Source organism: Boleophthalmus pectinirostris, unplaced genomic scaffold, assembly GCF_026225935.1.
Source record: "Boleophthalmus pectinirostris isolate CB_2022bp ecotype Guang Dong unplaced genomic scaffold, ASM2622593v1 HiC_scaffold_12, whole genome shotgun sequence".
Classification (NCBI taxonomy): domain Eukaryota; kingdom Metazoa; phylum Chordata; class Actinopteri; order Gobiiformes; family Gobiidae; genus Boleophthalmus; species Boleophthalmus pectinirostris.
Genome location: NW_026571018.1, coordinates 10,882,457 through 11,026,635, shown reverse-complemented (window position 1 = coordinate 11,026,635; position 144,179 = coordinate 10,882,457). Strand labels below are relative to the sequence as shown.

Sequence of the window (144,179 nt, the reverse complement as noted above, 5' to 3'; positions counted from 1 at the left end):
CCTTTAAGATACAAACCAACATTAATTACCAGTAGTGTTAAGGCTAGTTTATAGTTCTGCGTAGGGCTCTGCTCAGCTGAGAGCTGACGTCCTGATGGAGATTCAAAGCATACAAGCTTCCCCGGAGCTCATGAGGGTCCAGGTGCATCTTGGGAATCTAAACAATGTAATTTTAATTCATAATTTTTTTTTTTTTTTTTAATTTACTGTGACAATAAACAATCATATTAGGCTCATAAGCAGACATTTCTGTGTCAAACATTAGCTGTCCCAAGCTGTCTTAATCAGTCGTCCATGTAGTCTTTGTGGAGTAGCCAGGCACAGCCCTTGAATTCGAGACTGCATGCTCACACAAGCTTTTTGATTGGCTTTCATACACATCAGGAAGCTGTATGGCACTTCTACATATATTAGACGTAGAACTATAAACCACCCTTTATACGATTCATTCATACTTGTCCTGGATTGGTCCTGGTTTGGGACCAGTTTCAGTCCTAATGCTGATTTGATTTGGTCCTATTTTTAGTCCTGGTTTTATTTTGGTCTAGTTCATGTTCTAGTTCCAGTTTAGTTCTAATTTTGATATGGTGATTTTGTGACACTCTTAAAAGTGAATTGTGTTACTTTTTTGGTATAGAGTCCATCAAATGCTTTTCTTCATATATATATATATATATATATATATATATATATATATATATATATATATATATATAATGTTATGGAATGTTTCACAGTATGGCATAAAACTTTTCTGTCTTCATGGAGACCAAACCAGACAAAGTTGTAGTTCAGATCTGTGGAGCTCGCTCATAGACTCCCTATTTTTCTAGGTATTTTTGAGATACAAAACAATATATGTTTGAATAAATCTAAGGTAGACCTGTTTAAGAGTAGTTACAAATCCATAGTAATAAGCAAATGATGGACCCTCAACTAAAAAGTTACATATTGCACCTTTAAAGAACAACATTAATGCTTGTATGATGCAGCTTCAGTCTGTTTTTGTTGCTCTCTGTCTGCATGTTGGTGGTTCAGAGTAGCTCATTACCTTTACAGCAGAGTGCCTGGTCTCCACTGTATATGTGCCAATAGTGTACATCTCCCTCTCACCTCTCTCCCCTTATCAGACCACAGCCCTGAATAATGCATGAACCCTCTGTGCAAGCAGGAAATTACAGTTCAAAAATGAAGCAAACAACAGGGTTTTGATTATCGCGGCTGGACTTAACGCCTCTGGATTCATCACATTGGATTTCTCTGGGTGTGGTGGACTCTGGACCCATTGTATATCTGTAAAGAGAACTCAGAACCACATCTTAATAAAGGAGAAACAGCAGGAAAAATATGAGCAGTTTTACATCCTGGACATAAAACTAAGCTGCTTTGTGAATCAGTGCTTTGTGTTTACAGTGTTGGCAGTAAAAAGACTCATTTGAAATTATTGTTTTCTTTGTATTATCCACATGTTTTTAAAGATGCACTATGAAACCTGTCTGGTATAGGGTCTGCTACCTGCTTGTCTAAAATACAATGAAAAATGTGTATTCTAACTGTGAGTGAGGTTGCTTCACCAGAGATGACAAGTAAAATTGACTCTTGTGAGCTTTAAGCCACATTTTAATGTTGTTGCCTCCTCAAAAAACATACCTGGAGGTGTGTGTTGCTTCACTCACACATGTTGCCTTATTAGGCCATTTACATCTCCCAAAGTCAAAATACTAATTATATTATATATGTTTTATTTATTATATTATATTTATTCATTAGATTTGGTGATGAGGCAGCAGATTTACTTAGCCGGTGGAGAATATGCGAAACATTTCCACAGACATTTTGCCATAGAAAATCATTAACCAGACGCTCAGCAACCCTACAGGACGGCACTTCTGGCTGTTGTGAAGAAGCTCTATTATAAGATAGCTATGTTGTATAATTGCTACATAAAGCCATAAAGAATAAATAAAAAATAATCAAGAGAGTTGCAGTGTTCCAAGGTGAATTTATTTATAACTGTGCACAGATATAAAACCTAACTGTCCCCACTTCTTCTCATGTCAATACTGTCTCTGGCCTGAGAGAATGCAGTGAGTACAATAGACACTAGTACCATCTACTGAGTACAAGGTTAGGACTCTCTTTCACACAGGATAATGGCTAAGACAAAGCAAACAGTTCAGAAACTTGGATCCGACCTTGAGAAATAAGAGACAGGAGTCCTCTTGACCTTATATAACATTAACCATCTTACATACCATTTATGACCAGTCTAAACTAAAGTAAAGAGCTATACTGTGTAACTCCCCATGCAATGCAATAACATTTCCATGGAGACAAGCCGGTGGCGTACCCTCTAAACAAGAATATCAATGGAAACTCTGTGTTGTCTTGAGTTTGTGAAGTTTAATATAAGGTTACTTTACTTAAACCACCATTTCTTCTCAAATTTTCTTTAGTTTTTTAGCATGTATTGTTTTCAGACTTAGATTTAGATATTTAAAAAAAATAATAAAATCTAAATCTGGCTAAGAAAGTAAAGTATGGTGTATGTAGATGCCACTTTAAGGTGTGATCCTTGTGTCCCTATAAGAGAAAAGGCATTTTGAGAAAACAGCTGTTGAAGTCACAATGCCCCATATCACTATAGGCAATTTGATTAAATTAAATATTAAAATCTCTTTCAGTGCTGAGTGGACTATTTTGTTGTTTCCAAATGTAAGCTTGCTTGTTTTTCTCTACGGAGATGTTATTTCTTTGTCTGGAATGTTCCACAGTACGGTATTAAATCTTTGTATCTTCATTGAGACCGAACTCACAATTTAAGAGGGTATGGAAATTTCAACTTGCCCAATGTTCTAACTATCCTTAAAAGTATTTGTGTGTCTATATGTGGTGTAAAACTCTGGAACAGTCTGGATACACACCTCAAGCAAAACCAAAATATCCATAAATTCAAGTTGTTATATAAATATATGGTCTGGTCACAGTGTATAAATATTAATATTAATATTAGAACAGTACTTCCTCCTGTAGTGATGGTTTATGCTTGTTGTTTCCTTACCATTGCTGGTACGTGCCGTCCATTAACATTACTTGTATCTGCTGTCTGTTACCATTGTTGGTGTCCTCATGTATTATTACAATATGATGAAGTTATGTTACCAAACTATAACAGTGACTCTTTGTCCACACTTGTAAATAGTTCTTTCAGTTTAATATAAACATGTCTGAAAAATGCTTGTTGTGTTCGATCAGAAGAGTGGGCTGGGAGTTTCCAAAGTTTTCTTCTTCCCACTCCTTTTCGGGCAATTTTTTGTTGTTATTTCCACTATGATTTCACTATTCATTGTAAAAAAAAAAATAAAAAAAAAAAAAAAAAAATGTAAATGTCTTACTTACCCAAAATAAACACATAAATTATAAAGCAGGGGTATCGAACTCAAATTCACAGAGGGTCACAATTAAAAACTGGGCCAAACTAAATATTTACTGAAAAATGTCAAGAACATTTGCATGTTTTCTCTTTTTTGAGATATGTAATGTTAAACCTTTTCTTATTAAAATAAATGTTTAATAATAGTTTTGCTTAAACATTCAATCCAGATCAAGCACAACATAAAATAATAACAACATTTTAAATAAATAATGTCTCTATAGTCTATCTGTAGTCAGCGGGTCAACTCTAATACATATTTGATATGATCTCTCGGGCCAAATATAATTATATCGCTGGCCAAATTTGGCCCCCGTGCAAAGTTACAAGTCAGATCAGTGGAGAGACAACCCTGCTCACAGTCAGAAGGCCTTTTTTTCTTTGTTTTGTTGAGCTAGAAAACCACCTTTAGTTTCATAAATGTATAGTAGACCTGTTTAATGTCATACTGTGGAACATTTAAAACAGATCAATGACATATCCAGAGAAACAAGCAGGCAACGGACCGCCAACCAAACATTCACACTGTGAAATTGAATAAACTAAGATAATGGCATGCAATACAATATTCAAAGCAAAACAATAACATCTCCATGGAGACAAGCAGGTGCAGACCCCCCACTAAGTTCCATTGCTTCATGCACATATGTCATTGTTAAACGCTTCTCCGTACATACCGTCCCACCGTAATAGAAACCATCAAACCATTTCCGGTACAATTTGGACCACATTTTACCTTTTAACAGTGCACCAGTCTGTCCATTTGTGCACACTCCCCATGTTTATCCAGAGAACAGCTTGCAGAAGAGGAGATGGATTTACATACTGCCTTAAAAAATAAATAGCTTTTTTTTTTCACTAAATCCTCAATTTCAGCCTTGGCGTCGGGAGCCTATTTTTACGTCCACGCGGATTCTCTTGGCGCTCTGGGGAGATTGGAAACATGCAATAGGGTTCACGAGGGCACAGAAACATTATGTCGCAAGGAATAAATTAGTGTCTTTTATCGTTTGGTGTTAGGCTCAAGAATCTGGGAATGCATCCATATACGAAAGGAAAAAAAGAGACTCAGAGTTAAGAGTTAAGTGAAAATATAGCTAGCACAGACTGGCTCCTGTGGGGGAGAGCTATACTCCAGTAAACAAACAGCCCATTAATTATGTACCACTTTACAATGGGAGTTTATCATTTTAAATGCACCCAAAATGAATGTCCAAAATGCCCAAAATGGAGAGTATGAAAAGCTATTCAAGAACTTAAAGGTACGATGTGGAACTTTTTTGGTGCAGGGGTTGGCCACCTGCTTGCCTGCATATTATTAATTTGCCTGGAATGTACCACAGTATGGCATTAAACCTATCAAGCGATTATTTGATTATGGGTCTTTTTAAATCAGAATAGTTTGACAACATGTGAGTTACCTTTTGCTGTATGTTCAGTAGAGATTGGCAATTCCAAAGCTGAAATCATCCGAATGTTTATAGTGAAGGTGTGTTTAAAAACACAGTGGAGCACTTCTTGTATTACCACATGACATCACAAGTTGGAACAGAGTGTTTTTGGGTTTATTTAGTTTGAGAGAAGAGTTCACATGCTGTTAAACATATGTGAATAAAAAAAACACAACCCCAGGTATAGTTTTGATGAGGAAACAACATTATAACATAGATCAGAAAATAGTATAATACAGGCCTTTTAATTCCATATTGTATAACATTTCAGCCAAAGCAAACAGTTTTCATAAAAACATGATGTACCCTCCACCACAAAAGTTACACTGTATGTTTTAAATATTAGCCATTAGTTGGATATTGAACTAAATTTTAGGTCATTTAGTGGAGAAAGTTGTGAAAGTACCAAAATAGACTAGCGACAACTTGGACAAATTCTTTTACTTTTGAAAATGTTTTAGATAAATTAATCCAACTGGATCCAGGTCTGTCTTGGGTTTTTCTAACATTGATTAATGGCCCCTCCACTTAGTGCTAAATAAAACTAGTGTCTTTTTCTTACACTGTTTAAACTTTTACTTGACCCAATTTAATACAGTGGAGTTATTGGCAAGTAGATAAATTTGCTGATGTTATAGTTTCCTTAAGTTAATATACTCAACACTATGTATTAAAGGTTAGCAGCTGTTGTTGCTTGTCAAAGCCTGATCCTGTCAGATCTCAGCAGTAAAGCAAGACCAGGCCTGGTTAGAATAGGATGGGAGACTGCTGAGAAAATCAGGTGCCACAGGGAGACGGCAGTCGCAAAAACTGTCATTGTGTCCTTAGGCAAGGCACTTGTATAAAAGTGGTGTGTGCATCAATGTTGGTGGTGGTTGGAGAGGCTGATGGTGCAGATTGGCAGCTAGGCTTGTGCCAGTTGCCCAAGGGCAGCTGAGGCTACCATTGTAGGTTCACCACTGGGTATGACATGAATGAATAATGATCTGTAAAGCGTCTATGTGACATATGTCTGTGAGAAGTGCTATATAAATAAAAACTCACTTAACTTACTAATACTTTGCAGTGACATCATGCTATGTATCTCTAATGGTGGAATGGTGGAATTTTTAGTTATTTAGTTACCATGGTGACACAAAGCACACATTAGCAAACATTGTCAAAAAAGTGTTAAGATGATCTGAAAACTCAAAAGAATTATAAAAAAGGATGTGAACAACACATTTTCAGGAGCCTGTGATCAATATGAGTGTTCTGTGTCTGAATGACAAATATAAAAAAATGACATGTGTAATCAAAGGCGGGAACACAAGAGGGAGGAGTAAATCTGCAACAGTAATAACATGAACAAACAGGACATGACACTTTTTCTAACAGCACAAATCAGCTCACCTGTTGTACTTTTAGTCAGACAGTTTTTTATGGTCAGACTGTGTTAATAATGAAGCACAGATTACAGTTTAATAAACCCTCAGACCGAGCAGAGCCTACAGTTAGCGTCACATCCACAGGGAATGTTGATGACAGCACTTGCAATGTTTACATTTATAGCTACTCTACTCACACTCTGATCTTAAATTTCATAAACTGTCTTGGTTGTTATGATCGTCATATGAATTGAAGTCGTGACCGCAACACTATAATGTCTATTTTCTATAACAAATTGCATAAATAACACTTTCTGTAGAACATTGCCTATTTCCTGGAATCTTCTTTTAAATTACATCTTATCCAGCTCTTTATGCGCTGCTTGGAGGAAAATGCCTTTGTGCCCATTGTATTTCTATAATGACACTTGGTTCATATGAGACATTGTGATAGAGGAGACTTAATCCAGAGCAGATTAAAAACCAATGGACTGGACACATTCCTCCATTTTGGAAACCGAGCCAACTTCATCAGCCTGAACTATGACAGCAGAACGTGACCAGAGCTGGGAGGCCAAAAATAGTTTAGTAGATTTAAAGAGCCCATATTACTCCATTTTCTGATCTATGCTATAATGTTGTTTCCTCATTAAAAGTATAACTGGAGTTGTGTTTTGTCTAATTGTATGTTTAGGCTGAGTTCTTCTCTCACACTGATAACCCTTGGTGGCACTGTAGCTGAGTGTCTAGTACTCGTGCCTCAGAGCAAGAAGGTTCCAGGTTTGATCCCCGGGTCGCCTAGGCCTTCCTGTGTGGTGTTTGTATGTTTTTGTCTGGATGGGTTTCCTCCGGGTGCTCTGGTTTCCTAGCCTGATTCATCAGCAGGTTTCAGTTAACAGAAACTATCTGACCTCGCAGAGTTAGAATTCGTTCACTCGGCGGTAGGTGGGTACTTTTTTCATTTAATCAATTGCTGCTATTTTGTCGTGACGTACGTAATGTGCCACTAATGGGGCTAACTGGTATATTAAGCTTTTCCCAAATCCTGTAGGAAGAAGGGCAATAACATCTTTCCCTTTGATAAAATTCACCAAACATTCTCTTTATTCTGGCTTTAAATCCTCGATCTCGGAAATCATTGCCAACACAGAATATATAGCTCTTCACTGATTGGCAGGTGCCTGAACTCGCACTTCCAGGGGTTTTGCGAACCATCTAGTGTATTCTGATTCCTAACCTAGTCGCTGGAGAGAAATAAAATTGAGCAGAGGCACTAGGTGGCGCCAGCCTGGCTATTGGTTTCCCCCATCATCCCAAAACATGCTACATAGGTTGCCAGGAAGAATAGCTGGTTGTTAAGATCAATTAAATACAATCAATCAATTAACCTGCCCAGGGACTACAGGTGGAAAATACCACTGGTGCTACAAGCTGGTATAATGCATCTCTTCTGTTAAGGTTAATGTATATTGTGCATATTGTGTATATTGTGGTTTTAGACTCCATACATCTTCACTAAAATCATCTGGATGATTTTAGACCTAAATTGACAATCTCTACTGAACAAAAGGTAAAAGTAGTGTTGAGGAAAATAACCCTTTCCTTGCATGTTCGTTAGTTTCTGCTTAGACAAAAAAAAAATACACTTGAAACAGAAATAAAGTCCAGATAGTTTACTTATTCCAAAGTCATACTTGTACAAGGAGACTGAATATTTATACCTGTACAATGATTTTTATATGCAAACTATAGTGGGAGGGGACCATGGTTTAGAGTAGACTTAGTGCCTCTTCGTTGGTGCACAGGTCAGCCAGGCCTCTTGGCACGTTGCACAATCTTATCTGATTCTGACAAGGATCCCCCATATTCATCTCACTCCTCTTACGGGAGTCTCACTGGTCTGATCAGGGTGATGAGTTGTGAGTCAGCATATCCCTATCAATAAGTCCTTGCTCTATTTAGTTAATTGATTAGACATATAGATAGAAATAGAATATCTTGTACATGAACTGAACCTATCTCTGCATCCCTCATCTGTAATCTAGTCCCTGTTTTCTGGGTCATTGTATAGTGAATTACAATAGTACAATAATAAAATATAGCAGTACATCAATAACTGTATATCAGCACATCAGTTACATCATTGCAGCAGTTCTACACCACCTAAGCCTAGCTATTTATCCTAACAGTAGCTGTTAATTTAAACACTACCAGTACATTATATCACAAGGTGGAACAGAGCATTCCGAGCTTTGGAGATATAGACAAACTAATAATAAATTATTATTATTGTGTAAATGAAAAAAACACAACTCCAGCTTTTTGAGGAGGTAACAACATTCTAACATGACTTAAAGCTCACAAGAATCAATTATATAATACAAGACCTTTAAATAAGGGTCCAATTTCTTCAAAACCCCTTTACAAGTTGAGAATCTATGAACGATGAAGCATAATTTCCTATCTGTCTTACCAGTTCCTCAATGTTAAATTATGCACTGAAAGTATATGGAGAGAGGAGCATCTGAATTAGACAGACCTTGAGATGTATGTGCATATGTGTGAGGTTTCTTCAGCCTGAGGCACAGACAGGGCTGAACGAGCTGGGTAAATGTTTCTAGCAGAGATGATCTTTGAAAAGTCTCTCCCCAAAGAATTGAACCAGCTGCGTTTGATGCACAGATCCTCCTTACAGGTAACATGAGGCTGCTCAGTGTTTCTTAAGGACATACAGTAGGCCAGGATCACGTGTATCCCCATATGCATTTATAAATTTCTTATTCGTTAAAGTTTCACAAAATTGATCTTGTGAGCTTTAAAGGTGCACTGTGTAAATTTTCAGATTGAGATCCACCACCATGGAGATGTCCTTACTTTGCCTGTAATGTTCCACAATATGGTATTAAACTTATATAAGGTGCATTTATTCAATTGAGGGTGTTTTTATAGCTCAAAATACCTTTAAAAACCTGCTTTCTGACCGTGAGTGAGGTTGCGTCTTCACAGATCTGACCTGTAAATTTCTCTGGTGGTGTCTCCTGCTTGTTTCTATGGAGACTGATAAGTTTAATGCCATACTTTGGAACACTGCAGGTAAAGCAATCACATCTCGATGGAAACATGCAGCTGGTGGGCCCTGTACCAGAAAAGTTACATAGTGCACCTTTAAACCATGTTATAATGTTGTTTAATCATCAAAAACATACCTGGAGCTGTGTTTTGTTTCATTCACACATGTTAAAGTAAAGATTTATTATTAGTTTGTCTACATCTCCAAAGCTTGAAATGCACCGTTCCACCCTGTGATGTCATTTAGTGATAGTTTTCAAGTTACCAGCTCCTTTTACCTTTAGTTCAGGAGAGACTGACAATTCCAGTGCTGAAATTATCAAACTTATTCTAGGTATATGGTGTTTAAAGAACACAGTGGAGCACTTCCTATATAATCTCATGAGTGTTTTCTGTTTGAGGAAAGAACTCAGCCTAAATTTGCAGGATTTGTGTGTTAAATGTGTGAATGAAACAAAACACAACTCTAGGTTCATGATGAGGAAATTAAATGATAACATAGATCAGCAAATAGAGTAATATGGGCCCTTTAAAGACAATAAGTATTTGCTGTAATTTACTTAGCTGACATGTTTTGTTTCCTAGCTTCAAGCCAATTTGCCAAACCAAGTTGAAAACAAAATTAACATTATTGAGGGAATAATCATTCCTTATCACCAAATAAAACCAACCCATTCTCATTAAGTTAGTTACAACTTAATTTCTTCAGTAAGTCAGCGTGGTCCATCTGTTTTAACTGTGTCTCGACTTTGACATTGATCAGAAGCTAAGGCCATTGTGCAAGGCTGGATTATGTGTTTTTAAAGTGAATAGTTTGAGATGCACCATCTGCGGACCATTCTCAGCCTTACTGCGAGTACAAGAATGTTTTCATAAATGTAATTAGTTTTAGCCGCGTCTAATAAACCAGTTATCAAATTAAGCTTTCTTATTTTCTGAGGAAAAGATTTAATTGCAATAACAAAAACACACATTCCATCAGCAGATCTTTTTTTTTTTTTTTTTCTTGTGGTAAAAACTAGAATTGAAGTGTGCCAAAAACATCATGAAACTAATTAAATCATAGAACTGTCAGAAAATATTTATCTTAAAATGTAAAAATTTCTAAACAAGTCCAAATTTAAAACATGCTATCTCATTATTATATCATTATATCATCACTATTATTATTAAGGTATATTATTTTCAAATATGATTGCTTTGCTTGAAATATTCCGCATTAAATTTTTTTTTATCTCTATGCAGGAAAGCCATGATGCAGGTCAGATCTGTGGAGAAGCAAGCCCGCTCAGCCTAAGATTAAATGTTTATCACCTGTAATCAAACAAATGCAAGAAATTTGTTTAATCAGATTAATGCCATACTGTGGAGCATTCCAGGGATAGCAATAACATCTCTAGCCTGATTCATCAGTTTCACTTTGTAAAAACCGCCTCGCAGCATTAGGACTTGTTCATTTGACGGTAGGCAGGTACTTTGTTTATTTAACCAATCGCTGCTATTTGGTCGTGACATGTAATGCACCAAATCCTGTAGGAAGAAGGGCAATAACATCTTTCCTATGGATAAAATTCACCAGTTCCGGCTTTAAATCCTCAATCTCCGGAATCGTTGCCAACACAGAATGTATGGCTTTGTCTACATCCATCTCGACCACTTTACTGTTGTGCTGAACCACAAAAGGGACCCAGAGAGACGCTTGAGTTTGTCGTCATGGCTTCACAGCTCTTCGCTGATTGGCCGGTGTGCGGTCTACAACTTCCGGGGTTCTTGTAAACCGTCTAGTGTATTCCGATTCCTGACCTAGTCACTGGAGAGAAATTACATTGAGTGGAGGCATTAGGTGGCACCAGCCTAGCTATAATATCTCCATGGAGACAAGTAAATGTTTGATCCCAAAAAAAGTTACACAGTGTAACATTAGCTTTTTATGTGAAATATTTAACACTAGTTCTGAGACTCGTTTGGGGAGACAAATCTTTTGGATCCATTAGAGCCATTCAAAAGATTGTCTCTTTTACTATTTGTTTATATCACAGAAGCCAACATGAAAACTAATTTAACTACAAACTAATTAAAGAGATAAAGGCTCAGATTTGTTTAAAATGTTTCAAAGAGAGTGGGAGTGTGTTTACCCTTTGAAATTATGATTTTCTACATAAAAGATTGCACCACAATCATAATTTAACTAAACTAACTGTTGTTGTATGCCTTTTTCGTGCATCTCTCATGTAGGTTGCTTACTCTACTTCTGTGCTAATTCTTGAGTTGAAGTTAATTGGACAGACAAAAAAAAAGATTAGGTTCTTTTAAAAAATGAGCTCCGTATCCAACCAGTCACATTAAGAAACCGTCCAAAAGAGCCGATTCTTCACTACTAAACACCTATAACCCTGTAAATTCCGGAATAAACCAAAATATATTTTAAAAATGTGTTACATGGCTCAAAAACTCATTATTTCATTTTCATTTCATTTTATTTCATCTTTCTCCCTCTCCACACAGACCTAAGAGAACCAGGTGGAAGCTGTATTCTCAGATTGATTATTTCTGTGATGCTTGGCGCTTTACTGTCCGCCTCAGATGGAAACTATGCAGGTGATCAGGGCTGCAGCCGCACTCATATCTGACCAGAATATCGTTCTCCATCCTCCTCGCCCCTACGCCCCAAAGGTCAGAGGTCACAGATGAAAATAGAAGAAGGTGGGATTGTTAGGCTTCTCACTGCTGCACAGGTTTGTATGAGAGCTGTTTTAGACAGTGAGTCATATTTCAGCCTACAGATCACAAACCCACATCTGCAACAACAGCAAGTATACAACCAACAATTATCAAATCTGATGCACTTTATTTAGTATTTAGTATTTGCTATTAAGTAGGCTGATTTACACTAAAATACTAAAGTTAGAAAGATATATTTCAATGGGCAAAATATTGAAATACAAACATAATGCTAAAATGATTGTTGACAAATTTGTTACTGCGTATTTACATTTGCACAAATAATCATCAAAATTGGGACTGAACCCCAAGACTAAACCAGGACTAAACCAGGGCTAAACAAGGACTAAACTAGGACTAAACCAGGTCTACAGTGGAACAGGACTAAACCAGGACTAGAACAGTTACAGGACCAAACCAAGTCAGGACTAACTGGGCTCAAATGTGGCCTCAAGCAAATACAAATATGAACAAACCCTTAGTCATCTACCTTTTCCTATAAATGCACTGTACCCTCAATGTTGGTACCCTCATTTAGTCAATCCTATTTAGATTAGACCCATTTTATTTATCCACAAGGAAAATTGTTTGGACACAGTAACTCACACATCACACTATATTATAATATTATAATAATATAATATTCTATTTCAACAAGACACATTCTTCACCATAGCAGCAAAACCATGAACCTCCTCAGCCTCTCTGCCTTCTCTCCATCATAACCAATGCCTTTCATTTCTTTTAATCATTTGAATGACAATCCACAGCAATTGAAGAAGCACATATGGCTAGTGAAAGACTGGATTTTGGGATGGAGGCAAAGGATTTTAGCGAATAGAATACAATTTTCAACACAAAATAATATAACCTTTTTAATGTGTGAGTGTGGTGGTACAACAGTTTTGATATTACTCAAGATTGTTACTAAAACAATTCAGGAAAGATCCGATTTTGTTCTTTTTAAACAGTAAATGGTTATTTTTTATATAGCTCTTTTCCACCTTCAAGAGATTCAAAAAGCTTTACATCAAGGAACCACTCATCCATTCACACACCAGTGCATGAATGTGGGTGATTTGTGTTAAGTGTCTTGCTCAAGGACACAACAGCATTTATCTGTGGAAGCTGGAATCACACCACCAACCTGTGAGTAAGTGGATCTGATGGCTCAACCAATATTGTTCATGTCGAGAGCAGGATTTGAACTGGCAACCTTTGGATCAGAGAACAAACACTCTACCAACCGAGCTACTGTTTCCATTTATGTGATTTACTCGAGTATTCATACTTTATCCTGTTGCAATACTAGCTTTAGCATCAATCAGTAGTCTTGTTATCTTATATATATTTTTACAACCGTGGTACACATATTTTCCCCACCGCTATTTCAAAACTTCCCCAAACTCTTTCTAAACTCATTTCAGAGATATTGGAGCTGACAGTTTTTATCTGAGTTAGCTCCACAGCTGCCACACACACAGCTCCTCACCTGCAAAAATTCCGGCCCATATTTCTATTTGGATTAGAAACTGTCCATAGCTCTAAATCCCACATGTGACCCACTTTCTCTGCTTTTATTAAGGAATTGGGGCTCTCCATATTCAACTGTAAATATGATTTTAATGGGAAATACTACTGTTTTTGCATAGTCTGTAAACAGTTTGTAATTCCCTGGTGTTTTGGGGGCCATGGGTTGGAAATAAAATATAGCTGGACTGGTCTGGTTCATTTGAGGACACCGGAGAAGCTGAAATGCCTACACCATTTACTGCTTTATAGCGTTTTTACAGCACTCATGTTGTTTGTCACTATTAGCGGCCCGGTGCCAAAGTCATCCTGCTGCTCGGCCACTGTTGTCAAAATAAAATGTTGTTTCGAACTTTCACTTTTACATTGATGGCAATTCACCTGCACCAGTTACACCAAAGCACACTGCATAAGAATAAGAGGAAGTAGGTAAATCCATCTTAACTCGTCCCTCTCTCACAAACTCTTTGCCACGTCATTAATATCCACAAGTATGAATTCAGGGTACGTGCTCAGCATAAGAAGACAGAGACCATTTATCCTAAAGCATATTCAAACAGACTCTTTTACAATTGTTAAAAATTGAAGCAGTGGCTGTACAGTGGCTTGTTACCATAGTTCAGATCATTTCTCCTCCAATAAAACATTTAATACATTAAAAAACTCAACAGCTGTCTTCAGAAACCACCTGCATTGTGGGATATAATAATTTAGCGCTGGTTAGGAAGCCCCAATGTTCCTATGCTAAATGAGTTAGGAAATAACACACACAGGCTTCTTTTCCTAACTCGAAATTCTGAATATTAGGATATTTGTTATCATGACAGATCCAGTTTTGGCTTAAGGAGATGTGACCTTTGTGGCCAATTTGAGGTGCAGTGGTCTCTCATTTATCGTGGGCATATTATGTTCTAAAAATAACCTGCAATAGGCGAAATCTGCAAGGTAGTCAGCCTTAGTTTTTTTTTTTTTTTTTTTTTTTTACAATTATTATGTATGTTTAAGGCTGTAAAACCCCTCATCACACACTTTAAACACTTTTCTCAGACAGTACAGTTACAACCCTTTTTTTGCATCCTTGTTAAAACTTATTGCTTCTGTCAACCTTATGTTATTTTCCTTCTCCTTTATGTAATGAATCGAAGATTAATTTATTCCATAGTGGCACCCTACAGCCATGTAACTTCAACGTTCCTTCAGCATGTCCAGAAGTCCAACTTTTTGTCCGATGCTTTGCATCTTCCTCTACCTTTTAGGTGCGACCGCAGGAGCCTTTGTCGGTGCAGAATGTTTCGTCAACATTGTGAATTTTGTCAGGGAGAAAATATACATACATACAGCATGTAAAAATCACACTGCTAGACATTGAACATTTATTTAAATTGGCAAACTGAACGCATTCTGTACTGTAAAGGAAACACAGCATGAAGGAGATTGATTGACAATGGTCTACAGTCATCTTAGCCAATCAGGATGCAGGGGGAGGAACACAATGCATGTTGATACACTGTCAAAAAAAAGCATGCAAAACTGCACTAAACCGCATTGTAGTGAGGGATGACTGAATTTGGAACAAGGCAGTAGTTTAATGAGTAAATGAATAATGACTCCATTGTAGACAGAAATGCACCAATCCAACCTTTTCTCTTCTGATACTGATTTCGATACTATGGCTTTAAGTCTCATTTCAACAGATACCAGTGCAGACACAGAAAATAGCATTTATGTCCTAAGTTCCTAAAGTTCAAACATTATGGGAATTTCTGGACAATCTACAACATTTTTTTAAAATTACATCAGTTTATATGTCCAACCAGAATATCTTCTGAATAAATATTTGGTATTCAATATTTGATCCATAGGGATGTAATGATATCCAAATCTCTCGATACAATATTATCACGATATGCATCTTACGGTGCAATATTTACTGTGATATTTTGAAGTGGAAAATATAATTCTAGAAAGGACACTTTTTTGCTTTTAAAATACCTTGACAAGATTTTAGTGTGAATTATTACTGTCAGAATCCCAAAGATTCAAGTAAAAAACTTATCTCTTCGTGTTGTCTGTGCTGAAATGAATCATGGGACATGTAGTTCCCTATGTTTATTAGCTGTTCCTACTAAAGAACAATGTATTTAAGAAAAGGAACTTATAATTCGATATATTGTGACAGCTCTTGATATTATTGTGAGATTTCTAACGGTACGATATCATGATATTTCGGTTATTGTTACATCCCTACTGATCCAGCAAGTTTTTCTATAGTGCTTTACAAGTCTAAAGCATAATCACGTTACTGAAGCAGTTTTTGAGATGTCCAGGTTTAGTAAGTCCAGTTATTTTTAAATTTCATGATAATACACCGTTACTAAATGCCCATGTAACCAGTACATTTTTTAAATCATTAACCTGCAGAAAACAATAGACCTTTGGGTAATCACGTACATTTACCACAATGTTCATGAATGCATAGTCCCACTGTAAAATGCATGCTATTTCAGCAGTGTTTTACTTTAAATACATTGTACAAATAGTGGAGTTATTGGAGGACAATTGACTCCAGGTAGTAGCACTGTTTTCTTTGTATCTGCAGGAGTCATTATTGTACTCCAGACTGGCGTGTCTCCCCTGAACCTTTTGTTGTCTGTAGAATCTGCACTCTTCCTCAAAGAAAGAAAATCCAATATCTCCGGTGGTCCCTGTGTCCCAGTGGCTCTGCGGAGAGTTGTTTCACGGTTCAGTTCAGACAGCATTAATTACTGCAACCGGACACCTGAAGAACAAGAGGGTGGACTTTACCTCAAATCAACTCTGGAAGTGATAAAAGTTTTGTGAAGTTATTTAAAATTATTTTCTGTTGCTTTTTTTTTTTTTTTTTTTGCTTTTTGCTTTTGTTTTTGTTGATGATGACTCACGAAAAACACCAAAATGTCTCATAAATGACTCATAAAGAGATTCATGCGTGTAGGCAGGCTGTGATGTGGACTGATTTTTTTCTGACAAAACTATAGCAACTACTACAAAGGCCAAGCTGATATTTTTAACACTGTACAGCTCAGTAGTTGTGTCCTTTAGCAAGACACATAACTGTATACTTCTGTTAATGTTTGATGGTGGTAGAAGAAGGTGAGGTTGACCAAATGGAAGCAGCCTACAGAAAGATAACAATTTTAAAGAATTAATCAACTAAACAATTATTTAAACTGCATATACTATAGAAGCCTGTCTTGGTTAAAAATAAACAAAGTGGGTTTACCAGAGAAAGTACAAAATGTAAAGAAGTAATTATTTGGCTGACAGTAGCTCAAGTTGTGTGTTTGTCCACTCATCCCAGGGGTGGCAGTGCTATTCCAGCTCCCTCAGATGAATGCTGTTTTTATGTCCTTGGGTAAAACACTTAACCCATGTGAATGGGTGAGTGGTTCCTTGATGTAAAGTGATTTAAGTGCCTTGAAGGTGGAAAAGTGTTATATAAAAATGTGACCATTTACAATATTTGTTATGATGATAATGTATGTAAAAAAGTACCATACATGGCCATTTATTCTATCTTAAGAAAACTCAATTTAAGGGTGTGTCCACTATTGTACTATAACCACATCAATTAGGACTAAACTGGGACTAAACCAGGACTGGACCAAGACTAAGCCAGGACTAGAACAGGACCAAACCAAATCTACATTAGGACTCAAACTGTGTAAATGTACTACTGCACCCTAAATTTAAATCTCACTGGTCATGAGTCTACTTCAAAACAATAAAAAAAAACATATTGCGGAACATTCCATGAAAAGCAGCAACATGCAGGCAGTGAACCCCACCAGTTCAGTTACATAGTGTATCTTTAACTGAACTGGAAATGTGACTTGATTGTTTGAATCAGGCCATGGGTCATTTGGTACCCGTAGTAGACTGTGTCTTCTTGCGTACGTTTCATGGACCATGCCACCTCTTGTACGCCGTACCTCTAAACCAGAACTAAAACCAGGACTCAACCAAGACTAAACCAGGACTAAACCAGGTTTAAAACTAGGATTAAACCAGGATTAAACCATAATGAACCAACTAGGACTCAAACCATAAAGTGCATAAATGGACATAGCTAACCCACTGGCCACTGCATTCCAAATAGGAAGTGAGCTTTGGGCTCCATCGACTCTGTTTCTCATTGACTTTACATTAGAAAACTGTCACCCCTCCCTCTGTAACTGCTGCAGTGACCCTTTGTAAAAACTAGCTCTACGTGATCCTGGTGTTTTTATTTTGCTATTTTATCTGTTAATAAATTCCTAGTTCTAATTTGGACCTGTCTCCAAATTCCCTCCCATAACTGCTAGCCTGGTGAGCTTCATTTGACTGGAACCGAATACGATGGGTCACACTCCCTTAAGTCCACTTTTTTATACAGTCTATGTCTCAAACTCAAACTTTATTTGAATGACTCGACTCCAACTAGCCTGAACTGTCTTGTGCTCGTAAATCGTGACATGTAACTGTAAAGCAAAGTCAAATTTAATCAAAAATACCTCATCCATGTCATGCTTGTATCTAGCTAGTCTGAATTTTGCATTTGGCTGGATAAAATCGAGCATTGGGTCTGCTCTGGTGCTCCAGCTCTCAGTCCCCCCCCCCTCTCTGGGCCCCTTCCACCTGTTTAATATTCACCCAACACTGCACCAACATTCAACGAGCCGTGGTGCGTTCACTGTCACCCGTAATGCTGCGTTTATGAAGAGATGTGGCAGGAAACGCGCCATAAAACCTGACAGCAGTGAACACAACACAAGCCCAAAACAATAGAAACGACCAAGGCTCATCGCTTTTACAAATGAATGTGACTTAATTAGGGTGGATGAGATAGTCTGGGTAAACTGTCCTTGGTCTGAATGGGTTGAAATACAAATGGCCAAACTCAATATAAACAGGCTTAATTGGATTGCTTCCTGTTCACCAACACTTGAGGAAAATACTTCTCAAAAATGCCCCTAAATTCAGTAGTGTAGTGTGCATTACAGAAAAAAATAGGTCTTAAAATTATTATTATTTGCAATGTGTTGAATGGTATATGGTTTAAAATCTCCATGAATCTCCACACTGTACAGGCCCCTGGTAGCTTAATTATTTTTTAAAGGTACACTATGTAACTTTTCTGGTTGAGACTTTGCTATTCCATTTCAAGGAGATGTTACAGATCAGATATGAGGAGAGGCAGACCTGCTCACTGTATGGATGCGTATATATATATTTTTTTTACAAAAACAAAACAAAGATAACTGACTAAGGTTATGTTTACACTGAAATAAATTAGTGTGTCACCGTGTCACCATATCACTGTATCTGAAACGATTTGCACCCAGACACGTCGTTTCTGTGTCCGCAATCAAAGCCTTCCCTTTTCACACAGTAACATGAAACCGCCAGAAATGTTAGTCACATGACTAGGCTGGAGTCAGGTCATCACGACATCACAACTTCACGAGGGAGATAAAAACAAGTAAGTGGAGCACCATGTCTGAAGTTGCAGCAGCCGATTTCGAGCTGAGGTAGATGGCAACCATAAAAACATTTTTTTCGTGGACCAACAACGAGGTTCAGTTGTTACTGAACGTAACACTGGACCGTCACATGACCAATGTCACGAACACAGCGAATCAGGAAGGAGCAAGTTACAGTGATGTGGTCCAATAAGGACAGCAACTTGTGCTCCTATGTCAGTGTATCAATGTTTTCAGGTGTCCACACAGTGCCGGATCAGATCCATACTCTATCTATACAATAATAGATATTTAATGCTATACTGTGGGTTATTTCAGACAAAACAACTGATACTTTGCAGTGACATCACACTGGTGACCATGATGACACAATGCATACATTAAAACACAGAAGGTTTTAAAATGGTTTGAAAACTCAAGAAAAAATACAAAATGGATTTAAACAACACATTTTAAGGAGCTTGTGATCATTATGAGTGCTCATGGTCTTGTTTAAGAGTTTGATTATTGACAAAAGAGTGAGACTATTTGAAAAACTGTTGGCTATTCTAACTAGCTTCTGGCTGCAATTCTTGACATTCTTTCTGGTCAGATTGTGTTAAACAAAACTTAGATTTAATTCTAACAGAGCCTCTAACACAGCAGTGGATACAGTTAGCATCACACCATCAGGGAACGGTGATGACATCAGCTGCAAACTACCAATAACATTGTTTTTTTTTCTCATTATGGAGACCAAACCAGGCCAAGTTACAGGTCCTAGCTGTGGAGTGGCAACCCAGCTCACAGTCAGAATGCCTGCTTTTGAGTAATAAAACCATCTGAATGAATGTAAGGTAGAACTGTTTAATGTCAAGCTGTGGAACATTCTAAGCAGAGCAATAACATTTCTATAGAAACAAGAAGGTGACAGACCCCCTACCGAAAAGATACACAATGCACCTTTAACAACAGAGCATAATTAATTGCTGCGATTTTATCAGATCCCATTTGAGGAGTTACAGCAGATCTCTATCTCCTCCATTCTTCAGTCCCTTCAAATGCAGCTAATTACCGTCACATCGAAGGAGCTGCTCATGGATTGAATTATGCTCCACACAGTTAGAAGCACGCATGTCTTTGTGTAAACGTGGGAGAATTTCTTTTTTCCTGCACAATGCTGAGAAAATGGTTAGAGTGGAATCTTAAATAAATCTTATTCCTTAAGTGTGCAGAGGGAGAATGGGAGAGGAGGTGAGCGCAGCTTTGATATGCCCCATGGAAACATAATAGAACCTGCCTGATCCTATAGAACATATACACACAATATGCAAAGATGAATTATGAAGCAGAGGATGCACATGCTGTGAATACACTTCGCAATACTAAACAGGAGCCTGATGCAAACAATTGTACTGTCACATATGGTATATATAAAGCTGCACTATAGGTTACTTTTCTGGTTGGGGGTCAGCTTCCTACTTTTGTCCATGATGTTGCTGCCACCAGGCCAAGAACAGGTCAGATCTGTGGAGAGCTTTTCAAGGTGTTTTTAGCAATTTAAACCTGCAATTGAAATGTAAGCTGGATGGAACGTTCCAGGAAAAGCAATAGTGCTGCATCCATGTGGTCTTCATAGATGAGATGTCAGGGTTTGGACTTTTTTACATCTGCTTTTATCTCAGAAAGTCTGGATTTTGATGTTACCAATAATAAAATCAATGAATCTGCTTATTAACAGTGTTTTAATAGAGCTAACCAGTAAGAGTTGTTGCTGTTATTTCAAAACTAAGTGTAAGGTTGTTTGTTTAGTTTAAGTTACTTTAGTTACTGTTGCATCATTGTAGTGTAGGATTTTTCTTGCATAGATGTTTTTGTTCTTATGATAATGGGCAGCTTACTAAAGCTCAAATGTGTCAGATAAATAGACAAATCAGCTAATTTGAGCTCCTCAGAGCAGGTGTTGTCTGGGGCAGAAATCAGGCAGAAGGTTTTGGCCTGAGTTTACAAGTTGGTTTTCCTACTTCCATGTACATTTTTCAACTTGGGGAGAGTTCTCGAAAACCACACAAATTCAGCATAAGAGCTCCATGAAGACAAGCAGATTCCCAATTAGAAAAGTTACATGGTGAACCTTTGAAATAGAAATCAGTTATAATTTACTTTCATTTCTCTATAACGCTTTAGTTTTCATTATATCTCTGTAAAGTGCTATGCAAAAATGTACTAGTTTACACTATAAACCGCTGAAAATTCAGTGGCCTAGAAATACACCTGCTTCCAATTATCCAGTATCCAAATATGAGTGGATACTGTGAATTACCTTTATTGTGTAATATTGGAGTCTCTTATCATTTGTGATACAGGCCTATAAGATGTATGACCCAAATGATTCTCTAAATGCACAATCCTTAAAGGTTTCTGTTCATTTTATACAGACTAGCATTTTCAGTACAGTCAGTAACACAAGAACTAGTTTACATGGGAAAGAGTCAGTTATGATTTGTAGAGCGATGCATCATGGGTAGAATCTGACCGTTTGTGCACATATCTCCAGACTGTCCTGACTGTGGTTGTTTACGACGATGGATGATATTAATCCAAACAGAAGCTCATTAGATGCTGCCTGCTCCTGCACCTGTCCCAGGCCTGGTTTGGGACCAGACCAGAATACACAGCTCACCAGCTATCAGTGGAGGAACATGTACTCAATTTTGTACAGATACCCAAGACAAAAAATACTCAAGTAATTAGTCATTAGGAAGTGAGCATGGGCATGCTACTGGCTCCATTGACTCTGGCTGCAATTCAGTTTATATTGAAACAAACAAACAAACAAACAAAAAACAAACAAAAAAACATTGTCCCCCCCCCATAACGGCTCCTGTCATGCTTGTCATTTTGGTCTCAAAATTTTCATCTTAAAGTGCTGTACATGATCCTTATTTTGTGCCTTCTTTGACAGAGGTTGCCCACCTAGTGTTTGCAACAGGTTTGATTGACGGATTTGCTAAGCTCCAGCTCCCTGCAAAATCAGCGGTGAGGGCAGGAAGGGGCATTAACTTCTACAGCCTCTTCCCAAATTAGCTCTTTGGTTGCCAGGATGCTATGATAGTCTGTGAGACAAAGTTAGCTATGGCCAAATTTGATGAAATCCTATAACTTAATTGTTATGATAAGATATATAGCAATAACTAATTTTGTTTTTGAAATGTCAGAACAGTGTAGTCTTGTGAAAAATAATCATAAGCTAACTTGTGATTGCTGTTATATTATTTGAGAGGAATTTGTTTAACAGAACAAATCAGCTCACCTGTTGTAGTTACAACTAAGTCAGAATGAGTCTAATTTGACTAACAGAGCTTCAGATAGAGTAGTACCTCCAGTGAGCGTCATTAGCTTTAAATATTAAGTGTGTTCCCTTTGGAACTGGAGCTACTGCTTATGTTTTTGTGTGTTCCTTTTAACCATTTTCCCCACAAATTGTCACTTGATAAATATTTACCATAGTTAAAATATCACCGAACCAAGTCATACATGCACTAACATGATTTCAACTGCCCAAGTTGCCCTCTCCCTGAGTGCCCCTCACCCTCCCCTCTTTCTCTCCCCTCTCTAACCTCTCTCCTCTTGTACATATACAGCTATAAGGAAGTCAGTCATTTTACCCTTAAATCAGCTCATTTCAATGCAAAGCCGGGGTTTCTGTCCAATTACACGCCAGCGCTGGAGCGGAGTGCAGCCGGACGCAAATTGCTCTTATTAGATTAGGACGGTAAAGTTGGGCTCAAAGGCTTAGAGGTCCCGCTTCATGAGAGAAAAGGCAGAGCTCCCAACAGCTCTCTGAAGCACTACAGCTACATAATCCACACAGCGCGCGTTATATAAGGAACTAATGTCTATGTATTTAAAAATAACTGCTGTAGCGTGCAGTCTTTAGGTTCACCCATAGAAGAAGTAGGTCGAGGAAAGAAGATTGTACCAAAAAACAAAAATGTTGAGTCCAATATTTATTTGACCTTTCATTTTTTTTCAGATACCAATCCATAAAGAAGGCCTGTTTTGTGTGTGTGTCTGTTCTATAGCTATAACCTGTCACATTTGTGGATCATTATGTTATAATTTGCATATTTTAGGAATATTCATCTAAAACTACTTAATAAAATAAGGAAACCTGCTGACTTCCGTGTGGCCAGTGGGAGCTGATGTCGCTGTAAATGTTATCACGACAAAGAATCAGCAACTCTGATGGATAGCTGCAGATCACAAAATCAACCAGTGGATTTTTAAATTTAATTTAATTTTTTTATTATTTGTACCAACATTGCTGTGATGCTGCTGAATCCTTGAGGAATGAAGGCCAAACTACTTAAATAGTCCAAAACAAATAAGAACAAACATTTTAAGAGCAGCTATATGAGGAGATGTTGAATCCAAAGAGATTGGGTTTAGGTGTGTCTTTGGATAAAGATGTTAACAAAGACAATTACCACTAAATGAACTTTTTTTCTTTTTTTTATCATTATAAATTGTTGAATGTAAATATGGAGACCAGCAAATAGATATTAGTCTGTGATCAAACCCTAAATAATAATTATTTGTTATTGAGTTTGGAAAGCTCATTGTAGTGGACCAAACAGAAAGGTAAAGACAAGGTATAAAAATAAGTTTAAATTTAATAAACTCAAAAAAGATATAATTAAACAAAGGCTCAAATTAGGCAAATTATTAACAAAAAAAGCTGGGCCCAACTGGGGTAACTCAAAATCAAACTGAACAGAACAAAACTAACCCAACCAGACAAAGGAACAGGAGTGTTTAAATACCTAAGGACCAACTAAAGCTAAACACAAGAGGGAGGAATTACACTAATTAACTAACTAAACCAATAACTTAATCAAAGTAACAAAAAAGCAAATAATTATAACACAGAAAATAATAAGTGATAATAATGTGACCTTAACACAAACTAAACAAACTAACTTATGTTCCCCCCCTCTTTGCTGAGTTCTGATGGTCTCTCCCAGGGTCCTCCGTCCGGTGCTCAAAAAACCCCCCAAAAAGAACAAGAGTAAGTAAATTAGACTTATATTAACTAAAATGTGTGCACTCAAATTAGAACATAAGTCTAAATAAAGGAATTAAATTATGTGTAATGTAATTAACTTAATATAAATAATAATGAAAATTAAATAATACTGACACTATGGAGTGGTGGCAGAGGTATCCACCACACTCATTTTAAATGCTCTATGATTTAAAAAGGCTTTCTCCCCTACCCTCTAATAATTAAATGTGCACTGTGTAACTTTTCATCAGTTAAGAAAATAAAATTGGAGAATAAAGTAAATACAGACCAATGGGCATATGCGGGTGGCAATGAAAACAATATGGCGTCTTGAAAGTAAGATTGCTCACTGCTCAGACATGCATGAATCACTCCAAATACAACTTCTGGTGAGTAAATGGTGAATCGAAAAAACTATAACATGGATTAAAGCTCTGAAAAGTCAATTTGGCATAATAGATCTGATTTAGCCTCGTATTTAAACCTCATCATGGTGCCGGTTTCTGAAAGCTAAAATTTCTTTACCTATTCCTGTATTAGTCATCTTCTAAAATGACACAGTGAAACTGCTATGTTCAGAAATAGCATTTGTGTTTCTTCAGGGAAAAGCGTTGGTTTTTATTGTTAATTTAAGGCTGCACTGGCTTGTAATGTTCTGCAGTGCTCTCCAAGGACCCACTTGGCGTCTAAATCTGTGATTAAAAGAAAAATTGTTCTTCCAAAAAAATTATTAAATGCAGCTGTCTGATTTTGGACAATAACATGTAATATTGGTTTGCTTCGCATGTTCCAGAGTATTGGCATTAAACATATTTATCTCCATAGAAACAAGCAGAATGGCACCACCAAGTTAAAGGTCAGCTTGGTGAAGATGAGACACCACTCACAGTAAGAATGCATATTTTTCAAGGTAACATTTCCATAGAAACCAGCGGGTGGCGTATGTCCAAACAGAAATGTTACACAGTGCTCCTTTTATATGTGAGTGCTTGAACTAAGTATTACAATAAACTGGAGAAATACTCCCTTTTCTTTGCACAAATGGCCATTTATTCACTTCACTTTTTTTTTTCTTTCTTTTTCTTTTTTTTTTTTTTTTATTCTAATGCCGGTGGGAAACCTCTGTAACAAAAGGTCAAACAAACAGCGGACCTTTCCACTTGTTCCTTTCACATCCACAATATAAAGTGTAAAAGGGGCTCACTGTTTTTCTCCATAAAGTTATTGTGAAAATGTCCACTTAAATGAATGTATTTGACCTGTTACAAGCCCAGTGGCCTTTGAGGAAAAACTGGGTTGTTTTGATTCAACTCCGCTCTGGTTTGGGCAAAACTAAAATTCATTTTTGACATTATTGTTTGATGGTTTTGTCATGACTTCCAAAGATGAAAATTCCCCAGCTGAGCTAAAAAATACAAATTCAAAGTTACATTCTTGAAATGATTGCTGAACTTAGTGAAACTTGCTTGTTAAAGGTGTACCACTTTTAGGGGAGGGCCTGCCACTTGCTTGTCTCCATGGATATGTTATTGCTTTGGAATATTCCACATTGCATTTAACAGATCTTGCATTTATCCAGTTACACGTTTTTATTGTTCAAAAATACCAAGAAAAAGCAAATAAACAAAAGAGCAAACTTACTATGAGCAGACTTGACTCTCCACAGATCTGACCTGTAACTTTGCCACCTCCTTGTTTTCTTGGGTGATAGATAAGTTTAATGCCACTCTAGGGCTGGGTATCATTAAGAAGCTGACGATACAATACATACCTTGATACACAGGCCACAATAAGATACATATCTTGATACAGTGCACTTTTGATCCGATACGATATATATCAAATTGATTCAATACGGTTCAATAAAAAATAAAAATAAAATTGCTAAGTCATGGCTGTGATGCTAAAAGTTTTTGTTAAACCACTTCTTGTGCAAAGTTAATATGAAACATGCACACTAGGTGAAAGTGACTAACTGAAAAACTGTTGCCTTGTAACTGGTTGGTTTGTGTTAAAATGAAGCTTAAAGCCAAGCAAGCCTCAAACAGAGCAGAGCCTGCAGTTATGACAGGAACACTGATTACATCAGACGCGTCAAAGTATCAATACATAAATGTACAAATGTAATTCCCATGTAAATTCTGGGTTGGAGAAATTAGTATTGTTAATATTTTCTCTGAATTGATTCAAATTTCACTACTCCTTAAATATTTCAAATCTCTTCTGATAGATGCTAGATCACATTGAATTATTTTGTAATCCTAAAGCGGAGTGTCAAGGTTTTAAATTTTTATACTGTTTTTACCGTACAAATTAAATCAAAAGTACATTTAAGCGGTAAAGACTTTTGAATCTTGTTTTTACCTGTTTTGGTGCATGCTGCAAACTTAAAAAAATAAATAAATATTGAACCTTATTGGACTAAACATGCTGATTTCCTGTAAAGCAGCTGTCCAATTACACAGCGTGGACTTTGAAACAGTTTTGATCAAACCTCCTCACATGTCTCCCCATGTTGTGAGCCTATTAACAATTCTCTCTCATCCCACTCAAATTAAGTCAGTACCAGAGAAAATATACACACTTTAAACGCATTAAAGCCATAAGTGGAGATCAGGAAGCAACAGGATGAAAAAAATAATGTGGAAATTAGTGTAAATAATTCATGAGGAGTTTCTGAAGATTTGGAGTCGAGATGAAATAGCTGCTAAAGTTCACAAAGTCCACAAACAGTTAAAGTTGGAAACGAGTGGAATTCATATTTGAGTGCTTCAAAGATACAGTATTTTATGATCTGCATTATAATGTTGTTTCCTTATCACAGACTTACCCAGAGTTGTATATTTTGTTTCATTCACACACGTTTAACACACAAACCCTGCATATTTAGGCTCTGTTCCACCTTGTAATGTCACATGGTAATACAGAAAGCACTTCATACACCTTCGCCAAAATCATTTGCATGATTTCAGCCCTGGAATTTCTAAACTCTACTAAAAAAAACAGTTAAAAGGTATTAACTACAACTTCATGACATCACAAGGTGGAACAGTGCAGTTTTGAACTTTGGAGATGTAGACAGAATGAAATGAAACACAACCCCAGGTACAATACCGGTCAAAAGCTTTAGAACACCCTTTTTTTTCCAGTGCAAGTCCATAGCTTGAACAGCTTGAAATGGTACAAAGGTAGGAACTGAACAGCCAGAGGTAAAAAAAATATAATAAATATATATATATATATATATATATATATATATATATATATATATATATATATATATATATATATACACACACACACAAGCCCAAGCTCTTCCAAAACTACCTCAGGAAAAAAGAACAAGATGGTGAGCTTGAAAACATGGAGTGTGCAGCACAGTATCCAGACCTATCGAGCTGGTTTGGGATGAACTGGGCAGAAGAGTGAAAGCCAAGCAACCTACAAGTGTCACACATTTATGGAAACTTCTGCAACAGACTTGGGAAAAACTTTCTTAAGAATATTTGATGTCTGTTGTAAAAAGAACGAACCACAGGTGTGTTCAACTGGTATATATGCCAAAGGTGGACACTTTCATGAATTAAAAGTTTAGAATATGTTTTGGTCAACAGTAAACGGTAAAAAAAAATTTGAAAAAGTGTGGTGTTCTACAACTTTTGACCTGTAGTGTATGTTTTTGATGAGGTAACAACATTATAACACGGTTAAAAGAGTAAATTTTGAGTAATGTAGGACTTTTAAAATTATGTCAATAGGAAAGTCTGTCCATAGATTTGACTGACACATCCTAGTTTCCATGGTGATTGATCTCATACTGTCAGAAAAGTTGCACACCTTGCTTGCCTTTCAAGACACCCAAAGCACTTCACATTGCATTGGCAAAGGAGAAATTCAATCTGCCGACTGGATAAAAGTTTATTTGGTTGAATACATGTTGCAGCTCATCCAAGTTGCTTCTTCAGTTCTGGTCAGAATGCTGGTGGACACTTCCTTATATCTGTCTGCAGGGAGGAGCTAAATAACTACTCTGAAGCTAACACACCTACTTATTTACAGTTTCTGTTAGTTAGCTAGGCCTATTGAACTGCACTGAGTGTGGAATCTTATTAGCATAACCATTTAGGGCCATAATGGGTGCTTTCATACCTCTGGACCTGACCTGGCTATCCCTATGTTTACAAATTGACATTTTGAATTTCTCCTTTGCCATGGATTCTACCAAGCCTGATTCATCAGCCGGTTTAACTTTGTGGAGTCTGTCTGACCTAGCAGCATTAGAATTCATTCGCTCGATGGTAGGCATGTACTTTTTTTATTTAACCAACCACTGCCATTTGGTCATGATGTATGTAATGTGCCGCTGACAGGGCTAACTGGTATATTAAGCTTTTCCCAAATCCTGTAGGAAGAAGAGCAATAATGCCTTTCCCCTTGATAAAATTCACCGAACATTAAATCCTCGATATTGGGAATCGTTGCCAACACAGAATATATGGCTCTTCGCTGATTGGCTGGTACCCAAACTCGCACTTCCAGGGTTTTTGTGAACCGTCTAGTGTATTCAAATTCTTGACCTAGTCACTGGGGATAAATGAAATTAAGCGGAGGCACTATGTGGAGCCAGCCTGGTTAGATTCTACCTTGACGACTGAGGGATTTTTCACACATTGCATTATTCACTCACTCTGATTATAAGTAACTATTGTAGCCAGAGCTGCCCTGGGGCTGCCAAACTGTGCCATCAGTCACTCTGATTCATACATAGACAAAGTGGGTGAAGTCTTGATTTGGCGCTCTACATAATTTTTTAAAATAATTTTAAAGATGCATTGTGTAACTTTACTGGTAGAGGGTCCACCACCTGTTTGTGTCTATGGACATGTTGTTGCTTTGGGCTCGAATGTTCAGATGTTCAGATCTGTGAAGGGGCGACCCCAGTAGCAGTAACATATTTTTTTTTTATTAAAAGATGTAATGAAATACATGCTTGACAGATGCTATACTGTGAAACATTCCAGGTAACGCAATAACATCTCCATGGAGATGAGCAGAAATGTTACGCAATGCACTTTTAAATGGAGGTTTTCTAATAGTAAAATATTGATCTGTGGTGATTCATATCCTGCTGGTGTTTTCACTTCTTACATTTGTTTGAAGCCCATATGATTACCTATTCTGCGAATCCTGTTCCAGTGCAAACACACCCAGAGCTTTTTAATTATGCCCCATGCGAGAGCGGAGATGAGGAGGAGGAGGAAGAGCGGATGATATTATGGATTCGTCTTGACCTCAGCTTTACAATGAGACACCTATAAATATTTCACACATAAACTCAACTTTCATCTTTTATTCATCAAAGTCAGAGAATGAGGCTCGTGATGCCTTCAGGGCCCAGTCATCTCCTGTTTGTCCTCCCCCACAAAGACAGGTGAGGATGATCACGCTGAGCTGATACAACATATTTAAACTTTTATTATCTTTAAACTATTGTTCTTTGCTCTCTTGAATTTGGGGTTTCATGGCTTAACTTTAAAGGGATTGTATTACATTGATACTCTGCACTGACATTACACATGGGGTGTTTACATGTATTTTTAATGGAAGAATGGCTATCAGTTACCATGGTAGCACAATAGACACTAGCAAACACCGTCAAAAAGGTGAGAGTGACCAACTGACCAACTTGTGACTGTAATATTAGTTGAGATGGACTTGTTTAACAGCACATATCATCTCACCTGTTGTAGTTCCAACCAAGTCAAACTGAAGTAAAATCAGAGAACCCTTGCAGGTAAAAATGACAAAATATTTTATCTGAAGTGCCTTTTGTTTAAACGGTGATGATGTTTTTGGGACTTAAAAACAAAAAAATCTGAAACCGCCCTCCAGAGTGGAAAAGTTGAACATGCTTTGCCGTAGCGGTTCCATCTACACTGCCCAAGACGCAAAATTCTGGTCAAATCTGCTCACGTCACGTATGTGTTTATGTCACATACATACAGTACACAGAAACAAACATGTCGGATCATTTCCATGCTTCGGACCTTCAAGCAGCTCTGAGGCTTCCCAACAATTGTACACAATATGCAGAGATACTATTAGTGAACAGAGAATGATCTGCAATTACCTCTGTAAAATTCTGGATGCACCAGTTCGTTATAGGTGAACCAGTGGTTATGGATGAGTCAATGGTGGGACAACTTTGTGGAAGGCGAAGCTGATGAAATTGTGTGGAGTTAACACTTCTGTATGTCCAAAGATGCCCTTGCTGCTTTAAGTATATGCATACCCAATCGAATTTCACACACATTTGCTTCAACATATGCAAGCAGATTTCCTCTCGAAAACTCATCTAAACACTGAATAAAAAGTGAAGACGCGACACCACTTTTGCATCTTCTGTTCAGACCATCATCATATAAACATAGTCTAAAGCTGAAATTGAAGTCTGAATTGAGTAACAGAATGTCAGACAAAGCCTCCAGTTAGCCTTAGGTAATGTTGATGGCATCAGCTGCAAAGTATCTATATTCAATACTATTTGTGTTTGTGTTTTCACCTATCCCCTATCTCCACCCACTGCTCTGTATCCATTCATCTGCATATATCCATACTGCAGTAATGATAATGTGAAATGGAGATGCAATATGTGCTGTCACCGGGAGAAATGATTGAGTACACACCAATCTAAAAACAATCGCTGTAAGCATCAAAGTTATTTTCTGTTTCTTATGCCCGATCTGAACTAGAGCAGAGAAATCCTTTGCGTACTCAGCTCCTTTTTCTTAAAACATTTTGCACTGGAAATGGTTGAATTTATCTCCCTAAATGCATTTAAATCTCAATATCAAATCTTATTGTCCAATCTCTCAATACATACTCCTACTGCCACAACCATCACAAATTTGATCATAGCAATATTACAAATGCCTTGTTGGAGTTTGGAGCTCAACAGTGACCTGCCCACTCCCCGCTTCCAGAAGTACATTTCTTATTCATTTTTCTCATAGGCTTTATGAAAAAATAATAATAATAAATAACGTTTGCATGCTTGCTCAGGGCTAATCATCTACATGGTCACTAATGACTGCAAGAAAAGAAGAAGAAAAACTAATTGAATATGAAACTTTATAAGTTTCAAGTTATTAAAATATTTCTCTAAATCTTGCAGGTGCACTGTGTAACTTTTCTGGTGGAGGGTCTGTCAAATGCTTTTCTCTGTGGAGATGTTAATGCTTTGCCTGGAATATTTCACAGTATAACATTAAACCTTCACAGAGACCAAACCTGACCGAATTACAAGTTCGATCTGTGGAGAGTCAGTTTTTCCAGGTATTTTTAAGCTAATATAATATAATATATGTAAGATACAGCTGTTTAATGCCATACTGTGGAACATCCCAGGCAGAGCAATGATATAGAAACAAGCAGGTGACAGGCCCCCAACCAAAAACTTAAAGTGCATGATTAAATGTGCTTTCTGGACTTGAAATATCTGTGTTGTGGATATTAATCATCAGCACATAGCTCATTAGCCTCCACACTGACTTTGACCTCTTAATATTTGAATTGATCAAAACATCTATGGGAAAAATGAATGGAGAATGTACTTCCAGAACCAAGGTTTAGGTAAAGTGAAATGGATAAAAAAAAAAAAAAAAAAGCAGTATGGGCCTATCTCAATTATATATATAAAAATGGCATGCTTAAGAGAAAAAATAGACCGATAAGAATAATGAGTTTGAAATGTCAAGGATGTTCCAGATACATTATCTATACAAAAAAAACAGCTCACAACTGAATGATGGGTCAAGGTTTTTGAAAAAATAAAGTTAGAATAAAACATTACCTTTGTGGATTAATAAATACATTTATAAATGTACTCTGCAAGGACAAACACTCAAAAAACAAAGTTAAAGGTTCACTATGTAACTTTATTTTTTTTCAAACCTGCTTGTCAAAGGTTATTGCTTTGCCTGAAATGTTCCTCAATTTGGCAAGTTACAGGTCAGAGCTATGTAGAGGAAATCCAATAAGAATACAAATATCCCAGGTAAAGAAATAAGTTTGTAAGTTTAAATTTATTAAATAATCACACACAAAGCTGGTGTTTTCAAAGGACAGACATAAAACGAGAAAAACTAAAAACATATCTGAAAAGGTGGTGTAAGAAACACAAATGTTCAAATCATTTCATAGTGCCAACATAAAGCTTTTGTGACTTGAAGACTTACAGTGGGGAGAGGAACCAAAAGTTTTTCTCAAATACAAATACTTTCACTTCAAAATAAATATTAATTATGTAGGAGTAAAGGTACACTGCTATAAAAGTACTCTGAAAAGTGCTCTGGTGGAATGTAAGAGCCACCACTTAAGTATAAATTTTAGGCATCTATACTTTAATTAATTAGATTTTAAAGTGGACAATTTACTATACTTTGACTTCACTACACTTGAGAGCACATATCTTTACACATATCTTATTTTTACTACTTTACATAGTATCTACACCATTACATTTTTTAACAGGACTGAAAAATGAAAGTATTTTTTATGGTTTGAGACCAGCTGAAAAGGCTGAGGGGTTATTTTTAACACATTCATAGTCTGAGCAAACAAAAATATACAAGAACAGCTTGGGGAAAAACAAACAAACAAACTAACAAAAACAGATTAAATTGTTTGTGTAAAATCAGATCTCAAAATCTCAAAATCATGAAATACATTTACTTAAGTAGATTCCTCATGTGATACTTTTATTCTTACTTGCGTAATCTTTTGTTCTGGTCTCTGTACTTTTGCTTGAGTATGTCTTCCACCACTGCTGAAATTTAATCTCGTAAATGCAACTGAGTATTACCCACATACCTCAAAGCAGTCTTTTAATAGTTCTATCAAACCACTTTTTTCTTACCTGACCTTTATATTGTCTGCAGTAGCTGTTTGTGGATGCATCACACATTAGTATAAAAGCCAGTACGCCGCAGTTTAAATAAGTCTTCAGTGTAAGTGTGTGTAAGTACATGTATTCAGGCCTTTGCAGTGGCCCCATTTTCCTCTATGACGCTGGAGTAATCGATGCTTGTTTACCCTGCCTCTGGCCTGCTGCTGTTGACCTGCGTCGCGTAAAGATCGTAATAAGCTTTTTCTATTTCTCGCTGTAGCGTCTGCGCCGATCGATATCCAATTGTGGTGCTTTCATCGGCTCCTTCTATAATATTTAATACAGGGCCTTTCAGAGCCGAGGCACTTGGTAATCTGCTCTAATGTAACTGCAGTGACACACATGGTTTCAAGATGGTTTTAAGATCTAGTTTTGCGTGCGACCTTCTAGTAAGTATGAGTTGTTAGTGAAGAATATTGCAGGTGAAGGGAGAATTTTACACAAGGAAGTACTCAGTTGTATTTCCTTTTTAAAGGTGCACTCTGTAACTTGAAACAGCTCTACCTTACATTTATTCAATTACGAGTGGATCTATAGCCTCAAAATACTTAGAAAAACAGGTAGTTTGACTGTGAGTGGGAACTCTCCACAGATCTGACCTGTAACTTGGTCTGGTTTGGTCTCCATGAAGATACAAAGATTTAATGCCATACTACGTGACAAAGCAATAACATCTACATGGAGAAAAGCATTTGACGGATCCTCCAGCAGATAAGTTACACAATGCATCTTTAAATAATGCATTTAAGAGTGTAACAATACTCCTACTTAGAGGTCATGTACCTAATTTGTTCCTGTGTATTTGAGCAAAATGTGTTTTGTCCCTGCACGCATATATTGTATAAAAAGCTCTTGAGGTCCAAGTGTGCGTCAGCAAGTTAGTGAATAATTAGGATGCTCTGAATGCATAAGGTAGGAGAGGAACTTTGGACCACTGACTAAACATTTAAAATGAGCTATTTCTGTTTTTCATGGTTTTAAGACCATACAATCAGGAATAGCACATTTAGTTAAACCTATGGATGCTCATTTTGCGTAAGTCTACTACTGATAAAGGCTTTATTTTGACAATATGAAGTTATTTGGACATTTGTGTTTCTTGCAGTGCTCCTTCAGGGGTGAGATTTAGATTGAGATTTGGTCTGTCGTTTGTGCATCATTTAATGTTTTGTCATTAGTTATCAGAATCAAATTACAAGTCACACAGAAACTTTTACTGATTAGTTAACCTAAATACCTTTTAATTGATTATCCTTTTTAAATATTTTATACTTCGACTTCCACCAAGTAATAGTACTCTTTCATTCCGTAATTGTATTCATATTAAAAGGCATTAAGATTGGACTCTCTTGACAATAAGATGATATATATATATATATATATATATATATATATATATATATATATATATATATATATATATATATATATATATATATATATTCATCAATAAAATAAATAAAAATAAATGTGTTCCTCACCTTCCATGATGGTTGGTCTCTCTCACCCTCATCCAGCTCGGGTCACCTGCGCAGTATCTTTTATCTTTGCTGTTCCTAGTATCGCGCTTTTCTGAACCGAGACGTCTGTTGTATCTGCTGAAGCCACTCCTCCAGTTTGGCTACAGCATAAAGGGTGAAGGATTTTTTTTTTTTTTTTTTTCACAAACAAGATCTAAAAAACCAAAACATACTCCAAGACACATGGGGCAAGACCAGTATACAGTTACTTTTTTTTTTAATTTTTTATTTATAAATCCTTCTGTTAGCGTATTAGTAACGGTACTCTTACTTGAGTACAATAATTGGATAATCTCCCCCACCTCCCCCTCTGTCTGCTTTACTTCCAATAAACGACATCACATCACAACATCACATCACATATGATTAAGAACAAATTGGTTATAATAGAAAAACCCTGGACAAGGTGATGTGTCCAGTTGAACGCTGTGTTGAATACAGAGGACACATTTTCCTACAAGGACAATAAAGTACACCTTACTCTAACCTTAATTGCGAATGACATTAAGTCTAAAATGGAATAAATTGTTTTCTTGGGAGAGTTAATTGGACTTCCATTAGTAATCCAAAGAGTCACTTTCAGTTTGTGGACCGGTGCAAATATATCCTTGAGTTTCAAAATGTTTAGAAATTAGGACTGTTGCCATAGCGATAAACTATTTTGTGTATAACAGGAAACTGAAATTCATGAATACAGGTGTTTGTGCATCCCTGATTTTGATGCTCAACTCACCAAATCAATCAATCATACAATTAGGTATAAATTTATAAATAAGCTTGACGTCACCTAATCTGGAAACATGGACCATATTTAGAAATGCAAGAAAACCAAAGAGCCAATCAAGAGTGAGGTTGCTGAAGGTTCACGCCCCCTCTCGCTCACACAGCTGGCTTGGCAGAGGGTGGGAGTTTAGCAATGTGGCTGTCAGTCAGCCTTTTTCTAACAATACCAGGAGCAGCCTTTGGTGTCCATTGGTCTATTATTACATGTTCATATCTTAAGTTAGAGACAAAATAGCAAAATAAAAACACCAGGATCACGTAGAGTGGGTTAAAATGAACAGAATGTTGAGCCTGACAGCAGAAGTTACAAAGAGAGGGGTGACGATTTTTCAGTATAAGACAACGCTCCTTTTTTTTTTTTTCGGGTTGAAAAAAATTTTGCATTCACGTGTCTCGGATCAGTAAATATTCACATCGACATGACAACGGAGCACTGAGTGAAAACGATGTAATACATATGCCGCACTTATATCTGGATACAGCCAGAGCCACTGGGCACACAATACTACAAAGAGCACATGCGTATAAAGTCTTTCCTGCATGGGGTTCTCTTCTGGTCAAGTGGCTATTCCAAAAGCTGTGGTTTGCTTGTCCACACAACAATGCAACCCCGGCGTTCTCAGATTTCTCCACTCTGGAACCCATTTTCAAAAAACACAGTTTGAAACACCAGGTTTGTGTAGACCAAAGGCCAAAACGAATAAAAACTTCACCGTTTCGACCAAAAAACGTTGTCGTGTGAACACCACCAAGTCAAATGCAGAGGAACCACCAAATATCCATGCTCACTTCCTTTTTTGGAACACAGCTAAATCCATTTATAGATACAGTCTATGGTTTATATATGAAAAACAGTATTTCAGTGTTCATCTTGTAAAAAACTTACTGAAAAAATATGCTTAAAAATGCATCAGGATTTGAAACTGGAAAAAGAACAACACAAAGAAAAAAAAAACATTACATATGCTCATTATGCAGTTTTTACGTTAGAAATTCAGTGAAAACTTTTTAGCTTTTCAGTACCTGCTCACCTCTCTCTCACTATTCCATCATTTCAACTGTCTGCGTTCCTCTTTTTTGCTCACTCTCTCTCCTATCGCCACACATTCTCATGTTTTCTCTCTTCCTTCTCATTTTTCTCCCTATCAATCTCTCCACCTTCCTTGTCTTTGTCTCTCTCTTTCTCCTTTTCTCCCTCCCCAACCCCCGTAGTGCTTTGTCTATCTTTTTCTTTCCCTTATTTTCTTCTCACCTCACTCTTTCTCTTGTTTTCTATCACCTCTCCCTCTTTCTCTCCATTTCGCTGTCTCTTTCTCGCTCACTTCTCCTTTCTCTCTCTTCCCTCTCTCCCTCTTTCCTCCCCAGTGTGCAGTTGCGTTTGAGTTTGGAGTTTGAATATTCCTGGGAGTGTAGCTCATTGAACCCACACCTCCTCCGCTCGCTGACAGAGAAGAGGCTAAAAGCTCCACGCTCATCCTCCCACATCAGGACTACATCACAGTTCCAGGTCTGAGCTACAGGAGAGTCCAACTGAGCCAAAACTATAAACTTTCAACACAAACACATGTAAGAAAACCAGAAAGTACATCGCAGTAGGTTGCATTCATATGACATTTGAGTCCCAATAGTTTAAAATTCAAGCCAGAGGAAAGGTCAGAATTTTATGATGCAATTTGCTTGTGTAACTGTTTGCAGATTTGTTGACTTGGTTTAAGGTTAATGGTATCTAACCTTAACTAAAAACATGCTTGGAGTTGTATTTTGTTTGATTCACATTCACACAAGTTTTCCAATTAACATCAACAGTTTACCTTCAGGAGAGTTTGGCAATTCCAGAATTGAAATTATCCAAATGATTCTGTTGAAGGTGTATGGAGTTTAAAGTCACAGCAGACATGATGATAATGGTCTTTTCCCATTTCTGTGATTTAAACAGAACCAGGAGTGAACCTGGACTGAACCAGGACTGCTCCCAGGACTAAAATCGGACTAAATCAGGACTGAACCAGTATTCAGTGATGGGCCCAGATGTGCGCCCGCGTAGACTGTCAGGTGATCAGGACAGAGATCGGACCAGACCAGGACTGAGACCAGGACCAGACCGGGACTGAGACCGGGACCAGACCGTGACCAGACCAGGACTCGGATCGAGACCAGACCGGCACTGAGACCAGCTCTGAAACCAGGACCAGACTGGAACTGAGACCAAGACCAGACCTGGACTGAGACCTGGACTGAGACCAGAACCGGGACTGAGACCGGTTTAATCCTGTTTTAGACCTGTTTTAGTCTTGGTTCAGCCCTTTTTTAGTCCTGGTTCTGTCCTGTTTTCGTCCTGGATCAGTCCGTATGTGGCGCAAAAGTCTGGCATCACAGAAACAGGAAACAGCCCTTAACCTTTTTTTTTCATTATTGATTTAAACACATAATCAAAAACTGTACAAAAATTAATCATTATCCATTTTTTCATTTTGGTTTTAGAGACTTTTTTTTTTATTTTTTTTTTATTTTGTAAAACAAGTGAACGAATGATACACAGATTGTAAATATGCAGTGTTTGCGTGTTAAACATGTGAGAATGAAACAAAACACAACTCCAGGACTTTTTGTGATGAGGAAACAACTTACATATCTGAAAATAGAGTAAAATGGGCCCTTTAACTTTTCTCTGTGTGATAAACGAGTTGTGTATTTGTGTTGTCCTAAAACCCCACTCTCTTCCTTCTCTTCATCTGAACTCCAAAAACCCTCTCCTCACTGTGGTCTCGTCCCTGTTTAAATTCTGCACAGGACTCCAGAATTTCCTCCAAAAAGTGCTGCACATTCTAAAGCGATTGGCCCCTGGCTCCCCCCGCGGTGCCCGTCCTGGAGCAGCCAATGGAGGTACTTTACTTGAAACTGTTTCCCCCCCAGCTATGGCCCAGAATCACATCCCGTTTGGCACGCGCATTCGTCAGCCTCGTCCTGCTACAGTGATCTGGTAATTCGGTGCTCCATCAAAATTTAACACCACGATGACGCCGGATCATAAAACATAGCCGCTAAAGCTAACGTTGGCGCTCATGCACAAAGAGCTGTTTTCTGGGTTTTACAGACCGGGGGATTGTGGGTAGATTTTAGCGACAAGACAACAAGAGATGACAGATTTTGTAGATGAGATTGCACTATATGGGGAAAACACTTTAGCTTGATGTTGCTTGTTATTGCTTTGCTGGAATTTTTCAGCATTATGAGATTAAACTTATCTATCTTGTTAAATTTTATATGTAAGCACTTTCTTTACTTTCCTAAAATGCCAATTCTTTCTTTATTTATATCATTTTGATGACCTAAGCACGTTTCATAGTTTTCTAAGGGCAAAGCAGAGCGTCACAGCACTGTAAATGTGGTAAATGGTCACATTTATACACTGCGTTACCACCTTCAAGGTGCTCAAAGCCCTTTATATCAAGGAGCCACTCAAGCCATTCACACACACATTGATAACCCAATTGATATAAAGTGGGTAAAGTGTCTTGCCCAAGGACACTACAACAGTATTCATCAGTGGCAGCTGGAATCAAGCCAAATTGACAAAGCAAAACTGAATCAAATTATATACTTCTTAAAAATCTCCATCTCCCTCTGCTCCCTCTTGCATTTGGAACCCCGTGGAGTGCCAAGTTTAACCCATAGTCCCTCTTTGGTAAAAAACTAAACTGGGGATGCACCGATACCGATACTGGTATCAGATATTGGCACCGAACCAGGAAATCTGGCTGGATCAGGTATTGGCCCCATGATATCAGTTCAGCTGATATCCTGATTTAGTGTTTGATTTGATGGTATAAGGTTACTTTTACACTGAAATGAATCACCATATCATTGTATCGGAAACAATTTGCGTCCAGACACATAGTTTCTGTGTCCACAATCAAAGCCTTCCCTATCCACACAGTAAGGAGAAACCACCTGAAAAGCTAAACTAGGCAGTCATCACGTAGTCACGATATCAACATGGGCGGTAAAAACAAGGAAGTGAAGCACCATTTCTGAAGTTGGAGCAGCCGATTTCGAGCTGAGGAAGATGGCAAGGTTCAGTTGTTACTGAACATAACACTGGAGTTTACGATGAGCATGGCGGCTCAGAGTGTGCATCCAAGGTTGTTCCTCGTTTTCCGTGGCCTACTAGTAAGTAGTTCTAGCTACTCTGTTTCCCGTTTGTCTATGGTTTGTTTAAACTGTTTGCCACAATTGCGTCACATAACCAATGTCATAAACCCAGTGAATCAAGAAGGTGCAAGACACAGTGACATGGTCCAATAAAGACGTAACTAGAGCTCCTCTGACAGTGTATCAATGTTTTCAGGCGTCCACACAGTGCTGGATCTGATCCATACTCAGATGAATTCGTGGGAGCTGCCGGCACCAGATTGTTCTGCCTCTGGAGCTGTTTTCCATTGGATTAGTGTGGAATACTGCATCCACAGCGAAACCGACTTGATTACATACTAGTGTGGATGGGACCTAAGACGTCTCATACTGTTTGTGCTGTTATTCATATAAAGCTGTTCAGTTTGCTGGATACATAACAACTACATGCCAAAATTGTATACATTTTGTAACATGGTCACTGAGGGGGAAATGCCATTGTTAGTTCCTATACTAGTATTGGTTAATATTGTGTATTTGCAAATATTTAAAACCAAAATATTGATATCGGTATCAAAGCTGAAAAAACCACATCAGTGTATCTCTAGTCTAAACCTCATAAATGCCCTCTCTTGTCCCGCTGTACCTGCCTGTGTCATGGTTAAGTCCTGGGGTTAGCAGCGTCTGGAGCAGAATCGATAAACTCTCACTTAGACGCTCTCTGTCTCCATCAGTCGCAGAGGCTTCCCAATAAGCTCACAGGGCTTACAGCGTAACCGTGGAGACCAGAGCACAGGGCAGAGTGGACCACCAAGACTGTACAGGGATCTATAGGATGAAATAGGGAGGTCAGAAATGGGGGTGACTGTTGTGTTTTAGGCCAGGTTAGGTCGCAATTTTTTTGTGCAGATTATTTGTCACACAATTGTATGTATTTGTCTCCAAAATGAAAAAAATAAAATAAAATAAATTAAAAATTAAAAATTAAATTAAATAAACAGGACTAAACTAGGTCTAAACCAGGAATAAACCAAGACTAAACCGGTCTCAGTCCCGGTCTGAGTCCTGATCATGCGACTGTTTCAGTCCCGGTTTAGTTGTGATTTTGGACTAAGACCGGGACTAGACCGGGACCAGGACCAGGACTGAGTCCGGGACTGAGACCAGGACTGAGACCGGGACCAGACTGGGACAAGATCAAGACTCAGACCAGGGCTACACCAGGACCAGACTGTGACTGAGACCAGGACTCAGACTGGGACCAGATCGGGATTGAGACTGGGACTGAGACTGGAACCAGACCGGGACCAGAACGGGACTGAGACCAGGACTGAGACATGTTTAGTCCTGTTTAGAACTGGTTTAGACCTGGTTTAAACCTACCTGGTTTAGTCCTGGTTCTGTTTGGTATGGCAGTTTAAGTCACGGAAATGGAAAGTGCTTGTTTGTTTAGTTTTTTTGTTCCCCATTATTCATTTAAACACAAAATTGAAAACTGAAAAAAAAAAACAAAAAAAAAACAAATCATTATCCATTTTTCCCTTTTGGTTTTGGAGACAAATAATGAAGAAAATATTTGTTTTTTCATTTTCTTATTTTTGGCTTTATTTTGAAGAACAAATGAATAAATGATATACGGATTCACCATCAATATAATTGGTAGGTCCCATATTACACTATTTTCTGATCCCTATTATAATGTTGTTTCCTCGTCACAAACAGACCTGGAGTTGTGTTTTGTTTCATTCACACATGTTTAACACACAAACCCTGAATATGTACACTCAGTTCTTCTCTCAACCAAAAAACATCTTGTTTCACCTTGAGATGTCCTGTAATACAGGAAGTGCTATACTGTGTTTTCAAACTTCATGCACCTTTATTGGAATAATTTGGATGATTAAATTTTTTGGAATTGCAATCTCTACTGAACTAAAGGTAAAAGGTAACTGTTAAATTTTGCACTTGGGGGTGCAGACAGACTAATAAAAGACTGCTCAACTACGTGTGAATGAAACAAAACACAACTCCAGGTATGTTTTTGATGAGGTAACAACATCATAAAATGGCTAAAAGCTCACAAGAGTCTGTTTTACATAATACAGGACCTTTAACTAACAACAAATATAGCTGAAAAATTTATGGCAGATTTGATTTGAACAGATTTCTTTATCAAAGCTCTCAATCTCAATTTTCAGATCTGATCATTGCATCTTCCACCTCCCATTTTTACACTTCCCTGAGTCCATTCTATGTGTGCAGGACTTCCTAAAATACTAGTTTCCAAATCCTCCTGTTCTCCACTCTGACATGTGAGCAGTTACAGTGAAGCGGGCCTGTGCACGGAGCCTTGTTATGGACTCGTTTGCGCAGAGAGGAGCAGATGGACTGACAGTTTTGGGAGAGTGTTATTCGATTCCGACCAAGTGAGCAGCATTTGTGTCTCTGTGTTTCTCTTCAAGACCAAAGCTGTCGTCCATCTGTCCATCTGACGAGGAGAGTGAGCGAGTCTAAGAATGAGGTGAAGAGGAGCGGACTCAAACCTGCACTAATAATGAAGAGGTAGACAAGAGTTTTCAGAATAAATCATTGTCAATATGTTTTTAAAGTTGCACATACTGGGTGAAATGTTGATACTGGCACTGTTCAGTTCTAGTCTAGTCCATATCCTCTCTATTTTAAATGTCTATATGCAATTTAACTTTAATTTTTGACCCCAAAATATTCTATGTTCATATTCTACTAGTCAAAGGTTTGGACACACCATCTCATTCAGTTTTGTTTTGTTTTTTTTGTTTTTTTCTTCTTCTACTTTCTCCAATTTAAAAACACACAGATAAGAAATACATGGAGTAAGACATCCTAAGAAGTAAATAAATAAGAAGTAAGAAATCCTCAAATCCTCAAAGTAGCCACCCTTTGCTTTGTCAAAAAAAAAAAAAAAAAAAAAAAAGTTGAGTTATTTAATTTGTTGTCTTTCTTACATAATTCCATATATCTTGCTTCATTCATTTATCATTTATTATTGTCTTCTGTATTTTTGTCTTCTGTATATGACATGTAGAAAGTAGTAAAAAGTAAAGAAAATGAAAACATTGAATAAAAGCGAGTGTCCAAACTTTTAGTTTAAATATATGTTTTCACTTATTTCAGTTGAATGATTTTATATTGACCTAAAGCTGGTGATACTGATGTTAAAAGTGCACATGTAACTTTTATGTCTAAAATATTTCATGATATGGCATTAAACTTATCTGTCTTGCATACATTCAATTCCATTGGCCTCTTCACAGACTTGACCAGTAACTCAGTTTAATGGCCCTGTGGAGGTTTACTATCTCCATGGAAACAACCAGGCCTCTTCCACTCCTCCAGGAAAGTTACTTAATGCACATTTTAACTTGATCTACTGTATTTAAAATATTTAAAGCAAATTTAAAGTAGACCTATTATGCAAAATCAAATTGTTTTCTATTCTCATTTACCCTCTGGAAGTTGTATTTGGAGTGATTCGTACAGTTTGATCCACATTTACTCACTTATTTTCAAGATGCCATTTTGCCGATCAACTCCTGTTTTGCACCACCAGCATACGCCCACTGCTCTGTACCTATAGTGTTCTATTTTTTGTTTTATATATTCTTTAATCAGTGATGCACTTAGGATTCAGCAGTGTTGCATAGTAATTTTGTCATTTTAGATGAATATTGAGATTTAAAATGCGCAACTTCTGATATAACACCTGCGTCATAGACTATAACTGTACAGCAGACTCAAGCACAATATGTGTTCTTGAAAGGAAAAAAGGCATAATATATTTATTTACAATCATCTCATGGGTATCAAGGCTATATGCAGAAAAGCTGTTGAACAACTGGCTTTGCAGAAACCATGACTCACCGCTTCCACATGAATACTTAATATTATGCAGTTTCCATGAATGTCCAAAGTAATAGTATATATTTATCATATCCGGTGAACTAAACTCATCCAAAACAAATCATGGGCTTTTGCTTGGATGATCTTAATGAAATCCAGAAGCAGAAGTTTGGTCCGTGTTAATGTAATTGTAATGTATTCATCCCCCTGTTGCTGCAGTAATCCATCATTAGAACAATAGCAGTGGAGGAGAGGTCTTTTTGCTAGCGCTGTGGCTAAAGCTAAACGCCTTGGTGATTGTCTCGTCAGAACCCAGACACGGCCGTCGGAGAGAAGAAAGAAGGCATTAATCAAGAAGCACGGGCTAAAAGAAATAGCCCCTCCTACTCCCGCTCAGTTACTGTATACTGCTATTAAGACATCAGAACATTATGGAAGGACACTTTGGTCACTGAACAGTAGTAATTATAGTGATTGTGTAACACAAGAAAATTGGAAATGTTTAAGTGACACAGCGCTATAATGGAAGTATGAGCCCAAATTTCATCGCAGCCTTCTTGAATCCCTACTGACTCTTTGCAGCTGATGTCCTTAATATTCTCTGGTGTCATGCTAAGTGTAGGCACTGCTCTGTCTGAGGCTTTGTTAGACTTTAATCTGATTTTATCTGAACTTAAACTGACCAGAAAGAGCTGACTGAGGTCCTCTTTAGACAAGAATGCCTGTGGGTAAAAACAACAAACTATTTTATCATAAATGCCTTTCGTTTCGACAGTGACAGTGTTTTTGGAGCTTAAACATGCAAAAATCTGAAACCACCCTCCAGAGTGGAAAAGTTGAATACGCTCTCCTGTAGCATTTCCATCTACACTGCCCAAGATGCAAAACTCTGGTCAGATCTGCTCACGTCCCATACACGTTTACATCCCATACATACAGTACACAGAAACTAACACGTCGGATAATTTCCAAGCTGTTCTGGTAGCTCTTATAAACTTACAGGAGGCATTCTGTTAAGACCCAGCTCGTTTGAGGTGAGGGAAGTAACAAAAAAAAAAAAAACAAGATGTAAAATGGAATAAATTAAATAATGTTTAATTAACAGGAATGTAAAGGTAAATTAACAAAAGACTAAAAAATACAGAAAATAACCTAACTAAGAAACAAAACTACAGACAACGGGTTTTGTGCCACAAAAGGGATCACGCAGACTTACAAAAAATTAGTGGCAAAAATTAAGGGACACACACTAAACTAAACACATGTTCCCCAAATTAAACCACATAAGCCCACAAACAGAATCAAGTGATCAAATCAAAAAAGGTACAAAACAGAACTAAACTAAACTACACACACAAACACAAAACCAAAATGGCATACTGGCCACCAAGGCCAGCAACCCGGAACAGGTGCTGGTAATCTCCTTAAATAGGGGGAGGTGGCTGCAGGTGAGGTGGGCATCGAAATGCCCCACCAATCACGGACCAGGGCTCCTGCAGCAGGAATCAAGAGAACTCTGCAAAAATCACACAAACAAATTAGAACTAAGGCCTGGGGCCGTAACACATCCCAACAAATGTACACAATATTCAGAGATACTATTAATGAACAGAGAAGGATCTGCAGTTACCTCTGTCAAATCCTGGATGCCAGTTTGTCGCAGGTGAGCCAGACGGCATGCATTCGCAATCGAATTCCACACACTTTTGCATCGCTGTATGCATGCAGATTTCCTCCCAAACGCTCATCTAAAAGCAGAATAAAAAGTGAAGATGCGACGCCACTTTTGGGTCTTCTGTTCAGACCATCATAAATGTAGCTTTAGTTGAAACTACAACAGGTGATTTGCGCTGTTAAAAAAGTCCTCGAACAGCACCGCAAATGACATTTTTGTATATTTTTTTAATTTTCTTATTTGGCAGTGTTTACTAATTTAAGCATTGTGTCTCCATGGTAACTGTTGAACATTCCGCCAGTGCACAAACAAATGTAGAACACCCCCAGAGCGATGTCACTGCAAAGTAGTTTAAAACTGAGGTCGAGGGCAGGTCAAAATTCTGTCAAAATGCAGATGATTTATTGTTGCCTCTATCTTCGTAGTTACTGGACCTACTCACATGAAACAAAAACAGGCATACATCTACCTTTCACATACTCGATTATGGTCAAAAATAGCCTCGCAACAGATCTGACCTGTAACTGGCTTGTTTTCATGGAAACAGATAAGACTGATGCCATAGTGTAGAACTTTCTATCTAGACAAATCAATTATAGCACCATAGTGAACATTTAAGCTAGCCAACAACACAAGCATGAAGTGTGGACTGGTAAGCCTTATCAAAAAACAGTGAAGGAGTCTATCTGAAAACACGAAATTTTAAATAAATAAATAAAAACACTTAAATGTGTGATGCTGCATTGATTTTGTCAGAGTCAAGCTTTTCCTCACCAATCTTCCATCCATTTGTACCAATTTATTAGGAATACTAAAGTTCCCCAGAGACAGATAAACGGTAAAAAGAAAATCGATGTAGCCTCAAACTCAAAGTGCAGCTGACAGTTTGATAAATAGTTTTTATTTATTTATTTATTTTTCTAAACAAATTGCTTTGAAAACAGAAAAGGCTCATACTGAAGGCAGTGTCCTGTTGTGTACCAGCTCTGACGCAGACCGTCCATTCCAATTTTATTCTTTCATGCTTTCAATCTGTTTCTCCATTATCTTTTATTAATTAGTAAACGTTTCATACAGATAGGTCCCTCGTCACCTGGTAACATGCTGTGAATCAGAAAAAAGTAATTTATTTAATATTAATGCAGGCCATGATTGAGGTGGTGGTACATTCACTTCATATTCAATTTATGCATTTAATAAGACATTATTCTATTCTGCAGAAGATCCATATAGACCTCAGTTCAACATAGATTGTATTTTTTAAAGTGGACCAGAGATTACCCAGATATTAATTAATAGTAAAGCTATCATAATACTCTCATCAATATGTGTAGATAAAAATCATATAAATAGAAAAACAATGGAGTTAGACTATTTTTAGAATGATGTTGATCAGAATTATGGGCTATTAAATGTCCTATATTACACAGAATGGCTTCTTGTGAGCTTTAAGCCAAGTTATAATGCTGTTATCTCCACAAAAACATACCTGGAATTGTGTTTTGTTTTATTCACAGATGTTTGAGTAACCCACTATCTTCATCTCCAAATCTCAGAATGCTTTGTTCTACCTCGTAATGTCATGAAGCAGTAGTTTAGTTAAGTAGTAAGTTAACAGCTACCTTTTTTACTTTTTGTTCTGTAGAGATTGGCAAATCCAAGGCTGAGGCTACGTTTATATGATGATCGTCTGAACAGAAGACGCAAAAGTGGCGGCGTGTCTTCATTTTTTACTCCGCATTTAGATGAGTGTTTTCGAGAGGAAATCTGCGAGCATACAGTGATACAAAATTGTGTGGAATTCGATTGGGTATACTTCTACTTAAAGCAACAAGGGCAACTTTGGACATATGGAAGTTTACAAGCAACACATTTTCATCAGTTACTCCTTTACAAAGCTGTCCCACCATCAACTGGTTCTCCCAGGTCTCATCCATATCTGTCTGGCTCACTTGTGATGAACTGGGGCATCCAGAATTTGACAGAGGTAATTGCAGATCCTTCTCTGTTCACTAATAGTATCTGAAATGATCCGACATTTTTGTTTCTGTGTACTGTATGTATGTGATGTAAATGTGTACGTGACATGAGCAGATGTGACCAGAGTTCTGCGTCTTGGGCAATTTAGACGGAAACGCTACAGCAGAGCGTATTCAACTTTTCCACTCTGGAGGTGGTTTCAAATTTTTGCGTTTTTAAGCCCCAAAAATGCTGTCACTGTCTAAACGAAAGGCACTTCCGATAAAATATTGTGTCGTTTTTACCCGCAAGCGTTCTCATGACCAAATGACTCCAATTAAAGTGTATGGAGAAAAAAACAAACAAACTGTGGATCCCTTCCTGTATTACCACATGACATCACAAGGTAGAACAGAGTCTAAATATTTTGTTTGTGTTAAACATGTGAATGAAACAAAACACAACTCGAGGTATGTTTTTAATGAGGAAACAATATTATAAAATAGATCAAAAAATGGTGTAATATGGGTCTTTTAAAACAGATGTCTACATGTTTACTTTTTATACAATCAGTACACAAAAAGCTTGATCTAAAAAGTGTCCTAAACTCAACTTCTAACAAATGTGTTGAATCTGGAACAACAATTTGGCGAAACCTTTGCCGTTCTCCAGTGACTAAAGTGGCCCCTGTTTTCGGTGAGTGAAGAGGGTTGACTTTACTCCAACAGTCTGATTGCACGCTCTCGTCTCCAACAAACTTCACTTTAGAGAAAAACAAACTTTGATTAAAATGACAATCAACTGTAGTGTTTGGAATTGTTCAAGCAAAACACAGCCTTTTCCAACTGAAGCCTTTTCCAACTGAAGCCTGTGCTGAAAATTCAAACATGGCTCAAAAATTTAATACATTTTAAAATTTAAAATTTGTTGAAGTTATAATCTGCTCTGTTATGAAGTTTGGTCAACACATCAAGGAGTCTTATTTGGTTGGAGACATTTTGAAACTTTTGGACTTTAAACTTTGATTTAATCCGACTGATCAAATGTGACATAGTGGAGGTAATTCTATAATTGTTCCCTTGAAGGTTTGAATCCATGTATCATTTGTTCATTTGTTTTTTCAAAATAAAACCAAAAATAAGAAAACAAAACAAAACAATTTTCTTCATTTCTTTCTTTCTTTCTTCATTATTTGTCTCCAAAACCAAAATGAAAAAACAGATAATGATTTGTTTTTTTCAGTTTTCGATTTTGTGTTTAAATGAATAATGGAAAAAAAATAAAAATAAATTCCTGTTTCAGTGATTTGTCACAGATTTAAATCACGGAAACTGCTGTTATCCGTTGTTTCCATTATTCATTTAAACACAAAATCGAAAACTGAAAAAAAACAAATCGTTATCCTTTTCTTTTTTTTTCATTTTGGTTTTGCAGACAAATAATGAAGAAAATTTTAGTTTTTTCATTTCCTTATTTTTGGTTTTATATTGAAAAACAAATGAACGAATGATACACGGATTGGTTTGCTTGGTTTACACAATATTTATTTTGCTCATGTCTAAACCATAGACTGTATAAAGAAGTGAACTAAGGGAGTCTGACGCTACCCGTAGCATTCGCCTCCAGTCTAATGAAGTTCATCAAGGTTGCCAGTGAATTTGGAGTCAAGTTCCATATTTGGAAATCTGACCACAAGTATCATAGCAACCAAAGAGCCAATCAGGAGCGAGGCTGTTGAGGTCATGCACTTTTTTTTAAGACAACTGAAGGATTTTGAGCTGAGAGAAAGTTTATGACCTAAAATAGGTAAAAAATCACCACAAAATCCAGCATTTTTGAAAATTGTAGGTGCCCTGTCAGCTGAACACGAGCAGTTTGTGATTACGCTCTATGAGAAAAATCCTGTCTCAGCCCAAGGGATTTTTTTTTCGCTGCACCAGTGAGAGGCCACTACGTCAACTACAACCTAGCAATACCCTACCCAGTTATTTTAATAGATCCATGTGCCCGCACTACTGGTTTAGCAAGGAGCAGCTGCTTAGCAATTCTGTCAATCCAAACTGTCGCACTAGCAGGAGCGACCTTGAGGAAACGAAGGCACCGATTGGTCTGTTATCAATGTTCATATATTAATATTTTCGAACATTTGATGAGCCTGACAGTAGCAGATACAGACAGAGGGGCAACAATTTTTCTTTTTTCTTTCTTTCTTTTTTTTGTGATTTGTAGTCAGTGGAGCCGCAAGTCGTGGTTCTACATTTCTTTTCTATGTACAGTTCCTTTAAAAAGTTTGAGTGGATATTTGGAGTAACTCTTACCCAGGATTCAGAATTACAATGTTTCCCCAAGGACAGTTACAGACATGTTTTCATGACAGACATGCCTTTTCAATATTTAAATTTATTCTGTGTTGATTAAGTTCACGTTGCAGTGCCTTTTTGGACATTCTGACTCAACTATGTGCAGTTTTCTAGCAGTGATTTTTGGACCACATTTTAAATCACAACACTGATATAAAATGACCCAATATAAGAGGGATTTTGCCGACTTCCACTTAGAAACTGTGGCTAAACCCAAACTTTAAACAACACTTTACTTAAGTACTTTTTTAACCTTGTGTTCTCATTTTGTTTTTCTTCTCTGAATCAATACATATGTAGCCCATTTGGTGATCTAAGTGCACTTCCTCGTTGTATTGCATTATCCATTTTCTCATTTGTGGTTAATGATTTGCATCTTGACATTGCACCAAATTCCAAAATGACCTTCACTTTTGACATAATATCCATATTTATTTCACTCTAAGGTTTTAACCATATCCACAGGCATTGTCTTAAGAGCTAAATTTAAATAGCAGAAAGTCCATCTTCAACCTTAGCTCTAAACCACACAACAAAAAGAGACTGAAAAATATTGATTTTAAGAGCCATTTTACAGGACAAAAATTGTAGAGTAACAACCAAATGTGTGATTTGACTTTCCCAAATCCTTGTTTCTCAATCATGGTGCAACTCACTCTGGGCCTGTTTACACGAGAACGTTTGCAGGTAAAAACAATAAAATATTGTATCGGAAATGGCTTTTGTTCAGACAGTGTTGCGTTTTTGGGGGTTAAAAACGCAAAAATCTTAAACCACCCTTCAGAGTGGAAAAGTTGAATACGCTCCGCCGTAGTGTTTCCATCTACACTGCCCAAGACGCAAAACTCTGGTCAGATCTGCTCATTTCATGTACACATTTACGTCACATACATACAGTACAGAAACATGTCGCCTTGCATGCATATTCAGTCGAATTCCACACACTTTTGTGTCACTGTATGCACGCAGATTTCCTCCCAAAAACACTCGTCTAAACATGGAATAAAAATTGAAGACACAACGCCACTTGTGCGTCTTCTGTTCAGACCGTTATCATATAAACATAGCCTCATGTTTCAAAATCAGGTACAGGTATTTTAAGGTGCACTGCAGTTATTGGTCTCCCTTTAAAATCTGGTTTTATGCTACAGTGAAAACGAACCAGTTAAGTAATTAATTCATTTGCCTGATTGCTAATTAGCAGATTTTGTACCCCAGCATTTATCACAATCCCTTCTATTCCAATCCAGTGCATCAGCAGAACCATACTTACTGTTATTGATTCTTTGCAGTGGCATCACGTTAGGGGTGCTCTACATGTATCTCTAATGGTGAAATGTTTAGGAGTTTTCATAGTGACATACACTATCGGTCAAAAGTTTTAGAACACCACACTTTTTTTCAGTTTTTTATTGTTTACTGTTGACCAAAATGTATTCTAAACTTTTAATTCATGAAAGTGTCCACCTTTGGCAGATATAACAGCTGAACACACTTTTGGCTTGTTCTTTCTACAATAGAACTCAAATATTCTTCAGAAACATCTTCCCAAGTCTGTTTCAGAAATTCACATAAATGTGTGGCACTTTAGGTTGCCTCACTTTTCTGTCCAGTTCATTCAAAACCAGCTCAACAGGGTTTAAGTTTGGAGACTGTGCTGGCCACTGTGTGTTTTCAAATTCACCATCTTGTTCTTTTTTCCTGAGGTAGTTTTGGCAGAGCTTGGACTTTTGTTTTGTTATCTTTTATATAAATATTTTTTAAACCTCTGGCTGTTCAGTTCTTACCTTTATACCTTTTCAAGCTGTTCATTGGACTTACACTGACAACTTGAACTGCAGTAAATAACTAGAAAAATTAGGGTGTTCTTAAACTTTTGACCAGTAGTATACATTAGCAAACACTGTTAAAATGTTTTAAGATTATCTGAAAACATAAGACAAAACACAAAATGTATTAAACAACACATTCTCAGGAGTTTCTGATCAATATGAGAGCTCATGATCCTGTTTAGGTATTTGATTTTCAACAAAAAGGTGAGAGTGAATAACTGAAGAAACTACTAGCCAATGTTACCTAACTTGTGATAGTAATTTTATATCTGAGAGACTCATTTAACTGCACAAATCAGCTCACCTGTTGTAGCTCTAACTTAGTCAGCTCTTTCTGGTCAGATCCTGCACTGGGTCGGGTACCCATGAATAGTTGCTGAAATGGGCGGGTATTAACGGTAGTTCAGGTGAATTAAATGAACGACAATCAGGAGAAAAATACTTGATGCACATCCAGGACGTCCATTGCCCTGTAAACAAGTGCCATGTTCCAGTCTTTTCCTGTTCCTGGTTTAGACCTGGTTTAGTCCTGGTCCAGTCCTGGTGTAGTCCTGACTATCAGTTCGGCAGGACTACACCAGGACTGTATATAGTTATGCCAATGACAGTGGTTTTATCCTGCTTTAGGTTCAGATTTTGGTTCAGTCCTGGTTTAATCCTGTTTAGACCTGGTTAAGTCCTGGTTTAGACCTGTTTAAGTTCTGGTTCAGTCCTGGTCCAGTCCTGGTGTAGTCCTGGCGATCCTCTCTGCAGTTGCAGAGTGTATATATTTATAATCTCCTAATGACAAGGTGTAGGTTCAGTCCTGGTTTAGTGCTGGTTTAATCCTGGACTATTGGGTTGTGACTAACTAATGGAATGACCCTGATTTATCACGGTCCGGGTGGGTGTGGATTTAACCCAGGTCAATGGGCGGGTGTGGTGCTGTACTGTGCAGGTACAGGCCTCCAAAAATGGACCCGTGCAGGACACTGAGTCAGATTGTGTTAAAAGAAAGTCATAAAGTCTACCAAAGCCCCAGATAGAGCAGAGCATACAGATAGCATCGCATCTGACAGTGAATGTTGATGGCATTAGCTGCAATGTACTAATATGGATTATTTTCAGGATTCATTATTTTCCCATTCACAGTAACATATTTTCTTATTATCACTATAGCAATACTCCTATTAGATATTTATCATCCTGACACCACTGGAAATCATTACTGACATGTCTTCTTCTACCTGTTCTTAACACACCTTATCCATACGACCTTCACTTATTCCAAGAGTAAAAATAATCATATTCATTTTGCCCCTCTTAGGAAAAACATATCCTCTATATCCACTTGAATTTTTAAGCAGCAAACACACACCATGCATACCAATCTCCCCCTAAGCCTCCCAGACCATAAGTGACTTTTCCTGGACGTAGCCTGTGTTTTCCCCGTCCTCTAGCTCACGGTGGTGGGGAATTCATTATGCTAACAACTGCTATGTGTTTGTACAATCGATAGCAGCCGTGAACCCCTCGCGTTGCCATATGTGTACAGTAAGCAGGCAGGAGATGACCTATCTGTGGCCTTGCTCTGGGGTCTAGCATACAGAAACATACTTAGGAGTTATATATGGTCACATTACGATGCAACACGGACCACCACTGCAAACCATTAGAGATTTATGAGAGTCAGGAGGAAGGGTATTAAACTTTGTAATACAGTGTGGTGCTTTCTGTAAATACACAAGGTCTTGTATTAAAGGTTATGTTTAAACAAAATTGACTCCTGTGAGCTTCGAGACATGTTGTAATGTTGTTCACCTCTCAAAAACCCAGCTGGAGTTTGAGATGGTTTGAGTAATCCTTTATTATTAGTCTGGCTACAACTCCAAAGCTCAACATACGTTTTTGTTTAGTAGAGATTAGCAATTCTTGGGCTGAAATTATCCAAATGATGCAAGTGAACATGTATGGAGTTTAAAAACACAGTGGAGCACTTCCTGTACTACCACATGGCATAAAAGCCTAAATATGCAGGATTAAATGTGTTAAATGTGTGAATGAAACAAAACACAACTCCAGGTATGTTTTTGATGAGGAAACAAAATTAGAACAGACGTCAAAAAATTTTATAATATGGAACCTTTACCATCACAGTTGACAATTATACAAGAATTATCTATGTATCTGGTATCTGACTTTGTCTTGCACCAAGTTACATTTCAGAACTTTTAAGCCCTCCCGCTAGCCTGCTTCATCAGCCATTTTCACTTTGTGGAAACCGCCTGACCTTGCAGCATTAGGATTTGTTCGCTTGCCGGTAGGAAGAAGGGCAATAACGTCTTTCCCCTTGATAAAATTCACCAAACATTCTCTTTGTTCCAGCTTTAAATCCTTGATTTCAGGAATCGTTGCCAACGCAGAATGTCTTCATACATCCATCTTGATCGCTTTGTTTACTGTTGTGCTGTACCACAAAAGGGACCCAGAGAGGTGCCCGAGTTTGACGTCATGGCTTCACAGCTCTTCGCTGTTTGGCTGGTGCGCAGTCTACAACTTCCGGGGTTCTTGCAAACCGTCTAGTGTATTCTGATTCCTGACCTAGTCGCTGGAGAGAAGTGAAATTGAGTGGAGGCATTAGGTGGTACCAGCCTGGCTACCCTCCCGCAGCCTTAGATCCTCAGGCAGGTCCCTATGGCTGTTCCAAAGTTCAGGCTCTGGATAAAGGGCGACTGAGCCTTTTTAGTCCGGGCACCTCGGCTTTGGAATGACCTGCCTGAGGACATAAGGCTCGCACCATCAGTATCATCTTTGAAATCACTTCTTAAGACTCATTTTTATCTGTTGGCCTTCCTTTAACTGGTTTTAGCTTGATTTTATTCCTTACTTATTTTATTCTATTTCTTTCTATATTTTTTTTTATAAATTATTGGATTGTTTGCATTGTTGTCTGTTTTTATATGCCTTCTGTACAGCACTTTGTAAATGTTGTTTTCAAAAGTGCTTTATAAATAAAGATTTATTTTTATGTATTATTTGAAACCATAAAAATCATTATGTTTTCTTGTCTTGCCTTGTTTTTACCACATATCTGAGTCCTCCTATAGAAAAATAAACAGTAAAACAATCTCTAATATGCGTCTGCTGATATGACAGGTTAACCCCTGATGTCCACTCACTCTGTAGTTTACGTAACTCTTCTGACCATTACCTCTCATCAATAATGCACTCACAAACAGCCTGTGTGTGTGCGCGCTGCAGGCGGATCTACTTTCTCAATAATATATGAGATTTATAAAGGCCTGACTTTCCCTGGAGAGCCCACTGCTAAAGGTCCATAGGCAGACTGCAGGAAGTAGAAGAGGTGCATCATGGGAGTCGCTGTCCGGGGGAGGAAGGGGCTCTGGAGGTGAACTCTGAACTAGCATTTTGATCTGATCACAGTTTGAACAAATGCCAGGAGAATACTGACAGCCCTGGCATTTAGAAGACAGCTGTCAGAGAGAGGTTTGAAAGAGAAGCCATTCAGAAAATAAAGGCTTTTTAGGTCATTTTCAAAGCTGTTGAGAGAGAAGCTGGTTTTTTTCTTCATTGATTACATTGTATTTCTCTTACAAATATCTAAAAGGAAACCCTAGACCCCAATGTTCCACAGTGGCATTAAACTTATCTATCTTGCTTTAAAGGGCCCATATTACGTTAAATTCTGATGTTCTTTTCTCATCACAAACATACCTGTAGTAATGTTATGTTTTATTCACACAAACCCTGCACATTTAGGCTGACTTCAGTACATGACATCACAAAGTTGAACAGAGCTTTAAAGATTTAGACAGACTAATATACTAATATTATGGATTACTCAAATATGTGTGACTGAAAGAAAACACAACAACTCAAGGTATGTTTTAAACTTAGACAGACTTTATTGATCTACAAGGGAAATTACTTGGAAACAGTAGCGCACACATCACATTATATTACAATAACACGGAGTAAACAAATATTATAACAAAAAAACTAACAAAACAAACAAAAAAAAGATAATAAACTTCTAAAAATGTAGCAAAAAAAAAAAAAAAAAAGCAAGAAATTGGTATCAAGACAATGGAGTAGTTGACACCCATCCTGGGCAGCTTCTCACTCATCAGAAAGGCCTGGATTGTCTTAAAGGCACTGGAGAAACTGAAAAACAATACCCTCACAAAGCCAGAACACTATCCAGGTGTGGTTGTGTGCCCAGTGAAGAGATAGATTACAACATCTTCCACGCCTAAATGGCACTGATAGGCAAATTGCAGAGGATCCAGGGATGATGCCACCAGGGGTCCGAACTGAGCCAGAACAAGTCTCTCAAACACTTTCATGAGATGAGATGTCAAAGCAACTGGTTTGAAGTCATTGAGTCCAGATGGAATAGGCTTCTTAGGCACTGTCACAATGCAGAAGGTCTTCCGTAGCACTGGTATCCTGTCAAGTTTCAGAGGCCATCAGCACGACAACTGAGTTTTTTGATGAACGGGTTCCAGAGTGGAGAAATCTGAGAACGCCCGCGTTGTAATGTCATGTGGATGAGCAAACCGCAGCATTTACAAAACGATGACGTCATAATCTCGTCATCGCCAGGGTCCCCCATGCAGCGAAGGCTGCAGCCCTGATGGCCTTCACAGACCGCAAGAGCGTTGCCAAAATGGAACAGGTGTAGCCTATGGAGCCACTCGAATTACCCAGCAACCAAGACACGCGTTAATGCCAACAACACGCACCACAGATTACGCACACAGATCAATAACAAAGACTACATTTGTACTGAAACGAGTCCACGTATCACAGTGTCATAAAAGATCTGCTTCCAGACACGTCGTTTCTGTGTCCGCAAGCCTCCCTTATCCACACAGCTTTGAGCATATTTGTTTACGTTTTACAGACACAAAACTTAAAACAGCATGGCTAATTAGCATAAACTAAGCGCTCAAAAAACAACTCACTGTTGTGCGCTGATGTGGTTCAGCTTCTGTTGGATTAAAGGACATGACTCTTTTTGTGACTTATGTTTAACTTTTTCAAAACAAAACAGCTATATTTCTGGGATACATCTAAAATAGGCTAAATTACCTTAAAGTTTAATGGTGATGAGATATGCATTATTATCATTAACGGCACCACATCTGCCACACCTACAGGTGTGTATGTTGCTCCGTTGTCTTGTGGATGTGGATATTTACTGATCTGGCACGTGTGTGGATGCAAATTTTTTCAGCCCGCAAAGAAAACAATCCAGGAGCATTGTCGTGTGGACATAGGCTCAGACTCGGGGTGAAGAGAAAGTGCAGGATCCCAGTAAGCTGTGCTGCACATGTCCATGTGACGAAGACACTGGGCTGGGTTCTTCCTTGGGAGTGGGAGTAGGTGTGGGAGCAGAGGTGATGGGCTGATGAATGGCTGTCTGAGTGCTCATTGGTGAGGTGTGAATTGAGCGTCTGGGAGATGAAGAAATGGGGGTGCAAGGGGATGAAATACAATTAAAATGCAAATTGAATAGATTTGACCTGTTTGGGCTATTGTCCTGCTGCTTTGTTCTGGTGCTGAATCCCATGATGGCCCTCATGCCCTTCCACACATCTCTGGTGTTGTTTTGCTTTGTTACTCTGCCTGAGCTGGACCTTTAGCTGCACCCTCTTCACCTTGTCCTTGTTACAAGAGTTGAAGGTCCACTTCTTCTTATAGAGTAGATCCTTCAGCTTGTTGTTGATCCAGGGTTTGTTGGTGACGTAACAGCAGACAGTGCACATGGGGACAACAGTATCCTTACAGAAGTTGATGTAATCTGTTATACAGTCTGCCATGCTGCTGATGTTGTCCCAATGCAGCTGGCAGAGCACATGCCAGACTGTGGTCTCAAAACAGTCTTGAAGTGCATGGCTGGATTCTTGACTCCACTTCCTTACAGTACTAGAGGTGACAGGCAGCCTCATTACTGCAGGGACATACTGAGGTGTTAACAGGACAAGATTGTGGTCTAATCTTCCCAGCAGGGGCAGGACACTACTATATGCCTCCTTAGAAATGGCATTCAGCAAGTCCAGGGGTCTATTGTCCTGAGATTTACATTCCACATCCTGGTGAACTGTGTCCAAGGAGGCAAGGTTGAAGTCACCAAAAATCAGAAGTGGAGCCGCCGGATGTTTGGACTGCAGCCCAGTGACCTCAGTGTGTATCCAGTGTGCAGCATTTTCATCTGCTGAGGGACGAATGTAAACTCCAATGAACAATACAGGAGTAAATTCCACTGGTAAATAATATGGATGCATTCCCAAAGCCAAAAGTTCAATGTCCGGGGAACAGATACACCCCTTCTCAGTAATATGGCCAGGATTACACCACCTCTCATTCACCAAAACAGCAATCTCACTGCCCTTCTTCTTACTGCTAAGGAGAGTGTCTCTGTCCACCCACACAGTCTTAAAGCCTGGTACAGATGCACTGTTATCCAGGAAGTTTGTATGAAGCCAGGTCTCCATGAAGCACATGATACTTGTGACAGCATACACCCTTTGAATCCTAACAAGCGCATACAGTTCGTCCATTTTTAAAAATTATTTCTGAGCAGGTAACAACATTATAAGATGATTTAAAGCTCACAAGTCAATTTCATGTAATATAGGATCAAATTCAAACAGAGTGTAATCAATATTTATTTGAACATTTGCATTTGAAGATTGTCATATGCACATTCCTGTACTGATTTTTGCCTGACACTTGTGTAAAAGTAGTGCAAGGTCAAAATCAAGGATACCAGCTTTTAGCAGAACTCCAGTCACAACCTTTCAGTTTTAATAAGTAAACAAGTTTAGACAACATCATCGCATGTTACCATTAGCATCTTTATCACGTTCTCCTCTCATCTCTGTATCCACTCCCGTAAAACTCGCTAATCCTTCAGCTCTGATCCTGATTTTTACAGCTGTCATTAAACGCAACACTAACGATCTCACCTTAATACACACACGCACCAGTGATACAGCTGAAGTCACACATTTGCAAACCTGTCACATAGCATCCTAGCGTGCAAATTCAAGAAGCCATATTTGAGAGCTCTAAATTAGCCCCACCTAATAAAATTATAATTTGGTTATTACAAGCCTGGAGAGGTGCCCCGGAGTAGTGTCTGGTTGAGCAGAGCAGACACATTGAAGGCATCTAAGTGAATTTTAATTGGTAAGAAATGCTCAGGCTTCGTTAAAAGGATGTTATGGAGAGGAGAGGTGGAAGGAGGAAGTAAGATGAGTTGTTAAACATTGTGTTTTACAGTTGTCATGGCTTTGGACATAATTAACTACATGGAAATACATATTAGTGTCTTTGAAATGTATGTTTGTTTATATGCCATTTGAATACCACTTGGGTTGTGTAATTTTTTCACATAAATTAAAACCTGGGACAAACTAAATGTGACCTTTTCAATAAATAGATAAAATGACCAAGGCCACAGGTAAGTATGTAAATAAAAAGGACAGAGACATGACTTCAAATATGTAATTAAAATGTATTAAAAGACTAAAAAGGGGAAAGTGAAAATTTTAAATAATTTCTTCTACAAAAGAGCCAGGCGGTGGGTAAAACAATAAAATGGCCAAAATTAACACAATTTACTAAAATAAGAATAAAACCTTGCAGCCCCTGGGTGGAAGAACCAAGTCTTGAAAACAGAAATACATGTTAAAAATTAACCAAACAAGGATGACTTGAGAGGGGGTTGCCCCACCCAGAACAAAACAGGAAGTTCTACCACACAGTCACAACAATAATAAAACCTTAAGTGCAAACACAAAGGTACACGATAAACCCCTCCCAAGTATGACCCGGGAACTTAAACCAGCTAGAATTAAAAGCTAAAAGCCAAGGATTGCAACGATAAAAACATGTTTATTTAAAGGTGTAGTAGAGCTAAAATATGATAGAACATTTAACAAATAATATAGAAACAAAACAAAACCGTAGCAGACCTAATCCTATAAAGCTCTAATACTCTGGGGGAAAAGGGCTGCCTCCGGTATTCTTTAGCTCTAAAATAGTTAAGAACCCATTAAAACCAGTTTAAAAGAGTTAAAATAACTAAAGGGAAGCAGATCGTTAAAATCTTACTTGACACCAGCCAGCAGAAGTCGGGACTGAGGCTTTGCCCGCCAGCCTATTTAAGCCCGACCTCACAGGCACAGGAAGTGGTTATCAGGTAAATCAAAAAAGAAAGTTCGCTACATATAGGATGAAAGAGGATCAAGCCAACTCTAGATCATAATTAAAGATCATATATTACGCAACATTGACTCTTGTGTGCTTTAAGTCATGTTGGAATGTTCAAAAACATAGCTGGAGTTGTGTTTTGTTTCATTCACACAGGTTTCACACACAAACCCTGCAGATTTATTTGAGTTTTGTCAAACTTAAAACTCTCTGTCCCACCTTGTGATGTTATACAGTAATATATAATGTTAAGTAAGTGTTTTTAAGCTCCATACACCTTAACTAGAATCAATCAATTTTAGAGCATCACAAAGTGGAGGAGAGCATTTTGAGCTTTGGAGATGTAAACAGACTTACAGAGTTACTCAAACATGTGGGAATGAAACAAAACACAACTCCTGTTTTTGATTCGATAACAACATTATAACATGGCTGAAAGCTCACAAGATTCAGTTTTTTTGTAATATAGGAGCTTTAAGTTTAACATAAAGTAAAACATCACAACCTAATATACTTATTAGGCTTTGTTTCTAAGTCCAGAGGTTCAAACAATCATTCAAAACACATCATTGTCACCAGTTACCTTATTTCCCTTTTTTTCCCCCTGTTCCTTTTCCATTCACTTCTTTTTACTTAACCACCTACTTCTGAGCAATTTAAAACAGTTGTTATTTGAAGTGTGCATTTTCTGCTTGTCGAATACAGAGCTCCTCCAGACACTACTTCACTGGATTTCCCCAGACATGATCCTGTCTCCTCGCTCACTGGACCAGACCGAGTGCTCCTGTGTTTGTGATGGAAAATAAATGTGTTTTTACAGATGACGGACTCTTAATAATATTGTGTGTATCTGTGTTCACTGAGGCCGGCGATGTTTCATTCAAATATTAATATCACTGCACTGAATTACACAACTCACTGGCTTCAGAACAGTGGAGATTGTGTTCACTATAGAGCTGAGGGGGACTTTGCTGTTTGAATATGATGCAAAAAGGTTTTTAAGGATTTGTTATAGCAAATGGGTTGACATTAAAAGATATAAAATAAAATCAAATAATGCAAGACAGAAACCGTTTTCATCCCAAAAGCAAGATAATATTAATTTTATAATATGCATTCACAATGACATAGACAACTAGTATGAATAAAATTGACTCTTGTGAGCATTAAGCCATTCCTTTATTATTAGTCTGTCTATATTCATTTGACCAAGGAGTAGACAGTTAAAAACATGCTCTCTTCTGAAGTTTTTTTTTTTTTTTTAATGCAGTGTTTTGTTTTCCTCAATCACCAAACAGTGTAGTGCCTCTGCTTAATTTCACTTACCTCCAGTGACTAGTTCAGGAATTGGTATACCCAAGAACCCAGGAAGTTGTAAACCTTGCACCGCCTGTCTGGGTCCCTTTTGTGGTACAACACAACAGTAAAAAAAAAAGTGGTCGAGATGGATGCAGATGAAGCCATACATTCTGAGTTGGCAACAATTCTCAAGATCAAGGATTTAAAGCCGAAACAAAGAGAATGTTTGGTGAATTTTATCAAGGGGAAAGACATTATTCCCTTCTTCCATAGAGGATTTGGCACACATATGTCATAACTAAACAGCAGCAATTGGATAATAAAGTGAAACCGGGTGATGAATCAGGCTTCAGTCAACATGTAAACATATTATTCAATTACCTTATACACTTATACTGACCTTATACTGAAGATAGAAAGAAGGTTGCCTTGATCCCTCTGACACTACATCCTGTTTCTGCTGCATTTCTGCTGCATTTGATTCTAATAAACCAGTAAAAGTGTCCAGGGCGGCTGCAGAAGTCAAGGCTGAAGAGTGCAGTTACTCCAGCTGACAAACAGAATGCTCCAAACAAACTCACACACAGAGCACCAGAGCAGCCAAAGGTCGACTTGTACTTATCACCATCGATTTTGGGGCACTGATACAAATACAGGCCATTCCCCAAAATTCACACACCCAAGGCATCCTGGGATATGTAAGCTTTTGTGAAATGGGTACCACGCTAACCTGGCTCATGCCCGTTTTATGTTTTAATTTTATGAATCTGGGATGGCTCTCGTTGTAAGCAACTGGAAAACATGGAACATCATGACTATTAATTATCACTATGATTGGTCGAAATGTCACAGCAGCAGAACAAGCAGAAAACATTTTATCCAGTTAGGAGAGAAGTACAGATATTCTTGCCCACAAATGAACAAAACAAATAAAATGATCTGTACTTTGGATAAAATAGACTGAAGTACGTTTATCGGTGTCACCATGTTTGTTTTGGTTCGTTTCAGTGCTTCAATGCTGCTCTGTGATTGGTCCATCCACCCAATTATCTGTACAGAGGTTGCACTCCAAGATGGATTCTCATGAGTTTGTGTCCATGGAGACTGATAAATGTAACACCATACTGTGAAATTACATTCAAAGTAATGTCATTTCCATGGAAACAAGTGAGTTGAAAAGATTACGTACATCACCTTTAATAATGCCCTCTTTATTTGCCACTGTTGTATATTCCCTATTACGAAAACCTTATAACGACATTGAGTTATATTTATCCTTTCATATAACTCTAAAAATAACCCTCTCCCTTCACTTTAGTTCAGTCTGAGTTCACCAAAGACGGTACAGCTGCAGCTCCCCCTCCTCCTCCCCCTCCTCCTCTCTTTCTTCTTCTTCTTTATTCTTCTTGTGCGTCGCTGAACAGGAAACAGGAAGTGCTTTGATTTGTCAGTTTGAGGCAGATGTTTCGGTGGAGAAGACACATGGAGGAGGCGCAGGTGGCTGACTCCAGATCAGCCCCGATCAATGCCAGAGATAATTATAACACCAGGGACTGAGCTGAACAAAGGGTATTTCTCTATCGTACACTCAACAACTACTGCTGCGAATAGAGCCAAGTTTAAAGTGTGCATGAACCAATATATAAAAAATACAGATATGTTATTATAATATCATGAATGTCTTACAAGCAATGGAATATGGTAACTTTTCTGCTCTTGTGTGGACATTTTTATAGTTCTCTAAATGCTGTCTGATACTTAACGGTGCACTGCTTAACTTTTCTAGTGAAGCTTGTTTTCAAGGAGATGTTAGTGCATTGTCTAGAGTGTTTCACAGTAGAGATTAAATTTATCACAGTAAAGATTAAACTAAATCTAAGATAAATCATTGTTTCCCAAAGACTGGGTTGCAACCCTCAGGTGGGTCACAAGAGATTTTCTTTGGGGTCACTTTGTCACGTTCTGCATGTAGGTCTGCAATATACATATACATACATCTCTGCGTATTCCCGCTTCTCACTTTTTTGGCAGCACCGCCTTGCCAAACCAATTTTCTGTGGGAAACACTGATTAAAATTTTTTCTCGTTTAAAACTTGAGTACTGTAATTTTCGGACTATAAGGCGCACTTAAAATCGCTTAATTTTCAGAAAAAATCAACAGTGTGTCTTATAATCCGGTGTGCCTTATGTATTAATTCTGGCTGTGCTTACTGACCTCGAACCGATTTTCACATATATTCCACTGAATTGTGTTCTTTAGTCAGACAGAAGCTGACTGCATCAGCGCACAAGGAGTGAGAAGTTTTTTTTTTATTTTATCGCTTATAGTTTATGCAAATTAGCCATGTGGTTTTAATTTTGTTTCTGTAAAACATAAAACAAACATGAGCAAAGCTGTATTAAACACATTATTATTCAATCTACATCTGAGTCATAGGAAATAAAAAACTCTCAAGTCTCAAAAATTCCGGTAATACTAATTGTTCAGAGAGACACAATCACTCAATCAACAAAATATCCTCATTAGTGTTCAATAATGGTCATAAATGTATTTTGTGATTTACGAATAATGTTTATTGACTTGGGTCGTGAAGATTTGTGACTTTTAAAATATGGGTTCCCAGAAAAAAAGTCTGAGAAAAACTGGACTACATCACAGGTGACTTTTACACTATAATGCCAATGCAACTTGATGTAAACGTAATCAGAATACTCTGATCGGACCATGTATCGGAATACAAAATACATTTTAAAACAGGTATTCAGTATTCCCATTACTGTCTATCCATGAATGACAAAAATACCTCTGCCATGACAGTAACTCTAACAATTTAAAACAAATGATTATATCTTTTGAATGCAAAATGTTGCTTGAAGTGGAAACCGAAAAATGTGGTTATTTTCTCAAATAGCTGTTTTTGTATGACACTGGCGTAAAGGGCATTTACCTGAAGTAGAAGAAATAGCATTCAGGGTACAGCTGCTTTTAATGACAAAAGTTAATGGCACCTATATTTAACCTCTTTGCTATTTGCACAGCTAATTGCTACACCAAATGGCCAAATTTTGACAGGCTACTTGTTTTTCTAAACTCGATCAGATGGTGTCGTTTTTTTCTTCATTTAAAGGGCCCACATTACAGTATTTTTTGATCTACGTTATAATGTTGTTTCCTCATCAAAAACAGACCTGGAGTTGTTTTGTTTCATTCACACATGTTCAACACTCCAACCCACTGAGATCTTCTCTCAAACGGGAAACACTCTGTTCCCCCTTGTGATGTCATATAGTAACACAGGAAATGCTCTACTCTGTTTTAAAACTCCATACAAACTAGAGTTATTTGGATCATTTCAGCCCCTGAATAAGCAATCTCTACTGAAATAAAGGTAAATGTTAACTTGAAAACTACCACTACATGGCATTGAAAGGTGGAACAAAGAATTTGGAGCATTTGGAGATACAGACAATATAATAAACCAAGATACTTCAACAGATGTGACACAACACAACTGCTCACAAGAATCAATTTTGTGTTATTTTTAAATCACAGAACATTAAGAGGACAATAGTTTGGTTAATAAATTAACTATAAGTGATCCAATTCAATAAAGGTACATTGTAAAGGGATTGAAAATGTAAACACACAAACCCTTGAGGTGACATTGCTCATGAGTGGGCTTCACGTGTGCAGCGGTTGTGTTCTGGTTTTGTCCCGGTGGTCCCCAGTGAGAAGCAGCTCGTGTGACACTGGTCCCATTAGCGTCAGTGACAGAGGCCGTTTATATCAGAGACCCCGGGGAGGGACAGGTTAGCGGTGATTACTCAAACATGTCTCTTAGAGGGGAAGGGAGCCAGGTTTGACCAATCAGATGTGAGTATTAGACGCCACTTTTTCTCATGACCTTTTTATATTTTAATGAAAACATGTAAAAACACTGAGCTGGTCTCAGGCTCATTCTGTGACAGGAGGTGGTAGAGCAGGGGTCTGATACCTTTAACAGTTAACACTCTGCACACTGGTAAGTTTCAAATCCAGTGAAAGTCAGAAAGAGCCACAAATGGTGATTTTAAAAGAAGTAGGTCTACTGTTTATTTCTATGAATACATTGCAAAGTTAAGAATATAACAATTTGTACTGATCAGCTTTGCAGTTTTTTGGTAATGTAATTTACATTGCTTTTTAAAACCTTTTTTGGAAGAATCAGTTTACCGACATATTCCAATACTTTGAGTCATAAGCCTGGCATAAATACTCAAATACCTATATTGATACCCCTATGTCAGTATCACGATATTGTGATGACATCACACTCAATAATATTAATGACCCTCCATTGTTCCATGGATTTCAATCAGTTTAAAATTTTATCATACACTTTACTAGCCTGATTTATCAGCCAGTTTCACTTCATGGAAACTGTCTGACCTCGCAGCATTAGGATTCATTCAGTCAGCAGTAGGTGGGTACTTTTATTTACCCAATCTCTGCTATTTGGTCATGACATATGTAATGTAAAGTAAATCCCATAAGAAGAAGGGCAATAACGTCTTTCCCCTTGATAAAATTCACCAAACATTCTCTTCCGACTTTAAATCCTTGATTTTGGAAATTGTTGCCAACACAGAATGTCTGTCTTCATCTACATCCATCTCGACCGCTATGTTTACTGTTTTGTTGTACCACAAAAGGGACCCAGACAGGTGCTTGAGTTTGACATCATGGCTTCACACCTCTTTGCTGATTGGCCGGTGTGCCGTCTACAACTTCCGGGGTTCTTGCAAACCGTCTAGTGTATTCTGATTCCCGACCTAGTCGCTGAAGAGAAATGAAATTGAGCGGAGGCACTAGGTGGTGCCAGCCTGGCTAGCACTTTACTGTCCTCTGCATTTGACCCATTCCTCAGTGCTGCTGGGGCAACTCATAAGAAGACCCATGTTACATGTTTTGGGTTGATGGAAGAATATGCAAATCCCACACAGAAATTCCCAGGTGATGCAGGATTTTAACCCAGAAGCTTTCCTGCTGTGAAGTGTGAGTGCCACTCAGCCACCATGCTGCCCAATTTCCTGTTAAGAGTGGACCAAAATTAGCCAGTTCTTCCAGGATTATCTCTACAGTAAGGACCCATCCTGTAAAAAAAGTGACATTATTTACTTTTCTGGAAACAGGACTTGATGTGTTACCAAAGTATCAATCTGAAAGTTCTTCCGAGAGTCCATAGTGGCTTATATGTCTGCTTTCATCAAACAGACTAAGTAAAATAATTAGATGCATCGTGTAACTTCAGAGGGAGGCTCCATCGCCTCCTTGTCTCTGTGATGAGGTTATTGCTTTGTTATATTTCACAGTATGATGTTAAACATATCCATCTTGCATTCATTAAATTAAAGTTGTTTTTATTGCTCAAAAATACCTTGAAAAACAGATATTTTCTCTGAGTGTGGTCACCGCTCCATGGATCTGGCATGTAACTTAAGCAGGTGGTGTTACATGCATACAACAGACACGTCTAATAATATTTCACTAGCAAGGACCACGCCACAACAGTGGAATATGATAAAGATATTTATTGATGGTGGATAGATATGATGGCTTGGGGGAGACTCAGGGTAGAGGTGATGTCCAAAGATGATGTCTTCAGGCTGAAGGATGGACAAGAAACACGGGGTGGGAGGAAGGTGGTCGAGAGAGTTGACACAGACGGATTGATTGAGATGAGCTGTGGTTGGCTGGAGAGAAGGTTGAGGCGTGGTCCAGCTCCTGAGTCTCAGTTAATCACATTAACTCCACATTGTGGCTCATTCCAGGCAGGGCAATAACATCTCCATGGAGACAAGAAATGAGCGAAGCCTCCACCAGAAAAGTTACACAGTGCACCTTTAATTTTGTGAAAAACCAAAGTCATACAAAGCCAAATCACAATAAACTCTCCTTGTTCTTAGTATGGAGAAATATCAGGAGCCATCATATCTCATTACCAGATTAGAGGAATCGCACAGCCTTCAGGCTGCGACACACTACAGGATTTTTCTTAATCAATTTTTAAACGTGCGATCTTAAGAGAATTTAAATATCTAATAGCAAAGACTGCTGTGTGGTATGGCTGTGGTCCACAAGCTAAAAGTTGTGGGTGCACCTCTCATCTGCTGCTTCCTGTCTACAGTAAAACCACTCGCTTTGAGACTCTTAAGTGTTCAAAAGATCACAGCACTGCACTTCTAGTTCAGATAAAAGTCAAAACTGTGTTATTATTTGTGAAATGTAGTGCAATCATGATCTATTAAAATAACTGGATACAGTATTGCTAGCTTGTAGCTGCCTCAGTTGACTGTCACTCACTGAACTTCAGCAGAAAAAGTGTGGGCCGAGACAAGATTTTTACATAGAGCGCAATATAAATCACAAATTGCTCGTATTCGTTTGACAGGTCACCTCGCTTTCAAAATTATCGGATTTTTGGCGATTTTACCTATTTTTAGATCATAAACTTTTTCTCGCTCAAAATCCTGAGTGTTCTTAAAAAAAGCTTTATAATCGTTAGCTTCGGCTACGCACTGCTCCGCTCTAGTTCCTCTCGCTCTGATTGGTCAAAGCGATCACGTGATACACGATCCCGCGCTCCGTGCGTGTGGTCGCAGCAAGTGCCCGTGGGAGAAAAGAAACTGCGCATGCTCGTCGGCCCACGGCCACGGAAGTACCTAGCCATGCTAGGCTAAGCTGGGATCATGCGCCATTGAGCTCAGCCCATTGACTTGAATGACGGCCATTTTGGAACCTGGGGGCTTAGTGCAATACACAGTACACAGGAAGTAGAGTCACTACTATCACTAATCTGCAGCTTCACCTCAATCCGCGCACTGTGTGGATGCAAACAGACACACATAAGGAACTACTCTCTCCTTTTTACTTTTAAAGAATGCCTCAAACTCGATTCACAGCGCTGTTTTGTGGATTGTTTGTCATTACATGTGGGGAACAAATTCTATGGAATTAAATGCTGCAGTTTAACATTCCAACTTTATGAGAGGTGAGTAATAAAATGTCATTATTTTCACTGTTTTCTGAGTTTTTATCTTGTCTCTGTGTCTGTCACTCCATCTGCCCCTGACACTGTTTTACTGGCTCTTACTGTAGTGTTGCTGATGTTTGGTGGTAACGATCTGACAGAGGAGCTCAGAGTCACACTGACACACACACATATGAGGAGCACAGCGGCTTCAAAATTGCACATGAAGACACAAAGCCAGGTCAGGCCTCCCTGAACCAGAGTCCCGCTCTGGTCCCGGTCTGGTCTCGGACCTGGATCCGTCCTGATTCAGTCCGTATGCGGTGCAAAAGTCCGGCATCGCAGTCACGGAAGTCACGTAAACGGGAAACGGCCGTTATCGTTTTTTCCATTCTTCATTTAAACACAAAATCGAAAACTGAAAAAACGAATCGTTATCCGTTTTTTCATTTTGGTTTTGGAGACAAATAGCGAAGAAAACTGTTGTTTTTCCGTTTTCTTATTTTTGGTTTTATATTGAAAAACGAATGAACGAATGATACACGGATTTCCCTGAACTTGGGAAGAAGCAAATCGCAGCCAAAATCTGGCAAATTCTCTAGTAGTGTGTGGTGGCCTTTACTCTTCACTAGCAACAACATATTCCAAACATGTTTCTTTGTAAAAAACATTTCCCCAGGTGTGTATGCTGTGAACTCATTTCCAGTACAGTTGGACCTGACCCATCTGTGATAATACTGGTGCAGTTGGTCATTCAGTCTCGGTGCTGTTGAAGTGAATAGAGAAAGCCCAGGCCTGTGCACTGTGTATGTTTATCTGACCTTGCAGACTCAGACCTCCAATACTTTCAGTGGTGTATTGAATCTGGACTTACAGTGTCAATAAAGTGAGAGGGACGGACTTCTGCGGCAGGCTCACTCTTCTTCCCTCTTCTCCAAAAGCGTGATGAGTTTGTTTGACCCTGGATTTATCAGATTTCCAATAAGACTCTGAGACACTGAGAGGAGGAAGAGAAGAGGGGTGCTGCTTTCAAAGACACAAGGAAAAAGTAGGTCAGTGGAATTGTTAAGAAGAAGTACTTTGACGGGCTTTAATGTTGATATTTTGCAGCTGATGTCGTCAACATTCCCTGGGGGTGTGATGTGAACTGTAAGCACGGCTCTGTCTCAGGCTTGACACAATCAATTTTGACACAATCTGACCAGAAAGAACTGATTTAGTTGGAACTACAACAAGTGAGCTGGTTTGTCCTGCTAAACAAGTCCCTCTTAAATAAAATTACAACCACAAGCTAATGTTTTTGCTGAAAACTCCAAAAGGGCGTCGTCTTCAATCGCCTTGCTCCAGATTGGCTCTTTGATTGCCAGTGTTGGGAATAACGCATTTAAGTATAACAGCACTACTAACAGCACTACATTTTTAGTAACGGAGTAATCTAATTAATTACACTCCCCATCTTTACAACTCTGTTATCGTTACTTGGAAAGCAAAGTGGCACGTTACAGTCAGGTTGAATGAGGTGGCACAGTGTCAGGCTTCATGGAGCGGACAGACACACATCATCAGCAGGAGCGGGGAGAGCTCAGGAGAGAGCAGGGCCAACATGATTGGGTAAGAAGTTGGGTGGGCGGAGTCTCTGCTCAAGCAGCCTTGTTGTTTCATTCCCGCACACTTCAGACTAGACAAGACAAACTCAGTGTGAATGGGACGATGGTAACGACAAACCAGGGACATTCAAAGGGAGAGTCTTCAAACTGGGAATACCGACACTATTTCTCCCTCATTGAAATAAAGGGCAAGAATGTGTATGTTAAGTGTATACTGTGCTGTATACCGTCTGTCTCAAGTAACTCGTATCTAAAGAAGTGCCTCACATCATCACATGCTAACACACTTCTCGCTGCTGTTAGGGTGAGCTCTAGCCAAGATGGAAACGGAGCCACTGCATTAAAGCCAAACTCGATTTTCCAGGCAATAGTACATAACATGAAAAATAAAAGGATAATTACTTTTCTGAGTAATTAATTACTTTTACAGCATGGGTCACTAACTCAATTACTTTATGGGGAAAGTAATTTGTAGCGGTAACAAATAACTTTTTTTAATGTAAAATTGTCTCCACTGTTGGCTGCTATTATACTCATGGACAGAGTTCCAAAAATGGCTCCATATTCATTCGTATAACTGCCTGCCTCAGTGAGCTTCATTTGACTGGAGCTAAACGCTATGGGAGATGTCACACTACCTTAGTCCACTTCTTTATACAGTCCATGATGTAAACAAATTATATCACTCCCAATTAATTTGCCATTCAGAGAGTGTTACATAAAAATAGCTTCCAGCGAATAATAAATGTTCAATTAAGTTTATATGAACAAAGCAACTGAAGTATAAAAGTAAGACACTCCAAACTGCAACATTCAGGCTTTATTAAAATGTAATAAAATACACTATAAAACATCAAAAATAAAACATCTTTCTGATAAATGCTGATATGATTTTGCATTTTCTCTCCACTTGTCCATGATAACGTCTGTAAATGCAGAAGAACAGCAGCAGGTCCCAGAACAGGAGGTTGAAGGCAAAGGTAGATTGTGTCCACACCAGAAGAATCCACAGGCTCTCAGTGCACTCAAGAGTATATGCATAAATGTATAATCCATTGTGCCATGCTACACCAGTCCATCCTGCAGAACATACAATAAAATGAAAAATTAGACCTGTCACAATAATTACTATATTAACTTATCGTTCAATATAAACGGGCTGAACAATATTTATTCATGATCAATACTTATTATACTTGTAACTTTTGTTATGGAGCTAGGGTAAGTTCAGCCTGGAAAACCTAACTTCACTCCCACCTCACCACCTCTCCAGAGATTACCAGCTCCTCAGTCTTCATCCCTCACTCCAAATACTCCTACCTGCTGCGTGCCACACCTCCTCCTCGACTAATCAGCGCCCAGTTTGTCCAATTTACACCCACATTGCAGATACATGGTCGCCTTGATTTGTGCTGTGCCCCACCTCGGCTTCTTGTCCCCCCCCCCCCCCCACCACCACCTCCAGTGTCGAGTCCCCGGGGAAAAGTCGTCCTCTAAATGCCATCTTATCGGCCAGGCCCTTCATTGCAAAGTTTTCTTCCGGGGTCTGAGCACCAAAGAGAACTCATTCAATAAACTTGACTTTGCTTGAAATTTGTTATAGAGCCCTGCACTCACGCAAAATAGTCCGGCTCAGGACACATTTTGAAAGCTCATTGCAGGCACGGGTGGGAGCAGGATTGCACAATGTGGGAGCGGGCGAGTGGGAGGTTAAACTGCAGTCCAGTGAACTAAATATGAGTGTAAAGTAAAATATACAAATGATTAATGTTTGCCTATTATAGATCATTTGTGCTGGATATTTTATTTGGCTTTAATAAAAACATTTTACACAGCCTAAACTTGTGGATGTGGTCTAATCTCACACACATTTTAGACAATTCCTTTCCGCTTCTTCGTGTTTGATAGAGCTTCAGAAAGCAAACGTCCCCATTTTGTGGGATTGGGACAAAATACTGCAGATGTGGGCAGGAGCAAAAATGAAAATTACAATTCGTTGTTACTGTAAGCTAATTAAAATATCCATATTCAAGAAAGTTGTTGTGAATCATTACCATATAGTATTAACAAAAAGAATGCATGTTTTTTTCAAGATATTTCTTTTCGAAATAAAAACAACCGAAAGAAAAGTTTAATGGCTTATTGTGGAAAATTTCACATATGTATCTCTACAAAGACAAGCCCTTTGGATACAGACAACTAATACCTTGTGCTTTATGACGACTGTCCATCTGTTCTGACTCTTGTTTCATTATTTGGTTTGTGGATCATCTCAGGAATAAGATTTTCTTCATTCATCTGTAAAATATCAAGACAAATTGACATATTTAAAATGTATGTGCTCTGCAATATGACAAAAATACTATCATTCCCTCTCCTCTTTAACTATTGTATTCACTCTCTCACCTCTTCACTATCTCTTGTGTTATCTAAATAATTCCAAGCTGCTCCTCTGCTGTAGTCACTCTTATCTTCCTCACTTTTGAATACGGCCAAACTATTTAAAATCATTTCAAGGAAAGTAAAATTCAAAGCATATTATTTGTAGCAATTTCACCCAGTCTTACCCAGTAGTTTGAGCTAGCTGTTAGCTGCCTGTGTTTGGTGGAAGACATCTTGGCTTGTGTCCGGTGCTCAGTGAGGGTCCCCTCTGTTGAAGTGGTCCAGGACGGTGGAATTGGTCCGTTCAAAGATCCACTGCTGGCTCTGAGAGGAGGGGTCACATGTGTTCATGAAGACTCGCCTCTCTGTGGGACTGCTGTCAATGCAGCTGTTACTGACCGGGTGGTACAGGCTATGGTCCTGCACGAGAACAGAGGACAGTGATTACAATTATCACCCAAGCAATCAATCAGTATTCATTTCTATTTTTCAGGCCCTTCATTTGGCAAGAATATGAGTAGATAATATAGAAAAAAAAAAAAAAAAAAAAAAATAATAATAATAATAATGAGAGGACTGGACTTTAAATGGCTATGGATACTTTTTTTTTTTTTTTTTTTGACATTTTGACAGGACTGATCTTTAATGATTGTTTTCCCAGTGGTTTTTGTGTAGTTTTGTGTTTGTGCATGTGTTGAGTATGGAGTTTTTGAGAATAAATAAATAAAAAAAAAAAAAAAAAAAAAAAAAACTTACATACTGTGGCTTTAACAACACTGCAGTGAAAGCTGATTTTATAAAATGTCTGGATCTAAAAGTTTTAACAGTCTCAGATTCTCTAAAGGTGACAGGAAGCCAATAACACTGCACTGCATTGAGATTCAAAGGACCACAATTAAGCCTTTGTTGGGAACTAGGCATTCAGTTATATTCTGAGAAAATGTTCCTCCTTTACTTTTTGAAAGATCTTGCTAAGTGACCATGTTGAATGGCGAATGAGTATCAATTATAGTGTATTATTTTCGTAATAGTGAGAGAACACTGGAGTAGTCTCGTGTTATCAAAGCAAGTTGAATGGGCTTCATTACACACCATAACTGAAAGCACATCTCGAGCAAAGAAAACATGAAACTACTTTAAGTGACATCAACATAAAGAACAATCTCTATTGAAAACTGGTCTTTTCTCTGTGCAAAAAAGCTCTCTCGCACTTTTCCTTGCGGCGTTTATTTAATTATCTTTTTAACAGATGGCCTCCTCAAACTCAAGTGATTCATTAATTGGCTTAAATGGAGCTTAGCTGACCACAGCACATTGGTTTGGCGGAGAGGATGCCACAGCTGCAAAATATTACACTAAATAAAAGGAAGATGGATGCTCCTCTCGTGCCTTTGACTCACACTGCTCCTTAAGCCATTAGCTGCAGGTGAGGCTAATTGTGCATTACGTCTAATACAATACAATCAATCATAAACTTATTTTTTCTATCAAAGTTTACTCCAAAGAACTTTAAAGGTCCTGTATGACGCAATGTGAACTTTTACTCATGTTGCAGTGCTGCTTCTTCACCAAAAACAGACCTGGAGTTGTGTTGTGTTTCATTCACATGTTTGAGTAACACTTTATTATTAGTCTGTCTGCATCTCCAAAGCCCAAAATGCTCTGTTCCACCAGATTGTAAATTCCAGAGCAGAAATTATCCAATATAACAAAGTAAGTATGCAGGATTTTTTCGTTAAACATGTGTGAATGAAAAAAAACACAACTCCAGGTCTGTTCATGATTAAGAAACAACATTATAACCAATCAGAAAAGACCGTAATACGGACTTTTTAAGTATTAAGCAAATTATTTTAGTCATAATTTAAAATATGTCTGCTATGAATTCTATGTGGGATCTTTTTATCCTTGGACAACTTGAAACATTTTGGTAACTGAAAATGAGTAATGGGTTTGTTCAGCTTTTGGCCTTCAGGCAGGGGCATGCTTGTGTTTTTCAAATAGTTTTGCTTTTTAAATTTCATAACCTCAAAGAATCTCAAATTAAATAAAAAGTTAAAGATGTCTGTCTCCATGGAGATGATGTTCCATAATAAGGCTGTAGCAATGAGTTTTACACATCCACAAGCAGGTTTCACTACAAGCCTATCAACAGGTTTCAGAATGATGAAAAATTGCCATTACACTTGAGGGGTCTGTATAATTGTTTCCCAAAGATTGGTGCTGGTTGTTGAATGAATGTTGAAAAGAAAAAGAAATGGGCTACATGTAATGTCCAAATAGGTGACTTATGGATCTTTTTATTGCTGGTTTAATTACTATTTTCCATTGTTTAAAACTTGAGTAATACTATGATGACATGATCACTCAGTCAACAATAAAATATCCTCATTAATGTTCAATAATGGTCAAATCCACCTTTATTTTGTGATTTACGAATAATGTCTATTGACTTGGGTCACAAAGGTTTGTGACTTTTAAAATATGGGTCCCCACAAAAAAAAAGTTTGGGAAACACTGGTCTACATCACAGTATTTTCTGATTTATGTTATAATGTTGTTTCCTCATTACAGATATACCAGATATACCGGAAGTTGTGTTTTGTTTCATTCACACAATCTTACAGGAAGTGCTCCACTGTGTTTTTAAACTCTATACAGCTTCACTGAATTGCTTAAAGCTCACAAGAGTAAATTTTGTGTCATATAGGATCTTTAACAATTAAAAAATAAACTGTAATAACTTTTAAATAGTGAAAAATTATCAAAATGTCACACATAAAAGGACTGAAGTTCTGTACCTTTCTGTATCTCCAGAGCTGGTTGCCCTTCATACCGTGGCAGTCGTACAGAGTGACGGGGCTGTTGTGGGACACGGCGTCAAAACAGACTTTACGGGTGTGTAGAGGGTCTCCAACACGGATGTCCTCCCTCCAGCCCAGAGTCAGCACCTAAATACATCAAAAAGGGAACAAAATTGTGATTATGTGGCCACTGCCAGCCAGCAGTTCAGAATAAATTTAAAGTTGACTTAAGGTTTACTTTATTGATACCTCATGAAGGAAATTCATTCATTGTATTGAATGTACTTTTCTGGTGGAGGGTGTTTTTTTTTGTTTTTTCCATGAAGATGTTATTGCTTTGCACAGTATCTATCTTGCATTTATTCAATTACAGGTATTTTTATTGCTTAATAAATCATGAGCAGGGTCACCTCTCCACACATCTGACGTTTCATTTACACTTGTTTAGCACACAAACCCTGCATATTTAGGCTTTAGTTCTTCTCTCAAACAGAAAACACTCTTTTCCTCCTTGTGATGTCATGTGGCAATATAGGAATACTGGAACTGCTAGTCTCTATAGTACTGAATGTAAAAGGAAAACTACCACTTTTGGATTTTGAGCTCTGGAGATGTAGACAGACAAATAAAAAATAATAACTCAAACATGTGTGAATGAAACAAAACACAATTCCAGGTCTGTTTTAGAGGAGGTAACAACATTAAAACACAACATAAAGCTCATGAGAATTCATTTAGACTAATGTACCACCTTTAAAAATGATAACTGAACCGATTCTAATGTTAATATTTAGTTTGCTGATACCTGTCCGTGGCTCCAGCTGACCTCCCCTCTGCTCTTCACACACGTGTCCAGACGAATGGGGCTCCCAGAGACAAAGTGCTTGATCTGCATACACATCCCACTGCCCACATTACGGATCTGCACAAACATACAAGACATGTTCACCAATCAATCAGCAATCAGTTATTATCTATGTGATCTGTGCCCCAAAAGCTATTTATTTGCATTCTCATAAGCAACAGCTAAAATCTCCATCCATGAATTAAAATATAGCAAACGATTACTCTGTTCTACAATGAAATATATTGGGTACTAAAAGAAGATCATTTGGGCTTCAGCTAAATTGCCTGCAAAAGGTTGAGGTTGAGGTATTGAACAAAATGTGGTAACATTTTTAATTGGCCCTTTTTGCAGCCTTTTTGAAATACTTTTATATTCTAGACTATATACTTAGTGTTGAAATTCATTTCCATATTAAAACTGCAATTGATACTTTGCAGCTGATGTCTTTAACATTTCCTGAAGGAGTGACGTGAACTGTAGACACGGCTCTTAACCCTTTTAAAAATGGTATATATTACATTAATTCTGAACATTAATATACTTGTTAGTTAAAGTTATTGTCAGTTATAAGATCTGAAAAGTGTCTCTCTTTAAAACAGGGGAGTTAAATTGTACTCTGCACTTTGAAGTCTAAAACAACAGAATAAAAAAAAGATTAAACCCTCCAGTGTTAGGCGAATTTGCTTGTATGTTTTACTTTGGCTTTGATATTAATTTTCTGTTTTTCTTTTGCTTTGATATTAATTCTCTGCAGAGTTTCTTTATCATAAAACATCGGATTAGATTGGAAGCGTAGGATTTCTGAAATTACTTAGTTTCATCTCCCACGCAGCTGTCAATCAAGAATTCAAAAGTTGAGTCTGTAAAATAATGCGCTGACTGCTGAACTGCAGTTTAAACTGTGACATAAATTACATCAGATTTATAAAATGACAAGGTAAAAATTAAAGTCATAAAGGTGATGAAAGTAGATAGCTTACTGACAAATTTATGACAGACTCACAAAATAGAAAAGTTTAACAAGAGAAAACACATGACATATTGCCAGGCAAATCCAGAATGATATTTCTGTATTTCTTATACACAGGGACTCCCTCGTCACGCCCCGAGCCAGAGCTGAACATGACAGTCCAACCAGATTTTTTTTTTTCAGTAACACATCTGAAACAAAGGAACTCATTGGTCATCTATCGTTTACAAACAAAATGGCATTTCCCTCACCTCAGATTAACAGTTTAGTGCTTTGCTCATTGAAGTAGAAATCTGTAATGTTTTTCAGGCTCGGGGCTGTAACAGTGGTCCCTATGGAAAACTCTGGGGACAGACTGAGGCTCACTGCACCCTGTAAAGCCTGTTAGACCAAATAGACCCCAGGCTCTATAAAACTGCTCATAAATGTTATTGGATCATCACATAGTAATAAGTATTTTTATAAGAAATCATTTAAGAAAATGTTAAACATACAGTCATGCAGGAAATAGATTTTTTAATTGCATTATCAGAGTAATACTATTCTGAAACTGTCAAATTGTTGTTCTTATGAGTGCTCCTGACTGTTCGTAGGATTTGTTCTTCCATTTTCAGTTCAGAAAAAGTTTTGTGAAGGCCAAAAATGTTCATAGGAAACTTAAGTACAAATTTGTTCGTAAGAGGTTTTCATGAATGAGGCCCATTGTCTTTATGTGTTGGTGGTCTCGTACCTCTCCCCAGGCGGCAGCAGGGGGCTCCACTGGGGGGTAGTGCTTGGGCAGGTCCCAGGCCACTTCCTTCATGAACCATTTGAAACTTTTACAGTTGAGTTTGGCTCTGAGCTCCTTCTGTGCCGTCATGTCTCCGGCCGACAGGTGTCTGTACTCAGGGCGACGCTGGTAAACAAATTCAGCGTACTCGTCCATCCACACCTCAGCTACACGCTTCAGGTTCTGAAACAAAGGACAGGGGTTTAAATACAGTCTACACTGATGGAGGGTTTGCTTCTTGTTTTCATGGAGACGTTGTTGCTCTGCCTATATTGTATCATAGTAAGACATTAACTTTGGAACTCCATGGAGAAATGCGACAACCCCAGGTCACGTTTCAGGTCAGATCTGTGGAGGGGTGACCCTGCTCACAGTAAGAATGCATGTTATTTTTAAGATAATTTGAAGAAAAAAAAAAAACAAAAACAAAAAAACATCTGTGATAAAATAAATCCAAGATACATATTTAATGGCATACTATGGAGCATTCTAGGCAAAACATGTAAAAAGATGGTGCATTGCTTTTGAACAGTAATGCTGTGAATCATACCATTTGTGAAACTGCAAATACTATGACTACTACTACTACTACTACTGTATGTGCAACTGTTATGAAAAAAAAAAAAAAATGCATTTCTGTGTTGTACCGAGGGGACTCACTGCCGGCTCAGTTATTTTGGCCTATGGCATCAGAAGTATAATACTTCCTCCCCATGGACTAGACTTTGACCAGACAGGACTAGATTAGAGTGGAATGGTCAACCCTGAATCATACCTCTTCAACTCTCGGGCTACTACATTTTATTCTACAATAGCATCTATTACTACTACCACCTACTACGACTACCTCTTACTACTACTAATACTACTACCTCTTACTATTCCTACTCCTCCTACTCCTCTTACTCCTCCTACTACTACTACTACTCCTACTACTCCTACTACTCCATAGTTGTAGTAGTTGCAGTACTACATACCACCACTACTAAGAAGTTGTAATCAGTTCAGTTCAGCACCTTGGATAGCTCCAAATATGGTCATTCTTTTCTATTAGTGAACAAACTGTATTTGAAAGTATTAATTTGCAGTGTGTCCTTGATAGAGAAATTACAGACAGAAGCTGCATATTTCAAATGTCAGAACAGATTTTATAGAAATGTCTTGTGTTACATCCGTTAACCTTATAAAGCCATTTCATTTACAGATATAAAATCATTTGGAATTCAAAATGTCAGCACTGATCTTTAAAAAAAAAAAAAAAAAGAAAGAAAAAATCATCATTACTTCAAACGGGTTCATTGTCAGTTTCTTATGTAAATGTAACTTTTCATCTACAGGGTCAGATCTATGCATGGCCATTTGAGTTCTTCAAAACAGCGCTTTAAACTCGCACTGATGCAAAACACAAATGCATTCAGAGCTGTACAGAAAAACATGCATTGAAAGCATGAATTTGTGCTTTTGAAAGCGACATTGCTCATACAGATGCTGCCATAAACAACATTTTTAGGTCTTACATGAGCATGAGAAAGGCCCAATTGCTAAATGTAGTTCAGATTCAAAATATGATAATGATTTGAAGTGAATTCCTTTTGTTTCTACAGTCCACAGGTAAAGAAGGAAGAAAGAAGTAGACATTTAATTGTTTTCTAATTACTTCTGTGTAGTGGGATAGTACCTGGTATAAATGTATATACGGTAATATAGTTTTGCATCAGTCTGTACTTTGTAAAGAAAGATTTGAGAGAAAAACAATTAAAAAATCCAAGAACAATTTGAGTGCAAGGAACAAAATTTTTGGAAAGTGTAAAAAGTTAACAAGATAGAGGTGTTACAGATATTTTTTATTACATCTCAAAACTATTGTGTAAATTAGACAAGCAACTTTGGCCTGGATTGATGAAATATACCAAAATTTGCTACATAACTAACTGACTTTTCATCCATCTTAATGTGGATGATAAAACTTTGTTCCACGTTGTGATGTCATATGGTAATACAGGAAGTGCTCCACTTGTCATCACAAGGAGAAAACAAAGCATTTTAAGATTTAGAGATATAGACAGAGTAATAATAAAAGGTTACTCAAACATGTGTGGACAGATCAAAACAACTCCAGGTCTGTTTTTGAAGAAGTAACAACATTATAATATCGCTTAAACTCACAAGAGTAAATTTTGTGTAAAGAAAAAAAACATTACAAGTCTGAAAGTCTGAGTGGTTTAGTCCTGTCTTGAGCAACCCGCTGTTTACCTTCAGTTTACACTTGCACAATTTGTCCTATGGAGTAAAAGTCTAGGAACAAGAAAACAAAAATTATATCGTAGAGTATGTGCTAGTGTTCTATTACCTTGGCGAGGCTGATTCCTCCTGGGACCTTATATGGGACGTACTTCCTGTAGATGTGCCCCACTCTAGAACAGGGGATGTCCTCCATTCGGCCTCCGCACATCCAAACCTGAAAAACATGAAAACTATCATGTAAAAATCCACATTGTTTTACAGTAACTACATTTATCACAATCTAGCTGGAATATGTTTCTGTGAACTTAACTGAAGTAAACATCTTCAAAACTCATCGGTTTTGGTATAAAGAAGACATATGGTGCTAGTGTTTGCTCTATAGTTATAATATATGACACACATGGATCATAATGTTATAATTTGGACATTTTAAAGTACAATATTGATCTAAATCATTTGGATGATTTCAGCCCTTGAAGGTAGCTGAAAACTACCACAACATAACATGTCATTTTGAGCTAATGTTTGTGAAAGAAACAAACACAACTATGAGTGTGTTTGGATGTTTTTGTGGAGGTAACAAAATTATAACACGGCATAAAGCTTACAAGAGTCTGCGTAATAAAGGACCTTAATTAAAGTCCACTCTGTAACTATCACTAACAAACACTCTGTCATGGAGGTGTTTTTTTTTTTTTTTTGTGTACTCTACCATACTATGTCCAGATAGGAGCATGGTCTGGGGGTGTTCTCTTTTTTTCCCCCCTCACTCCCCCATCCTCATGTTACGCTGCAGTGTTTACTCCTATCTGCTACCTGTCTTCCAGTCCGGTCCACATGGTCTTCCCAATGTCATATTGTATTGTATTGTATTGGATATTTGTAATGTACGACTGGAGTAACAGGTCCAATTTCAATTACTTTGTATGTACATGTGAAGAAATTGACAAATAAAGGCCATTACTGATTCATTCATAATAGTGTGTCTGCATGATTTTGCCAGGAATGCTCCATATCATGGCATCAATCCTGTCTATCTTGCATTTATTCAGTTTGGAGAGGTTTAATCATCTGCTTTTCTCTTTACAGTACTTTTAATGCCATACTATCGAACATTCCGGGCAAAGCAAAAGTATCTCCACCATAAAATGTAAATAATGCACTATTAACTAAATAAACAGTAATCTAAACCTAAAGTGTGTGAAATTCAAGTATTTTCTGAAATTTCTGTTCTGATATTTATTTTATTTCCAGATCTGTCCCAAAGTTTTGAGGTGAGCTGAGGAGACATTTGAGCAGGAGAATGATCGCTCTCTACGGCAGCTGAATTGGGACATAAATCCACCCAAGTACAGAACTCTCAGAGGCAGACGACGCGACGCGATGATGGATCGTGCCAACCAAAAACTCATTTTCACCAAAGGAATTCACAGCTGCAGCAGACTGTGTGGCTGTATTTCTATATTCCATCTACAAGGAAAAAACGACTTAAATAACACCACGAGAGGACCGTAAACATTTGTGATTTATCAACAAGTCAACGCCATGCAGAGGTTACACTGTGGGTAATGGTGAATAATATAAACAGAACCCTTCTATCCACAAACTTTAAACTAAGTAGAAATCTAAACTCAATGCCGATTTCCTCCTCACCCCGCCCTCTTCCCATGTGTTACTGCCAGCCAATCACAGTCTGCTACTTTTGCCTCTCGACCAATCACATTCAAAGATCCTAAAATGAGTCTTAAATGTCTAAAATGTCAGTCTTTTCTTGGTAAAATGGTAAATGGTCATATTTTTACATACTGATTTTCCACCTTCAAGGCATTCAAAGTGCTTTACATCAAGGAACCGTTCACCCACACATTCATACATCAGTGTATGCACACACTGGGGCGAGATGGGTTAAGGGTCTTGCCCAAGGACACAACAACAGCTTTCATTTGTGGGATCTAGAATCACACTGCCAACATTTGGATCAGAGGACAAACACTCTACCAACTGAGCTACTATTATCCTCATTTCAACTGTACCTAATTTTCGTCTAGTATTTAAGCAAATTTTACAGTACAGATATATTGTAAAAGCAGCTGTTTGGGTCAAATAAGTCTACATGGTTTCTGTATCTAAATATAAAGCGTAGTAAGGAAGGAAGGTATGGAAGTTAAGTGTTAACATGCTAGTTTTTGTTAGATTGATGATAAAACTTGACTCTGGGTTCTGAAAAAACAACAACAACAAAAAAATATATATATAAAATCATAAATTAGGATGCTAGGAATGTGTTAGGAAATAACTTTGAACTGCTACAAATCATTTAAAATGAACTAGTCCTGTTTTTTTCATAGTGCCCCTCCCCATTTTGTGTCTTGAGGTCATTTCTAATCATCTTCACACAGTTTACATTAAAAGTTAATTGATCTCTATAATCATCACATTGCACTTATTTGCCATTGACTAAATAATTTCTTGTTATACTTAAAATGCTGATTCATTTTCCAAAGATATGAGGCCAAGTTATCAGAAAAGCTGTATAGAAATAAATCAAATTTAGTCTTTTAAAGTTATTTGAAGCATTTAATTCTCAAGTGGTGGTCAACCTCTATTAGGTGTTCAGACTTCCAGCTAAGATATAAATTTAAAAAGAAAACATCTTTTAAAAATGTGTGTGAGTGATTTTGTTATATTGCGGAATATTTGCAGTAATTAGTTTTGAAGGGTGCTCTTAGCCAGAGCAGTGCGTTAAAGCAGCAGGTAGTGAACTCCTCAGCTCTTTTCAAAGCAGACTTTATAAAAGTGTTTTGAGTTTGTCTGACTCTCTGTGTGTGTCTCGTACAAAATTTACATGGCTTTTAGGCTAAATATCGACATTTGGGCCTGTGGTGTGTTCAGTCCATAATCTCACCCGCTAGCCGCCGCTTTCAAAATAGGAAGTGATTATGGTTGCGCTTTAGGCTCCACTGAATCTGGCCCCAATTCACTTTCCATTGATAACTCTCTCCATAACTGCTGCTGTCAGGCTTGTCATTTTGGTCTTAAAATGTTCATATTAACCCACTCTACATGACCCTGTGTTTTTATTTTGCCATTTTGTCTGTGTTACACCACCAGGCCTCCAGTTCTCTGACTTGTTTTGTGTGTTTTAGGGCCTGTTAACACGAGAACGCTTGCGGGTAAAAACAACAAAATATTTTATCGGAAGTGCCTTTCATTTTAGATGGTGACAACGGGGCTTAAAAAAGCAAAAATCTGAAACCACCCTACAGAGAGGAATAGTTGAACACGCTTCACTGTAGTATTTCCGTCTACACTGCCCAAGATGCAAAACTCTGATCAGATCTGCTCACGTTGGATGCCATGCATACCCAATTGAATTCCACACATTTTTGTGTCACCGTATGCACACAGATTTCCTCCCAGAAACGCTTGTCTAAACATGGAATAAAAAGTAAAGACACAAAGCCACTTTTGCGTCTTCTGTTCAGGCCGTCATCATATAAATGTAGCCTCAGTCACTTTGATTTGTGCTGATTTTGTATGTTAAGATGCTGGGTTTCCATTAGTTTAGTTTAGTTCTGTTTTGTGCATTTTTAGTTGTCACTTGATTCTGTTTGTGGATTAATGTGACTTTATTTTGGGACATTCGCAGTTTAGTTTTGTTTTATGTGCCCCTTAGTTTAGTCACTTTTTTTTTTTTTAATAGACCTACATGACCAGTTTTTTTTGGCACAAAACATGTTAAATATTAATTTTGTTTCTTAGTTTAGGTTATTTTGTGTATATATTTTAGACCACTTTTGTTATTTAACCATTTACAATTCTGCTTATTAAATTATTACTTTATTTACACAGTTTTCCATCTTGGTTCTTGTTACCTCCCTCATAAATCAAGATATAAACATTAATAACAAATCGGGGACCTTCTTTTGCTTGCTTCTTTTCCCACATTAGCAACAGGTTTGATTGACAGCGTTGCAAAGTGCCCTCTCCAACAGGTGTGGAAAGGGGCGGTACCTTCGACAGCTTCTTTGGTTGCTATGATACTCTCAATCAGCATTAGCCTTTGTGAATTCATTTGACTGGAGCCTAACGCTACAGCAGACGTCAAGCTCCCTTAGTCCACTTCTTTATACAGTCTAGGGACCAGCCAGCAGTGTGTGAGTAACTAAATAAGGGATTATTGTAAAATATGCTCACTGCCACAATAATATACCAGGGCTGAAGTGGAGGGAAATAATAACAAATAACACTGAGCTTTGAATGTGTGGACAGACTAATAATAAAGGATTACCCAAATGTGTGAATGAAACAAAATATAACTCCAGGTGTTTTTGAAGAGGTAACAACAATATAACATGGCTTGAAGCTCACAAGAATCAGTTTTGCGTAATATTGCATTTCATTTATGTTTGAGTAAGCCTTTATTATTAGTTTGTCTATGTCTCCAAAGCTCAAAATGCTCCGTTCCACTTCATAATGTTATGAAGTGGCAGTTCAAGTTCAAGTTAACGGTTACTTCTACTTTTATTTCAGTACAGATTGGCAATTCCAGGGCTGAAGTTACCCAAATGATTCTAGTGAAGGTGTATGGAGTTTAAAAACACAGAGGAGCACTTCGCCTAAAGATGCAGGGTTTGTGTGTTGAATGTGTGAATGAAACAAAACACAACTCCGTATATGTTATGATGAGGAAACAACATTATAACGTAGAATGGAAAATAGCATAATACAAGCCCTTTAGGCCCATATTACGCAAGGCTTGACACCCTTCAAATGTGATAACTGTAGATTCCCATTTGTTTGCCAAAAATATCTCATCTCTGCCTATGTCCTGAAAATAAAACCACACATTAGTCATACAGGGCTACTTTATCATTTTGCATGTAGAAAAGCATCTTACCACTGTGATTATTACATTATAAAATAGCAGAAAGCACTAAAAGCATCAGCCTATAATTACACCACCTCTTTATTCATTAAACAGGTCAAACTTGGGCTAAAATTATGCTTTTGATGTGTTTTTTTTTTTTTTTTACTTAAAGCAAATTCTGGGTCACCTCGGCAACACCACTGATTATTAAACAAGAAAGAAAGAAAATGTTGAACAAATGAACCAGCTTTGACTGTTCATGTATATTTAATCCCTCTTAATGCTTTTGGAACCAACTGTGCTCTCAGTCTGGTTCTGCCTCTGGTTATCAAACAACAAAAAAAGCTGAGAAGAAAGTTTAATTCATATTATAATGAAACAAGTTAAAAATAAGTGTAAAGTTGTTTTCTTCTCTCTCTTTTTTTTATTTATTTTTTGTTAAGTTTTTGATTGAAACCTTTTGGCTTTGTTGATTGATTGAAATGATTATTTAAAGGTCCATTATGTAACCTTTTCTGGTCGAGGGGTATCAACATGTTTGGCTCCAGATGCAGATGTTTTTGCTTTGGCTGGAATTACAGGTGTTTTTACTGATACTTTGCAGCAGATGTCACCAACATTCGTCCCGGGTTGTGATTCTAACTGTAAGCACTGCTCTGTCTGAATCTCTGTTACTCAATTAAGGGCCTGTTTGTGGAAAAAAACAACAAAATATTTTATCAGAATTGCCTTTCATTTAGACGGTGATGGCATTTTTGGGGCTGAAAAACATACAAATTTGAAACCACCCTCCAGAGTGGAAAAGTTGAATACGCTCCGCCGTATCATTTCCATCTACCCTGCTCAAGACGCAAAACTCTGGTCAGATCTGCTCATGATGCGTATGCATTTACGTCACATAGATCACCACCTAGGTTCATCACCTAGCCGCCGGGCATACATATCCAATCGAATTCCACACACTTTTGCTTCACCGTATGCACGCAGATTTCCTCCAGAAAATGCTCTTCTAAATGCGGAATAAAAAGTGAAGATGCGACGCCACTTTTGCATCTTTTGTTCAGATCATCATCATATAAACGTAGCCTTAATCTGTGCTGTATTTTAACACAAGTCCCTCTCTAATAATATTACAGTTAGAAGCTAGTCACTTTTAAATGCTTGTAGACTCCTGAAAAATATGTGGTTTAAATCAATTTTTTCTTGAGTTTTCAGATGATCTTAAATCATTTTGACAGTGTCTGTTAATGTGTGCATTGTGTCTCCATGGTAATTACTGAACATTCCACCATAGAGATGCATGTAGAACACCCTCAACGCGATGTCACTGCAAAGTACCAATCAACTGCTCAGGAATACATTGCCAGGAGCGGCGCGACTCTTTGTTGTGATGACATTTACTTCAGCTCCCACTGGACACCTCAGTTTTCCAACACAAAAGTCAGCAAACTTGGTACTTTTATTAAGCGATTTTAGATTAGATTGCAATTTAAAATATGCAAATTATATCATAAAGATAGATTATGACTATATAGCAGACACAATCAAATAGGTTAGATTCTAGGAGTTATCTGATTAAAAGAAAATATAATTAAAATGGAAAAACTGCCCAAGAAGACTATAAGTACAAGACAATTATTCTGAATACAATTACTTTTAAATACATAATTTAGTCATGTCTAAAACTCGCAAAAGTCTAAATTTAACAGTAAAGTTTTGGTGGAGTGTGTGCAGTACTTTTGTATGGAGATGAGGCTGCTGCTGGAGGCTGAGGAGGGGAATATTTTAACATTAAATATGCATATGATCAAATCCAAAGGGAGACAATAGCTCCATAGTTCAGCTGAGACTGTTGTGTTCAAGATAATGTATTACACTGGAGAGGTCAGTGGATTCAGATTAAAGCAAGTTCAGGTCAAAATGTCAATCAACAACCTGGAGGACAGTTAAATGATCATTATGTAACTTTTCAGGTGGACAGGTGGGAACTATTAATGCTTTACCTGCATGTTCCTCTGTATCTATTTCGATTTACTCAATTACAGCAGGTTTTTTGGTTTGTTGGTTTGTTGCGTAACATTTCTAGCGCTTGTCTCCTTGGGAATGTTATTGCTTTGTCTAGAGTGTTCCACGGTATATTTAAAACCTATCCGTCATCAGGGAGGCAAGAAGGTTACAGCACTACACATTAGAATTCAGGTCTTTTCTCAGAAGAAATTATTGTATTTTTGGCCAATAGAAACACCTGTAATGAATAAATGCGAGATGTATAAGTTTAATGTCATACAAATACAACATATAATAGACCAGGCAACGCAAAAACATCTCCATGCAAACTCTCCATCTGAAACGCTGCACAGTGCACCATTAAAACACACCTTGAACATGATGCATTCTTACTCCAAGCAGGGTGACCTCGCAAAAGATCTGGGGCCTCATTTATAAAAAACTGCGCAGGAGTTGTCGTAAGTTCGTGCGTACGCCTAGTAGCTACGAGAGGCGTGCGCCACGCAAACTCCATATTTAGAAAACCCACCGCACGCACCAAACCACGCAATCTTTGCTTCATAAATCCCACCTGCAACTACAATTTGCGCACGTAAACCCACGTCACGTCACGCCCTCTCCACACCTCCACCTCACCATAAAAGGAGCATGTAAAGTCACTCATGAATGAGATTTCCCTAAACATGAGCCGATAATCAGTGGGTTTGACCGAGACACGCGGGACAGAGGGAGGAGGACGCTCTACGCAGCACCACGTGATCACGACAAAGACTTTATTAAACAAGGTTTAATAAATAAATACAAAACTAAAAGTGACAACAACGACTCATCTGTTGATTTAATAATATTTTATAATATTTAGGCAGCACATCTTTGCAGTAAAGCCCATGTGTTTTTTCGCTGTTTCAAGAGTTTTATCGTTATATTTTTAAGTCTGTCTATGATGTGTGTGTGGACTGGCCCTGTATATTTATGCATATACACGTAGATACGTGCACGCGCTGATCTGAATGGTCAAATTATGAGCGCGTGCGAGAGATTCAGATGCCCTCCCCTGGAGAGGGAAAGGAGCGAGGGAGGGACACGAGGATACGAGGACACAGATTTAGCATGAAACACATCAGATACAGATGTTATTCTGCCAACTAAAGTCCACACGAAACATCCAAACTGCTCACCTGTGAGTGTGGGTCTGGGTCGGGACGGGCATTATTCTGTTCTTCATACAGTCAGAGAGCAGCTCTCATGTGCAAGAGTTCCCCATTACACAAAAATATAGGAAAGATTTTGGTTCAGGTCAGGTTCGGGCAGTAGGCTTCGTGTTGTCCGCAGACTCGGGTCACTCTGGCGCTCGGTGTGTAAAGACTAAAGTAAAAGTGTTAAAATTGTGTTCATCAAATCAAAGCCTGGCTTCTGCTGCGTCCAAGGGAAGAGTTTTTGTCTCAGGTCGTTTCATTATTTAGTCCTCTGTGTTGGTCACAGACTGTGTTTTGTAGAAGTCGATGGTCGCGGTGTGGACTTTGGGAGACTGCACTACACCGGGTCCGGGAACGTGGCCACGCTCGTGCATGAGTTTCAAATGTATAATATTGTGGAGAATAATGAGTGGAATAAACAGCCCGTCTACGTGTATTGGCGAACCAAACACTTAAATGCGCAAATCTGAAGGTAATTCTTCAATATACGTGGATTTTCTAATCAAACACTTCCTCAAACTCTGTTCACTTCTGCTTCTCTCCACGAGTGTCGCTTTTTCCCCATGTCTCCAGACTTTGCGTAGAACTTACAGGAGGTCCCGCGTTGGCGTAGAGTTAAGCAAAGAGCCACGCCTTAGTCAAGGTTCGTAAATACCGCGGTTGGCGTAGAGAGCGCGTACGCAAGGATTTTTGCGTAAGCAAGCTTTATAAATGAGGCCCCTGGTCGTCATCTCCCTGTCTCCATGGAAATAGATTAGTTTACCGTGGTTGTGTTTCAGTGGTTAGAGCATTTTGCAGATAAATCCCAGGTCAGTCTTGGACAACAGATCCACATTACCTAATCTAATCTGTGTATCATTCGGTCATTAGTTTTTCAAAATAAAATCAAAAATAAGAAAATGAAAAAAAAGAAAAAAAAAACTTCATTATTTGTCTCCAAAACCAGAATGAAAAAATGGATAATGATCTGTTTTTTTTTTAGTTATTGATTCTGAGTTTAAATGACGGCCATTTCCCATTTCCATGACTTAAACTGCGATGCCGGACTTTTGCAGACTGATCCAGGACTCAATCAGGACTGACCTAGGACTAAAACAGGTCTAAAACAGATCTAAACAGGTCTAAAACAGGTCTGAACCAGGAACCATTCAACCAGTCTCAGTCCTGGTCTGGTCCCAGTCTGAGTCCTGGTCTCAATCCTGGTCTATTCCCGGTCTGGTCCCAGTCTCAGTTTCACATCCCAGTTTTTCGTTTTCTTATTTTTGGTTTTACTTTGAAAAAAGAATGAACAAATGATACCTGGATTTAATATGAATGTGCTGTGTCTGTGAGTGTTGGTGGTGCTCAGAAAATATGTAATTGTGATTTTTTTCAGACAGTTCTCCTCTGTTCCACCTTGTGATAGCATGTGGAAATAAAGGATATGTTTAATCGTGTCTTTAAAAAACATACACCTTCAATACAATCTTGTGGATATATTTAGGCCTGGAATTGCCAATCTTAACTTAACATAAGGCAGCTGTTAACTGGAAAATTATCACTACGTGACATCTCAGTGTGGAATAGAGCATTTTGAGCTTTGGAGATGTAGACAGGCTAACAATAAAGGGTTATTCAAACAAGTGTGAATGAACAGTGTTGGGATTAACGCGTTATAAAAGTAACGAATTACAGTAATGCATTACTTTTTGCTGTAACGCAGTAATGTAATGCATTACAGGGGAAAAAATAGTCATATTTTACTCGGTACAAATGTGAGTAACGCGCGTTACAATGTTTTTTTTTTTTTAACCTGGATTGAAGTGGTGGGTTTTTCTTCATGCAAATTCGCTAAAATCACCTCGATATCAGCAGCAGTGAAACGCCGGAGATGCGCCCTCGTAGACCTTCAGGTAACTGCGGGCGAAAGGACCGACAAAGAACTCCACGCTGTTTAGACCTGGTTTAGACCTGGGTCAGTTCTGGTTTAGACCTGGTTTACACTCGTCCCTCCCTCTATCGCGGTTCACTTTTCGCGGTCTCGCTGTTTCGCAGATTATTTTAAAAAATTTTTTTTTTGTGCAATCATGCATGCCCTTTTTTGTGACATTGTATGAATGCGTATTGTGTTCCTCCCGCTGCGTCCTGACTGGCCAAGGGACTCCTGTCTCCTGTACAGTACAGTACAGAATGTGTTCAGCTGCCAAATTTAAATACATGTTCAATCTCTAGCAGTGTGATTCTGAAGTGCTGTACGGTTGCAAGTTTTCTCCCCGACGAAACCCACAACGTCGACGAAACGTTCTGCACCGACAAAGGCTCAAAAGGCAGAAGAAGATGCTAACCATCACACAAAAAGTTGGACTTCTGGACACGCTGAAGGAAGGTAGAAGTTACGCGCTGTAACAGACTCTTGCACTGGCTTGGGTACCTGCAAATAGTTGCTGAAATTAGGGCCGCGAGCCCGAGGAGCAGGGTCCATAAAGCGCGATCGGGTGACAGCCGCTCTTACCTCCGTGAGGTGCGGCGCAGAGCCGCTCCTTTCTCTTGCGGTCACCTTCGAGCCCGTCCCTACAGTGAGTCCTGTTTTAGTCCTAGTTCAGTTCTGGTTTAGTCCTAGTTCACTTCTGGTTTAGTCCTGGTTCAGCTCTGGTTTAGTCCTGGTTCAGTCCATATACAGTGCAAAAGTTATTTTGGTGAGAGTAACTTAAAGTAATGCAATAGTAATGTAATGCCTTATATTTTAAATGCAGTAATATTGTAATGTAACGAATTACTTTGAAATGACAGTAATAGGTAATAAATAATGCATTACAGTTTCAAAGTAACTTGCCCAACAGTGTGAATGAAACAGAATGCAATTCCAGGTCTGTTTTTGAGGAAACAATGTGACATTGCTCAAAGCTCACAAGAGTCAATTTTATATAATATATGACCTTTTAAAGTGAATTTGATTAACAATTAACAAAGAGCTATTAGAAGAATCACATGTAGAGGTCTACAAACAAACTTGCTTCTGGAGGAAATTGTAGTACTTAATTTTAACCTTTGAGATTTGCTAATTGCATCCATCCAAATGTGATTTCGATTCAAATTAATCTCGCAGTTCTTTTCGAGACAATCTCAAGTCTAAGAAGCACTAACTCTTCAACATTTATTCTTGCTCATTTTAAATCTAAAATAAAACATTTTGGGGACTCAGCTCATGCAGCCTAATATTACATTAAGATGATTTACTTCCTATATATTTGCAAATGCCAGCCCTTGGGACACCACATCCTTGAAATCAAACCCCATTCTTCATAAACTTTAAAATCTTGGCCCATTTTTCGCCTCTGCTCCAAGTTTAATTAAAATACAGTGACCTTACATCCATCTTTATGCGATGATTCTGCAAACTCTACAATTTATTCAGGACAAATTCAATCAGTATGTAAATATCCTTTCAAAATAAAATCATCGCCAAGATTTATGTGTTTATTGATAAAAAGGTCAGAACAAGGAGAATACGGCAGTGCATGCGACCCGGAGTTTCCCTGGACAGTGGAGTAGTGGATTTAGTGTTTGACAACTAACCAGGGGATGGCCAGTTCGAATAAATGCCATCCAGTTGTATTCATTGCAAAGAGGAGAATAGAATACAGTGGGAGAAAAACTAAAAAACTAAAAAAATAAACTAACTAAACTTTTTATTATTTTAACATTGTACATATATTATTTAACTTCAGGTTACTATGATTTTTTTTTTTTTTTTTTTTCATAAAAATAAGGTACATTTCTTACCAATGTGTATTTTGATTTTTGATTTACTTTACATTTATCAAGCTAATTTGTCATAGAAACCAATCAGTAAGACCATGAAACAAATTAATGTGTTACCCAACTTTATATTATAGTAATCTTCTTAATTAATAATTTAACATGCACAATATAACCATTTTACAATGCACTGTTGCAGTGTCTTTGAGCAAGGCATTTCACTCACTCCAGTCACAGTATGAGGAAGGACACTGACTGAGTGTATAGGAACCCCAAATATTGTGATATTGCAAAATAAAATAGTTGATTTATATTTTGATGTATCACAGTTTTCTATTCACTTGTACAGTTTTCTTATTTAAAATGTTTTTAAATTTTAACATACACAAGACAGACTACAAAATTTATATTTCAGGTTCAGATTTCAGATCATTTCCCCTCTCAAAGTTGTATTTGGAGTGATTCATGCATGCACGCCATATTGCTTTTTAAATCTTGTTTTTACCACCATCAGCATATGCCCACTGCTCTGTACTTACTCTGTTCTCCAATTTCATTTTCTTAATCTGTGATACACGTAAGATTTGGCAGTGTCACATTGTCATTTTGTTACAAATAAAAAAATAAATAAATCTGCTACTCACTAGCGTGATGTGCAGCTACCCATCAGTGGTGCTAACAACTGTGCATCTCTTTGTAGTGATGGTCACAGTGAGGTCTGTTCTCATCCACTTAAATTCACTGGGCATTTCAGTCGTTTTAGATAAATATTGCTATGGAAAATGTGCAAATTATTACTTATTAACATAATGATCCACGAGTCTCATAGATTAAAAATATAGAGCAAACACCATCACAATAGGTTTTCATTTTATATACTCAAGACAATTACAATTTGGCCAACTGGATTCTGCTCTTTCTTTTTCTCAAAACATCTGAACTTCCATTGGTTTGATCCTACAGTCATGGTTTAGTTCTGTTTCAGTCCAGTTAAGTTCCAATTTTGAGTCTAAATTTACATTTAACACCTTTAAAAAAATAAATAAATAAAAAAAAATCAACAAGTTGAATTGGAGGCTTAAATGTTTATATTATAATATGATGATCTTTTTCTCAAACCTCATAAGTCTGAGCTCCAAACCACACACTTTACCTGGCAGAGGGGTGACTGCAGACCTATCTATTAAAGGACCCAGGGCTCTTTTCATACAAAGCTTTAGAACAGAGCAGTGACTCATGTGAGCAGCAGCACTTTGGCGGCCGTCTCCAGCTTTGGACTGACGTGCTGAAAACTTGGAGCTGCTCTGGCCCCATTAAGTCCCAGACAGTGGAGCAGACGCAGTGAGGGGAACAGACGGTTTTATGTGAGCCGTGAGTGAGCTAAACGAGTCCACAGAGGCGCAATCAATGAAGAAATAACACGCCTGACAGATTATTAGGTACACCTGTTGTCATGCTCTGAAAATGTAGTCTGGTAAAAAGGGGATTCGAAAGCTAAAAGATTCCAAGTTACAATTTGAGGAAAATAACAAAGACTATAATTATTTAAAAGTCTTATATTACACAAAATTGACTGAGCATTAAGACATGTTAAGGTCTGTTCAGATCGGAGCATCAAAAAATGCTAGTTGGATATCTTTGCCTTTGAGTCCACACGCACCCGATGAGCGTCTTGGACGCTGTGGATGAGCGTCCAGGGTATCCGTTGCCCTGGAAATAAGTGCCACTTCTGGGTCTTTTTTTTGATAGCAGACCAGGTTGAGAGAGTGGCTTTAGTGTATGTGTTACATGAACCCATTAGCGGAGGTGATCGGGTCATGGCTGCAGCGTTTATATATTTATACTCTGCTAATGACACAGCGTAGAGTTTCTTCTGGTGTTGTTCTGGTGTTTGTGGTTCCCGGGCTTTCTCTTTCTTCTCCTTCTTTTAGATAATAACATTGCTACATCACTGGAGAGTAGTCCCTGACTGGTTCAAGCGGCGTGTCTAATGCCAAAAGTTCAGCATTTTCAACTTCTAACGCTGACACCCTGAGCGCAAGTCTAGAGTGTTGACGCCTGAACACTCAAGAAATGCGTCCACATAGACAGCAAGTAAACTAGACACCTTGACGCTGTGGTCTGAACAAACCTTTAGAATTTCATTTGCATGTGTTTGAGTAATCCTTTATTTTTAGTCAGTCAACATCTCCAAAGCTCAAAATGTGATGTGGTGTCATGAAGAGGTAACAGCCATTTTGTATCTTTTGTTCAGCAGAAAGCTGAAAGGCTGAAATCATCCGAATAATTCTAGTGAAGATGTATGGAGTTTAAAAATACTTCATGTGTCATGTGGTAATACTTCTTGCATTACCACATGACATCATAAAGTGAAACACTCAGTCTTTTCAGTTTGAAAAAAGAACTCAGCCTAAATATGCAGAATTTGTGTGTTAAATGAAACAAAACCAACTCCAGGTCTGTTTGTGATGAGGAAACAACATTATAGCACAGATCAGAATTTATATATATATATATATATATATATATATATATATATATATATATGTCATTCGGGCTTGAGAAATGTAGCAGGATGGTGACAAAGAGAGGGAAGGTAGTCCACACAGAGGGGGTGTCACTCCCAGAGGGAACAATAGCAGACGTTGAGGACAGTTACAAGTACCTTGGTATCTCACAAGCAAATGGCAACCTTGAAGAGGCAACAAGGAAAGCGGCTACGGCCAAATACCTGCAAAGAGTGAGGCAAGTCCTTAGAAGCCAGCTCAATGGCAAGAACAAGGTGCAGGCAATCAACAGCTACGCCCTGCCAGTAATCAGATACCCTGCAGGAATTGTAAGCTGGCCAAAGGAGGAGATACAGACCACAGATGTTAAGACACGAAAGCTCCTGACCATGCATGGAGGGTTCCATCCCAAATCCAGCACCCTGAGACTGTACGCAGGCCGGAAGGAAGGGGGCCGAGGACTAGTGAGTGTGGGAACCACTGTCCAGGATGAAACATCCAAGCTCCTTGAGTACATCAAGGACAAGGCCCCGGCAGATGAGGTGCTCAGAGAATGTCTCAGACAGTGGAGTCCAGAGGAAGAGGTGCTGGCGGGACCATCATGGCAGGACAAACCCCTACACGGGGCGTACCACTGGAACATAACTGAAGTGGCTGATATCAAGAAATCCTGCCAATGGCTTGAGAGGGCTGGTCTGAAGGACAGCACAGAGGCACTGATCCTGGCTGCTCAGGAGCAGGCCCTGGGCCCTGGGCACTCGAGCAATAGAGGCCCAGATCTACCACACCAGACAAGACCCACGGTGTAGACTGTGCAAAGAGGCTCCTGAAACAGTCCAGCACATAACTGCAGGGTGTAAGATGCTGGCAGGGAAAGCATACATGGAGCGACATAACCAAGTGGCGGGCATAGTGTACAGAAACATCTGTGCAGAGTACGGGCTGGAGACCCCAGGATCAAGGTGGGAAACACCTCCAAAGGTTGTGGAGAATGACCGAGCCAAGATCCTGTGGGACTTCCAGATACAGACTGACAGAATGGTGATGGCGAACCAACCAGACATAGTGGTGGTGGATAAGAAACAGAGCAGAGCCGTGGTGGTGGACATCGCAATACCAAGCGATGGTAATATCAGGAAAAAGGAACACGAGAAGCTAGAGAAATACCAGGGGCTCAAGGAAGAGCTGGAGAGAGCCTGGAAAGTAAAGGCATCAGTGGTGCCTGTGGTGATCAGAGCACTCGGAGCTGTAACCCCCAAACTGGAAAAGTGGCTTCAACAGATACCGGGGAAAACAATGGACATCTCAGTCCAGAAAAGTGCAGTACTGGGAACAGCAAAGATACTGCGCAGAACTCTCAAGCTCCCAGGCCTCTGGTAGAGGACCCGAGCTGAATGAGGGTGAGAGAGACCTACCACCGTGGAAGGTGAGAAACACATTATATGTACCTAGCTGGAGGGATTTAACTAGGGATACACCAATCCTGTTATTCGTAATTTAAAGTAACTCCAACCAATCTTGGTAAGATTTTGGACCAACACTGACCATTAAATCATCATTGTCTAGACCAAAATGGGACATCAATTGAATTGATATCATGGAACTGATATCTGATCCACCGAAATGTTCAATATTGGTGCTGATATCTGATACCAGTACTGTATCAATGCCTCTCTAGATTCACCTTCCCACCAACAAAGAGAGGTGATGTACAGACCAATGCAAAAGATTGAGACCAGTGTTCAAACCTCACCAGATCATTGCCGTGTTAACTTTATTTTCCCACTTCTGTTTCTGTTCCTCTTTCCTCCACCTCACCACAAACACATCAATAAAACATTTTGCTTGCAGACAAAATACATAACAAAAAGCCCCGCGTGAGCCTCTGGATGTGAATAAAACAACTCCTGCATGACACTGTTCCAAAACCGCTTTCACATTAATATTAACTCACAAAACATCACTACCGAACCAGGAATTTACAGCTAGAATCCCACAATCTACTCTCTTTCATCTCAACTTTGACCTTAGCCATTCATATTTTGGTCAGTTTTGCAGCTCAATACCTCTCATTCACACTGCCAACGTTCTGCTAGATCCCAATGAATAAAACATGAGAATTTTGGCCTTAATGTATGCTGTCAGAAAAGTTGCCTACAGTTTCTCGGTTAGATAACTTTTCGGTCCGTGGAGGTTTAATTATATTTCCAGTTTTGTTTCCAAGGCCCTGTTCACATTGGTGAGCTGCATATATGAACACACACTTGGCGATTGAAGTCCTATATGTGGATGGGTTCATATTATTAAACTCAATTTTTGGACATCTACTGCTTGGTTTAGATTTTAGGAGGGTTTGGTGAAAGAACTAGCAAAAGACAATGGCAATCAAAGGTCCTATATTACACAAAATCAACTCTTATGAGCATTAAGCCAAGTTAGAACATTGTTACTTCATCAGAAAACATACCTGGATTTGTCCTTGGGTAATTATTTTGTCGTATGGCTAAAGTTCAAAATACTCTAATGTCGATTACTGGTAGTTTTTAAGTTAACTTTAACCTTTAGTTCAGTAGATATTGGCAATTCCAGAGCTGAAATTATCCAAATATTTCCAGTGAATGCGTGTGAAATTTAAAAACACTTGGCAGCACTTACTGTATTACTAGGGATGCAACGATATCCAAATCTCACAGTACGATATTATCATGATATTTGCGATATTACGGAGTGATTAATATAATTGTAGACAGGATACTTTGCATTTAAAATACCTTGACAAGACTTAAGTGTGAAGCATTACTGTCATAATCCCAAGAATTAAACTAAAAAAAAACAGATTTCTTCATGTTGTCTGCACTGAAATGAATCATGGGATATGTAGCTCCATATGTTTTTAGCTGTTGCTACTATAAAACAATGCACTTAACCAAAGAAACTTTGGTTAAACTCTCTCTCTCTCTCTCTCTCTCTCTCTCACATCCCTATGTATTAATACATAACATGGAGTGTTTTCAGTTTGAGAGCTCAGCCTAAATATGCAGGGTTTGTATGTTAAATATGTGTGAATGAAACAAACACAACTCCAGGTTTGTTTGCGATGAGGAAACATTAAAACACAGGTCAGAAAAAAACCTATATTACTCCAGTGTTAAAGCTATGAGGACTTCCAGTAGGGCTTAACAACATGTAACAAAAAATTGTCAAACAGATTTTTCAATTTGCACTATAGTAATAGGTTTCACATTTTGAACACATCCAGAATTGGCAAAAAGACTGGGATAGAAAGCAATATAAGGGTCACATTTCAGAACATGTTTCTACAGATCTAAAATGCAGAACTAGACAGAATATGTTGTTGTTTGTGTAGAAAACTGAAGCATTTGTCATTTTCAAATTGTGCCCATTCAAACTGCTGTTTTGATTCTATTGCAATTTATCTCACAGCCCTGCTATTAAAATGTTAAAAAGGGCTAAAATAATCCAAATGAACTCCCTACATATTCTATTGAAGGTGGATGGAGTTTAAAAACATAGTGGAGCACTTCCTGTATTACCACATGACATTACAAGGTAGAACAGAGTGTTTTCTGTTCAAAAGAAGACCTCAGCCTAAATATGGAGGGTTTGTGTGTTAAACATGAATTAAACAAAACACAAGTCCATGTATGTTTGTGATGAGGAAACAACATTATTAGCCTGATTCATCAGCCGGGTTTTACTTTGTAGAAACTGTCTGACCTTGCAGCTTTAGAATTTGTTGGCTCGACTGTAGACGGGTACTTTTTAAATTTAACCAATCGCTGCTATTTGGTCGTGACTTATGTAATGCGCCACTAACAGGGCTGTTAAGCTTTTCCCAAATCCCATAGGGAAAAAGGCCAATAACGTATTTCCCCTTGATAAAATTCACAGAATATTGTCTTTATTCCAGTTTTAAATCCTCAGTCTTGGGAATCATTGCCAACACACAATGTCTGGCTTTTCGCTGATTGGCTGGTACCCGAACTTGTCCGGGGTTTTTACAAATTGTCTAGTGTATTCTGATTACTGACCTAGTTGCTGGAGAGAAATGAAACTGAGTGGAGGCACTAGGTGGCACCAGCCTGGCGACAGCATTATAACATAGATCAAAAAATAGCATAATATGGGCCTTTTAACACGTTGGATTGAAGAGTTGGATTTAACCAGCTCTAAACCACCTCTCTACAACAGACCACCAAATATCCCCTCTTTATCCCTGCCTAGTCTTTTGTACTTGTTATGTATGTGTTCTTCCTCTGTAGCTCCCCAGTCGCTCTGACATATTGGGCTCAGCTGCTCATTGTCACCACGGCACTGTGTTGTGAGCGAGCTACTGTTACATACCACTGTGCGCTCTTCCTGTCTCTACATGTGCTTCAATTAATAAGATCATTGTGGCTTGTTCTATGGATTAGGCTGAAATCCTGCTAATCTTCACACCTCGGGGGGCTTTCTGCATCGGCTAATAGAGACCCCAATAAACAAAGAGCTAATTGAATACATAAGGAGCAGTGGATGCGCGGTTAGGGTGTTTGCGATCAGTAAAATAATAAGTAGGATTTAGATATAATCGCTGTAATGACTTGAATGCGATAAAAGACTTAGGCACAGGCAGAATCAGAGGCAGTGGACACCTGTTAATCTGAGCTCCGAGATACAACTCTCCTTCAAACTCAGAAAAGGTGACAGTGAGTGAGCCAGTGAGTTATGGTTTTATGATGATATCTTGTTTTCTATATTCCTGTAGTATTCAACTGAAATAAAGAGTCTGTTGCAGACGTAGTATATAAAATCTACTTTTTAGAACTTTAAACATGTTATAGCCGTTTCCTTTTCTCATTTTTCCTCTGGAAGTTGTACTGGAGTGATTCGTGCATGTTTGAGCAGTCTTTAATTACTTATTTTCAGGATGCCATATTGCAGATCAATCCCCATTTTCTTTGCCACCAACATACGCCCACTGCTTTGTACCACCATTTTATTTTCTCGATTTGGGATATGTGCAGGATTCGGCAGCATCGCATAACCATTTTGGTTCAAATGAAAAATCTGCTGCTCGCTAGTCCAAAGGAGATGCCAACTCTTGTGTGATTCCATTTACAGTGACGTCAGCTCCCGTTGGACACCACAGTTTTCTTAGTCAGCAGACTTGTTTCTTTTATTAAGTTGTTTTAGATTAATATTGCGGCATAATGATCCGTCAGCATCATAATTATATACAGGCTCAAGCACAATATGTCTGGTTTAAAAAAGAAGATGTATTAAAGGTGCATTATGCACATTTTCTAGAGGAGGGTTCATCGCCTTCTTGTCTCTGAGGAGATGTTACTTATTTGCCTGGAATATTATGGCAATATGTACAAACTATGGCACATTCTCACACCTGGCAAAACAGTGGCACCTTTCAAACCAAACCTGCACCCATAATGTTGATTGAGGAGTGTCTAGAGAGAATGTGATGTTCTGGAGTGAATAAACTGAATGTTTTTGATAAGGATAATGATTTTACAGTGTTGAGAGAACTGGGTGTGAATGATGATACAGAATTGTTATGATAATCCTGACATTATAAAGACATTCTCTTTGTATGTTTGTTTTTATGATCTATAACATCAACTTGTCCAGATACGACAGGTGGAAATTAGCACTGCCGCTACAACCTGGTACAATGCATCTCTCCATGTTAATGGTTAATGTATAGTGTGCACTGTCCCTGTCTCATTAAATAAATAAACAAAACGTAAACTAAAAAGTATGAGTACAGCAAGGCAAGTTACAAGCAAGACCTGTGGAGAGGCAAGCCCATTCACCATTAGACTGCATGTTTTTCAAGTTATTTTTGAGCAATAAAAGCACTTGAAATTGAATAAATGCAAGATAGGCCTGTTTTGATCCTTGTTTTTCCAAGAGCCCCCTCTACCTGTTTCACTGATTGGAACACCTGCAGCAAACAGCATTTGTTTCTTTGTTCCCCGTATGATTAAAATATAATTTTGAATAAGCAGCGAGACAAACATGTTTAAAGGTTGAGCATAATATGTCTTCTGATGATGGTGTGGGTAAAATAAACTTATTTTTAGTTTTTTCTGGGTGTCCACACTGTGGATAACCAGGCTATGTGTATACAGTGTGTTTAATGAGTTACCTTGAATGAGATCTCGTACTGCTCTCCTCCCCAGATCTCCAGACCGGTGTCGTATCCTCCCAGCTCCCAGAACCACTTCCTGTCCACAGCAAACAGCCCTCCAGCCATCACCGGAGACCTACACACAGGTAGACAATCAATCCCAATCAATTAAGCAAGTGCATAAAATGGTTCCTATAACAGTCAATCGATACTGTAGGCAAGGAACAGATTTTATATAGAAGAAAAGTTACATATACACTTGTAAAGGTACTACATTATACAAAATTGTGAGCTTTAAACCATGTTAAAATGTTATTATCTCATCAAATATATAGGTGGAGTTATGATTTGTGTCATTCACACTTGTATGATGAACCCTTTGTTATTAGTTCATCTACATCTAAAGCTCAAAATGCTCATTTCCACCTTGTGATGTCATTTAGTGGTAGTTTTCAAATTAACAGCTACCTTTAACTAGTCTAATTCATCTGCCAGTTTCACTTCGTGGAAGCCATCTAACCTCGCAGCATTAAGATTTGTTTGCTCAACGGCAGGTGTGTACTTTTTTTTATTTAACCAATTGCTGCTATTTGGTTGTGACGTATGTAATGCACCTGAACACTCAGTGATGCCCAAGTAATTGCCGGCACAACAGCAAACAAAGCAAAGAATGAACATGTCTGTCAGCAATCATTGCCATTTGACATTGTGTTTTTTATTGCACCTTTAAGTCACAAGTTCACTGACAAAGTTTGTATTGTCCACATCCATCTTGATCGCTTTGTTTACTGTTGTGCTGTACCACAAAAGGGACCCAGACAGGTGCTTGAGTTTGACGTCATGGCTTCACAGTTCTTTGCTGATTGGCCAGTGCGCAGTCTGCAACTTCTGCGGTTCTTGCAAACTGTCTAGTGTATTCTGATTCTTGACCTAGTTGCTGGAGAGAAATGAAATTGAGCAGAGGCACTAGGTGGTGCCAGCCTGGCTAATCTTTAACCTCATGATCAATAGAGATTGGTAGTTCCAGAGTAGAAATCACCCAAATGATTCTAGTGAAAATGTATGGAGTTTTAAAACATAGTGGAGCACTTAATGTATGACCACATGACATCATAAGGTGGAACAGAGTGTTTTCAGTTTGAGAGAAAGGTTTGTGTGAAACAAAGCACAATGTCAGGTCTGTTTGTGATGAGGAAAAAGCATTATAACATGGATGAGAAAACAACATAATATGGGCCCTTTAAAACCAAATTATATATAGTGGAAAGCTGTATTTGAACATTTTGAAATTGCATGTTCTTCTTTTGTGAAACTTTTTTTGACCGTTTGAAACTTCTCTTGACTTTAAGCTGTCGCCATGGTAACTATAACTTCCAGCAGAACACTAGTCAGGCTGAAAACCTGAAAGCACATGAATAGAAATAATAATAAAAAAGGAGAGAGCATTAATTTAACCTATAACCACTTCACTTGAGAGGGCTACAATTAAGCATATAATAAAAGAAGTTAAATATTGCCTGTACATGAGATGCCATAAGACCATATTCTATTCTCAGTGAAAACCTTGTAGGGACTTAAAGCTGCTGTACCTTTTTACAGCCTTAAAGAGGTGAAAAACAAAACAAAACTAAACATTTTAAACAGTCTGCAGTGGTCCAAAGTTATTCATCATTTACCTTATACAGTGCTAGTATCCTAATTATTCACCGCACTGAGTTTATAAGCACTTTCCACAACTCTCATAGACCAGTACAGAGTTTTGCCGTGATTGTGAGGCTAAAAGCAACTATAATTCTAATCCGCACTTCCTGATTACTGCAATAAAATGCTTGCAGTGGATTAGTTTGACCTCAAGAGCTGCTTATACAATATCTCTGAACTAGGGCAAGATATTTCAGCTAATATACACCTAATGACATGCATTTCACCTTACATACACAATTTTATATAATGGTTCAAATTATCTGACCAGCTTCTTGCAGCCTGGGAACAGACAAAATTGTTGCCACTGAGGACTTGAGCTGAACCGAAGTGTTACAAAAGATGTAGCAGAAGGAGAACAGAAAGAATGAAAAAAAAAAAAAAACAAAAAAAAAACATCAAGGTAAAATCATTGGAAAAGTGAAATGCAAATATGAACTTAAGAAATATATGGGGACATTTTCATACCCTAACCTAATCTTACCTAACTAAGAGCTGCTTCAGAACACATTTGCATTACCAGGAGTAAACGATGGCAAAAGGTGAAAAATTTAAATAATTTTTAAACAGTACAAAAGTAACAAAACAAAAATGTATGTATCTAAAAATTCAAGCTGAAAAAGCCCCATAGTTTCTCTCATTGGAAACAGAAAACCTTCACTCATTGAAACTACTTTTGGAAGAGGAAAGAGAACAAATATTACATTTTTTCGGCTGAACTTACAAAAGGTACAAAGTGTATCTCTGCAATTTTTAGGTTAATTTTGTGATTCATTCATTCTCTTTAGTGCGATAGGTACTTGGTTTTCAGCCCAAACATTCACAGGACGTTTTAGCACATTTTTCATATTTTGTATTTATTTATAGATTTTTGAGTTATTCATATTTCCTGTTTGATAATGGCCATCCCTAGTAAATACTTAAAGGTGCACTGTGTAAGTTTCTTGGGGGGTAGGGTCCATCACCTGCTTGTATCCATGGAGATGTTATTGCTTTGGCTGTAAAGTTCCACAGTACTGCATTAAACTTGTATAACCTGCATTTATTTAATTACAGGGGATTTTATGTCTTAAAAAATGCATATTCTTACTGAGAGTTGGGTCATTTATCCACAGATCTGACATGTAACTTAGCAACCAGTAGTGTCACCTTCTTGATTGATGTTTAATGCCATACTATGAGACATTTCAGCAGCTCCATGGAGACAAGAATACAACCTTCTATCAGTAAAGTTACACAGTGTACCTGTAAGAAATTACCAGCTTCAAAATTATGTCTGATGTCAAAATGATCAGAAAGTAAAGGAATAAAACAGGATTATATAAACATGGGTGTATGAAAAAATCCATATATTTAGAAAAAGGTTGGTTTTCACAGATTTTAAATAACTCTTATAACAGGTAAAATCATATTACTCACTCAAAAGGCTCACTGGGGTCATCCTGCTGTAGCTCTGATGGGATGGGGATGCGTTTGTAGTACATCTCCCAGTCAAACGCTCCCCTCATAGCGCCCCCTGCCTGCATGTCATAGCCAAAGTTGTCGTGGTCAATGACATCGATCATGGGACACACGATGGTCTTCTTGTTCTGAACGATCCGGTCTGAAAGATATAAATAATATATGCAATTATTAAAGAGCAACTACTGAAATCATCTTCTCAAACAATAAGCTCAAATCTTAAAGGTGCACTGTGTAACATTTGGTGGAGTATCAGTCACCAGCTTTTCACCATGGAGATGTTGCCTGGAAAAGCAGGTGAGTCCATAGGGCCAACTTACATGTCAAAGCTGTGGGGAGGCGAGCCCACTCACAGTAAGAATGCAACTTTTTTAAGTCAATAAAAAAAACATATTACAGGCAAACCAGCAGGTCCATGGAGAGAAGCTGATGTATTGTGATTTTAATTTCTTTCTTATTCTGTAAAGCTCTTTGAATTACTTTGTGTCGTATTGTGCCTCCAGTCTTTGTGTGAGCACAAGCGTGGGGCATGTAGCTCTGAAAAAGAGGTGTGCCGTGCCTCAAGATCACGTGGAGTGGAGCAGATTGAGGGAGTGGTGTGGTGCGTTCAGTGAATTGCCAGAATCATAAAAATAAATATCCACCTCCTTCTAAAAGTGCAGATCATGCATTTAGCCTCCCCGAGTGTTAATGGTTTAATCCATGTCTGTGTGCAAAGCAGTAAAATTAGAAACATTTATTCCAGCAGTGGAAACTCATACCTCAGGTGAGAGACATGGGGCAGGCGGGAGCGAGTGCGACTGGGGAAGGGAGATCAGTGAGTCTGATGTGGATGGGGAGCGCACAAGAAAGACACTGGTCTGCTGCATAATAGGAGGCAAAAGAACAAAGTAACGCAGAGAAAACTATGGTTGACGTTACAGGGGTCGCACAAAGCACAGGCTCCAGAGCTGTTTTTTTTTTGTACCTACTATATATATATATATATATATATATATATATATATATATATATATATATATATATATATATATTTATTAAATTTTTTTCCCTTTTTTCCTCCACATCTCTTTGGTCATGAGGCAAAGATTGCAGGCATTACCCACGCTGGCAGTGATTTTAAATGCCACAGCAGTCACAGATGCCATCACCATCACCATTTATACCTGTACCGTTCCACTCCAGCCCGCAGCGGCCAAGTATAGCCCGGCCTGGACACGCCCCCTCGTTAACTCTTTCGCTCGCACAAAGACCAGTGGCTAGATAGAACCCTTTGCGTTTGTGTTAGACAAATAAACTTGCTATGCTTTGCCTTGCTTTGCCAGAGGGCGAAGTTACACATTGTAATTTTGAAGCATTAAACAATAATAACAAAATTCTCCCTGTTATTGCAAAAAAAGTAAACATGATAAATGCTGAGTCCCAAAATATACTGTTCCAGCTAACATGTATGATTGTTCAATATATGTTAGATAGAACAATATTTTGGGAATCAATAGTTATAACAAAAAATGTGAACATATTTTACAAATAATGTTTCTATGATTCTGAACTTTAAAATGTTGAATAAAATCACTTCTGTGGCTTATTACTGATACAAACAAGGTACTAAAGTGATTCATTCTACTGTTTATGTATTGCAGTTCATGCTTTTTTTAATCATATTGGATATGGATTGGATATCATTATCATAAATCATTTTTTGGGGATAATTTTACTTTAAGGTTATCATTAATTCCCTATATTTTCTTAAAGCTCCTATATTACGCTATTTCTGAGCTATGTTATAATGTTACTTCCTCATCACAAAAAATACCTGGAGTTGTGTTTTGTTTCATACACACATTGAAAGGAGCATTTTGAGCTTTGGAGACATAAAAGGACAAATAATAAAAGGGTTACTCAAACGTGTGAATGAAACAAAACACATCTCCAGGTATGTTTTGAGGAGACAATACCGAGTCAATTTTTAGGTAATATAGGACCTTTAACCAATATATCATACTGTTAAATTTGTGATCTTGACAGGTCTGCTTGTAAGTCAAATACACAAGCTGGCCCTTAATATAAACAGTTTCAGAAGCCCTGTTGTAGATTTCCATCCTCTCTAGCTGATTTTCTTATCCCTTCCTCTCCACTCCTCTGTGTATTGGAGTCCATCTCTCTCTCAGCGTGCTGTATAAACATAGGAGTTGCATGGCGCTGCTGTGGTCATTAGTTGGATGTGAGTTGGTCCCGTGGGGTGCCTGCTCCTGCTGTGAAACATGAGTGAAGTCAGACCTAAGTGGAGCTGGTGATGGAGGAAGAACGCAGCACTCAGCCTCACAGCCAGACGTCGGCCATGTTTGTACTGTATTAAACTGACTGTCAGAGGACCATGGGCAGAGCGGCACTTATTTGTATGTTTATGGAGTGATATGGACAGCGCCGTATATAGCCAAAGGGAGACTATAGATTTAATGGTGTTTTCGAGTCACTCCGAAGCAGGCCTTATTGATGTCACAGCTGTCAAATCTATAGATATTGAATGAACAGGAAGGGCAGACAGTCGAAAGGCTCGCTGTTATCTATTTGAATTCAGCAGTGTGTAGCAAGGCAGTGATGTGTGACAAATGGTATTCACAGGGCCAGTTCTGGACCATAAACTGTATAAACATGTGGACTAAGGGGGTGTAACGTCATCCACAGTGCTTGGTTCCAGTCAAATTAAGCTTATTAAGGCTGGCGATTATGGGGGCGAATTTGGACCTGTGTTTCATATTAGGAATTCTGACCAACAGTATCATAGAAACTAAAGAGCCAACCCGGAGCAAGGCTGTTGAAGATAATGTCTGAACTGCTGGTTTAGCGAGATCATGCAGAGTAGGTTAATATAGACATTTTAAGAAAAAAATGATGAGGCTCACTGAGGCAGTTATCGAGAGAGGAGTGACCATTTTTCAATAGAAAGTGAATCTGAGTTGATGGAGCCACCATGCCACATCCTATTTGGAAAATGGTGGCTAGCTATGTCCGTTTTTATATACAGTCTTGTTCTGGACATATTATGCACCAAAACATCTGAGTGCTTATTGATATTAGTATATATAATATTATTAAGTATTAATAATAATAATAGTACATTTCAATGCCCATTTTCTCCTAGGGTAGGGTCCCACTAGTCAGGCTGGTGCCACCTAGTGCCTTCTCTCAGTTTCATTTCTCTCCAGCGACTAGGTCAGGAATCGGAACATACTAGATGGTTTGCAAGAACCCTGGAAGTTCCAGGTTCGCCCCAGCCAATCAACGAAGAGCTGTGAAGCCATGACGTCAAATTCAAGCGCCTGTCTGGGTCCCTTTTGTGGTACAGCAACAGTAAAAACAAGCAGTCGAGATGGATGAAGACGAAGACATAATTCTGTGTTGACAACGATTCCTTAGATCGAGGATTTAAAGCAGGAACAAAGCAAATGTTTGGTGAATTTTATCAAGGGGAGACACGTTATTGCCCTTCTTCCTACGTGATTTGGCACATTACATACGTCATGACCAAATAGCAGTGATTGGTTAAATAAAAAAAGTACCCACCTACCGCTGAGCAAACAAATCCTAATGCTGCGAGGTCAGACGGTTTCCACGAAGTGAACATTTTAAGTGGCAATACATGTTAAATCAGGTTTAATTTAGTTTATTTGATGAATGTATTGTGTTATTGGACCAATTTTACTACAAGGCAGAGTTTTTAAGGTAGAATGTGTGTCATGTGCTGGTTTGTTGTCTAAGGCTGTGACATTATCTGTAAAGTGAGCTGTTGTGTTTTAGTTGCAGTTCTCTCACCGAGCAGTGGGGGGAGCCAGTTGACATTGGCCTCACAGTGGGAGTCCAGAAAGGTGATGACTTCTCCTTTTGCTGCGGCGGCTCCGAGTAGTCGAGTCCGGATCAGACCCTCTCTTTTCTTTGTCCTCAGGATACGCACTTTAGGGAAACGCACCATGTACTCCTCCAGCGCCCCCTTCAGGTGTTCTGTGGGGAGACAGACAGAACATAGTACAACTTAGTACATTAGAATATTCTGGTGTACATTCTGCCTTAACTCTGCAATATCTGGACATCTGGTTTACTTTTCACCTTCTTTTTTGATCAAAAAGGGTCCCTGGAGAAGTTTGTGAAGAATATACTTTATTATAAAACCTTGTATAACATTTATTGATGCTGACAGTTTAAATTATGTAAATTGATGGAATAGCAAAAACAGGATGTGCTCAAACTAATGTGGAGATGTTGTAATCTAGTTAAAAAGGTGCATTGTGTAACAGTTCTGCTGGAGGGTCCATCAAATGCTTTTCTATGTGGAGATGTTACTGCTTTGTCAGTATGTATTAAACATTTCTGTCTTTGTGGAGACCAAACCAGACCAAGCTTTAGCTCAGATCTGTGGAGAGGAGACCCCGCTGCCTCAACATTTTAGCTTTAATATTAATAAAGCAGTAGACATTTCCTCAATATTGGAACCCTGGCCACTCTTTACTGAAAAAAATCACATAAAAGCCCAATTAGTCCAAGTCTTTTCTGAAATGCATTAACTTTCCAATTAAAAAAAAAAAAAAAAAAAATCCATCCAACCGTATTTAAAAGGCTCAGTGCCGCGTCATTAAAATCGTTTTTCTTTTACGAGGCTGAACATCTGAAGGTGACTCTTTTATTGTCCTCTTGATCATGACCCTCCCACTGTAAACCATGACATTGACCAATTGACATGGGGTCAAACGCATCGTGCTGTAAATCAAACAATAAAACGGTTGTGAACGCCGCTATCTACGCCGCTAATCACATCAATGCGGTCCCCATGTGAAGAAGAGGAGAGGAGCTTTTAATTATGATTGGTTCGTTTTGCCCAGATTAATTGAAATCAAGCTCAAAGTGTTGAGAGGAAAAGAGGAGGCGATTAATCAAGTTAACGAGAGCGAGGCCATGTCGAGAAATGCATTAGTCTTTATTAAAACAAGACGTCACACTCACTTAAGGCTCTGCGTTTACTGTGTTTGTACAAGAGGCTTATTTAAAAAGGTCTTGATTTTATCGCATGTATTTGAGCAAACTTTGTCTTGCCCCAGTACTGATATATTGTCTTAGCAGCTCTTGAGGTCAAAATTATGTCATCTGTGTGGAGTCTACCTGTAATTATAAATCACTGTCCAATAATCAGGAGGTGCACGATAGTATGCTAGTTGTCCACAAGTGGGGTGAAAAGTGCTTATTTAATATACCTGGAGTTGTGTTTTGTTTCATTCACACATGTTCAACACACAAACCCTGCATATTTAGACTGAGTTCTTCTCTCAGACTGAAAACACTCTGTTCCACCTTGTGATATCATGTAGTAATACAAGCGCTCCACTGTGCTTTTAAACTCCAAACCTTCACTATAATAATTTGGTTGATTTCAGCTAGGGATTGCCAACCTCTGAACTACAGGTAAAACGTATCTGTTAACTATTACTTCATGACATCACAAGGTGGAAACGAGCATCTTGTGCTTTGGAGATGGAAATAGAGTAAAAAACTCAAATTAATCAAACATGTGTGAATGAAACAAAAAACAACCCTGAGTACGTTTTTGATGAAGTAACAGCATTATGACATGGCTTAAAGGTCACAAGAGTCGATTTTGCATGATACAGGATCTTTACATTTTTCAGATGATTACTTTTTTAGATCAAATTTCAGGGAAAAATACAGAAAAAATCAATAAATAAAAAATATTTGCATTGTAGCAGGGGTTATCCTAATGACGATCACCAGAAATGATAGTCAGTGAGAAATCTTAAAATGCGCTTGCTCAGTAGACTGTAAAAATGTGTAAACATATAAACTTACTTAATATTCTTCTTAATCAGCTCATTTGGAGTTTCTGATCATTTCTTTTTCATCTGTCTCTGGTCTGAAAGCCTCTCAGAATGGATAACTACTTGTTTCTTCAAGTTGAAAATGGCCATATGGTGAGATAACCTTCACTTCATATTCAAAGTCCCTCCAGAAACTTTTCTACTTTTGAATTCAGTTGGACTGCCAAGATGTTGTTTGTTTGAGTATAAGTTCCACAATATAGCATTAAAGGTCCTATATTAGTTGTTACATGTTAGAATGTTGTTACATCATCAAAACATACCTGGAGTTGTGTTTTGTTTCATTCTCGCATGTTTAAGTAATCCTTTATTATTAGTCCGTTGACATTTGATGGAACAGTGTTTTCTGTGTGTGTTAAAAATGTCTGAATGAAACAAAACACAACTTCAGGTATGTTTGTGATGAGGAAACAACATTATAACATTGATCAGAAAACATTTCTCCTTGAAGACATCGAGGTGACCCACCACGTTAAAAGTCAGATCTGTGGAGACTGAGGCAAGCCCATAGAATACTCGTTTAGCACATATAATACCACATTGTGTAACATTTCAGGCCAAAAAAATATGATCCCCATGGATACAAAGGCGACAAACTTCCCATCATAAAAGTTACTGCACCTTATATATTGTGCATTTCTGTAGACTTTCTGCAGTATAGATTTCTAGAAAGAACGTTGCCATCTCTGGCCTTGGTGGTTTTATTGGCCCAGTTGTGATTGATGTCGGCTGGACAGGACTCATAATGGAGCTCTAACTTTTTTAATAAAAGCTGAAGTAACATGTGCAGAGGTCAGGGTAGGGTGGAATATAGTTGGACAGGCAGTACAGACCAGTGCTGCTTTGAACTCTGGGTAATAAATAGTGCATACAGAGCAAAGCATTCATCACAGACCAGTTTCATCTACAGAAGGACGAGGCACTGACATCGAACAAGAGGGAAATTATGTTAATACAGTTAGTGTCATTTTTTATGCAGGGATATTCTGTCCCTCTAGGCTTTTTCAATTCAGGTGTTTCTACAGTGAATTGTCTGCTTCATCTGATTATTGATACTTAGGAGCTGGTGGCATCAACATACCCTCAGGGTGTGATACTAACTGGAAGCACTGCTCTATTTGAGCCGTTTTACACATTGTATTGCAAAAACATACCTAGAGTTTTTTGTTTTGTTTTTTTTGGTGTTGTTGTTGTTGTTTCTTTCATTAATTTATTTGCATTGTTTCTTTACATTTTGCGCTTTGTAGATGTAGACCAACTAATAAACCATATTACGAATTAAATAAAACATGACTCCAGGTATGGTTTTGAGGAAGGAACAACATTATAACATGACTTAATCGCACAAGAACCTATTTTACGTATTACAGGATGGTTTTGCTTAATATATCTCCTTTTAATATTCACTATAAAATGCATTGATTTGCCTTGTCTAGCTCCCCCTGGTGTTAATGACCTGACAAAACCCAGGCTCTGCTCTGTGAACCTCTGTTTCCAGGCAACCATCGCAGCCAACCGAAGCTATTTACATTTTGAACTCATTTGTAGATTTTGTGCGACATTACATGACATAATTATGAGTAAACAGACAGTGTTCATGTGAGCTGTGGCGGCGGTTTGTCTGGCTGCTTTCGTCTCTGAAGGGTGGTAACCTCTAAATGAGTTTGAGGCAGCGGAAAATCTCATTAACGAGGGGACATAAATGCATCGTTCATTCAGGCGCGGTGACAGACACGGCTAATTAAGCAGAGAATCAAAGACGTTCTAAAGAGCAGAGCGAGGAGTCTTCACGTGTCCCAGATGTGGATGGGAAAATAAAGGGTTTGTTTGGGTTCAATAAATGTTTTGATCAGGACTGCACTCAATCACGTTAATCCAAAACAAAGTTGAGATTTGGTTTATTTTAGAATTATTATCTAATGAGGAAGACAAGTGTTTAGTTTTCATTGCTGATAGAAGGGTACCATGACCATCAAAAAATATTGCTATAAAACACAAATACAGAATACCACTTTATAACAATTACACAATAACCTATAATGGGATTATGCAATACTTTCAGATGGAGGTAAAAGTCACAGTTATGTATTTATTACCTGGATAATTTCGCATTAGTGAACAGGCCCTTGAACCCACTGTGCTATTACACAAATCAGCATTTCAACAATATTAATTTTAGCTGGTGTATGTAATCTAAAACCCTGCAACACATCTATTTTGTTTTCCTGACATTTCTCAAAAAAAAAAAAAAAAAAAAGAAATCTGTCGATATGATATGCATCACAATATGTCTGTCATGATTCAGTATATCATGATATATCCTGATACTAAAACAAAGGACAACAAATTGTGATTTATGAATAATTACATATTCTCGTGAGAAGAAAATGGGAGTAAATCATCATGAGAATAGAAAATGGAACTTCAATTGATTTTTTCATGAAATACATGACTTTAACATGACTTTAAGATGCATTTTGAATTGATACAAGGATCACGCAATGCAAAATCACGATATATCACTGATTTTTTTTTTTTTTTTTACACCTCTATTGCCAACCCTTGGATCAGAGGGCAAACATTCTACCAAATGTGTCACCCCCCTATTTTAAGGACAAGTCATTCTTCATTTCACCTGTAGCTCTTAGCCAATCACAGCCATCCTTTGCTTCTCATCCAATCATCTGGAAAATGGTGTGATTTAAGGTAGCAACCCTCTATGAACTATGGCATTGTGGTTTAAAATGAACAAACTATTGGCCTGATGTATCAACTGAGTCTATCTTTATTGCATGCTGCTACTGAAAATGCAGCATTCAAGGAAGAGCAGTAAAAGCTTAATAATCTCTTGGTATTTATAAAAGTAAAAAAGATAAGATCTCCCGTTGAGTTTTAGTTCAGAATAAGGCTAAAAGATTAACCGGGAATGAAACAAACTGTCAAAGGTTGCAATTTAGCAATTCACAAAGACAGCGGTTATTTGGGTAATTTAGAGTAATCTTCTAAGAACCAAATGTCCCTATGTCTCTATGGGCTCTTATGAGGTTTAAAAGCAGATAACCCTCTAACAGGCGCTTGAGTAGGCACAGGAAAGGAATACAATTTTCTAATAATTATTACAATTATTCATCCAGTCAGCAATCAATTACAAACACAGTGCTTTAAAGTAAATATGTGGATAAATACAGTTGGTTGGCTGAATGATTGCTTGTTCTGCTTGTCTGTACATTGTTTTTTAGTCCCCTCCCTGACTGCGCTCCTTCCCAAAATGCTCCAGTGTAAATGTACCTTTGTCACTGAAGTCGTCGACCAGGATGAGTTCATGGATGAGAGATGGGGGGGAGCGGTTCAGGACACTGTGAACTGTTCGGAGCAAAGACGACCAGCCTTCGTTATGGAACGGGATGATCACACTGGTGTTGGGCAGCTTCTCCGAGTACAGCTTCTGTTTACAACTGAAAAACACAAAAGCTGTAAGGAATGGGCTTTAAAATGAGTCATGCTGTGATAACTGTGTCATTTTCCACTCTGTATTGGCTCTGAATTGAGCTCTACACATTTTCATATGGGGTGGCTTTCATTGAACGTGTTACGATGCAGAACGTGGAACTATTTGAATTATCTGATTGATCAAAGCGTCATAACAGAGGATCAATCCATAAATCACACTTTTGTTACATACAGATGAGAGAAAAGCACAGACATCTTCCCTGTCCACAAATGCACAATGCACTAATCTCCTGCATGCTGACGAGTTTTACAATCATGGTAAGGCTGAAAAAAACAAATGCACTTCCTGGTTCTTGGACAATAAAACAACTATAATGGAAACAATGTGTGTAAGTAGCTGGAGTTATGTTTTCTGATAGTGACTGCGGTTAAAAAACCTTCACTAATGTGTCATTTATAATTGGCTTAAAGGTGTTGTATGGAGCCTGGAGTTGTATGGAGTTGGCGGTGGTGATGGTGGCTGCTCCGATCACGCTTCAAGCTCCATGTAGGGTGAGATCTTCTAAATTATAGGGAAATGCGCTTTATGGCATATGTTTGAGCTGGTGGTGGTGGCTAATGACATTTGTAACTCCTGTATGCTCATAATGTTGCTTTCAAATTCTGATCTCAAATTTCCTTTTCTCAATGTAGCTGTTGACAGTAGTTGTTCTTATTTATTTACTGGTTGGGTTAGACTGGTTAGACTTGCAATAAAGATTCACTAGCAGGGACCACACCACAACAAATGAATATGATAAAGATATGTATTGATGGTAGATAGATATGATGGCTAGGGGTAGATTCAGGGTGGGGGCTCCGTCTCCAATTCAAAAGACCCCAGTTGATTCGGAAACCCACTACCTTAAAGACGCTGTCTTCAGACTGAAGGATGGACAAGAGACACGGGGTGGGAGGTGGTCGAGAGAGCTGATACAGACTGTTTTGTCGGGATGGGTAATAAATATGGGTAAATATGGGTAAATGAAGGTGTAGTTGAGATGAGGAGAAGAGGTTGAGGCGTGGTCCAGCTCCTGAATGTCAGTTAAACACATTAACTCCACGTAGTGCAATGCAGGATAGCCTGCTTTCGGATCAGTAATAGCACAAGACACTGTAAACCTTCTAGGCTGCTAGCACCTTGCACTTTAAATATCTAAAATTCAAAGCACCTTAATCCTGTACACATGAGCACTTTACATCTTAAAAACCAACTACAGCACTTTATCATACATTTTGCACATCTCTAGCACTTTGGGGTACCGAAATATAGGATTTAACTTGTGTTTTGGTTTGATTAAAGTTTGGTTTTGTATTAGTAATTTTGGTTTTGGTCATGATTTAATTTGATTTAGTTTAGCCTATATTTTAGTCCCAATTTGTTGTGTTGTTGATTGCGTCTCAAAACTGTACTTTTAAATGCTATAAAATATACTCTTGATGATGGATTAAATTTAAACAATTGTACAATTCCACTTAATACTGCCTCTGTCCTTTGTTTTGCCAGACTTGCCTGTATTTTTCAAATGTACAAGTGGGGACACTTAGTCTAGCAGAGGTTACTCTTCAATAACTGCTTATGCAGTAGTGAGGCAAAACAAATTGTACTCAAATATATGGACAAAAATTGGATACAGACTGTTTCAAGGGCCCATTTTAGGCTATAATGTTGTTTCCTCATCACAAAAAAAACCTCGAGCTGTGTTTTGTTTCGTTCACACACAAATCATAAACCCTGCATATTTAGGAGAGTTCTTCTCTCAAACAGAATGCACTCTGTTCCACGTTGTGATGTCATATGGTATTACAGGAAGTGCTCCACTGTGTTTTTTAAACTCTATACACCTTCACTAGAATCCTTGGGATAATTACAGCTCTGGAATTTGCAACCTCTACTGAACAAAACAAAAGGAACTGTTACCTTGAAAACTACCACTACATGACATCACAAGGTGGAACAAAGCATTATAAGCATTGGAGATGTGGACAGACTAATAATAAAGGATTACTCAAATATGTGTGAATTGAACAAAACATAACTCCAGGTATTTTTTGAGGAAGTAACAACATTATAACATGACTAAAAGCTCACAAGAGTCAATTTTGCGAAATATATGAACCATTACAAAGACATTGGACCCCATTTTTTTCGTTATATCTCTCAAACATTGAATCATCTCGTTCCACATTCAGTAACTGGATGTTCTCCTGGAGGCCGCATACATCCGTTACCACTGATTATATTTGTAAGGGAACAGAAACCGGCCTTGTATTTTGAAGCGTTCATGTTTTCTAAGGTCAAACTCTGCAATGAGATGAATCTGTCTGAAATCACGGAGCAATCTTCTCCAAACCAGCAAACCATCCCACCTCCACCGGCCACAAAGGGACAGGAATTCAATCTATTTTGTCTGTGCAGCTTCCCTCTCTAAAGGAAAAAAAAAGGAATGTGTATCTGTGAAATTGCTCAGTTTTGCAATGAAAGCACACTCTTGTAAATATTTATGTTTTTTATTTATTTATTATTTACTTATTTTTTATAGCCACAGAAAAGATTCAGCACTTTAGTTTTTAGTTTAGTTTATTTTTTGATTTGTAACAGCCTGACCACCCAATTCCTTCTAGATGCTGTTTGAATCCAGAAGGGACTTGAGACGATCTAACCACAGCTACTGTTTCTCATAACATTCAGAAGGAAATATATAACCTCTTTTACCTGAGATAAGTAGTTCGGTGCTGGTGATTCTGTAACATCTGCACAATTTTTCAGTCCTTTATGTTGTTTTTCCTCTATTTTAGGTTTGTTTTTGATGTGAAAGGGATGTGGATCTCTCTGATTGGTTAATCCACCTGTCAATCATGTCCTCTGAAATTGAGGAGACAGGATACAGCTCTAGGTCTGCTTTTCTTTGCAAAGTTTTGTCAAAGCGTGTGGTTATGTCTGGTTAGTAAAAAATATACTCCAGTGAACAAGAATGAGAGCAGAACTATTAAATAGAGTAAATAAAAAAATGGGAATTGGGTCGCACAATTTATTTATTATAAACAATTTCAAACTCTCATCTTGCCCCTTTCTTGTAAATCCAATCTTGTGTCTCGTCTCTTCTTGTGTTTTGTATCTCATATCTAATCATGATTAATCGATGGATAATTCCAGCCGTAACTGCAAAGCTGACATATTTTCCAGTTTAAATTATTCAATAAATTTCCAGCTAAGACAGAGACACACTGTTTTATTTTCTATTTGGTATAGTGTACTGTTTTGGAGTGAATTAATAATGCATGAAATTGGAAAGTGACTTGTGGGGCTCTATATAACACAGATGTGGGAGGGCAAAACTTTTCCTTGACATCGTATTGGTGGACTAAGGGCCAAACATAACAGGTTCATCATGTAAGGAATGGAGACCTATAACTCCATTTCAATGAAAGTTGCCTGTGGTTACGCCTGTCACACTAGCAAATGTTGAATCATGATGTATACTGCAGCAATGGAGAAATATCAGAGTAAACGATAGCAATGAAACAACTTTAAGCCACTGACACAACAACAACAAAGCTAAATAATCCCAGTAAACCTGTTTCAAAATAGACAGTATCATTATAAAAAAAATAAAATAAAAATAAAAAAACATGAGCTGCAACAAATAAGCAGCAGAATGAAACAATAAGATTTGTGCTCAATTTAGTTTAACCGAAAAATTGAATCAACCATTTTTAATAGCTGTTTTTATTTGTATATTTTTGTTTGCTCAAACTACAAACGTGTTAAAAATAAACCCACAGCCTTTTCAGCAGGTCTCACACTATAATAAAAAAATACTGAAAAGTAATGCAGTAGAAAGTAGAGATACCTGTGGCGGCTTGATTATGGAAAAAAAAAAAAAAATCATTATCACAGTTATTTTGGTCAATATTGAAATTACGATTAAAACTTTATTAACAGCACAAATCATCTCACCTCTTGAACTTCCAGTTAAATCAGATCTTTCTGGTCAGATTGTGTTAAAATAAAGCTCAGATTTAGTCTAACTTGAGTAATAGAGCTGCAGACAGAGCAGAGCCTACAGTTAGCATGACCCCCCAAGGAATATTAATGACACAAGCTGCAAAGAACCAATATATAAAACTTTCCATGATTGAAAGTATTCATTCTCTACTGAAAGCACAGGTTTCTTTATGGTTTACAGCAGGCAAATGTTTAAGACCAATGATGCTCTTTGACTAGGAATAAATTAGGCCCTATATACAGTACTGTATGCTGGAAAAACATGCATTTGATAAAAAGAGTGACATGTGGAGAGGCCAAAACAACACTGGATAAAAGCTTTCAATTCCTTACAGTTCAAAACCCATCCTTATCACAAGTAAACAACCTGCTCTTGAATACAGCCCTCACAAAAATGAACCCAAGGATTTCCAAAAGACACAAAGAGCTGACCTTCAGACCCCAGACCTTTTAAGAGGGACCCATTTTGAAACTGGATGTTTTTTCCACTTCTTCCTTTTAGCGGAAATTATTAAAAATATCAACAAAGAAAACAATGGACCTCAAAGCTCAAACCTTTATAGGGCTTTTTTGAATATTTCAATTATCGTTGAAAAAAATATGTGCAGCTAATTCTGTTAAAATTGTTAATACTTGCAGCTGATGTCATCAATGTTTCCTGGGGTTGTGAAGCTAACTGGAAGCACTACTCTGTTACTAAAGTTAGATTTATTTGTATCTTTATTTTAGCACAGTCTGACCAGAAAGAGCTGACAGGTGAATTGATTTGATCTATTAAAGAAGCTTCTCACACATAAAGATAACTAGCATTAGCCAACAGTTTTCTCTCACCTTTTTTGTCGAAAATCAATCTCCTAAACAGGACCATGAAAGCTTGAATTGATCACACTCTCTTGAAAATGTGTGGTTTAAATACATTTTTTTCTTGAGTTTTCAGACTAACTTAATGCTAATGTGTTCATTGTGACACCATGGCAACTGCTGAACATTCTGCCCATAGAGTCACATGTAAAAAAAAAAAATGAATATGGTGAGATTTAAACAATAAAAGGTTGAAAAAATAACTTCTATGACTCATTACAGATGCAAACTAAGTACTAAAGTTTCATTCAATACGCTATTTATACCAGCTATTGCAGCTCATGATTTTTTTTTTAATATATCTGCTCTTGAGTTATTGTGTCAGTGGCATAAATTACTTTCAGTATTATCTTTTATCGTCTATATTTACTTCAGCTACATTGCACTTCAAAATGTGTTATCATGGCAGACCTATATATTGGTTAACATTATATTGTGTCCTTACATCCGGTGTCTGATGTCGAGCAGGGACCTGTTGTTATGGTTACTATGGTTAGTTAAATCATGATGGTGTTTAGTATCACAGTATTGTATTATGATAGTGTTTAGTATTACAGTATTGCATTATGATAGTTTGACACAATTAATAACAATTAATAAATACACCTTCAAATCAGAGTGCGTCTGCCATCCTTTTTTCTACTCAACAAGAATTCAAGCCCTTTGGCCTGATGAGCACCTGTATGTGTAAGTTTTGATCCAGTGCAGGATTCCAGTATCGATATTTGTGTATAACAGTGTTTAGTATTACAATATTGTGTGTCAGTATACACAGTGTTTAGTATTACAGTACTGTATTATGATAGTGCTTAATATTTCAGTATTGTGTTATAACAGTATTTAGTATTACAGTATTGTGTTACGATAGTGTTAAGTATTATAGTATCATGTTATTATTGTGTTTAATATTACAGTATAACAGTATTATAGTATTATGTTATTTGACAGTGTTTGTATTACAGTATTGTGTTATGGTTACTATAGGTATATTACATTAAGATAGTGTTTTGTATTATAGTTAGTGCTGTCATGCGATTAAAAAAATTGAGAGATTAATTAATTATTATCTGTAATTAATTAATCTAATTAATCTATTTTTAATCTCACCTAAAAATTGCTGAGAAAAGCCTTAAATTTGAGGTATTTTCATTTAAATTCCTTATTACACTATTGTGGCAGATCAAAAGACTGATATAGAACAAAAAAAGTGACTTTATAAAGTCATTTATTGTTTAACAAACTTTAACAGATGCAGTCACTTACATTCCACAGTATCATCATTATTATTACTATTACTAATCTGCAGTGTTGGGAAGGTTACTTTTAAAATGTATTCCCCTACAGATTACAGATTACATATCCCAAAATGTAGTTTGTAACTTAATCCATTTAATTACTTAAAGTGAGTAACGTAATATGAATACTTTGGATTACTTGATATTGTCATGCTTTTTAAAACTACATGAATGTAGCAACTGCATCCTGCAAATGTTGTTCTTGTTTGTTCTCTTCAAATTGGCTGTTAAGCCCAAGTCTCCATGAATAAGAAACTGTTTGCTGTAAAGTAGCAAAGACTAGGAAATCTGAACATAATAACTTTTGTCTACATAAAGACAATAAAAAGTCCAGTCTTTCCTTAATCATATTAAAAGTATTATTGATAGAGAAATGCTTTATATATGAGATCACTGGTTTTAGTCCTGATTTAGACCTGCTTTAGTCCTACTTTAGTCCTAGTTTAGTCCTGGAATGGGTTAGTCCTGGTTTTAGTCCTGTGTTAGTTCTGGTTTAGACCTGGTTTAGACCTGGTTTAGACCTGGTTTAGACCTGGTTTAGACCTGGTTTTAGTTCTGGTTTTAGTTCTGGTTTTAGTTCTGGGTTTAGTCCTGGTTTAGACCTGGTTTAGACCTGGTTTAGACCTGGTTTAGACCTGGTTTTAGTGCTGGTTTTAGTCCTGGTTTAGACCTGGTTTAGACCTGGTTTAGACCTGGTTTAGACCTGGTTTTAGTTCTGGTTTTAGTTCTGGTTTTAGTCCTGGTTTAGTCCTGGTTTAGACCTGGTTTAGACCTGGACTGGGTTAGTCCCGGTTTTAGTCTTGGTGTTACTTCTGGTTTAGAGGCGCACAGGAGGAAGCGCGGTTTACGCAGCGTACGCGAGAAAACGTACGCGGCGCACGGGAGGACAACGGTGTCCGCGCAGTAACTATGGAAGGAAACGTGGTCCGCGGGTTCTCAGGTTAATGACGATGATGAAGGTGTGTGTTTGTGTGTTTGTGTTTGTTTGTTGTGTTTGTGTGTGTTTGTGTGTTGTTTGTTTTGTGTGTGTTTGTGTGCGTGTCCCCTCATGTGGCAGGTCATCATCATGAGCCTATGCAGGTTGTTTTCACCAGTAACATTTAAGTTGTAGGCGATTTTATATTTGTTATTTTCTTATTTATTTCACGTTGGGAGAATAATTTCCAAAACACGAATGCGTTTTTACCTGTGCACTGCTGCCTCTGTTCTACTGGCTCTTCGACCTCGTCCATTGTGCGGCAGAAGCTGCCAACGTGAAAATGACGTTTACATCGCTCTTACTGCGCACGTTTTGTGTGGGTTTCCGGCAATGAGTGGAATTAGCGAAAAAAAAAATATATATAAATGTGTTTTTTTTTTTGTGTGTCCCAACAACACATAAAAACAGATTTTATAATAAAGCAACTTGCATACAGAAACAGTAAAGTTAGAGATTAAAAATGAGATTAACACGATTAAAAAACATAACGCGCTAAATATGACTAATTAATTAATCGCAATTAACGCGATAATTTGACACCCCTAATTATAGTATTGCAGTATTTCAATATTAAAGCATTACGTTATTATGGTGTTTAGTATTACAGTATTGTGCCCTTACTTGTGGTGCCTGATGTCTGGCAGGGACCTGTTTAGTGAGATGCGGTCACTGATGTAGATGTTGAATCCGTTTTCTCTGTAGGCCTGGTCCACTCTGTCTGCGTCACTCAGAGGAAACGCCTTCCCCTGCTCACCATTACCTGAACACATGATATTCATTCATTCATTTGATCATTTCATATAGAAGATTAGCAGCAAACATTTTTAGATTGCACAAAACAATTTTCACCAAAAATTATTTTCATTTTAGTGAATTCTGTAAACCTTATCCACTGACCAATAGAAATGACTGAATATTGGAGTGTATGCCTTTATAAACTGTCTGAAATGCATTAATTATAAGTTATTTTTTCACTTGTCTTCCCTTAAAATGTTTTTTTCTCCTGGCCATGTTTATATAATATGCACTGTGAGCTGAATCCTAATTTTGAAAAACAATAAATACAGCAATTTGTCATTTTGAAATAAATCGAATAACTCAGTAATGTTTGTTGCATAATAGGTCTGCTTTAAGTGTGCTTTGATAGAAAAAAAAAAGTGCAATGTTATTCTTACATTTATACTGAATTACTTAACTGAATTACTGATTTAAATGAAATAACACACCCTTATGCATTGCCAAATTCATTTCATTCTTGGGTTAGTTTAAGTGTTCATATTTCTCTCAGTTAAAGCAGATGGACTTGTTTACAATGAACACTCTTGTCTGGATAAACATACACATAGTATATCACAAATTAAATTACAATCACAACCAAAAAAACAGTTATTATATTTTATTTTCAAAATCATGCAGCCCTACATGTGCCCGATCATAGAGCACGAAAATCAATCATCCAAACTTGAGATGATCCAACAACAGCTGCTAATTTGTATCACGTGTCTCTCAAATGCAGAAGACTTCTCCTTGTCAAAATTCTTGTAACATTTAGAGCAAAATGTATACTTAGTTTACCTGAGATAAGTAATAGTTTGGTGTGATTGTTGATTCTGAAAAAAAAATGCTGTTTTCTTATGTGTTGTTGTTTCAAATGTTTTATGTGTAAGCCATCATGTTTTTGATGCAAACGGACCATGCATCTCTCTGATTGGTTAATCTGCCTGTCAACCATGCCCTCTGACATCAGGGAGACAGGATTCAGCTCCAGAGCTGCTCATCTTTGTAAAGTTTTGTTAAAGCGTGTGGTTCTGGTGGCCAGGTAAGCCCTATGAGAAATCTCCACCTTTGTGACTCTTGTTTGTTGCTTTGTGCCAAATGAAAATAAACTCCAGCCTCTCGTGACAAATCATGGAGAAGTTTCAGTCGCCAGAGGGACAAGTGAAAGATTAACCACCGAACCTCAATAAAATCGGACTAAAAAACACATTTCTCTGTTAGATTTACTCTTTGTCAGTGCTTTCGGGCTAATGCCAAAGCCGTCGTCGTGGAGATGTGTAATGTTTGGAGGAAAAGCCCCGGGCCTGGACAGAATCAATGCTCGTTTGAAAAGATTAACTGAGTTTAATTATGAACTGCACTGTACGCTCACAGCATCCATCCACAAAGACGGACAAATCCAGCTAAAACAGAGGATTTAGCAAACATTAGACTCATTATTACTCTTACTAAAAGTTGTCCCGTTGATTTGGTATGCACTCTTTTCAGATAGAATGGAATTAAAAGGCTCATATTCTCATCTATGTTATAATGTTTCCTCATCATCATACCTAGAGTTTTGTTTTGTTTTGTTTCATTCACACATGTTTAATACACAGATGCTGCATATTTAAGCTGAGTTCTTCTCTCAGACTGAAAACACTTTGCAATGTCATGTAGTAAAACAGGAAGTGCTTCAGTGTATGGTTTTAAATTCAATACACCTTCACTAGAATAATTTCAATGCTTTTAGCCCAATCTACAAAAGGTTAAAGGAGCTGTTCACTTGAAAACTACTGCTCCATCACATTACAAGATGGAACAGAGTATTTTGAGCTTTGGAGATGACAGACTAATAATAAAGGATTCCTCAAACATGTGTGAATGAAACAAAACACAACCCCAGGCCTGTTTTTGATGAGGTAACAACATTATAACATGACTGAACGCTCACTAGAGTCAATTTTGCATAATATAGGCTCATTAAGGTTTATGCATGTAATTATCGTGACAAGCCTATACATTAGCAATGATATATTCCTAGTTTCGGTCCAGTAGGTCAAACACAGAGTAAAATCATCCCGTTATTACATTTTATTAATTATATGTTAAGATAGCTTGGCCACATGGCACAGAAGAGGGACGATGAAGATACTGTGTGTTAAACCTGGAGGCCAAATAGGAGATTTATGGATGCAGTGAAAGAGGACAAGTCTTTAGTTATAAGACACTGTAAAAGTACCAGATCGTGAAGCGTCTTTCTTCATGGCCTCGTAGTCATGCCAGTCGATCCTTCGCACGCCGTCTGCTCCCACTTCAACAATCCTCCTCATTGCATACCCCTGAAAACACAAAAAAAAATGACTATTACAAAGAGAAATTAGATAAAAATGTGTCTGATGCTCTCTGCTGGCAACAGATGCTTAAATAGGGCTCACAACAGTAGCGGCAAACATCGCCGTTGATCAAGAGTGAGAGATGATTGGTAGTGAAGGCTGAAGTTAAGACTAGGTTAAGGTTAAGGCACATGTTATTGTCCCTGAAGGAAAATAAGTCCGCTGCATTTGACCCATCTTTCAAATCCACTGGGGAATTTCATCAAGAGCAGTGGGTATGTGCCAGGGGATCCATATCCATGATCTTGTGGCTAAGCTTAGTCAGGACTACCTTCGCTGGAGGATTGTATCTACGGTGCATGTTTTGGGTTGCTGTGAGAGCTGAAATATACATTAATTGCTTGAGTAGAATTGAAACGGCTCCACACCAAAAAGGGATAAAGCAAACATGTGTAAAATATGAATAAATAAATAAATATGAGTCCCAGATACAGCTTTAATATGACAGGGGAGGTTGTTGGTTAAATATTCCAGATAATCTATTGATACTTTGCAGTGACATCACACAGGGGTGTTCTACATATATCCCTATGGTGGAATTTTTAGAGGTTAAGGCTACGTTTCTATGATGACTGAACAGAAGAGGCAAAAGTGGAGCTGCATCTTCACTTTTTATTCCGTGTTTAGATTAGCGTTTTCGGGAGGAAATCTGCGTGCACACAGTGACGCAAAAGTGTGTGGAATTCAATTGGGTATGCATACCAGGCGATATGTTTGTTTCTGTACTGTATGTATGTGACGTAAACGTGTGTGCGACGTGAGCAGATCTGACCAGAGTTTTGTGTCTTGGGCAGTGTAGACAGAAACGCTACGGTGGAGTGTGTTCAACTTTTCCGCTCTGGAGGGTGGTTTCAGATTTTTGTGTTTTTAAGCCTCAAAAACGCTGTCACCGTCTAAACGAAAGGCACTTCCCATAAATACTTTGACGTTTTTTACCCGCAAACAGGCTCTTATGGGACTTGTTTAGCGCAAATCATCTCACCTGTTGTAGTTCCAGGTACATCACTTTTTTGTGGTCAGATTATGTTAAAATAAAACAGATTAAAGTCAAACAAGGCTCAGACAAAGCAGAGACTACAGTTAGCATCACACCTCCAAGGAATGTTGATTACATCAGATGGAAAGTATCAACAACAAGCCAACACTTGTTATGACTGTACAGATTTATTTATCACATAAATCACATTTCAAGTTTTAAACAGGAAGTCCATGGACTCATTTCTATTGTTAAAACATTTTAGATCAATATTGTGACTAACAATTAGGCCTGTCATGAAAATGACTATATCGATTTATTATTCAGTATATGAAACCTGTCACAATAGATTTTTGTGCATACATTTTCTTCACAATAGTCTGAACACTGGTCTGTCAAAAAGAATGTTTATTTGGAAATAGTGGGGGGATATTTGTTGTAATACAGTAAGATCTGAGCTGTAGAGTTGAATAAATATGATTCTGTGGTTATTGGTTCATTCTATTTGTTTATGATTGTGTTTATTTAAAATGGTTTACTGGGATTATCCTGCTTTATTGTTATTGTGTCAGTGGCATAAAATGGTTTCAATATTATTTGTATCACTATATCTTTCTAATTTATCATGCTTCAACATTATTTTATGACAGGCCTTCAAAGAATGAACAAGATTTGAAATAATAATCTTCATATGTTATAGTTTCATACTGAATAGCAAAACAAAAGCATAATATGCCTTTTTCAAAGGGTATGACAACTGCACTCACTGTATAAACACATATTCAAATTCATTTGTCTTCAGTTTTACGTGACCCTCGTGACTTTGCCTCTTCTCGATACATCAAACCCAGAGCACAAACACAGCCATCATCGTTCTGTTCCTCTGTGACAATGCCTTGATAAAAGCACATTGGACTGCTCCATCTGCCTCAGTACACAGCTAATAGAGCAGTTATCTCAAAATGCACAACGCTTTCTCTTTAATTACGACCCGCTGCGTCTCTGACTGATGGCTGTAATGAAAATGTGTGTGTGTGATGGAGCAAAACAAGAGTGGAAAATACACAAGAGATAAATAAATAAGTAAACATAAAGAGAGCAGACTGAACCTGCATCAGTGCATGCTAACAAACTCCCATTGGGTTTACTGACTAATGTTTGTCCCCATAGTGACGATAAACAAGAACAATAGGGAAGGCAATATGGATTTGTGGATGCTAATGAAGACCATCTGTGGTTTAACAAATTATGTTTTGAAATGTGGAGGTGGAGAGGTATCCATGCTGTACTTCACAGTGACATCATGCCGGGGGTGTTCTAAATGTATCTGTATGATGGAATGTTCAGCAGTTACCATGGAGACACACTGCACACAATAGCAAACACTGTCAAAAAAAGTTTTAAGATGGTCTGAAAACTCAAGAAAAATACAAAATTGCATTAAAATGAAACTTAGATTAGACAGTTAGCATCACACGATCAGGGAATGTTGATGGCATCAGATGAAAAGTATCAACACTAGGATTAGGCATTAGAACTTTTCATTTATTCTGTATTTAGTCCTATTTTAATCATCATCTAGAATGACAAAAAAGAACTACAATGAGAGAAAAGTGATTCCCACTTGGCATCTAAACTTGTCATTGAGGACGAGAACACTTGCGGGTAAAAATGACAAATATTTTATCTGACCTTTCGTTTAGACTGTGATGGAGTTTTGGGGGCTTAAAAACACAAAAATCTGAAATCACCCTCCAGATTGGAAAAGTTGAATACACTCCACCATAACGTTTCAATCTACACTGCCCAACACACAAAACTCTGGTCAGATCTGCTCACGTCGCATACACATTTACATCACATAGCGTCACCACCTAGCTGCAATCAAATTCCACACACTTTTGCGTCACCGTATGCAAGCAGATTTCCTCCCGAAAATCTGTCTAAACGCGAAATAAAAGAAGACACAACGCCACTTTTGCATCTTCTGTTCAGACCGTCATTATATAAACGCAGCCTGAAATAAATAAGTAATTCCACGGTACCAGTTTTCAATACTCCTTTTTATTGTGTATCGTACTGGTAACTTCAAACTTTCATTTTTTGGGCTTACTGATATATATATTTTTTCCAGCTTTGAGGTACTGAATAATAAATAGATAGGCCTATTGTAATTATAATGCCATACCTATATTCTAAAAATGTATTTGTTGTAAAGAACAATAGATTTCCCATTGTATATTTTTCTTCTGTACTTCTGGAATTCTTTGTTGTGTCTCTGCCCTGCTCTCATCCTGCATTATTCATCCAAGGGCAAAGTACATACAATGTTCTGGTAGAGTTTGCATATCTTTGCACAAATGACTTCAAAAGTTGTTTTGAAGCGCATCTATTTTACAGTCAATGCAAACAACTTTCATGCATTGTACTTCATACTGTGTCACATATCTAAGACTGTACTCAGCTAGAGTCCGATCTTTGTTTCGTTCTGATATAGACTTGGTTTAATTCTGTTCTACTCCTGGTTTACTCCTGTTCTAGTCCTTGTTTAGTCCTGTTCTAGCCCTGCTTTAGTACTGTTCTAGTACTGGTTTAGTCCTGTTCTAGTCCTTGTTTAGTCCTGTTCTAGTCCTTGTTTAGTCCTGTTCTATTCCTGGTTTAGGCCTGTTCTAGTCTGTCTAGTCACAGTTCTGATGAATGTTGAATGCACCTATAATGTTTAATCCAAAAATTAATTTAATCTTGGGTTAGGTTTATCTAAGAAGCTTCCTGTAGTTGTTTATTAATGAACTGGTGCTAAATTAGGATTCAAAAAGGAAAGTGGTAACAACATTGAGTAAAGAAAGGCCAGTCACTGTTGTCTACAGCAGAGAAAGAAATGATTACTCTGACCTAGGTAGGTGGCATTTATTACCAAATCATAACTTTTAAAATGACTTAATGAGAACAGTTTGATTTAATTTGTGGTCATATTTTTTATGCACACAAAACCTGCCTTGATGATGCAGAATTATCTCTCTTTGTAAAGAAATACAAAGAGAGATCATTCTGGTCCCCGCTCCCTCTGTGGAGTCTCGAGCCCAGCCCAATGTAATCAAATAATTTTTATTTTTTATTTTATTTTATTTTTTATGTGAAAAGAAGGAGCTCATTGGTCACCCCTCATTTACAAAAACATTTCTCCCACCTTGCTCACTGATTCTGTAGAAATATGCCATGTTTTTCAGTCCCTTGTGTTTGTTTTTTTACCTATTTTTTCCTATACAGGGGACCATTTGTGTCGCTGATTCCACCTGTTAATCACGCCCATTTGAAAACATGGAGATTCAGAAAGTATTGAAAAAGTATGTATTCTGGATCTGGATATTTAAATTAATTTTATTTGTATTGATTTTATTTTTTTTTATTATTTCTTTTTTATTATTTTTTTCAGCTAATATCCCATATTTGAGTTACTGTAGTTAAGTTCATGAATCAGTGGCTACTTTTGAAAATATTATAAAAGAAATCTATTTATTTTACTACACATATATATATATATATATATATATATATATATATATATATATATATATATATATATATATATATATATATATATATATATTTTTTTTTTTTTTTTATGATGATTGTGAAAAACAAGCAATCACCCCTCTAGTTTTATTGCTGTTTTATCTCCATTAGAAATAAGATAAAATCCATGGAGAGAAAACAGACCCGAGGCAGTTATTAGCACAAACATACTGGTCAAACCTAAATATTTTAAATGGTTTCCACACAACATTCAGAGGATTTTAGTTCTAAATTAATAGCCTCAAAGTCAGTTAAACTAAATTATCAATAACTGTATAGAACTGAGGGAAGCTTTTGAGTCACTTTCAGAAACAAGTGGAACCCAGGAAATATTTGTTTGTGTAGGTGAATAATTAGAAAATGAGTCAAATAAAAAGAGACAGATTTCAGAGATTTAACAAGTCCCTATTCCTGTCAATTTGAACATGTTTTAAGTAGAACAAAGCTTTTACTTCTACCTACCCTGTGAGTTGAGGGACAGACTCCGTTCTTACACTCTCAGTACTTGCATATATTTGTGCTGCTGCAATGAAATCAGTTCCCTGGAGAGGTTGGCTTGTTGATAAAGAAAATGTTTAAACTCCATTAAATCTGTGGTGTGTACAAACAAAGAGATCCTTAGTCTCCATAAATCACGGAGCGCTGCTTTTTACTGCATTAACTCGTGCCTCTCTTGAGACTCAAACTGCGAACCGCTCTGAGGTTTTCTCCGAGGTGTCTTTACAAGGAGCTGAATATATAATGTCTGACGCTGCTGTGCCACTAATGCACCTCTATGCATTCATTATAAACTGCAGAAAATAGGCTAGTTTTATGGGGAATAATGTGGTGGCAATTACAACATATCTAGGTGTGTTTAAAGGTCCCTTATTGATGCTTTGTAGCTCATGTGGTGCTAACTGTAGGCACTGCTCTATCTGAGGCTAGTTAGACTTTAATCTGAGCTTCATTTTATCACAGTCTGACCAGAAAGAGCTGACTTTGTAAGAACTGCAACAAGTGAGATGATATGTGTACTTAAATAAGTCCCACTAAAAATAAAATTACAGTCCCAAGCAAGCTACTACACACTCTTACCTTTTTTTTTTTTTTTTTAAAAAAACCCACCTAAACAGGACAATGAATGTTTTAAATCTATTTTGTATTTTTTCTTGAGTTTTCAGACGATCTCAAACCTTTTTTTCAGAAGATCTTAACTTTTTTTTGGCTGTGTTTGCTAGGAATGTAACAATAACCCAACTATTTTGAAATCATATCGTCAAAGCACAATAATATCATGGACCATCACAATATATCGAATTACAAGTCTCTTTGCTTAAATTAAGTGTTATGGTACAGCAATAGCTAAAAACAAAAAAAAAAAAAAGACAGAGGAACTACATAAACCATGATTCTTTGCTCCATTTCAGTTTAGGCTATGTGAAGAAATAACAGTTATAAGCACTTTTAAGTCTTAGTTCTTTGGATTAAGTCTTGTCAAGGCATTTTAAGAGGAAAAATGCAGCATATTAACAGTTTTGTTTGCAGCCTCCACAAAATATCGCAATAAATATTGTACTGTGAGATGTGTATCGTGAAAATATTGTACCAAGAGATTTGGATATTGTTACATTCCTAATCGTGATCCTCCCCACCATACTGTGAGCTTTCCCACAATATCGCAATAAATATAGGTTCATAACGTGACGATGTCATATCGTGAGACTACTACTACTAGCAGTAGAAGTAGTGACAGTAACCAATATCCAATAATTTCAACATCAATGAAACAAATAAAAGACAATAAGGAAAAGTAAAGTTATAGCATTCATTTTTGCAGTAGCAGTAGTCGCAGTAGTGGTAGCAGTAGCAGTAGTAGTAGTAGTAGTAGTAGTAGTAGTAGTAGTAGTTAAGAGTGCTAATAGCAGCAAAAATAGAAGTTGTGGTAGTATTTTTGCTGTTATTTTTACAGCACAGTCCCCAGTTGGAAAAGACTGACCCCTCCCTCAGTATCTACAGCTGGATTTCTCTCCAAGTAGAAGTAAAAGTATCAGTAGTAGTACAGTTGATAGTAACAGTAGTTGTAATACTATTATAAGTAGTACTTTCCTCACCTCCTCTGACTTGTTCTCAGACTTTTCTTATCAGACATGACAGGAGTCTGGTCCCTTTGGTTCAGAGCCTAACTGGTTGTCTGCGTATGAGTGGACGTTCCCCGAAGACTGACTTGGACCCAGAAGGACTCATTACCAGGATCTGAACAGAATCTGGCCAGAACCTGAGCTCTGGACCAGACCCTCTCACCCCCTCTGTCTGTGAGGGGCTGAATCAAAGTGCGCATCAGTGAGGCACAGACAAATGCTCTATTCTCTATGGTTCACTTCGACTCAGACAAGATGGAAACTATGGAAACTTATCATCTTTTCTTCACTGTCTTTCTTATTTTTTGTATTTTATTTTCAGGCTGTCACACAAGGCGGTAGGAGTGGGATGAGATACAATTTCCACAAGATGAGATGAGACATGGGATTGGGTCCATGAGCACAAGACAAGAAAAGATTTTGACAGAATTTCTAATAAATAAATTGTCTGGTTGAGTTCACAATTTTGGCATCACCATTTTATTCACTTTATTAAATATGTTTGGGACGAGATCTTGTGTGCAAGCAGTGGGACTCCCTAAATTCTTGGGATTTCGTCCAGGAGGCGGGGCATTGCATTTTATGTCAGTCAAAACTAACTAACTGTGAAGTGAACTCACTCTCCAGAGCACACAGCACACAGCAATCAGCAGATGTAATTACAGCAAATTTTAAGGTTCAGTGACACAGATCACAAAACTCATAACTTAGGCAAACTAGTACATTTATTTATTTGTAATTGTATTTTCTCTAAAAAAAAATGTGGCAGACTCAGTTAGCAAACTTATCCCAAAACCTTAAACCCACCTGTTCTTAAACCTAACCCTTATCCTAACCCTAAACCTTCACCTGTGAACAAATCTAATCTGCAACCTGGGACCATTTTTAGAAGTCCGAGAGCGAAACCAAAGAGCCAATCAGGAGCGAGGCTGTTGAAGGTACATGCCCCCTCCCGCTCACATCACTGGTTTGACAGGGGGGCGAGAGCGACCACAGGGAAAGCGGGCAGTGGATTGGTCTGTTTTTAATGTTCATATCTTGATTTAAGGAGAAAATAGCCAAATTAAAACACCAGGATCATGTAGGTACAAACATTTAAAGATCAAACTGACAATGAGAATAGAAAGTAAATTGCAACCAGAGCTCAAAGGAACCAATTTGTGCCCATTCTCACTTTCTATTTGGTACACTTGAAAAATGACCTGAAACTTTATTTTTTTAGCTCACTGAGCCTATTTGAAAGAAAAGAGGCCAGGTTTCTTGTGTCTTTTTTGAAAGATTTTGATTTCTTCTTTTGATAAGGAGCTTGGGAATTGCCCCGTTTGGACGTGAATATGTTTTTGTTCACACACTTTTTTTTCCTGTGCATTTGTTGTGTTTTGAGATTATCTTGTGTGGTGCCTGTTTGTTTGCATCTGGGGTTCTGAAGTATTAATAAAAAAAAAATTAAAAAGTCCTATTTGGAACATGGCAACTAGCACGAAAGATATATATACAACTACAAATACTAGTAGTCTATGTTTTTTTACATTACAAGCCTTTAATCCTTCCACGTAAATTATACTTGATTCTGTCATCATTATGTTTTTGAGCTTTTTGAACACTCCTTTCTAAATTGATCGAGCTTTTCTTTTCAGCACAAATGCCACTTTACTCATTTACTCCTCTTGTCCCACATTAGGTGCATGTTGTTGGTAGCACACAACCACAATGAGACTAGGCCACATCTCTTTTGTGTTATGTCCTTTTTCCATCAGGCTCTCCTCTTTCCTCCTTTCAACTCAAGATCGATACGTGCGCACTGAAACGAAGCCAATCAATGTCTTCACAAAAAGGCGTTTCGCAGAGAGGTGCATTGTGGGTAAGGCTGCCTCCTCTTCAAACCTGGTGGAGTGACAGAACTCATGCGTTTCTCTTGTTAGAGCCTCGACTACATGCAGCTGTCAATCAGAGAGGATAAACATGTTAGTGCAGTGTGGAGGCTGGGCACTGAAGCGTGGACCTGGCAACATGTGGACACACAGAGAAGAGAGAACGGAGTATCAGGGCTTTTGTATTGTTTGGGAGTGTTTAGCTCATGTTTGTCATTCAGACGATAGACAACGAGGATTTACATAGAAATGTGCTCAAACCGGCAATAAGCATAAAGTATTTGTATTGTCCTGAGCCGCATGCAGAATCACAATACCAATGGACGTGAACAATGAGTTAGAATTAGGAATGGTCTAGTAAGGATTTGTATTAGTCGTTGCCATTTGATTTGTCTTGCTCTAGGTGGATAAACAGTGCATATATACTATTGAAAAATAAAGTAGTAAGCTTAGTGAAGGGGACTTTTTTTTTTACTTCATATTATGAAATTTGTAGTCTTTGCAATTATTATGGTGTATTTGTGTAAGAGCCGTCTCTTTAGCTTTGTTGCTCTTCTATTTCCACTGTTAATAATTAGTCTGTTTAAAAAAAAAAAAAGCACATCTGATGCACAACAAAAAACTGGGAATGACACATATAAACATGCTCATAAGACAGATTAGAAGAAAATAATACATTATGATTAATGACAAATAATAATAATAATAATAATATTAATAAGCGTAATTCTTGTAATTGCACATCAGCCAATATTGAAAATGGTCCATTCCAAGTAGAAATATCATTAAAAACAGTCCAAAAGGTAAAAACATGTCTCTGAGAACATGATGTTTCTCAGCCACACTTCAGTTCGTACATCATGAAAAGACTCTGGAGTAGGCGAAAGCGGGCGATACTGACAAAAATGTATTTCAGCATAGAAATGTGTTAAAACAGGTCTTTAAATGTAATGGAGCTCAACAGTGACCACCCACACACTACATTTCCCATTCATTTTTATTTTAGACTTTATGAAAAAAAAAAAAAAAAAAACACAAATAAAAGTTTGAAAACTCAGGCATAATCAGCTATGTGGTAACTAATGACCACAAGACCTGTACATTTATTTGAAATCTGTTTCTGAAATTTTATAAACCGCAAAGTGATTACAACATTTAGCTGAATCTTGCATTTTAGCCAGCCTTTTGGATTTTAGATATTAGCTTAGCTTTATTGATATTAGTTAGTACATAGCTGCTTATTCTCTGCAATGCCTTTAAACTCTTAATATTTGAATTCTGAAAAGTCTATGGGTAAAAATAAATGGAAAGTGTACTTCTGGAACTGGAACAAGCGTAATTGTTCAGCTCCATAGTCAAATAAATATGAAATGACTGATATTAATGCACTGTTGTGAGTGTATTAAACTACTCCATATTCAAATTTTGCAACATTCACAGCAATATCCAGAAATCGTTGTTATACCAGATCAAAATTTAAGATCAGCAGAGCTACAATCCAAACTTGAATTCACTTGAACCCAAAAAATTCATAAGTTAAAATTCAAAATTCATAACCACATGGCAGGCATGTTTTAACGATGGAATAAACCAAATGGGATAGATTTTTTTGGCATAAATTGTGATGGTTTTTCAGTATAGCACCAGCCCACAGGGAACAGCAGCATGTCCAACTCTCGCTCACATTTAAGGCATTCGTTCCATTTGTCGTCTCACATTAAAATGAGCTGCTCTGATCAAACTGAGAGTGGGATCCTCATGCTCAGGGCAGGATTTAAAGATCAAATAAGGACAGTTTATTTTTTATTTCACAATGTCATATTTTTGTACTATATATTTTTGGGTTCAACCATTCTTGGAAATATAACATAATTCATTGCGATCTTTGCCGATCTTTTGACATTCTATTCAGTTTAATGTTCACTTAGAAGAAGACTGCACAAGATATCACACTGAATCAAAATCATAACTAGAGTGGGGATATTTGTATTCATTCATTCAGTCTTTTTATAGAAAAATATTGTTGTACATGTAGTTGAGACCTCAGTAAACATGTTGTGAAATGCATGAGATTCTTGTATTAGTTTGTTAGTTCATATTTCAGTCTTCTCTCAAATGTTAATGGTCCAGTAGTAGTTTACAATATGCATTCAACTCACCAAACAGAATCCTACTTTTTCTTGCATATATAATACATGTTTAGGTTGGTAAATGTTGAAAAGTCACATGCTTTTCTGTTAAAAGGTCTGCTGGTAGGTTTTATATCAAGACACAATATCATCATTAATTTTGAAACCATGAAACTCATTAAACTTTAATTACTACAAATTCTCAACAGTTCCTTGACCACTGAAGACCAGGCAGGAATAACCCAACAGAGCCGCACTAAGTAACCATCACTCAATCAGGTCTAACCCAGCACTAAACCAGGTCTAAATTAGGTCTAACCAAAAAGTAAACCAGGTCTAACTTGTGACTAAACCAGATGTAACTCGTGACTAAACCAGGTCTAACTCGTGACTATAAACCAGGTCTAACTCGTGACTATAAACCAGGTCTAACTCGTGACTATAAACCAGGTCTAACTCGTGACTATAAACCAGGTCTAACTCGTGACTAAAAACCAGGTCTAACTCGTGACTAAACCAGGTCTAACTCGTGACTAAACCAGGTCTAACTCAGGACTAAACCAGGTCTAAAGCACCTATTATCTACTGACCATTACAGACTGGGAACGTTCGACAAGATCCTTTTTGTAGATGCTCTGATCTATTTTATTTCAACCAAAAAATATATATATAAAATAAATAAAATAAATATGTTTTAATTATATGCATGAAAGCTGAAAATAGAATTATTAAAAAAATAATAATAATTAAATTACTGAAAAAAGCATCATCTGACTTTAAAGAGTCTCCATTTCTAAACTGCTATCTAAGTCTATATTGTTCCTTCTGCAATATACGCAAACCACCAGCTTTATACTAGTGCAATGAGTGTGTTTACATGCGCATATATGCAATTACGATTATTATTATCCTGGTTTTGTGAGGGTCCATTCATGTACAGACAGTATCGTTATTTCAGTATGCTGGATAAGGTATAGCCAAAAACTGCTTCTCCCTGGGGTCTGCATAAAACCTGCTAACCAAGCTCAGAAATACATGGGATTCTTGTAGCTCAGTATTCTCAGGTTTTTGCAGCTGGAAGCTATTCAAATGTCCTCCACCTGTGAACTTAAACTTGATCTTAATCTGAATTTAGCAAATATAAAAAGGATATATAAGAAAAAAATAATTAGAAGGACATAATTATTACATGAATCAAACTAAAATCCAGCACAGGAACTGTCCATGGTTCTGACGTCATTCAGTTGCATTCACAGTACAAAGTTAAACGGTACAGTCTCCAGTAGCGCAATATGAAGAAATACATAGAAAAGATTTAAAATATAATCACAGTTTTCATCAACAAGCACTTTGCACGCTAGAAATGTCATGTCATCTGCTAGGCTCATCCGTTTTAAAAGGCTAGACTAATCCATGCTGTTTTGCATTGCTTTCATTCAGGTGTAGTCTCTATTGAATTTGTTTTATAGTTATGCATTTTTTATAGAACACCTCTCGAAGAAAGTTGAGTTATTTATTAGGCTATTTCGTGACTGCCTACACCTTTACTAATCAATTGTCATACAGAGATGGCCAAAAATACAAAATAAAGCCATAGGAGTTCATTTTAGACATGTATTCAATTACAATTTAAGTGCTTCCAGAGACTATTTTTGCATGAATAAAATAAATAAATAAATAAATAAAAACTTAGAGGCATGTCAGAGAGTGAGCAGTAGTCTAATAAAAACTTTGACTTAAAAAGGTAAAAAGGTTTAAGGTAAAACGTGGCTTGTTCAGGTAGAAAGAGATGTATTATCTAAACAAGATATAAGACAAAATGCATAGGCTGCAGTTTTACTATATTCTCAGTCTAATTATTCAAGCAAATAAAATAAAATAAATAAAGCAAATAAAACTTGCTGTAAAATTGAGTATTGTTAACACTGAAGATAAATAAAACTGGTGTTATTCTATACTGTGAGTAAAATATGACTTAGTGTGGGGAGCTCCAGTGCAGACAGCGGGGCATGACAGTTTACGTACCCGAGGTTCGCTCACCTGTATCGGGCTGAACGCGTCCGCTCCGTCCGCCGCGTTCTCCGGAGAGTGGTCCAAAACTCGGTCCCTGTACAAAGCCCATAGTCCGACATTTGGGAAGAAAAGCAGCGCGGCAATGAGCAGCCCGGCGAACTGCAGTAATCTCTTCTCCTTCCGCCTCATCTCTCCCGGGGCTGACAGCGCTCGCACGGAGGACCAGAGTGTAGGGCGAGGGAGAGGAGAGAGGTAATCCCGAGACGACGCTCTTCGAGGCGGACACGGACTGGGAGACGAGCCGCTGCTGCCGCTGCTCAAATAAGCCCTGCGTCAGTCACGAGCTGCGTAGTGCGTCAGCTTTTCAACATAAGAGCACGTATTTGGCGAGCACATGTTACAGTAGACTACACAACACCATGTCAAAATAAAAGTCCGACGATAAATAAATGGGCTAATTGAGCGAATCAAGCACGCTCAACCCAGCGGACTTTTGTTAAAACATTATTTAAGAATAGAGCATGAAATGAATTATTTTAAAGCTGATTTTTTTTAGCCTAGAAATACATACATGGCTGTAAGAACGTAATAAAACAAAAGTCATACGGTAATTTGGAGAAAAAAAAAAAAAACGCTAAGGCATACTCACAATAAGCACAAACATAGAACCTTTAGCCTAATAATAAGTAAACAGGGAAAGAAATTTAAGTAATTTAAGAAACTGACAATTTAGACCCAGTTTTTGATGTGGTCAATGAGCAAGTGTGCACAGTGGGGCCTTTTCAAGTTCCAGAAACCACACTTTGGTACTTTTGAGTTTTGAGTTCTTTTTCTGGGGCAGGTAAGGCTAGGTACTTGGTTAGGTTAAGTTAGTTCATTTGCCATTTTTTGGTTTAAAAAAAAAAAAAAAAAACACTGAACACCTAAAAGACACTTTACAAAGCAGTATTCATTCACTCCATAACTGGTGGTGGTAAACTACTATTGTAGCCACTGCTGCCCTGGGACAGACTGACAGAAGCAAGGCTTCCATTAGCCCCTCCAACCACCACCATCATACACACATGGCAATGTGAGGAAGTGATTTGCCTAAGGACACAATGACAGTTTTTGCAACTGGCGCCCTCCTGTGGTACCCGATTTTTCCAGCAGTCCCCCATCCTAGTACTAACTAAAACCCGGCCCTGCTGAGCTTCTGAGATCTGACAGGATCAGACTTTGACAGGCTGGTATGGCTACAAAATATTAATTATTAAAGTGCTACATTAAAGTTCAAAGTACATTGTTCCACAGCTTGTGTGTAGAAGCTGTTACCACGGCAAGAAGTCCTACATTTAATGGAGCATTACCTTCTTCCAGAGGGAATAAGCTCAAACATGCCACTGCCAGGATGGCCAGAGGGGTCTTTACTATTTTAAGATACCAGTACTGTATCTTAAGATAACTTGAAGGTGCATTATGTAACTTTTTGGCTGAGGATCCATCACCCGCTTGATATGTCATTGTTAAGCCTGGAATGTTAGTCAGTATGATATTAAACAACTTTACATTACATTTATTAAATTACATGTGCTTTTATAGCTCAAAATTAGTCATTCTGACTGTAAGCGGCTGCCTCTCTACAGATTTGATCTGTAACTTTGTCAAATTTCTAAATTGTCCCATGCCTAGTTACAGGTGAAGAAACTGAATGTGACCCAGGCCTATAGGAGCAGCTGCTTTCAGACCAGGATCCTTTTGGTCTCCTCTTACATATAATTTAAATAAAATCTTGTATATTCTACCTAAACCTATTCGACTTAAGTATCTTTTCTTCAAGACACAAATACTCGGAATCCACTTTCACTATTTGGCAATTTTGACTGTTGCCATGGTAACTGGTTTACAACCGTTTCTAATTTCAGATAGAAATCCAGTGTTTCCTAATGGGCCAGTGATTAGTGATAATTGTCTATGTGGGGGCTAGAATATGCATATGCTCTTGGGAAATTGATCTCATTTAGAATCCTGCATGCAGTTTTGTCTGCAGATGGGAAAAAGGGATGGAAAATTGTATATATATATATGTAATATATATTTATTTATTTATTTATTTTTTTTTTTTTTTTTTTTCCAGAACATTTCAGCTCTTTTTCAGTTCTTCAGTTCTTCAGTTGCTGGTTTTCAGATTTGAGAATGTCAAACTTCCAGATGGGGGGCAAGGCCAATTTTCCCCATGAACTCACAAAAAAAAAAAGCAACTTAAAGGGCCCATATTACATTATTTTCTGATCTATGTTATAATGTTGTACCTGGAGTTGTGTTTTTTCTTTCATTCAAATTATTTAGGCTTCATTCTTTTATTTAATATTTGAAATTCTCAGAAATTTAAGTTTCAAACCATGAACTCACCATACCCATCTTACAACAAAATAATCTGCAGTTCAACAGTCTTATTTTTAGCTGGTCCCATCTATATTGATTATTCTTGGCCAATATCATGTTGTGATGTCATTTGTCATTTCACCAATAGGGACTGACACCAGCCAACTCGCAGAATACTGGATTTCTATGCATTAACTTAGGTTGTCACTTCATATTGATGCTTTGCAGTGACATCACATCACGGTGGGGGTGTTCTACATGTATGTATGGAGGGTTTAGACATTACCTTGGTGACACAATGTACACATTAACCAACCAATTAATATTGTCTGAAAACTCAAGAAAAATTTTACTGTAATTTGATGTCCGACTTGTCAATCTCACCTGTCCAGCTAATAAAATTTTCTGGTCAGATTGTATTAAATTAAAAGTTCATATTAAAGTCTAACTTGAGTAACAAAACTTAAAGGTTGTATAGAGGATTTTCCAAGGAACGAGAAATCCAGCAACTGTTTGTCCTTTTTCAAATGTTGCGCATGCGTGAAACCACCCCCCCTCCCCTACAGCTCCCTACGTAGAAACCGCTCCTCCGGCCTCCTCCTTACGCCAGAAACAGGTTTGTTTACAGCCGGTGCGCTGCACATGACTTGTAAACAACTAACTACAGTGTTGGTTAGGCAAGGCGGAGAAGTGAGGAGGGGCGGGGCGGAGCGGGTGCGCGGAGATTCCGTGCCCGGAGAAGTGAGGAGCAGGGGGGAAGAGCGGATCGGGCAGCGGGGAGAGGAGCAGGAAGAGGGGTGCAGAGAAGGTTGCGCGGAGATTCAGTGCGAATGAACTAGCTACAACACGCAGCAGCAAGCGGACTCTTTCTTTGCCTTGAAAATTACGTTTTCAGATATAGGATATCGCTTTTCGTGTCCTGAAAAACGTTTGACTAGCTCTTGGAAATAAAGTACGTTTTCATAATAAGCAGAAGTGACCTGTCCAGGAGTAATTTGGCGACCAATGCGTCAGTCTTTAGACCCTGCGTCTGCTTCAGTTGCGCCATCGCTGGAATGAATCTTCAAGAATCACCTTAGTTTGGCTTTGCTGCTTTTCCCCTTGTCTTCTTCTTTCAGCAATCTCAAAAACGGACTTTCTTTTGCGGCTAACTGCTCCTGGATTCTTGTCTGCCATTGCAACAAACTTTGTGCTAACTGCGAGGAAGATATAGGTAAAAAAAAGCCGCTAAGAACTGTTGCGTTGGTGGAGTAAACAGCGTCTGTGCGGCTTGCGTCTGTGGACTGCGTGACAGGCGTACGTAAACCACGTACCGGCGGCGCGCAGGCAAGTCAGTTACGCTAGAAACGTAGGGAGATTGATTGACAGCCTGTCAGCTAACAGATAACGAGGCAGTGTCGTTATCTATTGACAAATGTTTAGCTGGCCCCACCACGTCCAGAGTTGATGAATTTTTATTCTCTTTTTTTTGGTCATCATAATTACAAGGCTACTGCATCTCTATAATGCTATCATTGACAATTTGAAACAAAAAAAAAATCCTCCATACAACCTTTAAGACAGAGCAGTGCTTACAGTTAACATCACACCACCAGGGAATGTTGATAACCTCAGCTGTAAAGTGTCAATCAAAGTTCAAAGTATCAAAGTTATGATTCTTGATAAGCCAATGATGTTCATTTTGTCTTCTTGTATACTTTAACTTCTTAGGTTCTTTTTAAAGACAATGCAGTAAAGTGTATTTACCTTGCTGACATGTTTCAGCTGCTCGCTGCAAGCCACCTTCAGAACTGTCACCGGTGTTGGTGGTGACGTGTCGTATATCAGCTGTTGTTACTTCCTGTAGGCGTGGTCAGCCTGGAAAAAATACAGCAAGGACACACGCAAGAACTCACGGACCATCTCAACACACAAGACGATAGGCAATATTCAATTCACACATGAGGAGGAGAAAGACGGAGCCATATCTTTTCTGGACATCAAAATCCACCACATCGCAGATGGCAGCATCAAAATTACTGTATACCGGAAACCTACACACACCGACCAATATCTGCTCTGGACATCCGAACATCCCACTGCACACAAACTTTCAGTAGTAAGAACATTATTCGAACGGGCCACACTCATCACAGACCACACCGACAGGGAGGAAGAGGAGAGACACATCATACAAGCACTCAAACAATGCCAATATCCCAGCTGGGCCATAAACAAAGGCAGAGAACAAGTTATCAATAAAACCAACAAATCCCGGAAAAAACACAACAATCCAACACAGGGCAGCAGGACCACAAAAACATAGTCACACTACCGTACATCAGAGGTATAACCGAACCCATCCAAAGAGCCATGAAAAAACACAACATAAGCACTGTAGTAAAACCATACACAAAACTCCGCCAACAACTCGTACACCCCAAGGACAAAATCCCACAAGAACAAAAATGCAATGCCATATACGAAATTCAATGCAAATCATGCAATAAATCATACATAGGGGAAACAGGCCGGGCATTTCACATCCGAAAAAAGGAACACCAAAAGGAATGCGAAAAGGAAACGTCAGGGAGACTCACCAGAACACAAAAAGATAAAGCAGAACAGGAAAACCTAAAATCCGCCATATCAGACCACTGTAAAAGGAACAACCACATTATGGATTGGGACGGGGCTCAGGTCATTGGATCGGAAAACAACAAGTTCAAACGCTGGATCAAGGAGGCCATTGAAATCAGGAAACGAGGCACGGACAGCATTAACCGTGATGACGGCGCGTTCCTCCTTTCACACACCTGGGACACCCTCCTCCAGAGAACACCGGGCGACGGGAGGCATGGTCAGTCTGAGCGACCTGCCAGGTCCATCAGGCTGACCACGCCTACAGGAAGTAACAACAGCTGATATACGACACGTCACCACCAACACCGGTGACAGTTCTGAAGATGGCTTGCAGCTAGCAGCCGAAACATGTCAACAAGATAAATACACTTTACTGCATTGTCTTTAAAAAGAACCTAAGAAGTTATGATTCTTGTTGTCTGGTTCATGTCTGTCATGATTACCAAGAACGAAAAACAACTCACATGATACATTTTGTTGTCAGTATAACTTAAACTTTTTCAATTTGCTATAAATGTTTACATTTTCAATCACTCTATGAATCCATTAACTTCACAGCAGCAGCACAGTTTCAGAGATGTCCTCTCTCATTTCCATTTCAATTTTGTGTCTAATTTACCTGACCTAATGACTCGTAACCATGACAACTATATCATAAACACAATACAAGGGATGTCAATACTGTGTGCCTTCATTATTACAGATCTCTATTTCAGTATCTGTACAATGTTCCCTCTCTTTGGGCTGCTGTGCTTTGACTCAAATACTGTCCTGTACTGAAACATTTGTTAAGACCCAGAAAAAAAAAAAAGACCCATAACAATTAAACAATAAAAATTACAGATAGATATATTTGTGCAGTTCAAATGCTAGACATCTCTAGCATACCATAACATTAGTTTTGCTCAGTAGTAGTTCACTAATGCTTGTCATTGTTCGACTTTAAGTTGTTGTCTTTCTTACCTTGATAGTTGTGGATACATTATTCACAGAAGAATGTTTATCCTTTGTGTACCTTGTTGGTTAAAGATTTGGTGATGGGGCTGGCAGAGTTATTAAGCTGGTGAAGAATACGTATTCTGCCCTCCCTGCTGAAGCGGATAAAGCTATGCTGAATAAACCCCTCGACAACTGACAGGTGTAATGTCCACTTTAATGACGTTGCCTTCAATTATTGAGTGAATCTACAACAGAAAAGAAATAAACAGTATTTAGACTGTGTAGTAATACAATTTCACACAAGTGGTACCTTAAATATAGCTAGCATTGGAAAAAACTAAATCTAACAAAGGCATTCTTTTTAAGTAAACATATGCACGAATAATTGAAAATATGGTCTCTAACACTCTCATTTAACGCAAAATAATTACAAGCAATGCTTTCTGTAAAACAACAAAAAGGAATGAACGTAGATTACATCAGACAACTTACTGTGTCAGACATTTTAAAAATGTGCTGCATCTCTAACTCTACAGCAATTAACAGTGAACATTAGCATTAAACAAACACAGTGCCTCTTGCTGGTGAAAGGGAAAACTACACCAGCACAATACACAAGACATTTCCACAGACATTTTGCCATAGAAAACCATGAACCGGAAGTTACGCAAACATACAGCAGGGCACTTACAGCTGTTGTGAAAAAGGTCTATTAGTCTCCGTTCTCATTCTGATTAAACTACATTACATAAACAACTATTTGAGATACTATTCATTCTAATGCTCTAACAGTTTCTTTCTTACTGTTATATTTACTTAATTAGAACTAATACTAATACACCTGTTGTACTTCCAAGTAAGTCAGTTCTTTATGGTCAGATTGATTGATGGTTAAAATAAAGCTCAAATTAAAGTCTAACTTGAGTAACAGAGCAGTGCTTCCAGTCAGTATCATACCACTCGGGGAATGTTGATCTCATCAGCTGAAAAGTGTCAATAAAAACTTTCTAAATACATGGTACAGAAGTCTTGTTGCTTTGGAGACTCTCTTGCCTCTGCTTTTCCATCTTTAATTGCGGCTACACACTAATGAGTCTGCTCTGTGTAATTATGGACTGAATGTGCCCCAATAGAAAAGTGTCTTATGAAGTAGGTCATATTTTTACCTGATATGGTGAACAAAGAAACCACGCTGAGACAAAACTGAAAGGAACAATAGCTCATTTATTCAGTATTAATAATCATTCATATGGTGGCAGTATGGGGCTATACCTGAAATTTGTTGATTACTTTAATTGATACTTTGCATTGACATCATGCTTGGGGGTTCGGCCTGTATGTTTATGATGTAATGTTTAAAACTTACCATGGTGACACAATGCACTCGTTTGTCAAGAAAGTTTTATGCTTGTCTGAAAACTCTAGAAAAAACAAACAAAACAAAAAAAAATGGATTTAAACAACACATTTTCAGAAGCCTATGATCAATATGACATTTTGGAGTTTGATTTTCACCAAAAAGATCAGAGCAAAAGAAAGACTTTTTTTTTTTTTTTTTTAGCAGCACAAACCTCATCACCTATATTTGTACTTCCAACCTAACCTTTTCTGGTCAGATTGTATTAAAATAAAGCACAGATTAAAGCCTATCTTGAGTAACAACGGACAGACAGAGCAGACATCAGGTGTAAACTATCATTTAAAGAGTCCAGAATTTTGGACATAGGGCATAATTTTAGAAGAAAAAACAACTTTGCATTTGAAAGATTTATGTCTGAGCAGCAGCAGGGAGTTGTACTTCCTAATAGAAACTTGGCAGCGACGGACTGATATCACCTAGCACCTATCTTATTGGCAAAGTAAAATTCTGCTGCTGCTGAGGAAATAGTCTCTCAACATGTGATGATTCATGTGATGCAATGTTAGTTTTATTTCAAACATTATTCTATCGACATTCACACTGGTAGTCTGGCGTAATAATATTTTGCTTTGGGTGCTTTGTAGAGTGGGTTTTTAGTGTCATGCTAACTATGGCCATTGACATGCGCTAGCCTAGCACTGGCAACCTCTGCATATACAAGGACTGGATGGAATATTTTTAAAAGTGTCTCCACATGTCTCCAACACTCTGGCTCACTAGGAAATGAGGTCCTATGTCCAAAATCCAGACTGTCCCTTTAAGACTAGCTTTGGTTTATTTATTGCAAAACATAAATCTTGTCTATGCAAATGCATTCTCAGTTATTCAGTAGTTTTTATAGACCACCTTTACCTGCCTCTCATTATTCTCGACTCTAAACTTGTCAGAATGTTTACAATTACCACAAGCAAAAATAAAACAAAAAACTGTATCTTATTCTGTATCTCTGTACCTTGTTTAACCTTCACCCCACCCAATATTTCAACATTTTCATTCACATTCAAATTCTCCCGTCTCCGCTCTTGGCTCTATACGTCTCACAGATGAATCCTTTTACCGCTCCTAATGTGACTCTGCTATTTTTTTAATTAAGCCTTGGTGCGATTATCTGCAGCCGGGCTCCTTCCTATCGGACAGGCAGCAGATAAATGTGCTCATTATTTCTGTTCTTACGACTTAAGTTCCAGCCAAACTCACCCGCTGCACTTCACCATTGGAGAGAGAAGGGAAAGCTCAAAAAGAATCTTATAAAAAAACAGAGAATAATTGTATTTAAACTCCTCTTTGGTAATAATAATAATGCCTTACACTTGTAATGTGCTTTACAGGCTTGTAGACACCCCTAAAAGTGGTACGCTAAAGTTATTTTTCATTCACACCATTCACTTGGTAGTGGTAAGCTTCTATTATAGCCTTGTTGCCTTGAGGCAGACAGACGGATGTGAGGCTGCCAATCTGTGCCATCACAAACACACACACACAAATACACGCCA

At 37.9% G+C, this 144,179-nt stretch overlaps 1 protein-coding gene across 1 annotated transcript; it reads right to left on the bottom strand.

The window, feature by feature from the left end:
* Positions 1–71,720: 71,720 nt before the first annotated feature.
* On the bottom strand, positions 71,721–135,613 carry LOC110156444 (polypeptide N-acetylgalactosaminyltransferase 10-like). The gene is made up of 12 exons (XM_055148521.1): positions 135,354–135,613; positions 122,506–122,605; positions 120,129–120,267; positions 112,163–112,329; positions 106,806–106,991; positions 102,948–103,131; positions 99,846–99,963; positions 79,468–79,575; positions 77,079–77,300; positions 75,337–75,453; positions 74,529–74,678; positions 71,721–72,147 (listed from the first exon to the last, which is right to left on the bottom strand). Exons 1-12 carry the CDS (start codon positions 135,528–135,530, stop codon positions 71,980–71,982), a joined length of 1,836 nt encoding a protein of 611 aa, XP_055004496.1. The 5' UTR covers positions 135,531–135,613; the 3' UTR covers positions 71,721–71,979.
* Between the last annotated feature and the right edge of the window lie 8,566 nt (positions 135,614–144,179).

Bases quoted from the DNA above. Each gene is read 5' to 3' on its own strand.
- LOC110156444 (XM_055148521.1), bottom strand. From the start codon at position 135,530: ATGAGGCGGAAGGAGAAGAGATTACTGCAGTTCGCCGGGCTGCTCATT. The intron at 122,606-135,353 runs GTACGTAAACTG...TTGTGTTTTCAG, and splicing joins TACAGGTGAGCGAACCTCGG to GGGTATGCAATGAGGAGGAT. The intron at 120,268-122,505 runs GTACTTTTACAG...TCATGTGTTCAG, and splicing joins GAAAGACGCTTCACGATCTG to GTAATGGTGAGCAGGGGAAG.